Source organism: Mixophyes fleayi, chromosome 5, assembly GCF_038048845.1.
Source record: "Mixophyes fleayi isolate aMixFle1 chromosome 5, aMixFle1.hap1, whole genome shotgun sequence".
NCBI classification, from domain to species: domain Eukaryota; kingdom Metazoa; phylum Chordata; class Amphibia; order Anura; family Limnodynastidae; genus Mixophyes; species Mixophyes fleayi.
Window position 1 is genome coordinate 276,396,397 of NC_134406.1, and position 144,179 is coordinate 276,540,575.

The window sequence follows — 144,179 nt, forward strand, 5'->3', positions numbered from 1 at the left end:
TGTAGAAGTCACCGACCAACCCAGCAATACGTGTCGTCGTCTGTTATTCTGCTCCTTTCTTGTTTCTTTCCTGGACTTATTATGAACTGAGGGAGATCTTGGGAACAGAAAGGTTATAACACGAGAGTCGCGGATTCATTTCTTCCGAAGCCATTTTAAATCTGTGTTTTTAATTATCTCACCTATCCCTAAATGTGTGGCTTTGCAGGTGTGACACTACAAGTCCCAGCATGCTTTGCCAGCAGATAGCCAGCTGATAGTTGGCAGGACATGCTGGGACTTGTAGTTTCATGACTTCTGGAGAGCCGCAGGTTGTCCAGGCCTGATAGAGGGTGGGGGTCACGTCTTGATTATATATTGGGGTATACCTGGCTGAAATGACCTTTACCGATATGGAAGCAGTGAGGGTGTACTTATCACACATGGCTTCTTCATGCTGGCTGTATGTGTATATATGTTTTCTGTGTACCCTCCTATATATTACATATTCGTTGATGTGAAACAATAATAGATTTGGAGACGCTGAGCGTCCTGCTAGCGGGAGAAATGTCGCCCCCTTGTGTTTCAACTGTGTCATGACTAGAAACCCTTCCTATACATTGACTACTTTACAAACCCTAAAATAAGTGATTTCCTTTAATCCTGAGCTGTTCAGACCCCGGAAGTCTCTTATTCCTGGTCTGTTTCCAGGGGTGACTCCTCTTACATGTACCAGCTTCTCCTTTCTGTAATATGAGAAAATACAGCACATCCTGAGTACTCATCTTGTCCATGTTTGTCGTATGACCGAAAGCTAATAATTGACCAGTTATTTAAGTTGGGAATTGGGTAGTAATTGAAATGAGTAATTGAGTAATAACTGACTATTCCACCCTCTGGTTCAGTTTCCTTTAGAGATCGGAGACGAGTCGAGTTACTCGGAGGAGGCAGCATCACCGATGGAATCATCAGACAGATCGTACGATACTTTCAGTGATCCCATCACAGGCCAACCCTACAGCCCCCTGTCGGAGGACAAAGCCTTTCAGATCAGTGACACGCTGGAAAGAAAATGGCTGGACAATCAGGGGACGGCACTGCAGGAGTTGCCGGCAGATAGGCATCGTGAAGTTATCTTGTCCGCCATTCAAAACAATCCGGTGGTGGTGATTGCAGGAGACACGGGATGTGGAAAGACCACTCGTATCCCACGCTTCATCCTGGAGGACGCCATCCTGAGTGGAGACGGCGCCCACTGTAACATATTGATCACCCAGCCCCGAAGGATCAGCGCAGTGTCCGTGGCTCACCGCGTGGGCCAAGAATTGGGGCCGGGGCTGCGTCGGAACGTGGGTTACCAGGTCAGACTGGAGAGCAATCTGCCGCCCCGTGGGGGTGCCGCCCTCTTCTGTACTGTGGGGGTGCTGCTGAAGAAGCTGCAGAGTAACCCCACCCTGGAGGGGGTGAGCCACGTGGTCGTGGATGAAGTCCACGAGAGGGACGTGAACACGGACTTTCTGCTGATTCTATTGAAGCAGGTTCAGGAAATGAACCCGAACGTCAAGGTGGTCCTAATGAGTGCCACGGGGGACAATGAGCGCATTTCTAGGTACTTTGGGAAGTGCCCGGTTGTCAGGGTCCCTGGCTTTATGTACCCAGTGAAGGAACATTATTTGGAAGACGTCCTATCGATGCTGGGGAGACCGTCCTATCAAACCAGTCAGGTAAGGTCCACTTATTGGGTAGCAGTCATCCCGTCCCTTCACCCCCTAAATATGTACATAGAAGGGATAGACGTATGGTCAGTGTGGCCCTATGTAGGGGCCCTGACATGCTGCATGACCGAGGCGGAAGCTGACAGGCATCCATCTGCAGAACAGATACAGCCCCGACCATTCCAAGATGGCTCCTGGTACTGTGCGTCAGGGGCTGCCGTATAGGAATGATTTTTATTTGCAGTGTGATTATATTCAGCCAGATCCTACAATTATTAGTACATGTGGCACATTAATGATCTCCCGCAGTGTATGTTACCCAGTTACTGTTCATGTAGTGTCTGCGCAGATTGAACGATTGTAATTCAGCGATCTGTGTTCTGAGCAGACACACAATTTCGGGTGTACAAATCACACAATGAATGACAACATTGTGTCTAAATTAGTTCCACAGATCACTAGGTGACCCGGGTGCCGGCTGTACCTAATGTCCAGCAAATCCTGGGCTCATTTCAGCTGTTCTGGAGGGAAACGCACCGATGTTGTGTACTTAGAGCCGGGTGTGAGCTTTACTTAAATTAAAGTAGTCCATTGTTTTCCTTCCATTACATTGTTACTTTACTATATATTGGTACCAGCATAAACTGTTTTCTGTTCTGTTACTTATGTCATCATGTAATTCTACAACCCTGCCAGGCTTTTGGCCCCTGTTAATGCAACTTGATCCTGGTTCTTTTCCAGTCATTCTGTCTCCTCTGTGGTTCCACGTCTGTTCCGGTGTCCATTCTGCCCCCTCTACCCCAGTGTTTCTATTACCCTTCTGTGGTTATAGTATCACTTGTACGCTGGTGACCCTAAACATGTCCTTCTCTGTATGCTGCTCTGAGTATATAGTGTTAGTTTATATAACGGACATTTGTCCACTGAAGACTTTGCACCCCCTCGTATGACCATTACCCCCGCTGCTCGGCGCCCCGTTTCCCCCCGCTGCTCGGCGCCCCGTTTCCCCCCGCTGCTCGGCGCCCCGTTTCCCCCCGCTGCTCGGCGCCCCGTTTCCCCCCGCTGCTCGGCGCCCCGTTTCCCCCCGCTGCTCGGCGACCCGTTTCCCCCCGCTGCTGCCTCCTTACGTCAGACTCTCTGTTTTACAGATGCCTGAAGAGTGTGTCCCCGATCTGGATCTGATCAGTAGCGTCATCCTTCATATCGACCGACACGGAGACCCAGGTAAGAGACGTCGGGTTTATTTCTGGGTCCCTGATGGGGATCTAGGTGTAGATACAGGTAACTAGGTTAATGCTAAGTTCCCAATTAACATTGAATAACCGTTTGGAAGCGGCATAATGTACCGTTATCTGTAATGTCTGTTTATACTAATCGTATGTCCCATGCATACATACATACATACATACACACATACACACATACACACATACACACATACATACATACATACATACATGTTTGTTTGTGTGTGTATGGATGTATATATGTATATATCTGTGCGGGTTGTTACATTCTGACCGATCTCTGTGTCTTCTAGGTGGCATCCTCTGCTTCCTCCCTGGTTGGCAGGAGATCCGCGGGGTGCAGCAGATATTACAGGAGAAGTTGGCGTATCGGAATGGACGGTGCCTCATTCTCCCAGGTGGGTGGAAATAATGTTTGCAGGTTACATAATGTGATCCTCTTAGATCTAATTCAACGATTTTCCTGGCTGACAATTATATTATTACAATGTTACTCTCCCTGTCATCTGCGCTCTGTCTCTTTGTGTAGTGAGTGGAGTTCTCACCGGTTTTATTATGAATTTACATTTATAATACAAAATTCATTATTAAGGTTTGCAGAACAGTGATGAGAAATAAATTGCAGCTGATTCTAATTAGTCACTGGCAGAAATAGGACGAGGCCACACTCAGGATAGACTACGACCCTCATCTTGTAGGAGCAGATGGTCTGTGTTATGATTGTAGTTTATAATAATTGCACACTAGTCCACTGATTCTTCTTCCGGGGGGGACTACGGCCCCCAGTCTCCTGTGTGTAGTAATATACAACATATGAGTCATAAGCTGCAGCTGGGAAGGAGCAAGTTTCAAAATGAAGATTTCAGATGGACTATTACCCTGTAACTAAGTAATATAACACAAAGGACACGTTGGCCGGTATCTCTGTCCTCTGTAGATTTAGCCGGTTGTATTTGTAGCTACATTTTTGAGCTTTTTATTACCTGCGTGAGAGCAGAAATCTGCTGGTTTGTCTTTGTTTCCTTATATAATGGTCTTAAATTTATTCCAATATACTAACTGAGAAATACGGAATAAGGAACTTAACATTCCCCCCAAACCTAAACATTGGGTTGGTCACGAACAGGATCGTCACGTAGTTGAAGAGAAAAGTGGGTGCTGTGATTGGAGCAGATCTGACGTCCGCTTGCGCCCTCCCGGGAAAGGCAAATTTATTACTACAGGTGTCCCAGGCCAGCGGCTGGTAGAAGATATTTAAACCACTTATAACTCTGCATTTGGAGAGAATAGGAGATTGCAGGAGGATTTATCTGAGGGACAATATAAATGTTGGACAATAATGTGGGGAAGTTATAGGTACCAGGAATTGGGATTTCAGGACTGTAATACTTTATGGCGATCTAAAGAACTTGTTATAAAGTCACCACTGACCCCGTCGCAGTGACGGAGACTGACGCTCTGCTGACAACAGGTGAAAGGTTTAGGTGTCTGTCACTTGAGCACTTTGAGGAGATTTAATGGCTGACCCGTCTCTCATTCACTTCTGTTTCCCCCCCATAGTTCACTCTAACATTCCCCTGACGAATCAACAAGCCATCTTCGAGCGCCCTTCTCCGGAGATCCGTAAAATCGTTCTGGCCACCAACATTGCGGAGACCTCTGTTACCATCGATGACATTGTGCACGTAGTGGACACCGGAATGCACAAGGAGCAGCGCTACGACCTCAGGACTAAGGTACGGTGCAGACAGCGCCCGCTGCGCATGAAACATCATACACTGCAGATTTGGGGCAGACCGTGCATTGGAATGGGGGCTGAGGGTAACTTATAGGGAGGCGGCTTTGGTGACGTAATGCAGAGACTGGGGGGGGGGTCACATATAAATGGAAAGATTTCCATGTACGGCAGGGGTGGGCAAACCTGTCCTCAAGGGCCATATCCAGTTCATGTTTTTGGGATTTCTGTCTGTAGAAACAGGTGGGATAATTACTGACCCAGCCAAATAGATTAACTCAGCTGTACGTGATTAAAGAAATCCTAAAAACATGAACTGGATATGGCCCTTGGGGACAGGTTTGCCCACCCCTGATGTACGGGATTCTCTGTACTAATTCTCAGGTTTGCTCCGATAGGTTTCGTGCCTGGAAACCACCTGGGTGTCTAAATCCAATGTGACACAGAGACGCGGCCGCGCCGGACGCTGCCAGCCAGGGTTTTCTTACCATCTCTTCACCCGCCAGCAGCACCAAGCGATGCCCACGTTCCAGGTGCCCGAGATTCTACGCACCCCACTGGAGAACCTGGTGGTCCAGGCCAAGATACACACGCCAGAGATGACGGTGAGACGCGCTCTGCAGAGCCTTTCTTGTGGGTCTCATGTTATGGCGCAGACTTACTGACGTCCTCGCTTGGTTTCAGGCTGTGGAGTTCCTCTCGCAGGCCCTGGAGAGTCCTGACCGGCGCTCTATCGTAGACGCAGTGCGGTTCCTCCAAGAGATCCGTATGTATTAGCGCTAGGTCACATGATTCTTGTATGGCCAGATATGATGGATTCCGGCTTGTAACATTCTCGCTTCGTATGGGGAGGGCGCTTGCGGTGACGCGGTATCTAGACGCTGAGGACAGACCTCCATGTTAGATATTACTATACTGATTGTAACAGAATAATCTTTATAGCGTTATATCTTCTTTAATTCCTTCAGATCTCCACGTAACATTTATTTATTTTACTCCTGGAGGATGTCACAATAACACAGATCTCCTGGTGGAATCTGCCATCCTCGCAGTTTGCGGATCTCTCTGTAATAAATATTCCTTGTACACCCAAATAATGACTTAATCTGACGCGTTCTCCAAATCTCGCAGCCACGGTGGCAGCCTGGTGATCGGGGCACTTCTGGTCCTAGCTGTGCCGGGTTGTGTTGTGGATAAATCGTTATCTTTGTATTTATTGGAAACGTTTTTGTTTTATAAATTGATAGCCCGCGACAGATAATGATGATCTGTAAACTATTAAGTTTTCTGCTGCCTTCTGGTTAAAGGAAAAAAAAAAGCATATATTAAAATTGTTTCCAACCTATCGACTTGTGAGCTGGGGATGTCACCTGACACTGTATTGTGTGTAAATATAGCGGTCTGAGCTTACATTCACCAGTTGTGGATCGGGCATGTTCTATGCACCATGTGCGGTTGGTGACCCCCTCCTCTTGTATTCTAGGGGTGCTGAATGAACAGGAAGAGCTGACATTACTGGGGCACCGCGTTGCCAGCATTTCCACTGACCCCAGCCTGGCTAAAGCCATTGTCCTGTCCTCCATATTTCGCTGCCTTCACCCCCTGCTGGTCATTGTGTCCTGTCTGACCAAGGACCCATTTCACGGAGGTCTGCTGAACAGGTCAGAGGTCAACAAGGTGAGTGCACTACAGGGGTTACATACTCTCCGTGCTATAAGTATGTACACCATAAGCTGGAACAGGGCAATCCTGAAAACATGAGCTGTGTGAATGTCTTTAAACTGCTCTGTTCATGTTTCCAGGTGAAGGCGGTATTCAGCGGGGAAGCTTGTAGTGACCATCTGGTGTTTGTCCGGGTTTTCCAAGCCTTGAAAGACATCTACAGCGGGAGAAGCAGCGTCTCCCGAGATGAGTTTGTGGAGAATAATCTGCTCTCGAAATCTGCCCTGCGCTTCATCCAAGGTGAGGAAAGTGGGAGAGAGCGGAGCTGCGCTTCATCCAAGGTGAGGAAAGTGGGAGGGGGCGGAACTGCGCTTCATCCAAGGCGAGGAAAGTGGGAAGGGACGGAGCTGTGCTTCATCCAAGGTGAGGAAAGTGGGAAGGGACGGAGCTGTACTTCATCCAAGGTGAGGAAAGTGGGAAGGGACGGAGCTGTGCTTCATCCAAGGTGAGGAAAGTGGGAGGGAGCGGAGCTGCGCTTCATCCAAGGCGAGGAAAGTGGGAGGGAGCGGAGCTGCGCTTCATCCAAGGCGAGGAAAGTGGGAGGGAGCGGAGCTGCGCTTCATCCAAGGTGAGGAAAGTGGGAAGGGACGGAGCTGTGCTTCATCCAAGGTGAGGAAAGTGGGAAGGGACGGAGCTGTACTTCATCCAAGGTGAGGAAAGTGGGAAGGGACGGAGCTGTGCTTCATCCAAGGTGAGGAAAGTGGGAAGGGACGGAGCTGTGCTTCATCCAAGGTGAGGAAAGTGGGAGGGAGCGGAGCTGTGCTTCATCCAAGGTGAGGAAAGTGGGAAGGGACGGAGCTGTGCTTCATCCAAGGCGAGGAAAGTGGGAGGGAGCGGAGCTGTGCTTCATCCAAGGCGAGGAAAGTGGGAGGGAGCGGAGCTGTGCTTCATCCAAGGCGAGGAAAGTGGGAGGGAGCGGAGCTGTGCTTCATCCAAGGCGAGGAAAGTGGGAGGGAGCGGAGCTGTGCTTCATCCAAGGCGAGGAAAGTGGGAGGGAGCGGAGCTGTGCTTCATCCAAGGTGAGGAAAGTGGGAGGGGGCGGAGCTGTACTTCATCCAAGGCGAGGAAAGTGGGAGGGGGCGGAGCTGTGCTTCATCCAAGGTGAGGAAAGTGGGAGTGGGCGAAGCTGCACTTCATCCAAGGTGAGGAAAGTGGGAGGGGGCGGAGCTGTGCTGCATACAAGGTGAGGAAGGTTCAGCCTGTTCTGTTATCTTCCTGCAGACAGGATGAGCTGCGTTATCACAACAATTCTGCCGATGCTCAGTGTTTGTGTATAAATAGATCTATCTAATCTATGTGTCTTTCACTTTACCCCCCAGGTCTCATCGCACAGTTCTCCACCAATGTACACGATGCGTTCCTGGTTTCTGAAGCCAATGAATGTATGAATGAACGCTCCCCGTGTAATCAGCTCAGTAATCAGGATGAGCTGGTAAAAGGAATCCTGTTGGCCGGACTGTACCCCAAACTCATACAGGTAAAGGGGGGCCTGGATCTGCCCTCGCAGCCAACGCTGTACAAGGACATTACTTAGTTTCCGTCTCCTCGTAGGTCGTACGCGGACAAGTGCTGCGCGGGAAGTTCCGGCCTAACAGCCTCGTGTACAAGACGAAATCTGGGCCCGTTCTCCTCCACAAGAGCACCGTCAACAGGTGACCGGCTTCATTACCTTAATGACATTTACTGGGGATTACTGGCTGGGTCTATTCCGGGCTCAGGTGCTCTTAATTCTGCAAACTGGGGATTATTACATGTTTGTTTGTGGATGTTACAAGAAGCCAGAACCAAGTTTAAATTGATATATTTCAGAGACAGCGGATCATGGTGACAGCCCCCCTCCCCCACCCACCTAAGAGAAATACTGTCTGCGTACTTTAGTCACCTTTACGTAATTACAAACACTGTATAACTAAATGGGTTAAACCTCAGAAGTGAACTCATATTATATCCCGCTGTGACCTGGGAAGAGACTGGGGCCCATCCTAGAGGGCCTCCTATATTTGGTGTACTGGTCCCTCGCCTGTACAGTATATAACCCACCCCCATGTTCTGTGTTACAGGGATGAACACGGCTTCCGCACGCCGTGGCTCACCTACTTCCAGGCTGTGAAGTCCACAGGAGCCATCTTTGTACGGGACAGTTCCATGGTCCACCCACTGGCTGTGCTGCTGATGTCTGACGCCTCTGTCTCTGTGAGAGGTGCGTACTGTGGCCCTTAGCACTGGCGGTAGATCCTGCACAGATCATGCTGTGGAGATTGGTAATAGATGGTTTGTACATTGTGTAGAACAAGGACAATCTATCTCTCTGGGTGTCCCAGAACACCGTGGTAGTTATACGCAGGCAAAGCATGATGGGACTTGTGGTTTGTCCAGGCCTGATGTTCAGTATGGAGCCAGTAGGTTCTGTTACCACAATGCCCAGCTTTCTAACCTCACGGTAATGGGGTACAGACGGGTAACATGGATGTACGGGGGTGTCAAAGTGATGTAGATTCATTTATATGATGGAATCCGTAGTTTATACCTCCTGTGTCTCTTGCAGAGAACGGTCAGCAGATGGTGGTTTCCCTTTCTGACTCTGATCTGCTGAAGCTGGAAAGTGACCCCCGGACGATTATGTTACTCGGTAACCTGCGTCAGGCGCTGTCCCAGATGGTGGAGAGGAACCTGAGGGAGCAGCTCCCTCTTTTGTCTCCCCAGGAGGAGGAACAACATTCTTCTCTGCGCTCGTTGCTGGTGGACCTCCTGAACGGTACGACGCACTGCTTCACAGACCAACCGGAGACCATGGCTGAAGAATAAGACGTCTCCCACATTCAGAGCGTCATCTGCACCGATATTTATTCTGTTCAGACATTTCCTTTGCGTTTTGCTTCTGTTCTGTACAAAGCGCACATAGAGATTCCCTAGTGACTCTGCGTTTTAAGCAGGGGGACAAGTAACACACTGTGGATGGGCAGCTGTTTATCCCGGGTCTCTGTTCCTCGCCCGGGCACTTCTTGCTCATTATTTACACTGTTGTGGGTTTTTTTGCCGCATTTCTGATCTGGAATCCAGATTAAGAATCATTCTGTAATTTGTTTCTGCACTTTCATCTCTCAGACTATAAAGAGTTCTAAGATGTAATCACCGTCTCCTACGTCTTTCTGGTCACTCGTTCTGCGTTCTCTATAAGACTCGGATGTATTTTATATTGTCGTGCATTGAAGATTGGGCAGATGCGTCATCAGAAGAAAGTCTAATAGAGGCCCGGGCCCCCCAAGTGTACGTGACGTGGAGCCCGGTTGTGCAGTAGGCTCATAATCATGCTGGCAGATTTGGGGTTGATATCTGATTGATCCAGATCGGATGTAGGTCAGGATTACTGGTCACTTTGGGGCCACAGATGCAGTTATTTGAGGCCAATTTGGTTAAGGGCAATTTAATCCCCACACTGTTCCCATAACGTCATCTCCAGCTTATATGATAGATGTGTGTTCTACACTGTTGTGCAACTTAATAAACCAGATGGTTAAATGGAGAGAGATTATCATCTCTGCCAACACGGTGCCCAGAACCGCGTACTTCTGGGGTAGCTGGTATAGCCGCTGCAGCACCTCTTTGCTATGGGCTGGCTAGTACCTCCTGACCATTTACTATGGATCAGGACTGCTGGGTAGTGGGCAGAGTGTTGACACAGCACAGCTGGGGAATGCATTAGAGTGTAAGCTCTTATCTGTTGGTCACAGGATACAGCAGGTAATAGGCATCAGGCAGAATCTTCAAGCAGTGATGTTTATGGCTCAAGAGTCTTGACAAGGACTTTAAATCACCAGTTTGAGATACTGGTGCTCATCCAGACGTTTAGATGGAATGATAACTTACATAATCAAACAGGGCTCTTTTTATATGGTTTTGAAAACACAACCTGGCAGTGAGTAACCCAGCCCCCTTCCTAGCTGGCACCACAAGTCTGATATATTACATCAGTTATTTAGCATAAGGATGTAATATATTCTCTAAACTTGAGATAACGTAATTTTAAAATTTGCATCAATCTGTAAATTCACAAATCACTTGCTGTTTACATTGTTCAGAGGTTTCCTATCTCTCCAACAAGACAGGGTAACAGGTAATGACCCCCTGCTTTGTATTTGGGATAAAAAAGTATTGATCACTCACAGATGAAAAAGGACTAATTAGCGAGAGATTACCAGCCTTTAGACGTTACAAATCACATTTTTTCCTACATAACATACAGCCGCAGAAATCAATACATTTCCAATACAGAAATACAACACAATATCAAAAATCTGTACATTTGCAATGATAAGCATTGGGGTACTGCAGCACTAATTGAAATACATTTCTACAATGTTTATATAGAAGTGATCCAGCCACCGATTAACTTTTTTTTCCCCATCAAATTAAGTGTTTCCTACAGAGTTTTTCATGCAAAAATATAGATTTAATATATGAAAATGAGGTACTTGGACATTTGTGTTCTATGTTGGAATCCTCCAATGTTACTGCAGAATGTGGATGTTTCTTGATACAAGGGACCAGTTTCTAACAGACGGGTGTTTGATGCCGACTGAAGTTGGTCAAATTTAATGTTTTGTTTTTCTGTAAGACGTAGTGTGAAACCTCTGGCTCTAGGGGGATTAACACACAATATTCTGGATATATGAAAAGAGTTTAAAATTGTAAATAATAATAAACCATAGTTAGGCTGCTCCTTTCTTAATCACTTGTTCCAATGTAAATCTAAAAGAATCCATGAAAGGAAACAGATATGGGCAGCAGTGGCCTAGTGGTTAGCACTTCTGCCTCACAGCACTGAGGTCATGAGTTTGGTTCCTGACCATGGCCTTATCTGTGAGGAGTTTATATGTTCACCCGGGTTTCCTCTGGGTGCTCAGGTTTCCTCCCACACTCCAAAAACATACTAGTAGAGTAATAGGCTGCTAACAAAATTGACCTTAGTCTCTGTAGGTGTATTAGGGAATTTAGACTATAAGCTCCAATGGGGCAGGGACTGATGTGATGAGTTCTCTGTACAGCGCTGCGGAATTAGTGGCGCTATATAAATACATGATGATGATGAAGCGTCAGAGTAGTAAATATAAATTTGACAATAAGCGATTCCAATATAGAGCCGTATACCAAAACAAATAAAACAAGGAGCTTATCTGAAAATGAAAGGTCCCAGGTATCCTCTTCAGAACCCCAGAGAGAACATAGAATTAAAAGGCCAGATTTTCATTTAAAAACAAAAAGAAGTTGGGTGAGAAGATGATGGGATTAAGGGAATGGAGCCCCTCCCAGTGTATATAATATAGCACTTAACTGGTCCTCTACTTTCTTCTTGTCCTGCTGTGTAATATCCCTTCATCCTCCTCCCTAACAGACCGGGTGATGTAGGAAGCCCATCGGTCACAAGCCGTATCTAGAATGATCCACAACTCCCATTTTAGTTGTTGTATTTGTAGTGATGATTATGCTTAAAGTGTAGCCCTGTATGTCTGACCCACTTGAAGACAGGTTAATCGCCCAGTCACTGGGAGACTATCAGGGTCGTATTAAAAAAAGGCTCAATGATACAAACTGAATACTCTTAAGAGCTTTGTATAATGCAATACTTAGTTAGGGGTTCCCTAGTTCTGTGGGTGGAGCCTGGAGAAGAATCCCCTCCACAAAGTCTAGGTTGAAAGGTCTCCTTGTTATTACTTCTCACTAGCATTTCATTGGTGATGCATTATTGTAACAACTAAAAACAATATGGAAAGTTTAGTATAATATTGGTGGTCATGACTGACCAAAGGGAGGAATGACCGGGAAAAATGTTACACTGCATGGCCACAGGAACATGGACCCTTCCCCGTCAAACTCGTATTTGCCCATTTCAGCCACACCCATGGTAATAGGTGCATATAATCTAGTATACTGCCAGCAATCCCCATAGTCAGACATCAGCAGTAGAACGGTTCATACTGAAAAGCTCAGGGACGGTCACCATGGCATTGCCATAGGAAGCCACCTTTCCAATGTCAGTTGCTCAAACATCTGCCGTTACTGTAAATGCTGTCAATGTGACGTGGAAACATTTAGGAGCAACATCTCAGCTGCATAGCGGTAGGCCACATAAGCTTCAAGAAAGGAACCGCTGAAGCACGCAACATGTTAAAGTTGACCTTATTTGTAACACTCGCAAGAGTTCCAAATGCCTCTGGAAGCAACTCGAACACAAGAGCTGTTAGTTGATAGGTCCATGGATTATTATGGATTGGGTCTCCATGGACAGCTGCACAAATCTGCAATGCCAAACGTCGGCTGGGTTCTTGTGATGAATACGGTCATTTAATACCGGAGGAACGGAATCACATTTCACCATGAATCTGGTTTTGGTGGATGTCAGGAGGATGCTTCCTACCTGAATATGTACAGCCAACAGTAATGTTTGTTGGAGGAATAATGGATTGTTCTGGACCCGTTGGAGGGAACCCGTAAGGTTACAGCATAGAACGACATTTTAGAGCGTTATGTTCTTCAAACATTGTGGCAACATTCTGGTGAAGGCTCTTTCTGGTTCTGCGTTAAATGAAATGGTTTCCAGAACTCGGTGTGGAAGATCTTCACTGGTCTGCACAGAACCCTGACCGCAATCCCATTGAAGACCCTCAGAATACTGTGACCTCACCGACGCTCTTTGGGTGAACGGATGGGATTCCCAGCAGCCTTGTTCTGAAACCTAGTGAAAAATCTTCCCAGAAGATCGGTGGGTGTTATACCAGCAAAATAAGGGGACGGCCCCTGTTTGGAATGAATGTTCAACAAGCACATATAGATGTGATGTTCCAGTGTCTATATCCTCTTGTCCGTGTATTACATGTTTAGAGTAAATATACAACACAAAGGGTTACTATTTAATCTTCATATTTTTGTTCTTCTCCAATTACAAAGTAGGAAAAAAAATAAATCTATTTGTTAAACTGTTCTTCATATTATCGTGTATTAAGAAATGGTCAGTACAATCTGTACAACTACCCCTTAAGGGAGTTTCCTTTGTAGCTGTCACGAGCCGCGGCGGTACTCTCAGCCGCCGCGGCTCGCTTCTGGCGTCCCGGTCGTCACCTTGACAACCGGGGTGTCACTTCCGGATCCTGGCAACGGAGGAAGCCGAGTGCGCATGCGCAGAAGGTAAAACTTCCTGTGGCTTGATGTAACAAGCCTGTGGGCTGATTAATGCCTCTTACATTAATCAGGCAGGGAGCTGTGTGTGATTCAGCGCTAGGCTCTGATTGGAGGCCACTAGTATTTAAGGCAGTGAGGTCTGCAGCCTCACTGCCAGTTATAGCTTCTGTGCTCCAGTCTGCTGACCTGCTAGTTCCTGTTCCCTGATACTGATTTCCCGTGTATGACCCTTGGCTTTGAATTGGACTTCGCTTGTTTCGTGTGACCCTGATCTCTGGCCTGTTTACCGTTTCTGCTATCTGCCTGTGACCCCTGACCTCAGCTTGTTTACCGATACTGCCGTCTGCTGCCGGCCCTTGACCTCTGCATGGACCTCACTCCGCTTGCCTGGGTTCTCCCCAGCCGGTACACACTTCACGACCCTCTGTCAGTCTGCGGCCCAGTCTGTCCCCACCATCAGGGGCTCCAGTGAACACCTGACTGGCAGAGTAGATTCCGGCTGGAGGGGTTCCTAACAGTAGCACGCGGCATATGGTAGAACTGGCCAATGTAATATTATATATCTTACACACTTCTACTCTGCGTCTGTGATAGACCCCGTCAGATTAAATCCATTTCTTGTTTCTTAAACAGAATCTGCTCTATCAGACTGATACAGGCATATTACAACATTATCCTCACAGGTATCTTATTTCTCTTCCTCTATAAAACCTATCACAGTATCCAATGGTTTGATCGCTGGAATCCGTGAACTTCCAGAACAAATGAAAAATGTGTTTCCCTCCCTCTTAAGAACATGTTCCTAAGATACTTTGTTTTATTTAATAAGATCGCACAAAACCCCTTTATATAATACACTATATGTAAGGCAACTGCCCTCTACTGTATTATAGAGACAACTACAGAATATAAATTTACTAATCTATGTATGTAGTAAATTGACTCTTACAAGTGCTCAGGTATTGTTCAAAGAATGTCCTCAACACCTTATAGTTAACGCCATAACATTAACAACCAATTGCATGAAATAAAACCAGACACAATAAGTAACATCTATAAGTTTTTATTTCAGCCTTTTACAATAGAAAGATCCACTATGTTGAAAGATACCATGAAGGCTGTAACAGATGACAGAGGCAGTTACAATAAGACAGAAACCAGCCCCTGAGGCTTCTTCCAGCAGAGTATCAAACATTTCCCCTCAACCCTCCAATACTGACCCCCAGCCCATTACCTGCACTGACCACCAGATACCAGGACATAACTTACTGCTGTCTGAACCTCTATCTCTGAGGTTCCTCCTCCTTGTGACCTACCCCATCCTAACAATGGTTCGGAGCTGCCACTGAGCGCAGGGTAACCATCCCAAAATGCATTGGGGACTCGGCAGAAATCCCAGCTCTGGGCGAGACACGTTTAGCTCAGGATCTATATGGGCGAGGATCGTTTCACTGCAGCTGAAGTTCGCTCAACTTACTACAGATATTTGGTAACAGTCCAATAGCTGCAGAAAATGTATATTGTGCTTTGAACACACTGATCCCTTATGAGATCCTCTAATAACAAACAGTTTTCAACATGACCCTACACCAGTGATGTCTAACCTGTGACACTCCAGGTGTTGTGAAACTACAAGCCCCAGCATGCTTTGCCAGTAGATAGCTAGCCGATAGCTGGTAAAGCATGCTGGGGCTTGTAGTTTCACAACACCTGGAGTGTCACAGGTTACCCATCACTGCCCTACACGCTACATAGAATTAACCGTTCGTTGTCAGGCAATTTGTACCATAGCGGTGACCTGTCTTCCTCCTTCTCCGTTGTTGTCCTAATGGAACTAAACACTTGGTAGTAACCAGACAACCACTAGTGACGTTATCTAGACGACATCCTTTACAATCAGTTCTATCCCGGGGACCAGGTAATAATACAACGCTGCCCGTGGCACAGAGTGCAGGGTGGATGATTTAATACTGCGGCACATTAGGTGAAGGATTTTACGAAGATTTACCATTATGGATATTAAAGGCCGATGTCAGAGAACTGTGTGTACAACAAGGTCTTGTCTCCAAGAGATACCAGTACCAGGGGTAGACAGTAATGTGTCCTAGACAAGGAGGACAAACATCTAAACCCATCTATTCGTTAGTGTAAGCTCCTAAGTGAAAAACGTGGAACAAAATTGCAGAGGCGCCACCATCAGCGATGATTACCAGAGACATAAAACCATTGTACAGACCTAGCACTGTCCGTCCTGAGCGTCACACACTGACACCTCCTATTTCAGGATGTAGAATGGCCGTGATATATACCTGAAAACTTCACAGGGTCTGGAGACATAACTAGGAATTAACACAGAACAGTTGGGATGACAGACACTACAGGGTTAAATACCATAATTCTCTGCATCAACGGAGACCAGAGCTGGAAGCCATCTTCACCCAAATAATATTTAATGTACGGAGACAACCATGTCAAAAAATGAATATATATATTATGGCTTCTGTGGCTGTGACCCAGACAATTACTATAGATGATTGTAACGGGCAACAGTCTGATCCGATCATCACGTTACTACGTAAACTCAGCGCAACACAGAAGCCGGGAAGCTGCGCTAGGAGAAGGGAAATTGTTGTTTTAAAGATAGCTGTCGTCCATATGTTAAATTCTACTAGTCAGGAAGAAATGGCCTCTAGCATGTAGCAAGGTCTCAGAATGTGGTCTCCAGCGTGTGGCAGCCATGCAGAGGCGTTAGTCCAAGCTCTGCTTTCATATATTGTAATGGTTTAATGTTTGTACAAATAATGTTGAATCTGTTCAGCTGCTCAGACATCCAACAAATATAATAAATATTGCACCAAACAGAATAGAATGAATTTCCCCCGACATATTCAGCGTATAACTCCAGCTGTCTGAACCAGGGGCCGCTCAGATCAGAGTAATATCTAAGGGACCACTAAGGATTGAATGTTAATAGTATAACCTCAGAGATAATTGGGCGAGAATGACACTTGTGGCTGGTGTGATCAGAGTAATATTACTTTATTGTGGAGATTCACACAGCAGAGGGGATTCTCTACAGATAGAGCAGTAAACACATCAGCGATGCAGAATGAGGGATATTGTAGCACTTCGCTAGATGCCCCTTATGGACACATATATAGGAGCAGGGTTATGTACAAAGCGTTGATAAATGGCAAGTTTCTCACATCCTGATGACAAACCAACTACACACAATGCAGCATCTGAGCCAACTAGGGACGAGAGGCACCAATGCCTCGCACCTCAGTGACTGACCCAGCAGTCATATGGCTGCCTTGACGTGTGACCAGGACAAAACAGGAAGTAGGGAAACACCAAGCAGATTAAACTAAACACATGCAAGCAGCTATCAATGTAGGTTACACTATGACTGAAGCTGCTGGTTTATCAGAACTTTGCTAATTATTTAAACAAGGAGTGAGGTGGTTATCCGGAAATAGCACAAGTGAGATTATTCCACACATCGAAGTAGTGACGGGTGGAGGACACGGGGAGGGGGAAGGGTGGAGGACACGGGAGAGGGGGTACGGCTGGACGACACAAGAAGGGGGTGCAGGGGTGAAAGTTTAAGCATATGACGGACCATTTCTGCTTAATCCTGAATAGTTGAGCACATAATATTTAAAGACTATCAGACCACTGCAATTTTGCCACATTTTAGGTAATTTTATTAGAAATCATGCAACATTTTAATACAGATATAAAAAAATACAAGTGCAATAAGTGGGTGTAGGTACAGTGTTGGGGTACGACATCGCCCGCTGCCTCCGCTCTCTCCTATTCTGATAGGCCCCAGTATACATTATTTACACGTCAGTCCTTAGTGTCTTTCACAGCACATAAAATGTTAGTTCAAACCACAATTGTACAAAAAAACAAAACATACAAAAAAAAAACACAAACAGGTTTTTATTTTTCCTCATTATACCTTCAAACATTACTACATTTTCTTAAATTGCAAATTATATTGAAATTCTTCCTTTTCTGGCACACGGGGAACACCTCGGTTATAGCGCTTTCCCTGGGCCCTGTCATCGGATTTACCCTACGTCACATAACGGCCCTTAACAGCCACTAACCAGGAGCGAGGGCCGGAGCTGCCCGGTCACCTCTATCCCGCCGCTTTATTTCTTCATATATGAACCAAGCAGGATCAGACTGACCCTCTGTAGGAGGGCAATGATCAGAGTTAATGGAAGGAGAGTAGTCTGAGCTCCCGGCTTCCATCCAGACGTCACATACTAAGACCTTTCCGTTACCAACCTGCCTCTGCCCAATGTAATTCATCCGCCCTTCAATAACAGAACATTAAAAACAGAAAACACGGTCACAAATGCTGGATATGTAGTAGCTAGCACAGCAGAAGCCCAGTCGCTGACTAAGGAAACTGGGATGAGAAGCAATGTAGGAATAAGTAGGAGGATTCCACAGCAACACCAAGGTCTGGAATCCTACAGTACAGACGAGTCTACGCCGTGTGCAAGTGTCATAATATATAATTATACTTAACATTTATCCTTATTAATATTAAATAATAACACAGGAACACAAGATTGCGATGGGGATGGTGTCACAAAGCAGCAGAGATAACCGGCCGACACCGTGGTCTCTGGCTGGGTGATGGAGAAAGATCCGGAGCTCCGTAATCTCCCTCCCTATAAAACCACTCAAAAAACAACCTAGAGATTGTCGTCATCTTCAATTTGTTCATTAAATAATAATAAATCGCTTTCCCCAGCGCTGCACTCTATAGAAATGGTTTATATGACTGTACACGTTGGCTGCCACATTCACGGGGAATCAACGTGTCCTAGAGAACTACCAGAGATAAACGGCTAAAAACACAACAGATAATTCATTACACAGGATGCATCTGCCTTACACCCTATGGGGGCCGATCACACGCCCCTCGCCCCATCACTGAAGCCAGACACCAGGTGAGGAGGTTGTACAAGCCTTGCTGTGGTAGGAGGTGGCAGATGAGCCCTTGCGCAGGACGCCATGGGAGGAGCCCTCTGTCTGATGTGCAATGGAAGGAGCGGGGATGTAAGTGCTGTGTGATGGGCATTAGGGTGTAGACACCTTCTCCGTGGTCCATCTCTCGCTGGCATCCTTGGGAGACGTCAATCTGCAGGGAAACAGTGTGACGATTTCGAAGGTGGGTGGAGAACAAGTGGGAAGGAGAGATGATGGGAGTTGTACAGGAGGGAGATCAGACAATGAGAGAGATGGAAGACGACACCACAAATTCATCATTAGACGCCTGGAAAATAAAAGCATTTGTTCTCAGATAATATAACTAATGACTATACTGCCAATGTCATTCTATGGTAGGTCTGAGCTCCCGGTCCCAGCAGCTGGTGGGATGAAGTAAACGTGGGCAGCTTACGGCACTGTAATAGGACGGGGAGAGAGCACCGTGGGGGGGCAGCGGATTCTAACAAGATTAACCCTAGGGAGGGAGGGGGCAGATTGTAAGCTCTGCCGGCCAGGGAGTCATGTGAATGATTCAATATTCTCCGTATGGTTTAGGCATATATAAAGGATAATAATAATAATAATAAATACAGAAAGCAGCGCAGGCCGGTATAGGGGAATACTGTGCATCCGTAACAATTGTGGCGATACGCGGGGTAGATGTTGTCCTCACAAACATCAATGACAAAACTCTGCCGTATAATTAGTATATACGTTGGTTTGTGTATTTTGAGTTCAGTTACATCCTTTTATGTTTCAATGGATAAATAAATATTGTGTGTTCATTTTTATACCAGTGATTTTTCCACTTCATTTTACCATCGAAATACATGCACAAGATCATTTAATAACAATAAATAACACAGTTACATATCATGTAGACCTTCCATTTGTGCTGTTTACGTCAGGTAAAGTCAGACACCTGCCCCCCCCCCCCCCTTCCCTCCCTGCACGTACCCCTCTGCTCCAGGACGCGCGCGCACACACCCCTGCCCCCCCCGCGCACAGGAGTGATTAGCTCTTACTTGTCTCTGGTATGATCGTATTGAAGCTCTGGATTTCCCTTTGGTTGCTGCCATTTATGGGAAGTGCCTCCTCTAAGCCATTTTCCCGCGTGTCCTGCGCTGTAACGTCTACGGGAGCGGTGAGGTTGTTGTTCTGTGGAGGCGCAACCTGTTCTCCCCCATTTTCCTGTGTGATGGTAAAACGGAAGTGCTATTAGTGCTGTGTAATGGTGGCACAGAGAGTAACTTCATTACTGCCCCCCATACAGGTGCCCGTGACCCCCCCCCCCCCCCCCACTGTGTACTCTAGCGCTCTCTCACCTTCACGCGTTCCGCAGGTCTCTCTGTTTTCACTTCCAGATTCTTAGAGTTTTCATCAGATTTAGAGTCCCCGCCACCTACAAAGTACAGAAGAACAGATGAGGAATCACCAGGTAACGAGTCTGCAATAAGACCCCCACATTGCTTGCTCCTCCGACCACGTCCCAATAGTTACACTGTTATACTGTATTATACTCTGCACCACACCAGGGGGGCAGACTGCCTGCGACACCCCCTCCCCGCCGCACCAGGGGGGCAGACTCCCCCTCCCTCCCCGCCGCACCAGGGGGGCAGACTCCCCCTCCCTCCCCGCCGCACCAGGGGGGCAGACTGCCTGCGACTCCCCCTCCCCGCCCCACCAGGGGGCAGACTCCCCCTCCCTCCCCGCCGCACCAGGGGGGCAGACTGCCTGCGACTCCCCCTCCTTCCCTTCCGCACCAGGGGGCAGACTCCCCCTCCCTCCCCGCCGCACCAGGGGGCAGACTCCCCCTCCCTCCCCGCCGCACCAGGGGGGCAGACTGCCTGCGACTTCCCCCTCCCTCCCCGCCGCACCAGGGGGCAGACTCCCCCTCCCTCCCCACCAGGGGGGCAGACTCCCCCTCCCTCCCCGCCGCACCAGGGGGCAGACTGCCCACAATCTTAGTGAAGTCACATCGCCCCCAGTATTTACCTGGCTTGTTTTTCAGATTTGTTTTTGAGCCGCACTTTGCTGAAACTTTTGATACATCAACTTTCCTGTTCAGGATTTGCACCTAGATGGGGAATAAAATCAGGGTGTAAAACAACTGATCACTACATTCACATCCTCGCCCATCTCTGGGCCGGCCCTGAACTATGGATCCTCCACCAGCATTGGCAGCGCCAGGTTAACAATTTCTATTCACATTTCACTTGTGCTCAGCGAGAGTTAACCAATCTGGTTAGAACAACGGTAGTATCGCAGTTAATCTGCTATAAAATGTACATACAAGGAAATCTCAGGCTGGGACCTGTGCTACCTGGAATAGGACAGAGGTAGGAGGCATCTGTGACCTCATTACTCACATTGGCAGCGCCTGCTTTGTGGTTGCTGGATACGGCTGGTTTTGCAGCATTAGTTACCTGCAAATAATAGGTCATTTAGTTTGTTGTTCTGAAGTATTGGAGGGCAGGCAGGAGAGATAGACCAAGCCATGAGCAGAAGGGTGGAGAGAGATAAAGTGAGAAACAAAAGGACATCATTTGTGGGCTGTCCTGTGGGCTGGATACCTGATAAATGACATTATCCTATTTGTACTACATTCTATAAACTGTGCCTGTTGTATATATAACTGAACAGTGATTATATCTCAGGTTAGAAGTGTATTTACAGTCTGTCCCTGTTACACCAGGCACGGAGCCTCACGGGGTTACACATTAGTGCCAAGAACAAGTCACTCAGGATTAGAATCATTCTACTTCCTCCTAGAACAGGGATATAGGAAATAATCACTGAGAAAACATTCTCCGATTGACCAGTACACGTCCAGGATGTATAATGACTCCCAGAGATACAGAGAACCCAAGGAGCGTTACACATTATGGAGGACGATACAATCCTGATCCTCACTCAGCATCTACATAGATATCATTCATGCAGGATAATAAGATAAACGCGGGTACAGTTCCTCTACAAACCATGAAAATACCATTTGTGGAGGACAGAAAAATCCGTCTGTGCTACAGAACTGCTCAGATGGAGAATGAAGCTTAGAATGGAGTAAAATGAATGAACCTCAGAAGAAATGCGCAGAGTGGGCCGGAGTGTCTGCGTATAAACGTATGGTACAGTCTCAGATTCACTGTATGTACGCAGTGTAAAGGGTTAATGTAGGTCATGTGACCTGCCACGTACGAGCTGAACAGTTCCCAGGATGCACCCACAGAATTACTGCTGGATGAACTTTTTCCGCATGATGTGCGCGGCCTGGGAGAAACGCAGGGTGCAGCGCACATCCCATGATTAAGTGCAGAGTGTTATACGACACAGGAAAGCAAAGCACAAGATGCAGATTAATTTAGGTTTCTAATTCACCAACAAGTCCATAACTTTATAAAGACTGAATGTAACAAAAACCAGCACTAACTGCAGATCACAATGTACTTCTGGAAACACTGTTGTCTAACGTTGTATACATCGGGTCAGGGCTACCCCAAAAGCCTGACCCCCAAGTGAAGACTCCTCAGGATAAATGTGCAATGTGTGTGGGCGGGGCTTCCCCACCTAGGGAGCAATGATCCTCAGTGTGTGGGCGGGGCTTCCCCACCTAGGGAGCAATGATCCTCATTGTGTGGGCGGGGCTTCTCCACCTAGGGAGCAATGATCCTCATTGTGTGGGCGGGGCTTCTCCACCTAGGGAGCAATGATCCTCATTGTGTGGGCGGGGCTTCTCCACCTAGGGAGCAATGATCCTCATTGTGTGGGCGGGGCTTCTCCACCTAGGGAGCAATGATCCTCATTGTGTGGGCGGGGCTTCTCCACCTAGGGAGCAATGATCCTCATTGTGTGGGCGGGGCTTCTCCACCTAGGGAGCAATGATCCTCATTGTGTGGGCGGGGCTTCTCCACCTAGGGAGCAATGATCCTCAGTGTGTGGGCAGGGCTTCTCCACCCAGGGAGCAATGATCCTCAGTGTGCAGATTGTGTGGGTGGAGCTTCTCATTCTGAGAAACAATCGGCGCTTCTCCCAGAGCAGATACTGAAGGGAACACAGACTCCCATCCCTGATGCTTTATACTAATTTAATAAAATGCCATGATTCTGCTTATAAATAGTGTATTCAACCTATAACTGAATGCTGGTTTTTGTATTTCATTATCTTAACATTGTAACAATTTCTGAGGAAAATACTTCTATTGTTGGAATACAATCTATGTAACCAGACCGGAGATACACATATATAAGCTCTGTGCAGAGACCCCCTGGGCACACAGACACGGTTAGGATGGATATTAGAAGCCCTGCACCCATACTTACATTCCCACCACCAGGGACATGCTTAATATTGTCCTTTGAGCCACACTTGGAGCGGACATGGGTGTAGTTGACTTTTTTGGACACTATCTGGACCTAGAGTGTGAGAGGATGGAGAAAACGACACAGAAGTGGAGAGGTACGGTTAGAAACACACAACACAGAACAGTGTTAATGAATGAGGGGAAGGACAGTGACAAGAAGCAGCGTGCACAGAGAGACAGTAACACAGAACCATCCTCCCTCTCCATGTAGGATACAGTAATGTATACACTATACCCGGCATTCAGCAGATACTCCCATGTTTATGGTTACGTTTTATTTGGAATAAATGTTCATGTATGAAGAGCTCCCCCGGTGAGTCCCAACTGCTGTGCAGGACTCCTGGAAAGATTACTATAAACAGCAACCTTATCCTTTTACAGACAATATATTTATATATGAAGCATGATAATGTCCTTCATAGCATAGAGAACAGGTACAAATATCTCCTATCGGCCGTACAGCTGCCCCAAATAAAGGAATTATCCAATGTACCATTATATAAAGTATATCTTGGCACTGAAGACCTGATCTATGGTCACAGAAGCCATCCTTAATGTTGACCCTTCTGTAATATAACAGACAACTCCCATAGTTTTCAGGCATACAAACTGTCGCAGCGATAAATACCACCACAAGTACAAACCTACACAAAATCTATCATTTAAGTGTATGGAATGTTTTGACTTTCACACTTTTGATTTAAATATTCGGCAACAATCCCAAGTTTCTAAAACAATTAAACAAAATTGAGCAGGTCGACCGCAAGAAAGATGGATTAATAGTCAATGGGTGATGTCACTGGAGGCGGGGCCAGGCGAGACATACAGCAACCATTACCACAATGTCACAGTGGGTGATGTCACTGGAGGCGGGGCCAGGCGAGACATACAGCAACCATTACCACAATGTCACAGTGGGTGATGTCACTGGAGGCGGGGCCAGGCGAGACATACAGCAACCATTACCACAATGTCACAGTGTCAGTGAGACCAGACCGGGTCCGTCTCTGCTGCAGAGACCTAAAGAACGGCTGACAGAGCTGCATTATAGAAACCAATTAGTAGATGTGACAGGCCACGTAAACGTGTGTAAGGAACGAGATTGGTGGAGGTGAACTTTAGAAGGGGGTGGGTAGCGTGGAAAGGACATACAGCCCACTGGGTGATTGTACATGTCTATGGAGGGCCGCTAGATCTCCTGACCGTGCAGCGGATTGTCTATATGTACAGGCCATGACCACAGACCAGGATCTGCTGCGATGTAACCAGACCCATCTTTTGTCCGTCAGTAAAAGTCATAACGCGACCGGTGGATCCCAACCAATCACATTACACTTATGCAATAACAAACAGACAAATTATACAGAGTGGTGAAGCTGAAAATGGAATAAACCACAAGCAGCATCGTCACTGCAATATACACAATCTAAAGACCTAAGTGCGTTCTAGGATTCTATCATAGAACAGTGTTGTCTGGATGTATCGTACAGTTCTGCATTGTTCTTCCTCACGGTTTATCTGGGTGTGTGATACTTACCTGTAGGGCCCAGTGACAGAATAAGGTAAGAGATAAGGCAGTGAGGAAGGGAAGGAAGTGAGAGATTAGCAGGTAGAGCGGCAGCGGCCAGTAACACTCACTTTCCCATTGCTCGGCTTTTGTGCAGCCTCTTTGGGGTCTGTGGATTTAGTGCCGGCTGCTTTGGGGGCAGCAGTGGGTACAGGTTTTCGGGCTGTGCTGGCTGGCACAGGTTTTTTCTCTACTTTTGCCTGGTGGGGGAAATGTGAGAGGATTTATAAAAACAGCATTGAGAAGACATCTTACAAGTCCGATATATCCACATAAAACCTCCTTTCCTGGAGAAATGCCGACAGCTCACAATGTGACCACGGCTCAGCTCCGCACAGCGCTGACTGTATGCGCGGTCCCTATGAAGACGTGAATAGTGCAGGTGGTATCGAGGGGAAAGTGACAGACATACAGCCACCCATCTACTTTCTAGAGGACTCACGGACTGCTAGCAATGGGATAATAGCCAGATCCCACTGACTCTCCACATACGATGAACACGGCACCATCAGGACAGAACATATTACAGCAGCCAGGTTATGGGAGGGAATGGCAGGATGTACAATATATCACAGAAAGAGGAAACGTCTCACCTTGCCTCCACCAGGCTGGTGCTTCAGGTTATCCGTCGATCCAATCTTCGAGCGGACGTTCTTCAGGTCAGGGGCCGTTGCTGGGCGAGGTTGTTTGGGAGCAGCGATGGGTTTATTGCTAGGAGCAGGTAGAGGTTTACTGGTGGGAGCAGCGATAGGTTTACTGATGGGTGCCGCAGGTTTACTCGCAGGGGCCACAGCAGATTTACTCGCAGGAGCCGTGCTGGTTTTGCTGCCAGGGATAGGCCTAGCAGTGGGAAGTTTCTTTGTCTCTACAGATGCGCTGGTAAGCGTTTTGGGAGCAGTAGGTTTGGTGGTCTTGGGACGGCTGGGAGCAGGACCAGGACTGGGTGGAATTAATCCGTTGCTCTTTGTTAAATCGGCTGGAACAGATTTGGGGCGGCTCAATTCTGGAATATTAAACATCATATTACAAAAGAACAAAAAGTGTAAAGTCTGTTAGCAACAATTTATTGTCAAGTCTCATATTTACACCTTTCTGTAACTATAAAATGAGACCTCATTCCACCAACACACAGGACCACCATGTCTGAGCACAACATACATAACTGGTCCATCAAGAGGCTGTACATACCCAGCCGCAGATGGGTTACCTACCTGAAGGGGATTTGGTTAGATTTGGTTTCTTAGCGTCTGCAGCCCTCACATCATTCTTAAGAGCTGAGAAAGACACAAAGTGTTAGAGCAGGTTATAGCCTCACCTCCCATCTAGACCAGACTAGTTCTCATGAGCAATAGGAGGGAACTCACATGTTGGTCGTTTCGGGGTGAGGCTGGATTTTGCAGCTACGCCTCCTGTAGTAGTTCCAGCTACTGTGGATGAGTTGAGTTTGGAGGCCACAGGACTGGCCTTCGCTGCAGAGCGAGGGGTGCTTACAGGAATTGGGGTCTTCTTGTCTGGGGTCTTTACAGGACTCTGCCAATCACAAGGTATCCAATATGACTCATTATAAATCACAAAATAATTCAGTTGCAAAAGTAATTACACAACATGGTAATACAATATAAATAAAATCTAATTGTTTAATCTTCAGCTTCCAGAGTTTACGGTCACTTGATCTGGAGATCAGAACTCCTTCAATAAATCACAACAGCAACGTATAGACTGCAACATCCAATCTAACCCAGCAACAGATCTCCCTTTGTGTAATACGCTAATGACAGAATAAAGCCTGGTGTACATTATGTACTTATCCCCCGCTAGGATCGCATACTGGATGATGTAATGGGTACGACAGAAAGGTGGGAAGCGACAGCCACGTTATACATCCACAGCGACAAATGCTATTGATTTAACATTGACGGCCCTGAATGGTGATGGAAATTACCAGCATGAAATAGAATTAATTGGGGCACTTCGCTCTGAAGAGAGAAATTCTATTGTAATCTTAATTAATTATACCAGATGGCCCCATTGAAAACCAACACACCGAGCGCTACATGGGACAGCTCTGATTCTAAATAAACCGTGTGCTAGAAGCTCAGCCAGAGTCACGTAGGAACAAGTACCCAGCGTGATGCCAATGTTTACCCAGTTACCTACTCCATGGGTAAAAGGTGTATTCAATGTAACCACTATTCAGCACAAATTTATACCAAGCCACGTCTGATGCATTTAATGGTTTTCAAGAGACCCCTCTGATTATTCTGAAACGCTTTATCCTTTACTAAATGTAAGGTTCTCCCTTGTGGTGAAACTGGGACGCAGACAATGGGATCAGACCCCGGCAGCCAGAGGTCACCCAGGAGGATGCTCAGGCAACATAACCACTTACCTTTGGCTTTGTGTCTTTAGGTGTTGCAGCTTTCACCACACTCCCAAGGGGGCGCTTTGGGGTAGAGTTGGTGTTCGGGGCAGGAGCAGGGCTGCTGGGCTTTTTTGGCTGGGTGAGAGTTGAGGAGACCAATTTCTTGGGGCTGGTTGCAGACAGAGGTTTGCCTTTAGGGGTCGCTGTGGCAGCCTTGCTTGGAGTCGCAGTTGAACCCTTTATATGGATACAAGAAATGATAGTTATAAAGAATATATAGAATGGTGGAGAATGCAAGCACAGCACACGGTTACTCAATCCCCGGACTAAGCTCTGATCTGCACAGAAACCAGGACACTATTTCCATCTTATATTGTCAATATCCGGATTTACATCTTAGTAAGGGCTCCGACATGTGTTTTGTGTCTTCAGAGGTGTGAACACTTTATTCTCTCCCATTGAAAGCTGAATATTACTGATCGATCTATAATCACTGCCCACTGGGCGAATGCTCAGTGCCAAGCTTGTGGTCTGTAACATGGTAACATACTAGACAGAGATGGAAACCATTGCACACAATATTCTATCTACATGGTGCAGTTATTCTAGAAGCCCCAGGGTCCGATACATAACTACGTCGTCAGATTCGCTCTTCTCTCCGAGACATGGAAGAGGTCTGCACTTACTCTTTATTTGTAGACTGTTAGCTACATACATTAATGTCACGTAACAGTGCATACGACTCCTCACTGACCACTTTTCACCAATAAGGACAGAGATGGACATAGCCACGAGGCTTTATCTGTCTCTGGAGCACTATGAAGAACCCATATACCATCCTATGGCCATATTGTCTCCTGCTTATTGTTCCTCTATGAACATAACATTTTATGCAGAATAGGATTTTTATAGGTTACATATGGAGGACCTAGCATGCACTTGTGTGACACGCTTAAGAGGATCAGTCAATGCAGATTGTTATACTTTCATCAATGTTTAAATGTGTCTGTACATAGCAAACCTCTAACAGCAGTAAGGAATGCTGGGGGGGATGCCGTGCAGTAGCTAGGTGGCGCCGGAGAGCTAATCATGCTAGACACTACTGGGTCTCTGCACCACTCCTCTGCGCTGTACACTCCCAGATTGGGTACGCTAACTTGGGGTAGGGGACTTCCTGATGGAATCTATAGGGGTCACTGTTAGAGCAGGACGCTGAGATCATACCTTGACTTTCTTCTCAGGACTAGCAGGAAGCTCCTTGTTCGGGGGAGCGGTGATGTCACTTCCTATTATAACGTCAGCCGGTTTAGCCCCTGAATGAAGAAAGCAAGAGTCTGGTTATTTCGGCAGCAGCTGTAACATTACACCGTTCAGCCATAATCACAGTGTAAACAAGAATAACGCTCAGATGGAAACAGACACTTGTGATCTAGATGCAGGTTAGTTCCACACTATACAAGTGGTCATTGTTACAGGCCTCTGTAGGTTGTACTGAGTGATGTCCCCTAAATCCCACTATGTGGATAAAGAAAACAGCTCTATCCGGCACAAGTGATTAGTGAACTATAATAAACGTGCAAAAAACAAACCAGTGAACAACTTTCCAAACATGCAGAAAGCAGAGTGAACGGTCTGCCATCAAACCAAGCAAATCCACGTCGCTGCCCCTGCCTTCAATCCACACATCGCGCCCTTCCACGCCGCATGTCCACATACCATGCCCACCAATATCGCGCCGTTCCAGCACCAATCACACTTCGCCCACCACTGAGGATGTGCACCCACCAAGCCACACACCTCACCCATCCATGCCTGGCACTAACTCCACTTTACAAGTTGCCAGTTATAGATTTGCATCATTAGCTGGGTAAAGGGATGTAACGGACGGGGGAGCTACGTGTGAAGGCTCCAAATTCTGCGGAGTTTCAGTAACACTTGCACTCAATGTCCCAGTTATATAATGGATATTCCATATTCTATCAGGGGTTCAGCCCCATGTGCTCCCCCCAGGGGTGTCTGAGATCCTTGGCAGGGTTACTGTGGCGGAGAACAGAACATGAAAGCACTGTGCAGAGATGCAGCCGGATGCTGTCACATAACATTACTTCTCATTCATAGCTCAGGTCAGGAGAATGTCAGAGATCTGCAGGCAGCGCATCCTACAGACTAAGCTCCGCTCACCACTCAATCATAGGATATTTTACTACATCTGGAATTATCTGAAGATATTCGGACCATGAATGATTTTTTCCTCTGTATTCCTCTTATGTCATCAGTGAAGCTGGGTACACACCTCTGTAGCCATCGTGCAGATCACACAATTCATAACCGTTTGGTAAGATATCGCATTGTGTGTATGCGCTCGCTATCATGTTTTATACCAAAGCACATCTCATCGGTTTATTCCGTTTCATAAACTTCCAAAGTATCACTATAAACGATGGGAAGACAAATGTGGCAGTGTGTACACACTCACCACCAGCAGTGTAGTCAGATATCTGTACTGTGTACACACTCACCACCAGCAGTGCAGGCAGATATCTGTACAGTGTACGCACTCACCACCAGCAGTGTAGGCAGATATCTGTACAGTGTACACACTCACCACCAGCAGTGTAGGCAGATATCTGTACAGTGTACACACTCACCACCAGCAGTGTAGGCAGATATCTGTACAGTGTACGCACTCACCACCAGCAGTGTAGGCAGATATCTGTACAGTGTGTACACACTCACCACCAGCAGTGTAGGCAGATATCTGTACAGTGTACACACTCACCACCAGCAGTGTAGTCAGATATCTGTACTGTGTACACACTCACCACCAGCAGTGCAGGCAGATATCTGTACAGTGTACGCACTCACCACCAGCAGTGTAGGCAGATATCTGTACAGTGTACACACTCACCACCAGCAGCGTAGGCAGATATCTGTACAGTGTACGCACTCACCACCAGCAGTGTAGGCAGATATCTGTACAGTGTACACACTCACCACCAGCAGTGTAGGCAGATATCTGTACAGTGTACGCACTCACCACCAGCAGTGCAGGCAGATATCTGTACAGTGTACACACTCACCACCAGCAGTGTAGGCAGATATCTGTACAGTGTACACACTCACCACCGGCAGTGTAGGCAGATATCTGTACAGTGTACACACTCACCACCAGCAGCGTAGGCAGATATCTGTACAGTGTACACACTCACCACCAGCAGCGTAGGCAGATATCTGTACAGTGTACACACCACCACCAGCAGTGAAGGCAGATATCTGTACAGTGTACACACTCACCACCAGCAGTGTAGTCAGATATCTGTACAGTGTACACACTCACCACCAGCAGCGCAGGCAGATATCTGTACAGTGTACACACTCACCACCAGCAGTGTAGTCAGATATCTGTACAGTGTACACACTCACCACCAGCAGTGTAGGCAGATATCTGTACAGTGTACACACCACCACCAGCAGTGTAGGCAGATATCTGTACAGTGTACACACTCACCACCAGCAGTGTAGGCAGATATCTGTACAGTGTACACACTCACCACCAGCAGCGTAGGCAGATATCTGTACAGGGTACACACTCACCACCAGCAGTGAAGGCAGATATCTGTACAGTGTACACACTCACCACCAGCAGCGTAGGCAGATATCTGTACAGTGTACGCACTCACCACCAGCAGCGTAGGCAGATATCTGTACAGTGTACACACTCACCACCAGCAGTGTAGGCAGATATCTGTACAGTGTACACACTCACAGCCAGCAGTGTAGGCAGATATCTGTACAGTGTACACACTCACCACCAGCAGTGTAGGCAGATATCTGTACAGTGTACACACTCACCACCAGCAGCGTAGGCAGATATCTGTACAGTGTACACACTCACCACCGGCAGCGTAGGCAGATATCTGTACAGTGTACGCACTCACCACCAGCAGTGTAGGCAGATATCTGTACAGTGTACGCACTCACCACCAGCAGTGTAGGCAGATATCTGTACAGTGTACACACTCACCACCAGCAGTGTAGGCAGATATCTGTACAGTGTACACACTCACAGCCAGCAGTGTAGGCAGATATCTGTACAGTGTACACACTCACCACCAGCAGTGTAGGCAGATATCTGTACAGTGTACACACTCACCACCAGCAGTGTAGGCAGATATCTGTACAGTGTACACACTCACCACCAGCAGTGTAGGCAGATATCTGTACAGTGTACACACACCACCAGCAGTGTAGGCAGATATCTGTACAGTGTACACACTCACCACCAGCAGTGTAGGCAGATATCTGTACAGTGTACACACTCACCACCAGCAGTGTAGGCAGATATCTGTACAGTGTACACACTCACCACCGGCAGCGTAGGCAGATATCTGTACAGTGTACGCACTCACCACCAGCAGTGAAGGCAGATATCTGTACAGTGTGTACACACTCACCACCAGCAGCGTAGGCAGATATCTGTACAGTGTACACACTCACCACCAGCAGCGTAGGCAGATATCTGTACAGTGTACACACTCACCACCAGCAGTGTAGGCAGATATCTGTACAGTGTACGCACTCACCACCGGCAGCGTAGGCAGATATCTGTACAGTGTACACACTCACCACCAGCAGTGTAGGCAGATATCTGTACAGTGTACAGAGTCACCACCAGCAGTGCAGGCAGATATCTGTACAGGGTACAGAGTCACCACCAGCAGTGCAGGCAGATATCTGTACAGTGTACACACTCACCACCAGCAGTGCAGGCAGATATCTGTACAGTGTACACACTCACCACCAGCAGCGTAGGCAGATATCTGTACAGTGTACACACTCACCACCAGCAGTGTAGGCAGATATCTGTACAGTGTACACACTCACCACCAGCAGTGTAGGCAGATATCTGTACAGTGTACACACTCACCTCCAGCAGTGTAGGCAGATATCTGTACAGTGTACACACTCACCACCAGCAGTGTAGGCAGATATCTGTACAGTGTACACACTCACCACCAGCAGTGTAGGCAGATATCTGTACAGTGTACACACTCACCACCAGCAGCGTAGGCAGATATCTGTACAGTGTACACACTCACCACCAGCAGCGTAGGCAGATATCTGTACAGTGTACACACTCACCACCAGCAGCGTAGGCAGATATCTGTACAGTGTACACACTCACCACCAGCAGTGTAGGCAGATATCTGTACAGTGTACACACTCACCACCAGCAGCGTAGGCAGATATCTGTACAGTGTACACACTCACCACCAGCAGCGTAGGCAGATATCTGTACAGTGTACGCACTCACCACCAGCAGCGTAGGCAGATATCTGTACAGTGTACACACTCACCACCAGCAGCGTAGGCAGATATCTGTACAGTGTACACACTCACCACCGGCAGCGTAGGCAGATATCTGTACAGTGTACACACTCACCACCGGCAGCGCAGGCAGATATCTGTACAGTGTACAGAGTCACCACCGGCAGCGCAGGCAGATATCTGTACAGGGTACAGAGTCACCACCGGCAGTGCAGGCAGATATCTGTACAGTGTACACACTCACCACCAGCAGTGCAGGCAGATATCTGTACAGTGTACACACTCACCACCAGCAGTGTAGGCAGATATCTGTACAGTGTACACACTCACCACCAGCAGTGTAGGCAGATATCTGTACAGTGTACGCACTCACCACCAGCAGTGTAGGCAGATATCTGTACAGTGTACACACTCACCACCAGCAGCGTAGGCAGATATCTGTACAGTGTACACACTCACCACCAGCAGCGTAGGCAGATATCTGTACAGTGTACGCACTCACCACCAGCAGCGTAGGCAGATATCTGTACAGGGTACACACTCACCACCAGCAGCGTAGGCAGATATCTGTACAGTGTACACACTCGCCACCAGCAGCGTAGGCAGATATCTGTACAGGGTACACACTCACCACCAGCAGCGTAGGCAGATATCTGTACAGTGTACACACTCACCACCAGCAGCGTAGGCAGATATCTGTACAGTGTACACACCACCACCAGCAGTGTAGGCAGATATCTGTACAGTGTACACACTCACCACCAGCAGTGTAGGCAGATATCTGTACAGTGTACACACTCACCACCAGCAGTGTAGGCAGATATCTGTACAGTGTACACACTCACCACCAGCAGTGAAGGCAGATATCTGTACAGTGTACACAGTCACCACCAGCAGTGAAGGCAGATATCTGTACAGTGTACACACTCACCACCAGCAGTGTAGGCAGATATCTGTACAGTGTACGCACTCACCACCAGCAGTGTAGGCAGATATCTGTACAGTGTACACACTCACCACCAGCAGTGTAGGCAGATATCTGTACAGTGTACACACTCACCACCAGCAGTGTAGGCAGATATCTGTACAGTGTACGTACTCACCACCAGCAGTGTAGGCAGATATCTGTACAGTGTACACACTCACCACCGGCAGTGTAGGCAGATATCTGTACAGTGTACACACTCACCACCAGCAGTGTAGGCAGATATCTGTACAGTGTACACACTCACCACCAGCAGTGTAGGCAGATATCTGTACAGTGTACACACTCACCACCAGCAGCGTAGGCAGATATCTGTACAGTGTACACACTCACCACCAGCAGTGTAGGCAGATATCTGTACAGTGTACACACTCACCACCAGCAGTGTAGGCAGATATCTGTACAGTGTACACACTCACCACCAGCAGTGTAGGCAGATACCTGTACAGTGTATACACTCACCACCAGCAGTGTAGGCAGATACCTGTACAGTGTGTACACACTCACCACCAGCAGCGTAGGCAGATATCTGTACAGTGTATACACTCACCACCAGCAGTGTAGGCAGATACCTGTACAGTGTGTACACACTCACCACCAGCAGCGTAGGCAGATATCTGTACAGTGTACACACTCACCACCAGCAGTGTAGGCAGATATCTGTACAGTGTACGCACTCACCACCAGCAGTGTAGGCAGATATCTGTACAGTGTACACACTCACCACCAGCAGTGTAGGCAGATATCTGTACAGTGTACACACTCACCACCAGCAGTGTAGGCAGATATCTGTACAGTGTACACACACCACCAGCAGTGTAGGCAGATATCTGTACAGTGTACGCACTCACCACCAGCAGTGAAGGCAGATATCTGTACAGTGTACACACTCACCACCAGCAGTGTAGGCAGATATCTGTACAGTGTACGCACTCACCACCAGCAGTGAAGGCAGATATCTGTACAGTGTGTACACACTCACCACCAGCAGCGTAGGCAGATATCTGTACAGTGTACACACTCACCACCAGCAGCGTAGGCAGATATCTGTACAGTGTACACACTCACCACCAGCAGTGAAGGCAGATATCTGTACAGTGTGTACACACTCACCACCAGCAGCGTAGGCAGATATCTGTACAGTGTACACACTCACCACCAGCAGTGCAGGCAGATATCTGTACAGTGTACACACTCACCACCAGCAGTGTAGGCAGATATCTGTACAGTGTACACACTCACCACCAGCAGTGTAGGCAGATATCTGTACAATGTACACACTCACCACCAGCAGCGTAGGCAGATATCTGTACAGTGTACACACTCACCACCAGCAGTGTAGGCAGATATCTGTACAGTGTACACACTCACCACCAGCAGTGTAGGCAGATATCTGTACAGTGTACACACTCACAGCCAGCAGTGTAGGCAGATATCTGTACAGTGTACAGAGTCACCACCAGCAGTGTAGGCAGATATCTGTACAGTGTACACACTCACCACCAGCAGCGTAGGCAGATATCTGTACAGTGTACACACTCACCACCAGCAGCGTAGGCAGATATCTGTACAGTGTACACACTCACCACCAGCAGTGTAGGCAGATATCTGTACAGTGTACACACTCACCACCAGCAGTGCAGGCAGATATCTGTACAGTGTACACACTCACCACCAGCAGTGTAGGCAGATATCTGTACAGTGTACACACTCACCACCAGCAGTGTAGGCAGATATCTGTACAGTGTACAGAGTCACCACCAGCAGTGTAGGCAGATATCTGTACAGTGTACACACTCACCACCAGCAGTGTAGGCAGATATCTGTACAGTGTACACACACCACCAGCAGTGCAGGCAGATATCTGTACAGTGTACACACTCACCACCAGCAGTGTAGGCAGATATCTGTACAGTGTACACACTCACCACCAGCAGTGTAGGCAGATATCTGTACAGTGTACACACTCACCACCAGCAGTGTAGGCAGATATCTGTACAGGGTACACACTCACCACCAGCAGTGTAGGCAGATATCTGTACAGTGTACACACTCACCACCAGCAGTGTAGGCAGATATCTGTACAGTGTACACACTCACCACCAGCAGTGTAGGCAGATATCTGTAGTGTGTACACACCCACCACCAGCAGTGTAGGCAGATATCTGTACAGTGTACAGAGTCACCCTCTTCTCAGCAGATGGTTATGAGAGATGAAGATCACAGATCTGAAGGTAAATCGTGCCGCTGTGTACACAGGAATCTGCATGATCATCGGGACTTTCAGCTGTTTGTGAAATAGTTACAGAAATGGAATCTGCAGTAAGATTGCAGCGGTGTGCACCCAGCTTAAGAAACAAATGTATGGGCATTTAGACTGTAAGCTCCAATGGGGCAGGAACTGATGTGTGCGAGTTCTCTGTACAGCGCTGCGGAGTTAGTGGGACTATATCAATACATTATTATAGGACTGTGCTCATCTTCTAAAGGAGCAAGTAGGTCTGGCTTATGTACTGAACAATACAGAGTGACTTCCCTGTAACAGTACCCTCAGTACTACAGCTTGCAGCTATGTACTACTGGAAAACAGTCTATAATGAGAGGTGAGGCCTAGAAAAGTAGAAATAGGAAACAGTCCGTTCATTCATAGACCGCACATAGATACATTAGGGACATACACCCCTCTGTGCTAGGGACAGATAATCACAGAAACTAACTGTTGCCACAGCTCCAATGACTGAATTCTGCAACACTTTCAAACTAAGGTTACATAACTTGAATTTTCTAAAGACGTAACATAAGTGAGAGGGGGAGGGGTTACCGAAACCAAGTGACCCCCCTCAGCTTGTCAGATGCTTACGACACAAACCCCATTCTGTCACATGGAAAGTGTAACCCTTCATCCGTGGTGCAGAGCCACCTTCTAACCAACGCATCATCCTGAAAGCTGGTGCACAGGAGAAAGGTGCTGTAATCCGCTGCCTAGAGAACTACAGACACAAACCGGCTCCTGTAGCTCTGCCCCGGCCACAGGTTGCCATGAGATCTGGCGGGTGGACATCAACATTGACCATACAACCTCGCACACGTGACCTTTCTCCCGGTTATCCACATTGTATCATCAAACAACCCAAAACCCTATCGGATTTCACTATTCATTTACAAAGTAAGTAGTGGTCTGAGGCACAAGGCCGTGACGCGATCGGATGGCGTTCCATATACAGATCTGCAGATAGGACTTCTGCTGCGCATCAACAGAGAGCTCAGGGAAGTGGGTCTCCACCATTGTTGGGGGAGGGGCTCCCTTTATGTTGTATGTATTACACCTCTCCTCCATGGGACGGCCCTCAATCCAAGGACGACCCCTCTGCCCAATCATCACAGAAACAAACAGATTCCTGGCTCGGGTGCCAGGCGGAGGTTGGCAGTCTTTTCTTGGTTGGCTCCATAAATATCTCCGTCTCCTCACTGTTGGGGCCTGGCCTGTTTTGTATTCTGGCTAGCTATGAACACATCCAGTGAATGGGTCAGCCTGGAGCTTCCGGAGACTATTCATTCCCAACTAAAACAGCTCAGTCTTATGGTTCAGTCATATACCAATGGGCTCGGCTGGTTCCCTGCAGAATGTAACTTGCCCATGTGATAATAATGCTATTAACCCTGAATATTACACACACACATAACCATACAGGCTTCATCTCGATAAGCACATTCTTTTGACTTGAGGGCTACCAGGAAGTCATCCTGTGAAACCTGTCCAATGATGAACCAGGCAGTTATTTGGGAATCACAGATTACTGCAAACTTTTTAAGCCACAATTTTAGCCCATCCTGATGTGTGCCCAGGGCTATTACCGGGCACCAACTATTATAACGATAATACAGCAATTACATCTACATTGCACCTATTAACGCTCTTCAATTCAACCAATATCTATGTCTGTCATTGATTAATGCAACTTCCATCTCTGGGCACTTTAATTACCAGATTGATTCATTTACTGCATACTGGAGAATTACACAAGTCCTGGTATAATCGCACCTTGCTTTGTACTCAGTGACCCATGTCTGGGATAAAGGAGTAAATAGATCAGATTGTGTTATCTGCACCACAATAGTAATATACTGTTACTGCACCAATACAGTATTCTCTCCCGATATCTGTGTTTATATTACTAGAAGAAATTACATTTTACACAAATTTCCCCGTGTGGCCTCGCCTAGATTCGTTTATTTCTGTTATAAAGCGCACTACACCTACATAAATTGCAACAATAATTAACTACAAACCTGTCATCATATTTAGTATTTTGGGTTTTATAAAAAGTTCTTCATTTAAATTTGATTTCTTAACGCTTTTCTAATCTGTAATCCAGGCTTTATGGAGTATTTCTACCCAGTTTCTCTTTAGTACCAACGAAAAATGCAGCAGAATCCAAGAATACAGATAGTAGAAAAACACAGCAAAGTAATATATTATTTAGTTGTAAACTTAAAAAGGTGAATTGTAAAATGTTGAATCCATAAACAGATGATTGTAATCCATATTTTCATTATTGGACATACAACATAAAAAAACTTCCAAACAATCAACCTCTATTAAATGCATGTACTGAATATTTCACACTTGTCATTGAATGCCCCCCCCCCTTCGTGTCACCTCTCTGAGCCTCTAAACAGTCATATGGGATCAGCAAATCATTTCCTATAAACCACCATCAATAGGCACCTACACAATGACATCTATTGATATTACAGCCACTATTAAAACCCTCCAGACAGCAACATTCACATGATAGAGACTCTTCTGACTCCGGGCGCCCGGCCGTCTGCGCGGAGGAAAGAGACAGGTACGAGTTTGACTGTCGGTACACACGTTCCACCGAAACAGAGGAGCTCGGAGAGGACAATTCTCCCTGCTCCACAGTGCTCACCATAGGCCACAATAGGAAATATTTATAGACTGTACAATAGATGTCAGGAGTTCCAACAGCAATAGAAAAGATGGAACACACATCACAGGTTATAGATGAATGTACGTAAATACCCATCACCTTAATAAAGTGATGGTCGGAGCAGCAGATAACCTAAGCTGTACTCCGTAAATCAGGGATTAAACCGCTCAGCACAACATCTGTCACTCTCACCCACACTGGCTTCCGAGAGCCCAGTCACACGTGTATAGAGAAACTGAGTATTGTGAAAGACGCACGTTATAATGGGTAAACATTACTGTATTATAGCACATCGGGATGCAATGTGAACGCGTGTTCTTCAACAAGTCTCCTTGTTAAACTAGGATGTCAGCACTTGGCAATCCTGACTACAACAATGTGAATATCGCTTTAAAATATATGCATATAAACCTGGAATGCCGGCTACATACATGTGTGTCCTGTATGAGTGAGAGGGCAGAGTCCACTTATGCAATTTAAAGCAGTCAGAACAATCCTATTAACAAGAGACTAACTCCAGCCTGGGAACATGGACACATACCATTCTGGAGAGGTCCATCTTGTGCGGCTGATGGCGATACAGTTACACTGATGACGTTCTCTCTTTTCTCATCCAAGTCAGTCCTGGAAATCTCCTCTATGGTCTTCACCTCTCCTTTCTTACATTCAGGGTCAGGCCAGGAAGAACTGCTTAGAGGAGTCTCCCAATTTAGCTCAACCTTCTTGCAATCGCTTGTTTCCGGGATCTTGTCCAGCTTGGTCAGATGCACCTCTGGGGCCACAAGTTCCTGACTGATTACAGGAGGTCCCTCCCTACATTTGGCATCCTTGGCACTAATATTTTCCTTTGTAAGATAGGCAGAGAAACCAGTTAGCTCCTGCCTGGTGCCGAAATCATACCCTGTCTGTTCTTCTGCCACCGTCATGGATCTTTTCATTGAATTGACTTGTTTTTTTGGCAGAGCGGCTTGGCTGTAGTTCAAGCCAGCAGGTGGTGACAGCAGTGCTGGGTTCTCTTTGGCTCCCGAAGTCTCGGGGTACTTATCAGCAATGTTGACAGCTAGAGGAACAGCCAAATGTGAGCACTCAGACATTGCACGCCTTATTGCTTTTCTCTGATAAGAAGTTCTATCTAGTAATGGACAATCGACCAGACAGTCATCTGTGTCCACAGTAAACCTATCTTCATCTAGGTCACTTGTGTTATTGCCAGGTTCAGGTTTAATGTCCTCTTGTGCGAGTTCCACCAATGTCATTGGTGGCTCCGAGTTGGCACCTGGCATCTGGACACAACACCCATTTTTAATATGGTTACTCGTGACACCCATGTCAGACCAGGAACACCTTTCTTCGTTATAGGAATGATCAGGCAGGATGGGGTTATATTTTGGATTCCAAACGCTTGTCTCATGGTTCAGGACAGACTTCTCCAGGTCGTTCTCGTAACCGGTCAAACCAAACAGCTCTTGTTCTCGCTTGTGGATGGACCCCAAGCTAGTTTTATTTGCCGCTTTTTCATGGTCGGTGATTGCATGGACTTGATGAAATCCATCAAAGAGTCGTTGAGGTCCACCTGAAGCATTGTGAAGCTCTGCAGCTTTGGAGCAGGAGAACGGCTCTGCAAGAAGAGGTTGACTGCTGAGGTCAGGACTGGATAGGATCTGGTTACACTGACGCTGCCCTTCACAGTCAACCTTCTCCTTGGGTCCGAGCTGCAGGCTTTTGTCTAGTTTTGTCTCAAAGAAGCACAGCTTATCCTCGTCTGTGAAGCCAGCGTTTTTACTAAGCCCGTCTGTCATGTTTCCTCCTGTGTTCACGTTTAAACCAATTTCATTCAGCTTTCCCTCTGTCCTCTGCCATTCATACTCTGCTTTGGAGCAGTCTCTCTGGGGCTCGGTGCTCGGCATGCTGTCCGGGTTACGGGCATTGCACAGCTGGCTGTATTCGGTGAGAGCTGGGGGCTGCTGATTTGCGAAAGACATTTTTCCTGCTTAGCTAACCCTGGTTACTGCAGAGAATGAGCCTGACTCGCTCTGTGACATCACATCTGGTCCTGTGTGTTCATGGAAGAAATTCTCTCCACCTACAGATCCTCCCCCTACAGGCTGACAGAACGCTGGGAGAGACGACCCCTTCATCCCAATTGTTCTCTGCAGAATACCTTACGCAGTCAATATTCAATGGTCTGACCTTCTAATTAGGAATATTTAATTACCAAGCCTGACTACTAAACAAATAACCGATTGATTAGCACACAAACTATTGACTTCATGACAAGAAGACACCGATGAACATTAGGAAGAAAGAGATAAAGACTTTGCATGAATCAGTTAAATTGCCTTCCTATAGATTTCACATGAAAAGTTTGTATTAACATCCGTATTATATTCTAGGAACAAAGACCTCCATCTGTGCTGTAATACCGCAGATCTTACCCCTTCAGCCAGACAAGTATTTAGAGCAGATCAGAATATTTACAAATGCCGTACACGAGAGGATCAGTTCTAAAATACAACAGTATTGGGTCTTGTATAAAGAAACCATAAAATCTAAGGATTTATCTGTATCCAACAAGCGTTTAACAGTTAGAAATGCGTCTGTTCTAGCGTCACAGCTCCCAGCAGCATCATAAGGACCCTGTAGGGAGATGACTCCATGTATTCCTTCTTTATAAAATACTTTAGAATTGAACAGAACCTCATTGTATTTTATGGAGCATGAAAGCTGCAGACACCGCTGAAACTGATGCAAAAGGAAGAAATGAAGAGTTTGCTCACAGATCCCTCACTTAGACCATCAGCACCATCCACAATTAATAGGTTTTAAGCAGCAGATGTAAATGGTCATGTATGAAGCCTTTGTTAGAAACCTTTAGACCTGTTTTACATCATGTAATGGTGACATTAAACCGCTTTCCTTTTTATAAACATGAATTTTATCACCATTTCCTCATTTAAACGAACGTAAAACTATTTGAATTATTTTTTTTATAGTAATATTTGGTATGAATTCTACACTGCTCGTGGAAAAGTGCGAATGAAACACGGACAACAGGATAGAACACGTCTAGGACATGTCAACCTTCCAAGTATCACTGCAAGGAGTTATTACAGTTATATAGGACACTGAAGCCCAGCACACCTGTAACAGTATTAGAGTGCGCAGTTATTAGGAGATGCCACAGACATTATGAGGGCGCAGTGACAACGCACAGGGGGCTAATTACTAAACGCCCACCCTCCTATTAGCGGTGGACGGTGAACAATTCCCTGCCTGACCTGTCCCAACTGGCTTTTCAGTAAAACTCTAAATAAATGATTATAAATAAAGCTGCATATGGTGACTTGTAATGAGTAGAATATATAATGGCAGCAGGAAGCACAGCCTGACCACACCAGGTTCCTGCTATAGACAATTAAATCATTCCCACTTCATTATTACAGGAATACAGCCCCCCACTTACACCCCTAAACAGCTCGGATGTCTGACAAATGACGATTCTATAATAGCTGGTAAATAGACCTCTCACAGGTCACCTGCCAGAGGCATCTGTGGAAGTAGGGCAGCCATTAATCAGCGTCACCCTCCATCCTCACACTATTTACAGAGAGCGGTTTACAATCGCAGTTTCAGTATGAATTTATTTCACTGCACATTCCTGGTAGGTGCCCACAGCTCTGTCCAGACCTACGTCCAGTGGGTCCCCTGGAGTGAGACTGTCCGAACAGCTCCGCTCCTTAGGCCATCTCTGCTACAAGATGCTGCTATTTTGGGATATGTAGCATTGGATTAAGCAGCTGTGCACCCAGACACATTGGGATTTATGTCGGAAGAGAAGTCTCAGTGTCATGATCCAGCTCTCAGTACATGTACAGTATAACTGAGCATTTGTAGGTCATATTAACCTGCTCAGTCCTGGGTAGCCTACGCCACAGGGCATGGCGACATACCATACAGCTTATCTCAGCGCTACCCCCCCACATAGCAGCCAGCTTGTTACCCCAACACCATCTTCTGAAGGTTTTGTATCATTTTACATTTTATAAGCACTGATTAAACATAGACTATGTTCTATGTTGGGGACAATAGATTCAGGAATCTGTATAGCACGGATGTGTTTATTTGGGACCTGGAAGAGCGTTTCAGTGAACATTTATATAACTATGTATCAGTGGCCATGGTGGATATAGCTAGGGGCTGTGATGGTGGTGGGGTCCTCCCACAGCGCGTACGACACCAGGAGACAGGCTGTACAGGAACAGAATGAGATTTGGTTGGGGTGTCCGGGCCTATATAGATCGTATACATCAAGTTATATCTGTAACTTTATTAACCTCTTATACCGGTCAGGTGTAAGAATCTAGTATGTAGATGCTGCCTACGGGATCTCTCAGTTACATCACAGCTCGTAGACTAGAGGACTCTGCTCCTCAGTCATCTACAGTTCATTATTACTGCCTGGAACTCTGCAGATAAAGGGACCTCAAGTTTGTTGTGATTTGTTTCATTTTGTTGTTTGTCCATTTCTTTAGATCTGTGTTAATAATTTGAAAAATTCACTAAAAATACCCAATTAAAAAAACCCAAAGACATAGGCCATTGAAGGATTGGCCGATTGCTTCCTGCTGTATACACCCTGTATATACATCCTGTACAGGGAACGTAGGAACCTAATACAGTATCTGGGCTCCTGAAGCATCAATCTCCACCATGCAATACGGTTATCTCCAGGGAGGAGCCAATTACTGATGCATTATATCACACTCACATTCCTTCCTGAAGTGCAGGGGTTAAACATGGCCTAGTCCTGTCCATACCGGGGAGAATGATTCATCGATGGTGCTATTTTTAATCTGCTATTTTTTCCCTCATTTAACACACTTCTTCCATTCCCCGCACTCACACATTATGTGATCTTATTCCGAAACTCTCACTGGTTTCCAAGGCAACACCCATATATCAGGGTAATGAGGGGATCGCTAGCAGGCAGCTAAACTCTAATAACCAGTCATTAGTAAATATATATTGAGAGATGGAAGAGCCGTTACATCAGTGATCCTCATTGTCCTTCATTCAGAACAAATTCCACCAAACAAGAGTCCGTCGCTCACAGATACAGCCACTATTTACACCATTGCTTAGGGCACACAGCAATGTGTGACAGATCGCTAGGACTTGGAGTATTAGCTGGGGCAGCCACAAAGCAGGATTATAAGAATCAGAGTTTACAGTCTGCCGGGAGAAGCCAAAAGTTTGACAAGCTCAGAGTTTGAAAATAAAATGACATAAGAACCCTTGTTGAGAAGGAGCTGAGACAGCGCTTTGTAATCAGTAAATTATATATAAGGTGCTGCTGGCATGATGGAAAGTAAAGGCAGGTAACTCAGAGCTGGCAGCTGCCACTGCAGTAAGTGTTACCCCCAGAAATATACAGACTGATCTCCCAAATGTTTAAAGTACGGACAGCAATCTGATGACACACGTTGATTACACAGCTTGCTGCTGAACAGACTGTCAGAGCCAGCAGCCGTCGTACCAGTCCATCCACTCTCTAGGCGCCTCTGCGGAGCACGGAGGGGACGTTCCTCCCCATATAACTGGTCCTTCCTTCCTCTATACACAATGCAGACAATGTACAGCTCAGATGCTAAACACGGACAATTAGGTAAAGTCTATATAAGTTTATTGTTGGCTGAACAAAACAACTGGTAACATTCCCCAATATTGCTGGCTTCATGCCCTAAGAGGGACCAGTTTCACACGCTGCTTTATTACAGATGGAGAAGTGAAAGGTTCCACGTATGTAATGCAGGGTGCAGGAATCCCCCCGACAAACACATGTTAGAGCATGACAGTGCCAGTACAGGGCATCTTGGTATTCATCCCCAGCGTCTCTGCAAAGCCCAAGCGCCTGTACGCTACATCTCATCGTAATATGCACAAATATAGATGCAAATCTTCCCAAGTTCCTATGCTGAAATAGTATAAAATATTCTGTTCCATTATGTGGTGAAATATAGGACATTCCAGGTATTTAAACATAATCAGGAATCATATTGTGAAATAAATCACCAAACACATTAAATGTCACCAGTCAACTAGTGACATTTAGTATAAACAAGGTTTATTAAATCATACATTAAAACAATTAATTTCTAACCAGGTCTCAAAAACTGTCTAACATTTTAAAATCAAAATATGTGAGAATGTAAGAGAATAAGTGAAATAGAAATAAAAACGTTCAGTTTAGGACGCTGTGTAAATCTGGTTATCCAGAGGTTTATAGATATTGACATAAGGATTATATATCACAAAGCATTGATTGAACGTTGTCACATATTACAGTTATTATTCTTCATTATAACTATTTTCAAAACCGTAAGTCCAGGAGCATTAACAGATCCTGTCCTTTTATATCTTATTCCACATCATCCCAGTCATATTTTGCACAATTGCAGCAATGTTATTATATTGTTGGGAATACATTTTTGTTAAATTGATCCCTTCTTACAGTGCTATTGGTTAGAAATTAATTGTTTAGAAACTGTTTTAAAGTATGATTTAATAAACTTATTTTTATATTTAATGTCACTAGTGGACGGAGTGCCTCAAGGACCAAACTTCTTTTTGGCGATTTATTTGACAGTATGACTCCTGATCTATATGCACAGTTCTCAGACCATACTCTTTATTTGCTTTGATAATAGTTATTTTCCGTTTACATTTAAACATAAACCACAGAAACTCACAAACGTAACTAGGAGGAGAGTGGTCTAAACTGACTGTAGTGTATTCTTATCCTCTGGAAAAGAAATGAACGCTTTCCACATTATCACAAAAGGAGTCTTATGAAATATAACACATGCAACCATATCACATATATGAAACACGTTTCTCAATACACAGGTACCTATGTTCTCACGTTTATGTTTGCACCAACTGGACAAGAAGTTAGATTCAGAAGCCAGGTACACAGATCGAGGACAGTAGACAGTACAAAAGCACCAGAAGTACTTTTGCACCTTCCCAATCCCTGGCAGGCACTGATGCTAGACGCCAGACATGGTTTACAGTCACTAAAGGACAACATTCCATAAAATGAATTTGTCTTTTCAATCTTTCAATCATTATGGACACTACAACTGCAACCTGAAATAAAACTTCTACCTGAAATTGCCTGCTGAAGACTCAAACACACTAACCATAGCAGGCTCAACAAACACAAAATCAGGAAAGTGCAGCACTTGTTTCCATGGTTACAGGTGTTCCTAAGGAAGATCACTTATTTACAACCGTTCAAATGGTACTTTGAGTCTTCAGCAGACCATTTCAGAAAGTAGTACTATTTCAAGTAACAGTAGTTATTCCAGCATGTTGTAGTGCTTAACATAATTATTTTAATTTGGCAAAATGTTTGTACGTAGTAACCTTTAACAATGCAGTGTCAAGAGAACATTATTCTCAATTAGTAGTCAAATCATGCAGAAACGATTAATCCACACTACTGAAATGTTACCGCTCAGCAGAGAGGTTTGGACAGAACGGTGTATAGTACCACACATAGCAGCTGAACACAAACTACACTAATGAAGCAGTTATGGGAAAACCATAATATTCCATCTTGTTTTTGGCCAGAATAGGTTAAAACTTGTATATTATTAGCAGTGTACATCACACAAGCAACAAACAGCCAAACCTCATGCCACTGTCGCAGTGCAGGCATGCTGGTCTAACTCCACAGGATGCACACACACCTTTTTCTGGCCTTTGTTGGCTTAATCGGGAATCCTTTGTCTGCCTGGACTTCTCCGTTTCAGGTCTTGTAGCCCTGGAGGGCGCTGGAACAGTCCCTCTCGCCTTCGTTGGCCTCATGTAACCTTTTAGTACTTCAGGTGCTTTCATTTTCTCCTCTGACTTGTTACTCTTTTGAGGTACTCTCTCTAAAGGAGTAGAATTATCCACCACAGGTGTCATCGGCATTATCCTCAACTTACTTTTAGAAAGGTCTTTGGTGGTCTCTTCATTCAAACATTGAAGTGGAGGAGGAGGTGTAGTTTTATCCCCATCATCATTGTGGGACGTGGTCACCACAGCGACATTCTGCATTAGGGGTCCTTCAGTGAGCAGGTCACTTGTTGTGTCCTCCTGCAATTCGGTTGTACTACACACAACTTGCTCATTTTCTGTAGCTAAAAGTTTCGGCTCAGGGATCGTATCTTTGGTTCCACTAATTAAACTTTCAATGCCAAGAGTAGGACATTCAGCAATCACTAAGGCATCACTGGGGGCCTCCAAGTGTGAGGACAACAGTTTGGAAGCTTCCTCTTGACCACTGAGATTAGGCAAACACGATCCATTCTCAATGTGACTACTAGCTTCAAAATGGGGCTTTACAGACTCTGTACTGTTATTTGTAGATTCAAATGTAGCAGTCTCCATTTCTGTACCAACTGGAAAATCAAACAAATTCTCTTCAGAAATAATTTGGGTGCTGCTTTTATCCGTTTCTAACAAAGTCTCCTCCGTTGACCAGTCTTCCACTGAAGAATGAGCCACCAAATCTACACTGGACTGTAAGATTATTGTAGGTGAAGCTGCTGTGTCCAAACTTGGTTTTACTTCGTCCTGACACACAAGAGTTGTGTCTCCAGTTAACGTTAAGATATCTTTACTCAGCTGTTTTAATAAGTCAGTATCTTGGGACTTGATCTGACACTTCTCTAGTTGGACCTTCTGAGAACCACCTGAGTCAGAGATACAATCTCTCTCAGAATCTTCCTTTTCTTCCAGCAATGAACCAGTTTCTTTCACCTTCATCATCTGATCTGGAATTGAAAGTTGTGGTGATGGTGGAACAGGACCAACTTTATCTACTATACCATCACCAGTTATGAGATCATCTCTGTCACACAACTGACCATCATCTACTAAAACTGTACTTTCCTTTTTCTCTGAGCTGTAAGGGCGCTTTAGAGACCCCCGCTCCGCCTTCTTAGCAAAGCTGGCTTCCTTGGCCTTGTAATTCGGCTCTGCATAACTAGACGTGGGCAGGTTTGGAAGCTCTATACCCCTGTCACCAACCTCACAGGCTGCCAGAGCCGATTTTGCTTTCACTTTGCCCCGCTTACTTTTCATTTGTCTCTCATAAGAAAAGTTTCCATCAATTGGACCCTTTCTAGAGGAGTATTTTGATTGGTCCTTTAGCTCAGACTGAACAGTGATACTATCCAAATTAAAACTGGGTTCTGGGAAGGAGTCTTTTCCTTCCAGAACAGTATCTAGTTTATTCTCCAGAGTTCCCAGCACTAGCCCAGGTTCTGTGCACTCCAAGGCAACGCTGGGAACCGCTTGTTCATCATCCACCTTTGTTGTGTTCTCACATGGGAGAACTGGAACCTCACCCTGACCCCCACATAAGTCAGTGTCAGGTACTACAGCACCATCAGCATTAAAGCTGCTTCCCGTTGTGGTGTCGCTTAAATCAGAAGTCCTAGTTACCAAGGGAATCTCCATGCCCAAGTCCGTCCATGCCTCAGATTCAGATACATTGCTGGATATATTTTTAATTGCTAGGGCTTGGCAAGAGTCAATAGACACGGGTTCTCTGGTACCTGAATTTACATTTTTGGGAACTTTCTTGCCTTTCGGTTTATGTTCAAATACTTTTTGTTTGAGATCCTGCAATTCATCTATTGCCCGTACAACAGGACATTGCTCTTCTCTAAAGGTCTTTGTCTCTAAATTCAACGGCAACTCTCCCGGGTCACTTTTTCCATGAACGTCCGACTGAAGATGGACAAAGTCTGTCTGACAATGCTTTAAATCTGTTGAGTATCCAGCTCGCTTATCTCTTTTTTTAGGCTTGTCCCATTTCACTGCCCTAATTGTAGGGACAGGATCATCATCATCTTCTAAAACCGGGAAAGCAGCAGCTATCTTTTCCTTCACCCATTCTGTGTCTTCTAAAAACGGCGATACCTCTCCTGAAGGACAAACCGCTTTGCCTTTCTCTCTTTTAGAGCCATTGATCTCAGTTTGTTCTGAAGTAAAACTAGAGACAAGCTCAGGATTTAAATATGGGCACTTAGAGACATTAATGTCAGTAACTCCAAATATAGCTGCCAGAGTTTCAGGTTTCTTATTTTCTGGGGGCAATTGCTGTGGCTTGAAAATTATTTTAGCCACTTGCTGGTCTGGTGGGTTTTCAAAATGTCCAAAGGAGAGAGAATCAAAGGTTTGTGGAGCTGGCATCACTTTCTCCTGAAAATCCAAGGTCAGATCATCTTTCTTCTCCTGAGAACCCTCCAGGATTCTCTTGGCTACCGCAAGGTCAGCCGGAGGCAAAGTGACATTTGATGGGGTATGTGTGCCCAAGGGCTGGTCTGGTACAATATCTTGTTTTGCAAGATACTCCACACCTGTGGTTTGCAAGTCTGCACCGGCGTACAAAGGCGCAGTGCCAACTCTGGAGAATTTAGGGACATCTTCCTCACCAAACTCTGATTCTTTTGGTGGAAAAGGTTTTCTCTGTTTAGATTTTTTCTTTTTCTTCTTCATAGATATCTGCACCCCTTCTGGATCACCTGCTTCTTTCGCAGCTTCTCTCCTGTTTTCCATCATATTGTGGGCTTTTCTGTGCAGTTCTTTGGCTCTAGAGGCCAAAGAGTCAGAATATTCAGGTTGTAGTGCAGGGAGGTTTGGATTACACCCGGCTACGCCAGCATCTGGGAACATGTCTGAAACTGGCACTAGCACAGTTTTTACTCCACCCAACCTGCGGTCCCTTGCTTTGTAAGTCTGCTTTAAGGGCGCTGTAGATACAACAGGAACATGTAAGGTTTTCCAAACTAGTCCAAGTGGTACACTCTAAACTAGACATACAAGCCTATGTTACAATTCCAGGAGTTTAAAATATTTATATAACACAAAAAATATGGTCCAAGCAGTGAAGTATAAACACAAAAACATCTTAAAATAGGATTTTTTTTCCATCATGGAACCCACAAGGACCTTTTACTGGATCCTTCACCAGAACGCAACATTCTGGTAGCAACCCTAAAGGAACACAACTCCCTCCACAGGTCTGCTTTCTGGATTTGTTTGGTTTAGGACTGTATCCTGCATTCTCAGCTTAACCAGAATGTGGGGGCGGGGAGAGGGGGCACAAACAATGAGGAACAAATTCAGAGGAAAACAGTTTCACACTAAATTGTATTTCTAATTTGCATAAATAGTAATCAAAATTCTGAGGTTTCAAAGAGATCATCACAGCTGCTGGATGGACATCTCACACCTTCCCAATTAGACGGATACATCAGGGAATACATATCCTTGCATGTGAAAAAACAGGAACTATAGAGGAAGTTAAAAAAATGGAGTTCACAAATTGATTGCTGTGCAGAAAAATCTAGAAATAGGCTAAAACCAGGAAAAAACATTACTTAAGCACAGCCCATGGGAAACACCAATGGAATGGATTGAATATAAATCCAATAACTGAAATATATTGCTGAACATTAATACAATGTATAGAAGCACAAATCACAATTTCGCTAACATTTTATATACTACACGAAAACATTTTCTTACCTTGGTCTTTAGCATGCTGAAGCTCCACTATCTCTTTCTCAATTGGTGTTTCCACCAGCGGGGATGGCTCTTCTGAGAGACTACTTCCTTCTGTAATAGGTGAGGCCAGGGTCTCTCCCGGGACATTCAAGTCAGAGGCCAGAGGCTCTTCCTGGACTAAAGCGGCAGGGGGTGAGGAGATTAGAAGCTCTTCCTGGACTAAAGCGACAGGGGGTGAGGAGATCAGAGGCTCCTCCTGGACTAAAGCGACAGGGGGTGAGGAGGACAGAGGCTCCTCCTGGACTAAAGCGACAGGGGGTGAGGAGGACAGAGGCTCCTCCTGGACTAAAGCGACAGGGGGTGAGGAGGACAGAGGCTCCTCCTGGACTAAAGCGACAGGGGGTGAGGAGATCAGAGGCTCTTCCTGGACTAAAGCGACAGGGGGTGAGGAGATCAGAGGCTCCTCCTGGACTAAAGCGACAGGGGGTGAGGAGGACAGAGGCTCCTCCTGGACTAAAGCGACAGGGGGTGAGGAGGACAGAGGCTCCTCCTGGCCTAAAGCGACAGGGGGTGAGGAGGCCAGAGGCTCCTCCTGGCCTAAAGCGACAGGGGGTGAGGAGATCAAAAGCTCTTCTTGGACTAAAGCTGAAGGGGGTGAGGAGATCAAAAGCTCTTCCTGGACTAAAGCGGCAGGGGGTGAGGAGGCCAGAGGCTCTTCCTGGACTAAAGCGGCAGGGGGTGAAGCCAGAGGCTCTTCCTGGACTAAAGCGGCAGGGGGTGAAGCTAGAGGCTCTTCCTGGACTAAAGCGGCAGGGGGTGAAGCCAGAGGCTCTTCCTGGACTAAAGCGGCAGGGGGTGAAGCCAGAGGCTCTTCCTGGACTAAAGCGGCAGGGGGTGAAGCCAGAGGCTCTTCCTGGACTAAAGCAGCAGACGAGGGCTCTGTAGCAGGGGAACCTCCGAGTTCTGCAGGGGCGTGTGCAGTGAGGGATACAGTGGGCTCTGTGCTTGCAGGTAGCACTTTTTCTATCTGTATTTCTTCTACAAGTAACTCAGTTCCCAGTGACTGACTAACATAGGAAGTTTCTTCTGCAGATACAACAGGCTGGTCCCCACTTTCACGCACACATAGATCTGCAGATGGATCAGAGTTCTCAAAGGAGGTAGACGATACTTCTTGTGGGCTTAGGTCAGGTTTAAACATATCTTCTAAAATATAAACAAAAGGGTATATGGAGATGTTAGTCAGTGTAGAAGTGAAGGAAAAAGGACATGAATTAATATCTGGCACAAAGCTCTGCGTTCCATAGATAGAGACTCCTAGAGCCAATGTGGTCTGAAAAATTAAACAGGGCCTAAAATCACTGAATGGCAGTGACAGATAAGCGACAGATAATCCTGGTCAGAGGTTGGGGAGCTGCAACAGACCAGCAGTTGGACGGCCTGCATTACTAGGTAAACTAATTGTCACTACATGTTTGTGACTTATTACTGGGATCAGCTGCGCTTAATTGGGTTACCAGCAATATTTCAGGAGGTTTACGGATGCCAGAGCTGGACTACTTGATTTGTATATGCTTTATCCCATTTGAGCATGCTTAAAACAAGAATTTATTTTAAAAGCTTTAGCGTTCCTCCTGCAAAGACCCATTATCTGTACCAAGCTCCACCCACTAGTGAGGCATGCAGACACGCCCTCTGCCAGCGCTGGGTTTTCAAAGGCCTATTGCAGCCACTTCCATGAGGAGTGTAGAAACATGTTTTACCAAATAATTACCAGCATGCAAGACACCAAGGCCTGGAGAACAGACATCATCACACATTTACATAACAGAACAACCTGGTAAAGTCTGTTGTCCGATGCTATAAATGGATATAGCAGGAATGAAGAAACTGGGCTGCTCTCTAACCAATAGAAGGACGCGGGCATTGGAGGAGGCATATTGCATATATTATAGGAGACAGTTGTGGGAACAGCCTCCTACAGTCTGAGGACAAGAGTCTCTTTAAACACTCAAAATATAATACGTCTATTTATAACAGGAGTCTCTTACCAGCGTCATATTCTTCCAGATTCTGGCTATCCAGTCCGGGAAATAGGTGACTTTCTGCGGCCGGCTGGAGGCCAGCTTCCTCGGATTTCAATTGGTGTTCTCCAAGTTCTGAAATGCGTATACAAACATCATTAAAAGCTACAATAACCTAGATCCCCACTCGCTGAGGAACTACAAGTACAAGCATGACCTCAGCCAGCCCCACAGCAGCTGGAGAACCATAGCTTGCCTACCTCTGAATAATACTAGGAATAACAGATGACAATTATTGGGCAGGTAAAAAAAAATAAATCACAGAAAAAAAAGTGTGATCAGAACTGTACTTGCAGAATCCCCTCAACTCCGACGGGTCCAGCCAGTGCCGAGAGGATCAAGGAACCAGCTTACTAGCCGTGACTGGAACTAAACACTTTCCCCAAACCCAAGCGCGGACAACTGATAAAGCTGGAGAGGTAGGAGAGGCTTGTGAGTCAGCAGAAAGCAGAGGCTGCCTCGGCCATGCTCCGAGCTCCCTGTACACTGATGAAATGTGAGTGACAGACAGGGACAGCTGCGTGGAGCAGGCTATAATACTACACATGACCAGGCCCTGAGGAACGATCACTATGTGAGAAGTCACTGCTACAGGAGAACCAGTGCTCAGATGGATCATATCTACGCCCAAACATTGGGTAGTTACTAGTTTATTGTCAGGATAGATTGATCTTTATACCTTGTGTCTAAACTCCTATACAGACCACATGCACAACATAAGGGCAGAGCCTACCAACTGCTGCTGTTGTAGGGGGGTAGCGTCAGGCCAAACATGCAGCGTTCACATTCCTGCATTCAGACATAAGACACAGACGTGGGAGTTCCCGTGACCTCACCTGGCGTGTTGTGGGGGCTGAGTGCTAGCTGTTCCTCCGCTGTTGGCTGCCATATATCTAAAGTGGAGTCACTTTGAGACACTTGAAATGGAAGTTTCACCGAGTCGTCGCTGGGAGTCTCGCCAAAAGTCTCTTTATAAAAAGAAAGTTTAAAGAAGGGAAAGAGTTACGCTGCAAATCAATCTATACAAAAATAAAGAAAGCCGGGTGGTAAATTATAGAATATACTTAAAAGATGTCTAGTTTGGTGTGTTCACAAGTAGAGTGAACACGTCATGAGGTCTCCGAGTTGTTATTACAAGAATAGACGCGATCCAGCTGATTCTACACATACACTGACCAGTCTGTCACTCGTCTTCTCATACCTGTTCTCTCAGAAGCCTCTCCACTCTGCAGGTCGGTCTTAGAGTAAGAGTCTGTCAGCCATCCTTCTTCAAAGGTTCCTTGGAATGATTCTGTAAGTGAATAAAGTGTTAAACACATTTGTGAGAAGGTTATTATAGCACAGAATATAAGCAATGGTTAATTCAATCTCACCCAGCTACACAACATAACAGTTCTAAGTGTCACACACAGTGACCCCATAACCTATATCTAACAATCCCCCAGATCCACACTGGACCGACTGTCAGCAGCACACAGATCAGAAGTCATTTCATACATGACACACTCAGGTTACTGGCAAGAGGAATGAATGGAAGAGGTTTCATGTGTGACACTCACTGGCGGGGAATAAGACCGGAGGAGAACCCACCTGCTTGGTTCAGAGGCTCACTTTGTACATTGGGCAAGACGTCTGGAGAGTCAGCGAAGCTCAACAGACAAGTTTCAGGTACAGCCCCTACAGCTGGAGAATGAAGAGAAGTTACATGATTATTTCTAACCTGTAGCATTTAATAAACTCATTTCTTTAGTCTATTAAACTGCACGCTTGCCAGCATGAAAGTAAAGACCTTTAATTACCCCTGAAAGTGTAAATATTCTGCAGTCAGGGCCTGCATTTTATGCTGCAGATACAAAACAGACATTTGGGTGGAAATGAAATGTCCCAGGCCAGACTTACTGGATCCAGGGAGTAGAGGGGGCTGAGTCTATAGGGGGGAGAACAACCCCCTGCCACAGAGTATAATGGTACAGTCCTATTTACATGCTGATGAAGAGACTGGGGATGGATTACCCTCTGCCAACGTGTATAAACCACAATGTAACTGACATCTACCTTCCAGTTGGTGCTGAGGCAAACAGTTCTGGATGCCAGTGAAGAAGCACCGGCTCCCCTCCTACAAGTGGTGGTACTGTGATGGTTTGGCCAAGCAACACCGTAAATATCACAGAATATACAAAAAAAACATCATATAAGCACAAAACAATTCACTGAGAATACAACATTTTCCATGCAAGGTTTAGTGCTACATTAGTAAGGATGGCACACACAGATGGCTGGGCGCAGTACAACAGGCTGTTCTTCCTGAGCACCAGTAGTATTACCAGGAAGGAGGAGAGAAATCTCTATCCGGTAATAAAGACCCGAGAGCTGAAAGCTACACCTGGGGTAGAGATGTGTGGTCTACAGGTAAATGGCGGAGCCTCGGACACATCTGATAGAGGGGGGAGTGCAAATGACGCGCTCTTTGCAGTGTACCCCTCTATCTAGCTGCATTCAGCCCTCCTCGCTGCACCATGATTTATTGTCAGCATCTGGTCGCTCTCTTGGACTGGAATGATAAATGAGCTGTCAGAATTGCTCTGCAGCTGAGCCATGTTTATTTATAGACTGAGGAACACGTACCGGGAAGCTGTTCTGTCTCTCTAAAGTGCTCTGTGAAGGCCGGGCGAACGTGTACATCATGGGGAGTGTGGCGCAGATCTGCCAAGACATCTTCATCACGGTTTGATCCAAATGGATCTGAAATGAAGCAAACTAATGTTATTCTTCCTGTAACTATGAGAGATGGACTAGTACTGCTGGGGAATACGTACACTGCACAACACAATGTGGTTTTATGAACATAACGAACACACTGAAAACACATGTGAACCAGGAAATCATTATCACCGGCTAATCTGCAACAAAGCGGCCGTCCAGGGGGGGCGGGTCAGGCGGCTGCAGCCAGAGTCTTGAGAACTGGTCATTGCAAGAAACTGCCCACTGCAGCCTTTGGTGAGACTATTGTAAACATGACAATGGGATATACCGCTTATATGAAGATGGACAAATCATTCACCATGAACATCCTGCATAATATTCATCCTTATGATCTATACACAGGTTTCTACAATGGTGCCCATCACCATCACTGGGGGAAGTTAATCACATCACTGGCACTTTGATGCCATTAAATATTGCCTTATAATGTTTGGTTCGTTTGGACATTTGCGGGACTGTTTAATTGGCCATATTTTCCCCATTTGATACACTGACGGCCACTGTCGCATCTCACACCATGAAATTATCGCTTTCTGTGATGTGCAAATCGCCAGAATGTAAAATCCTCGGCCTGATGACAAAGCAAAAAGCACGGCTCCCCCTCCCCCAGTCACCAAGAGATTAACAAACATAAAGCTCAACTCAGAGAGGAACAGATTTGGAAGCAGAGAGGCTTTTCCCCTATCAGACCATGAAGCAGAAGTGTCAAACTATGACCTACTTAGAGGCTGAGAGCAGTTATATAAGAGGTATCCAGTCTCATCCATTTACATTCAGGAAGTGTCTTAATGAGAGCTGGAGATATTTCATGCATCGCTTGTTAAATAACCAAGGGGCTGTCTAAACTTGAAGCCGTTTCTTCAAAATCAGCCAAAAATAGCAAGAATCATTTTCCCTGGTGAACAAGTCCTTGCGTTTGTGTCCGATAGACAATACGAAAAGTGCAACTTCATGTTTCTTGTGTCCCCTGGGGTCACAGCCAAACTCTGTACACCAACACCCCCCAATCACACCACCTATCCACCCAAATCAATGCAAGGACAACCGGCTCCGTATGAATCATGGAGTAATCATCATGCCTGGGGCGGAAAGTTTGCCACAAATTCATTTAAAGTCACAAAAGTAATTTGATGCATTACAGGAGCTCAATGAAAGATTGTCTTATGTTTCTCTTCACACTTCACTGCAGATGTCACGGCAAGGAGAGCCTCAATGTGACTAATACAAGACATAATATGCTGACACTATATAAAGGTTCACATAAGAAAGGTTGCATATTAAGCTGAATCACAATATAAATAAAATTGTGCTGCATATATCTAACAATAAGGGGGATATTCAATTAGGTATGGTGTCTGCGGAATGTCCACAGAAACGCACTGCGCCAATGTTACGGTACCGCAGAGCGATTCCTACCGTACTACTGCCAATAGGCGCATTGAGGCGATGTTCAGCGGTACCTCTGCTGCTATACGTCCACCACTCTGCAGTACTTTATAACACAGCCTAACACTAACCAGTGTGTTTTACCATTATGGGTCCTATGAGGAAAATTTACACTGCATCTTCATGGTAGTTTTTTCTTTTAATATTTGCAACAGAACGGATGCTGGTCCATGCAGGGAGAGCGCGAGAAGAAATCAGAGTATGAGGAGGACAATGGGCCCCTGCATGTCCCGTAAGCAACACTTCTAGTGCCACACCACCACCAGGGGGCAGTTTACACATAGTAAACAGTTGGAAATAAAATAAAAACAGATGAACCTTTGTCTGGGGAAAGAATAGATTTAATTTCACATAAACAAAGTCATCTGTTCCCCTATATATAACCAGAGGAGATGGTGGTAAATGCCACAGGGCGCTGTGCGTGGCACATACCAGTCCTGCACACTGAGCAATCTCTCCCAGAATAGCTGCGCTGCTGGCACTCGGCAATGTCACAGTCCGTTACCGGCAGCGAGTTACAGCCTCGTCTAGACACCATACTCCCTGCTTCACGTCCACCTCGGCTCTATATGAAATATATTCTGGATAGAGTCAGACTGCGGAGAATAATCCTCTGTAGTCACTCGTCTGTGTTATACCTAAATGAGGACTAATAACCCAGCTCGGACAGACATCATCCATTATATAGAAGGTGGTGTATAGTGCAGGGGATGAGACACACCCAGGGAGCTCTCTCAAAACTAGACAACAGCAAGAAAAAAGGGGCTTTAATCCAGAACCACCATCCTTTAGTCCATTTTCTAGACTACACTATAAAAATGAGGCTTAGAATCTGGTTACAACACCTTTTGATGGGAGCCATGTTCACACCGTTGTAATTGCTATGATTTTATTAGATACATTAATTATCCTCTAACCTCGCACAGAGCGTCATCTCGTTTAATCCAAAACTCCAAATAAACCATTTATTATACAGACCTACATGAAACATGGGGGGGGGGGGGGATTTATTGAAGGTGGGGTAAGAATAAAGTGTGGTTACCATGGCAACCACAAGGGCACGCACAGGATTGGCCTGTCACGTCTAATCAGGACGAGATGCCAGTTTCACCAGCAGGAAGATCTTCAGATACAATGTAACGCACATAGATAAATGCAGAGAATGAACCCAGAAAAGATTCCTGTTACATTTCTCTATCAGACATCCGGGTGGTTACTGGGCAGATTCAGGCTTCGCTGTGGTCATTGGACATTAAGTAAAGCACAAATCATCATGATCATGGTAAATCTCATTATACCATACCTGTAACTGCTGGAAGGTTTATAGTTCAGGTCAGTGACCAGGATGGAGACAGATTCAGCAGCCTCCCAGTCAGGCTAAAAAGATTATCCCTGGTATTCTGGGCAAATTATATTTACATGAACTGTTCTAGGTTAGGCTGACTGACCAGGGAACCCTCATTCAGAAAGGGACTCTGGTAGTCCACTACTTTGGCCTCGTCCTTGTGAGGCCCGGGGGTCCTATCAGCAGACAACAGACCCGGTCTCTAGGACAGGATGGGAGGAATCCTATGTAGGACACAGGAATGTCTACGGCCACTATCTCCAAGACCCCACAGTAACAGTTATCAGTAGTGTTATACGATCTGTCAGTGGCTGGGATGTGAACACAAGGAATGATCACTATCCCAATACATCAATCACACCCTAAACTACACTACCGCCACTTGAAGTGTACCGGAGCGGGTGATCGTGGCTTCTACAGACACTTCATACCAGTACAATCTAGCACATTGCTATCCAGTAGTCAAGGGGATAGGAGTAAAGCAATATTATATAAGGAAGGTGATCATACATATGATTGTAGAAACGTCACCCATCTATAGATTACCAATAATTGCGCACCAGGAGTAGATACCGGCTACACAATGTAGAAAGAGGTGTCTGACAAGGCCTCTTAGAGCCTGGATCCTAAAGACTTCCCATCCTCAACAAGAATGCCAGGGGAGTGTAGTGACCGCGTGTAGTGACCGCGTGTGTCCCATAGAACATAAGAAAATAGATTATTCAGCCCTTAGAACATTCGGATACATCACCGAACAGGATTGGTTCATTGTACCAACATCCCGTATTCATGATACATATCTAACCTCATGTATCATTGTTATAGAATATAGATCTTATGCTACTATGTAGCCCGTTATCCTACATATGAATTTCTGAGCCCGATAGTGTTGTGTCCCCTAAACGACAGCCCAGGGAACCAGAATTGGGCAGTTCACCACAGAGCAATATCTCTAAATTGAGAAAGGGGGGAAAATTGGCATTGAGAGTTTATATAAACACCATGAACTCCAGAGTGGAGCAGATTATAACCCCTTCACAGCTTGTTCCATAACAACTCAAATATTTTATATTAAGACATCAATGTAATAAATCAGATTGTGCAGTCATACCGTGACACGTATGCTGTATAACAAGACACATTTAGCCTACAGACGTATCCAGACATTTCTGCTGATCTACATTCTGCTAAAAAAAAATCCCTTCACCAGGACAATTTAGTGGCAGCAGAGAATATCAATATAATTCGCTCACATGAAACGCTTGGACTGCTGAGCTAGCAATCTGCAAAGCGACAGACAAGCTGCTTTTCATATCACTGGGAATCCAGAACCCAAGTGTCCGTATCCCCGTTACTAGAATGGGCAACCATTAAAGGTTATGGGCCATCATGCAATGTTCATGCGAGATGTGGTCACTAGTTACACTGCTATATAACCCTCCCCCAACAAGTCACCTCACAGAGAGCTCTATATAAATACCATCCTATACCTTCCCTTGAGTCTCAGGAGTTTGGAGACTCCATTATAAATGATAAAGAATGTTAAACATGGATACCTCGGATACTGTGCCACCACCTGCAGAGGGGCGTCCATGGCCCTAATGTTTGTTTGGTAAAAAGGTGGGAAGCTTTCAGTACATCAGCAGGAAGAAAGATGTCTGAACAGGCAGCGAGAAATATACTTGGAGAGGAATAAATGGCTGGAACACGTTCAGACCAGAGAGGTGCGACACTGCCACCTACTGGACAACTTCATGTATGAAGGTTCATATGAACGTCACTGTAAATAGATAGTTTACAATCCTTTTACAAAAACCTCAGCTGTACAGAACATTACACAGTAGAAGTTATAGAAGACCTCTGCTCCACTCTGGGGTCGGCCAAAGCTGGTTCACCAGGTTAAGCTCCACCTCAGGATTGGTGAAGGGCACCAGACAGCCTCACCCCATCCACTAGAAATAGGTATATACTCTGTAAATAATTCCTGGGACAAGTGTCCAAAGGCTCTCCACAGCCCAGCATGACCCCAGAGCACCCCCTGCAGGCAGGGCAGCACTGACCTCATCCCTGCAGAGAAGGGCTCCATGGGAAAAGGTCTATTCTACGGCGGATCGCTGGCTGACCAGAACACGCCCTGTGCATGGATCGGTCTGCAGAACGTTACGTGTCGGCTGATGCAGGGATCATGCTCTCAATACTCACAGGGCTGCAGATAAAATTGTAAAGCTACGGAATTTGCTGGTTCTATATAAATGTTGATGATGATCCTTAATTTTAGAGAGACTTATTTGAACATTTGCTGCTGAGGAGTCAATTCCCTGCGATGCGCGCAGAGTGCTCCCCCACTGGACGTGAAGGTACTACGCAGCAATGTATCTTCACAACGAGGCGCACGTTCAGCGCAGACAGACATCGCCGTGACCGAATTCTCCCCTTAGTGAAGTAGCGATATCACTATAGTGCTTATACGCTCATTCTGAGGATTTACAGAGAACATCTTTTGTCATTTGTTGTAGAGAAAACATTTTAGAATCTCTCCTTTGCGGTTATGTCCAACAGTATACACACAAAGCTTTGTATCACATCGCTATAAACGTCCTATTTATAGCTCTGAGCAAAGCAGTAAGTAGGTCACAGAACCCCACTCCCAGAATACACACCGGCACCCAACCACCACCACCATTACTAACACTTCATTCAGGGCACTTCCTTGAAAAAGAGAAATATGTTTGAAATAAAAACTGAATGTATTCAAATGTGAGTTTTCTTCCAATTCATCAATCCCAGCGCCCCCCCCCCCCCCCCCCCGCAGAGGACGCCCAGCGCCTCCCTCCCCACCCCCGCAGAGGACGCTCAGGGTCTCCCCCCCCCCACCCCCGCAGAGGACGCCTAGCGCCTCCCCCCCCGCAGAGGACGCTCAGGGTCTCCCCCCCCCCACCCCCGCAGACGACGCCCAGCGCCTCCCCCCACCCCCACAGAGGACGCCCAGCGCCTCCGCCTCCCCCCCGCAGAGGACGCCCAGCGCCTCCCCCCACCCCCGCAGACGCCCAGCGCCTCCCCCCACCCCCACAGCAGACGCCCAGCGCCTCCCCCCACCCCCACAGCAGACGCCCAGCGCCTCCCCCCACCCCCACAGCAGACGCCCAGCGCCTCCCCCCACCCCCACAGCAGACGCCCAGCGCCTCCCCCCACCCCCACAGCAGACGCCCAGCGCCTCCCCCCACCCCCACAGCAGACGCCCAGCGCCTCCCCCCACCCCCACAGCAGACGCCCAGCGCCTCCCCCCACTGCAGACGCCCAGCGCCTCCCCCCACAGCAGACGCCCAGCGCCTCCCCCCACAGCAGACGCCCAGCGCCTCCCCCCACAGCAGACGCCCAGCGCCTCCCCCCACCCCCACAGCAGACGCCCAGCGCCTCCCCCCCACCCCCACAGCAGACGCCCAGCGCCTCCCCCCACCCCCACAGCAGACGCCCAGCGCCTCCCCCCACCCCCACAGCAGACGCCCAGCACCTCCCCCCACCCCCACAGCAGACGCCCAGCGCCTCCCCCCACAGCAGACGCCCAGCGCCTCCCTCCTGACCAAAACCGGTTACCGAGCTATGAGTGACCGCACATTTGCCTCTATTAGTAACACAACATATTTGACATATCTGGTGATGGATGCACAAAAAGTGGTTAATTATTATATTTTAGCTTAACAAAACAAATTCATCTTTTTCCCCCTCAGGTACAGATTAGACTATTATGGCAACTTTTGCTTTTCACTGGGCAGCACTCAGGAAACGTATAAATATTAATCTAGTTATAATATATTCTCTAGTTTTGCCGACTGACTCCGGACCCCGTGTGTTTATCATGCGTCTGGTTGCACTCCTCCTCCAATCCGGATTCACCCTGGATTGGGATTTATATGTGAGCAGATCAGAGAGGGGGAGAGAAAGGGACAATATCACTGACTGACAGGATCTGGTGTCCTCATGACCTGGGATCATTACAGCAGAGCTCCCACATATATCTGGGTACAATTATACAGCACAACAACACAGTGTAAATTAGTAAGTGCTTGTTATAGACACATTAGTTGAAGTAAAACTACAAGAGTTAGAGACAGAGTTTATTATTTGAAGGTTAGTAAATGACATTTATTCTCTAGAAGGGAAAGCCTGGGAAACAAGTGTGTGATAGTAAATGATTAAAGCGGACAGTCACCAGGTCCTTGAGCGTTATTTTGCTGCTTTGTGTATTATATGATCGGCAATAAGAATCCCGTTCACCCAGGAGAGGATCTTATTAACCTCTGGATGCTCTCCTCCCAGCTCTGATGCTGTACACTGAGGGAGCACCGCTACTCTCCACCCCCACACCACCATTTATTGGCTTTCTACATAGTGCACAGGATGCAAAGCAAAAACAATGACTCTATAGGACATGGGGCGGCCGCTTTAACCATCTCTAATCCTTCCTTAGCTGGGGCAGCAGAGGGTCAGAGCAGCACATTCCTCTGTGCACATACTATCCCTGCTCAGACGGTGGATGGAGAATATAAAGCAGGTTATAACGGATGGTGGAAGAGATAATAGCAGTAGCAGGTCCGTCGTGTGCTTACACGGAGATGGGAGGAAGAGGAGAGGGAGCAGCCTTCAGCAGAGAGGACTAATGCAGGCAGCCATGGCTTCTTCTATCCACTACCACCAACAGGGAAAAGCGGATATTGCAGGTTAGAGCACTGAATGAGTAGAGGAAGCAGACTGGTGTCCCAGTGTGTGAGGAGCAAAGCTCTATGTTTCTAGAGGGAGAAACAAGGAACCAGGGAGTATAGAGGGAGGAAGAGAAGAAAGGCACAAAGCACAAGGTTAGTAAGACACGTCACCAGAAGATCACACGACATACAGCCTTACATGTATGTAGCCACACCTAGAACCCATAATATGCCCCACGCGATCTTATCGCTGGGATTTGTGGTGCTACAGAGATGGCGGCTCCTCCTCCCGCTCAGCCCCCTATTCTGCTGTTAGGTGGTAATACAGCTCTATAGACCACAACACTAAACATCTGCAGTCATATTGTTGGCTCCTTACAAGGCTCCATGCAATAATCACAAAGTCAATATAGAATATGCTGACAGGTTCTGTCTAACTGTTGTTCTTGGCTGAAACATTTGTTTGTGAATTGTCTGCAGTGCTCAGCGGTCTACTCTAGTATAGACAGATATGTGGCAGTCCCTTATAGAGAATACATGTACACTATTGTTCAGGCTGCAGAGACAGATCATGTACATTGTGTAAAGAGCCATTTCCCATCAGCACATCACAAGTATAATCCAAATAGCACTAAGAATTGTCCAGGCATGTTCCATGCAGGTAGTTTTAGAATATAATGGATTAATGGACTTAACTGCACATATAGGAGGGGCAGCCTCATTTTATTTCTCAGAACCTATGAATTCTGGGTACTGTAGTCCACATGGCGGTAGGAGATACGCTTTATAACCTAATCTACAGCCAACACGCCGAACGCTGCTCATGTCATAACCACACCGTAATACGCAGCGTTGCTGGTATCTCCAGGTCTCGGCTGTAACCCCTTATTGAAGGTTCATCAATAATCACGAACCAGAAGATACGTAGGATTCTTGTATATACTACAAGCACTTTACAGCTAGAAAACACTGCAATATTGGGTGGAATAGTAGGACGGCTTCCGGGGGAACAGGTTTACAAAGATATACAGGATCCGTGGTCCGATTTTATTTCTATCTACCCAACAGCTTTATGGTATGGCAGCCCCGGTAACAGCCATCCTATAAAGTATCTCAGATCACTGTCGGGGATTTAGGTAAATTCTGCCAGACGGTCTGCGTGCGGGGTCATCCTAACATTCCCCGGTGACTTTGGTGCTCTGGTTACTCTGCGGCTCAGCTTTGGTTTTCAGCCATTTCCATTTTTTTCATTACTTGATTAGAGATATCAGTCACTGAGGGAGTAACAAGTGTCTAATCAATCAGCAAGTCATTAATAAGTTGTGAGTCGGTTATACATGGCAGAGTGCATGTATTATTAATGAGTGAGAAATACCCAGACCAGCAGGGACCTGTGCCGACGTGTCGTCCTCACTAAGCCCTGAATGGATTTGGACAACTTCCCTGTGACTGAGATACGTGCGGTTATTGTACCTGTAACGTCCCTCCGTGTTCTAAAGGTCACTAATCCTGAAAAACAACTTCATCCAATACAATATATAAGTGTTCAGCTATTCCAGTCTTGCTTATCTCACTTATTTATGGTCCTTTCAATGAGCGTGCAAAGTCTAGATGTACAGGAGACTGCACCTACTCCGTATAATCCTGTTATCAGGCCTCTCATAGCGACATTTACACTACGGCACTACAGAGGACCGCACTGGAGAACTATACACCTTATAGAAGAAACTTTCCACCTTAACACTGGATTGTCGGTAAACTGACTTATGAACTACAAAATAATAAGAGGTCATTTCAGTCATTAGTTCATTAAGACGAGGTAGGAACCATTCATTTTGTGAATTTAAGCTCAGACAAGACAACGCGAGATACCGCGCCCTCATTACAGCGAGTGTAATAAGACTGGCACAGAGCAGAGAACGCTGTTTGCTTTGCAAGACCACATCTAGAAAGGTTTCCCATATATCTGGAAAGTTACATATTAAAAGAACACAGTGCCCAGAGGATGCAGACACGGAGCTGGACGTCCGTCTGTGTTGGGGAGTCTTCCTGAGAGATCCCTGCTCTACTTCCTAGGGAGGAGGGGTTTACACTACAAGAAAATGCTACATGTTCTGCACACGTGATTCCATATTAATGTCATGTATGCCAGACACCACTACTACACAGGAATTATGTGAGTGTAAATCCTCATCTCTCATTATGTCTAATATATAAAAGTACAGATGAAGAGGTTCCTCCACATACCTGAGACATGGATCTCTCCCGTGTTGTGTTCCCCGTTCTCCAGCACGGAGGGATGACAAGCTGCAGGACAAAGTCAAACGTTAGTTTCCATCACCAATATGCTGAACAGTTCTATATATACACAATTAATGTTACCTACAATGGAGACAATGCACCAATACAGCCTTCGAAGTCACTCATATTGTAGCTTCTTTTTTTTCTTTTTTTCTTTTTAACACAGTTAAAAACCAAACAGTCTCTTGCTTTACTCACTGAATGCCAAGACTGCAGGCAGCTTCCACATGGCATCATCAGTAAGACCTCAGACAGGTAATAGCTCACACGTAGGACAAACATGATATCATTGTGTAGTTACACAGCGCGATCAGACGATTGGCCGTGTGTGTCGCAGCAATGCGGCCTTATTGGTTGGGACTGACGTATTGCACGCAGCTGGGTATGTGCCGCACACGTACTGCACGGATCCGGTTACTCAGGGAACGGGTCCTGTGACATGTAATCAGCCGCTGAGCCCAAACACGGTACTGTGGTCTTCAGCAGATCAGACTGTTTGTGTTCCAGACATACTGAGCGATATTAGAGCAATTTAGTATAAAATTACTTTAAAAAAAAATTACCTTTATTTCCAGTGTTAAAGGGGTTCTTGCATATTAAAGAACAAAACCCCTTCCCATTTGTTGTATGTAGCAGGATCCCAGCACTCGTATAGACAGAACTCTGTCAGTCACATATGAGGACTAGGATCAGAACCCGAGAGCACCCTGCAGTGTGTAACAGACCCATATCAATGAGCTCCAGCTCTGGGATATCTTGGGGTGATTAGATCTGAGCCTTGTGCAGGAAGCTGGTATTTAGCCGTCTGTCTTTACTGGACATGAAAATGATGCGATCACATGCGTCTTGAGCTTTGGGGGGGGGGGGGGCAGGGGAAGAGACCAGTGGGCAGAGTCAGTGACCAGTGGGCAGAGTCAGTGACATACAGATTTCACGAAAACAATTTATGGAAAATTAACTGCATCAAGTACTGTCTATAACTTTCATGATCTCTGCATCAAAGCTCTCCCCTGAACACCTGGATTACATCTGGAGTAGGATCACACAGAGCAGAGGCTTTACAGGACGTTTAGATTTCAGCATGTCACAAAGTAACAGTGATGGATCCCTGGGGGTGTTAGACAGGAAGCAGGAAGAGGAAATAGAGGTGACCTAGGAAAGATTATTGTCTGCAATAGACTTAAGATACAACTCAATGCTATGTTTATTCATTCATTCCAGGCTACTGCTATGCACAGACATCACCTGTAACAGGATGGACCACCTATGCCACCCTGTCCGTGATGCTGGGACCGGCTGGGCTTACCTTGCAACTGTCCCTTTTCTTTATCCTAAATGCGCCTACTCCTGTCGCAGTAGGAGGAGCCTGTTGGCACCACTAGGTCCCTACACCGGTGCCTACGACTGCTTCCTTCTGGGTAACTTTCACTGCTAATGTACCCCCCCCCCCCCCCCCGCGCTCCTCACTGGGCACCTGGGGGCACCTGGGCTGGAACACCTGACCTCCTACTTTAGATCAAGGGTTGCTGTGGATGGTTCCCCCTGGTCTATCACACTGGCCAGAGCTGCAGGTAGCGGGCAAAGTATAGGTACTGAATGCTGGGTCCGAACCCCCCAGAAGTGCTGGATAACGGATTAGATTGGTCTAATTACCGCAGGTAAATAGGTGTCAAAGCAGGATCTTGAAGCAGTGATGTTTTATTAGCTCAGTTTGTGGTACTAGCGATCTTACCAGAAGTTACAGATGGTATGATTATATATGGTCAAACAGTGCTCTTTTTATACAGAGTTACACAGATACCCTGGCAGGAAGTAATCCAGCCTCCTGTCGCTCCAACCAATCCAGGTGCTCCATGCAGCCTGCACATAACTCAGCCTGGAGGGGTTTAATACCTTTATACATTGTTGCTAGCGGCCCCACAGCGTCTAAGTTTTATATTGAATGTTTATCATCAGGATATAACATTTCTCTAATCTTGTTTTGGACGCAATCTAATTTGCAAAACTTACATTCATCTGTGATCACTTGCATAGGGAGTCTACTAACAAGTATAAATACCTCATGTCTTTCAGGCTCAACAGACATTTTGGTCACTCAAGTAATCTCACGTTAGACCTTTTAATCCGTCTCAAAAGAGTTGCAAAACCCAAACATGACACTGTCCCAGAAGACAATACATTTCCACACATACCAATATAAAAAGAAAAGTACATTTACAATGATATACAGGGGTGCACTGCACTAATTACAATACATATCTACAATAAGTTATTTCTACATAATGCAGCCACACCCCATCCCCTTTATTCATTCCAGGATGAAAGACTGAAACCCTGAGGCAATGAGAGGGCAGATGGACATGTGTGGGGACACTGGCAGATATACAAGTCCAGCTGTATAAATTATTCACATAATGTACTTATGAAAACATGTTTTGAAGCAACATGTCCAGGGCTGATGTACACATAGCCTGATGCAATAGTAAAATCGACAACCTCTTTGCCAGATAGATATAATCTAAGACTGATCACTACCCTCAACCAGCTGCAGCCTTTCATTCTGGACTGCCGCAATAAGGCGGACAGACCCAGCCATGGCCGCCACACGGGTTCATGAGTGAGGGGGGTGTGGGTACTTGCTGATCGCCAGTTGGGGCATAGTGAGAGGATAACCAAACTGCTATGTATATTACAAGCCTTTGGGGCCCACAGGACTCACCATGTCAATCAAAGAGCATCAAGATACTGACGAGTAACAAAGTCTTCCATTCTACTGCTGCTGGGAGATCCGTGACTTCTGTTACCGGACACACAACTTTCTACCCAGCAGCTATTGATATATGAAGTTTATGAAGTAATTTGCTTCCCCGGGATAGGATCAGTCTTCCTATTCACTAGATAGAAGTCTCTGCACATAATGAACATGGGAAGAAGCTACGGAGCCCCAGAAGTCGCCGTAATCACAGTGAAACTTACGTTCAGTCCGGCTCCCGTCCGATGAGTGTTCGTTACTACAATCCTTTGCGTCATCGTCCAGCAGGGGAACATAGTCCGTTTTGTCACACGTCTCCCCAATAACATCATCGTAAGACTCTGCCTGCAGACTGCTGATGAAGTCCCGTTTGATCTGCGGCTCAATCTCAGGTGGAGCGTCGGTCAGGGCATCCACAAGCTCAAGGTCTGCCATCCTCTGGATCTGGAGAAGTGAAAGAAGGATCAGGGCTCAGACTGTACAGAACGATCACTATCGCTCTCTCATGGGACATTCATGGGGAGGTCAAATAGCTTAATTACAAGGTTTATGTACATTTCATGGAACTCACTTTCACATTATTTACAGACTATTACCCCACACTTATTCTTCATAAATACAGACTGCCTTCCCAGAGCTCCCCAGGCCCTTAATGGGGGGAATAATGAACGTCATTTTACAAGTACATGTAGGAAAAGCAGACGTATGTGCACTAGAAACACCACTAGTACGCCCACAAGGCCACGATGGGCGCCATCACCCGTACGCCCACAAGGCCACGATGGGCGCCATCACCCGTACGCCCACGATGGGCGCCATCACCCGTACGCCCACAAGGCCACGATGGGCGCCATCACCCGTACGCCCACAAGGCCACGATGGGCGCCATCACCCGTACACCCACAAGGCCACGATGGGCGCCATCACCCGTACGCCCACAAGGCCACGATGGGCGCCATCACCCGTACGCCCACAAGGCCACGATGGGCGCCATCACCCGTACGCCCACAAGGCCACGATGGGCGCCATCACCCGTATGGCCAAAAGCCAAGTCTAGACTTTACCATCTGCTGACAGAGTGAACAAGACTCTATAGGATCACAACTTCTTTGTCAAACCACAAATTTTTATTGGCAGATTTGCTCTGTGGCAATCCAAGCCGTTTCCCTGGAAAAGTTACAATATGAACAGAATATTCCAGCAATTCATATTTATTGGGACAAGTTCCCACAGTATAAACCCTTGAACAAAAAATTGTGTGTGTCAGTTAGTGGGCAGCCATACCCCAAGCATAGAGAATAACTTCACTGATCTACAACACGTCCTGTACGAACGTCCAGACCAACAAGTAGATGGTTCAATGTAAGCCAAGAAAATATTTGAGATTAGTCACTTGATGGCCATACCAGAAGTTAAACTGCAATTTCCTAGACAGATCCTATGTTAGACTGCAGCTGCCACCAGACATGGGGAACAAGTTCTTGGCTCAATTTCCAGCAGCGAGCATGACCGATAACCAGCTACAATTATTATTCCGCTACCTTACGTGTCATGTGTTCCCCACAGCTCATAGGACTATAACCCCATCTTTGTATGTAACGTATGTACAGTGCTTTATAAGAGAACAGCAATAATTCAACAAGTTTGGGCTGCACTCAGGGACGGGCAGAAAGCTGTAACTAATTATAGTGCTACATTTACAGAAGTGCCGCAAGTCGATCTCTGCTCCGCACAGATTAACAAATATAGAAATAAATTATGTGGGGACTGCATGCTTTAGATCTGTGATTTAAATGGGACTTTACAGCAGACTGTCCTTACTACACACTAATCCAAAGAGATTTTGGCAAGTTCATCAAAATACTGACTTAGTCGGATTTAACATAAAAGCCCTGGAGGGGCTGATCATACACAAGACGCATTACAAACATCAAATCTGCAATAAGGCCAACAGTGAGAGATCGTACAGAACAGCAATGTGATTCCACTGAACAGAGAAGCACAGAAAGTAACGAGCATCAGAGACATCTGACAGCACATCCTGTACTGGACAGTAACAAATAATCGCCATCAACTAGAGCACCAACAGAAAACACCACTTATTCAGCTGTACAGAATAGAGATTATTGCACAATATGAGGGTAATTACTATATACTGGGCCACTGGTAGGCAGTAAGGTCTGTGTAGAAGATGTACTATATACCCTATTATGAAGGGACATATCTTATGATTTGCAAAATAAAAGCCACAAGCTCCAGTGAAGACCCTTTACAAGGTAAAAGATATCATCTTCCAGAGATTTCTTTCCAAGATTCTTTCTCGTGAATCTGAGTGATTTGATTCTCGCTTATTGTTTCAATGAGACTGTCGGCAGCGTTTTATATGCAGAGCACAAAACCCCCTATGGTGCACCGAGGAGTCCTGAAAAGGACGAATGTGTGTAGGTGGTTGTTCTCAACACTGAGGGATGTGGGAAACACCATTAAATGTCTCCTACATGTTTGTTCTCTTGAATAGTTGGCTTTCCTACTCTTCCCAATTCCTCATTGTTAGAATTCCGTGATATATATCTACGCCGTGATATTAACTACACGTTTACGGCACAATATAACGTATACACTTAGTAATCAGATTTGTCACATTCTGCTTGGTAATTTATGAAGGTGTTTTGGTTTCCCTATCACGGTATAACGAGATTGGGGATTTCTGTACTGTAAACTCAGATGCCCTTACCAAAAACACCACAACGAGACCAGAGAAAAGCGGTTACATTTAATGACTTATCTCCAATGTCCCCTTGCTCCCCCGTAGTCACTTCAAAATAACTGGTCTATAATCTCCTTACAGGGGATTACAGGAAGGAACGTTATAAGACGAGCAGTCACTAAAACGTGGATATTCAGCAAGATCTGAGAACAGCTTGCACACAGCCTGAGGCCCAGGAACGATCACTTACAGTTCCTGCACAGTAAACATTTTCTCTGACACATTATAGAACATTTTCTTCCGTTCAATCATTGTGTCAGAGTGTAAACATAATATGGGTTGTCAGATTTTGACAAGATAAAAAAAAAGCCCTCTTAATTACTGAACACAGTTCGAGACCTTAAAAAGCCTCCTCTGACGGCAGCTCCGCATCTGATGAAGAATCGCCCTATGATGTAGCGATTCACCAGCCGCCTCAGCGCCTGAAGTCTAGAGAAACCGCCCATAATTACATTTATGGAGACTCGTGACGCAGATCTCCCTAATAACCGAGAGCAACAACGCTGCAGTCATAGGTCACAGATACATCATGTAGGAAACCTTCATTGAACAACAGACTGCACTTGTAAATAACTCCTTACAAACACGATGCATGCTGCTCATACACTAAGGATTTAAACCATATGTTTTGTTATCTTTCACATTTTTACACTTCATAACGATATGAGAAGCAGCCTTAATGTGCCCAGACTGACACTAGTAATTCAGGTTGTATGAAGTAGCAGTGTTTGTGCTATATTAACCTGTAACAAACCTACCGAGTGCAAGTGACCAGCAGACAATAGTATGAGGACTGAGAGCTTCCCATGGACATACTGATCTCCAGAACAGGTGATTTAGCTCATACACTAACACATTGTGTTACCTATTGTGAATGGACCGCAATGTTGTGCTGAATGTGACGTGTGTCATCATTACATGCAATACACTGAGCATCGCTGGACACATTTGCTGCAGAACTGTGGGCCAGCACTAGGGGGCAGCAGAGATCACGGTCTTACATTTCAGTAGAGGAGGATCCAGATCTCTAAGCAATAAAGTCTTGTAGAAGAGAAGGAAATGGACCATGGGAGGGAGTGTAAAGCTTCTCTGCAGCCATTGTAGGACAGCTTCCTCCCAGCCTCAAAGACAAACTAGAACAATTACTGCAACAAAGAGGGCACCAGTATGGTACAGAAGAGCTCAGCACCTGTACAATAACGTTACATATACTATTCAGCGATCAGGAGAGGCTACATGTGGCCCCTTATACGAGGGTGCCAGGCCTACTCTCGGTGCATTTATAAATCTCACTCAGGTCTTTCTTATGCCAGGGACATGGAGCCGCACTGATCTTTGGATGGTCACCAGGTACATTAATCCCTGGCTGACGCTCCAGAAGTGATGACATCATGATAAACAGAGATGCTATTTGCACAGCTTTGGAACGGAGCAGCGGAGCCTGTTCCATGTTGCAGTATTTGCAGCGCATGATTCTGCTTTAAGAGACAATGACAAGATCTGCAGAAAGACTGAGGGGCCCAGAAAGACCATGTCAGGGTCTCCTACAAGAGTGTATTTATAGACTGGGGAGTATAGAAGTGGCGACCATTGGACAAGTCACTATAAGACGACTCACCACTTTCTTGGCAGCACTAACCTCTGATGAATATGTTTGCGCCTTTATTACATGTGTATTCTAAACATGGAAGCCAGGTACATCGTTTGAAGCAACACTGGCTGACATTGAATTATAAACTCCGGGTGCTGGAGGAAAGTTTTATAGATGGATAAATCATCCACTTTCCTCCGGTTTAAAGACAGCTGAACATGAACCCCAACATTTGCTTCACCTTATAGCTGTATGAAGCCAGCAGTCTATTACATCTTCTTAGTTTAGAAACAGCTGAGGGCAAGCACAGCTCCATGGAGACAGACTTGGTAACCGTACACAGGGGAACCTGTGCTATACGGAGACACGCACATGGAGCATTACACAGAAGAGTATATGTGGGGGGGCAGGGTGACACGGCTCCCCTCCCCGTGCCCAACGCTACGAGGGAGGGGGGGGAGAGAGAGGGGGAGAGAGAGAGAGAGAGAGAGAGAGAGAGAGAGAGAGAGAGAGAGAGAGAGAGAGAGAGAGAGAGAGAGAGAGAGAGAGAGAGAGAGAGAGAGAGAGAGAGAGAGAGAGAGAGAGAGAGAGAGAGAGAGAGAGAGAGAGAGAGAGACAGAGAGAGAGGGCTCCCCTCCCCGTGCCCAACACTACAGGAGAGAGCACACACTGCTCCCCTCCCTGTGCCCAACACTACAGAAGAGAGCACACACTGCTCCCCTCCCTGTGCCCAACACTACAGGAGAGAGCACACGGCTACCTCCCTGAGTCTAACACAAACTGTCTGGAGAGCAGATCCGTACAAAGCTCCCAGGATAGCGCCAGAATTCCCAACCTTCCAGCTTGTTCATCACACAACAAAGCTTTAAGTGACACATTTTGTATGGATTACTAGCAGCATTTATATACAATTTATAAATCTGAATATTTCTATATTCTCTACTTTCAGGGGTTTGTGCCCACATCTGAGCTCCGCATCCCTATGCTTCAGACACCATTTCTCACACAGTGCAGAGTATTATGGGCAGCACAGTGGCCTAGTGGTTAGCACTACTGCCTCACAGCGCTGGGGTCATGAGTTCGATTCCCGACCATGGCCTTATCTGTGTGGAGTTTGTATGTTCTCCCTGTGTTTGCGTGGGTTTCCTCCGGGTGCTCTGGTTTCCTCCCACACTCCAAAAACATACTAGTAGGTTAATTGACTGCAATCAAAATTGACCCTAGTCTCTCCCTCTCTGTCTGTGTGTGTATATTAGGGAATTTAGACTGTAAGCTCCAATGGGGCAGGGACTGATGTGAGTGAGTTCTCTGTACAGTGCTGCGGAATCAGTGGCGCTATATAAATAAATGATGATGATGATGATTATAGCCAAAAGCTGCAACATTTTCTCTAGACATTTCCTCCCTTCACGAAGAGCCCTGGAAGCCCGGCCTGTGTGCAGACATGTGGTTATACTTCCAGCACAGGGTCTGGGTAAGAGACTGTTTACACAAAAAGTCACTAAAGAACTAAATGTAACCTCGTTATAAAAACAAAACTTCCACCCTACACATCAAGTCAAACCCATTTCCTGTCAAATAAGAAACAAATCCCTTCCAAAAAGGAAAGCCCAGCTTCCTAAAAAGGTTTGTCATGCAAATAATGGCCACCTGCCAGAGAGAGAGAGCGAGCTACTCCCAGACACTGAGCATGCAGGTAAGAGCCACGATTACAGTCCTACTGAGAGAGAGTCAGCTGCTCCCAGACACTGAGCGTGCAGGTAAGAGCCACGATTACAGTCCTACTGAGAGAGAGTCAGCTGCTCCCAGACACTGAGCGTGCAGGTAAGAGCCGCGATTACAGTCCTATTGAGAGAGAGTCAGCTGCTCCCAGACACTGAGCGTGCAGGTAAGAGCCACGATTACAGTCCTACTGAGAGAGAGTCAGCTGCTCCCAGACACTGAGCATGCAGGTAAGAGCCACGATTACAGTCCTACTGAGAGAGAGTCAGCTGCTCTCAGACACTGAGCGTGCAGGTAAGAGCCACGATTACAGTCCTACTGAGAGAGAGTCAGCTGCTCCCAGACACTGAGCGTGCAGGTAAGAGCCACGATTACAGTCCTACTGAGAGAGAGTCAGCTGCTCCCAGACACTGAGCGTGCAGGTAAGAGCCGCGATTACAGTCCTAGCCACTTTTTGGCTACATATCAAATGTAATAAAAGAATTAAGCACAGGCTGATTACTACAACCAGAGCACAATTACAATTTCACAGAAGTAATAAAAATTATATATATCTCTATCTCATTATGGTGTATTCAACCCACTGTGGTTATAAACTTTCATTAAAACAATCAACTGTTTTCTTAATTAAAACTGTGCAATGATCAAATGTCATAGTATCCAATTGTCACTTCCAATCTTTACTTATTTTTGCTCACACCTCAGTGATTTCAGAACCATCTTAAGTGGAGGTGTACGCTGGGGAACATCGCAGCGATGCCCAGCAGCACATTGAATCCATAATATTAGTAAGACTTAGTTGCACTATGAAGCACCACTTTCCCCACATATTATATACAGACACTATAAATGTATGGAGTGCCCATGTGACCATACCTTAGCAGCGGGCGTCCACTTGTTCACACTTTTACGGATTTCCTGGAAAAGAAAAATATATCATTTTGAGTTAATCATAGAACTCTTACATTCATAATTACAAGGAGTGACACAAAGTGCCTGTACAGACCCGGGGACACGTGTAATAGGCCCAGGACCCCCCTACAAGAGAAGCTTTATGCTGACACTGTACAAGTGACGTTACAGTCATCATCACTGGCATTAAGTGTCTGTTCTACATTGCTGCCAACCTGAACAGTGGATTATCACAAACATACGGCAGCATGCAGTGAGTAATAGCAGTTCAAGCAGATCTGCTGTTTGTGCTGTGAATTCTATATGTAGAGTGGGAGATTTACAGAAGTCATTTTACTGCAGGAATTTTAGGTGTAAACATCTGTCTGTGATTAAATATTGCAATAGTTTAAAATCCAAGGGTGCTTGGGGTGCTCCACAGTGCAATCATTACAGTGCTGTATCAGGAATCCGTCTGGTTCTGTTCACATATAAACCAAAGATCAATATATGTTATTCAATGTTGCCCTAAAATTCTACTGCCGCTCAGTTACTTTCACCCCTCCTTTCCTATACAGACAGCTGAAGCCCCTCCCACATCTTTAGGATGGTGACCACATGGGATCTTATTGGCAATAAAAGTTACTCTGACATCACTGCCCCACCCCGGTGTATAACTCAACTAAACACTAGATTTCCGCAAAGCAAGTCTGCCAGCCTGTCTATCACACTGTCTGCTGTGTCTGAGAAGCCCCTCCCTCCTAACATGGATGGCTGACACAGAGGAGAGACAGGACGCGAGGCATATAATAGTTAATATTTATGTATGTTTCAGCCTTCTATCCATGAACACATGCTGGGTGTGAATCAATGGGCTCGCAGTAGGCTCCAGGAATCTGACCTTACACTGTGTTCACACTATACAAGCGTCGGTACGAAATATGTTGCTTAGCGGTCAGAGTGCTGGATACAGAACGTTTCCATAGTATTGATGTAGTAACATTTCAAATAACACAAAAGACATCTCTTTGCTCAGCAGCCAAAGACTCTGCAGTCAGACGGCTTTTGTTTGAGAAATAGTTTCAGCATTGCACAATCCCAGTGACTTCATCCTGTACACAGTGCAGGAGACGGCTCATCCCACAGACTCAACGCTACAGAAACTATTACAGAACAAAGTCAGTTTTCCATTGTACAAATCACAGCAGAGACTGATCACGTGACTGTGTGATGTTACCATGACATCTTCTGCCTGTGTATCTGCCCCTACGAGTAACGATATCAAACATAATCATCAGGGGTAGACCTTAAAGCAGCACGTAAGGTGGGCACAGGAGATGGCAAGATGGGTCAACTGCACAGAGACTGAGTCCTTTCTCCTATCAGACTAGACAATGGAGCAAGCGGTGAGGGGCTGCACGAAAGAGACAGGGGCGTCATTTATGGAACAACTGACTGAACACTCAATCTATCCCCCACTTCAGTCACATTATAGATAGAAACATACCCAATGGTTGGACATGTATATGGATCGCTATGGATTCTGGGTAACCAGGAGACACTACCCACAGTTTCACATAGTACTTATCAGGCAACCTGCAAAGAAACAACATGTGCTCTGTATCATGCAGTTCCCAGAGCGGTTAGTAGGCCTCAGCCAGGCTGTCACTGACAAGTGTTAATATGACCCGTAGGATGTACACGGCTGCCTCGCACATCGCAGAAATGTCAGGAATGTCAGAAAACTGCCGGGCAGATCATGGGTGGGTTATGTACATAGTTTACACAAAGCATTTCCATAAACAGGTTGTATAATCTCTGCATTGTCCAAGCTGCAGAATATACTGAGAGTTCTCACACAGTAACCCAGGTATGACAAGAACAGGCCATACAAAGAGGCGAGTTTACGGAAACGACTGCAGCCAGACTAATCATGTGGTCACATAAAGGTACAGACTATCCACGCGTTTCTGTAGTAATCACTGAAGCTCCACTCTCAGGAAAAGCACCTGTGTGCAGACATGCAGGAAAGTCTCCAGAGGCGCAATGTGCAAACTGTCAGCCTAACACTTTAGTACCAGCCCTTTCACTAAAATACTTTTTACCATTTTTTCTCCTAAAATACATGCAAATTTAGTCTCAACTATAGCTTAATTCAATCATGAGGAGGAGACAAGGGGACTGCATCACAGGTGTCACTTGTCGCTTGTTACATTCCAGAATGCCTGGAACCGCACTTCTCTACCCAAGTTCAACATGAATGTGCAAAACTGGCCTCGCTAAAAGTAAAAAAGGAGACAGGACCAGAACTGGTGCAAAATCTGGGGCTATTATGGAATGGAAAGATCTGTGCGCACCTCCAAACAATTTTACTTGAGAAAAAAAAAAAAAAGGATATTTGTTTCTTCACTGCTCCACAAAACTACGTAACATTACCCCTACTCCATGCTTTACAGCGAATACCCCGACCCCTCGAAGCTGTGTAACATTACCCCTACTCCGTGCTTTACAGCGAATACCCCGACCCCTCGAAGCTGTGTAACATTACCCCTTACTCCATGCTTTACAGCGAATACCCCGACCCCTCGAAGCTGTGTAACATTACCCCTACTCCATGCTTTACAGCGAATACCCCGACCCCCCGAAGCTGTGTAACATTACCCCTACTCCATGCTTTACAGCGAATACCCCGACCCCTCGAAGCTGTGTAACATTACCCCTACTCCATGCTTTACAGCGAATACCCCGACCCCTCGAAGCTGTGTAACATAACCCCTTACTCCATGCTTTACAGCGAATACCCCGACCCCCCGAAGCTGTGTAACATTACCCCTACTCCATGCTTTACAGCGAATACCCCGACCCCTCGAAGCTGTGTAACATTACCCCTACTCCATGCTTTACAGCGAATACCCCGACCCCCCGAAGCTGTGTAACATTACCCCTACTCCATGCTTTACAGCGAATACCCCGACCCCTCGAAGCTGTGTAACATTACCCCTACTCCATGCTTTACAGCGAATACCCCGACCCCCCGAAGCTGTGTAACAATACCCCTACTCCATGCTTTACAGCGAATACCCCGACCCCTCGAAGCTGTGTAACATTACCCCTACTCCATGCTTTACAGCGAATACCCCGACCCCTCGAAGCTGTGAAACATTACCCCTACTCCATGCTTTACAGCGAATACCCCGACCCCTCGAAGCTGTGTAACATAACCCCTTACTCCATGCTTTACAGCGAATACCCCAACCCCCCGAAGCTGTGTAACATTACCCCTACTCCATGCTTTACAGCGAATACCCCGACCCCTTGAAGCTGTGTAACATTACCCCTACTCCATGCTTTACAGCGAATACCCCGACCCCTCGAAGCTGTGTAACATTACCCCTACTCCATGCTTTACAGCGAATACCCCAACCCCCCGAAGCTGTGTAACAATACCCCTACTCCATGCTTTACAGCGAATACCCCGACCCCTCGAAGCTGTGTAACATAACCCCTTACTCCATGCTTTACAGCGAATACCCCAACCCCCCGAAGCTGTGTAACATTACCCCTACTCCATGCTTTACAGCGAATACCCCGACCCCCCGAAGCTGTGTAACATTACCCCTACTCCATGCTTTACAGCGAATACCCCGACCCCCCGAAGCTGTGTAACATTACCCCTACTCCATGCTTTACAGCGAATACCCCGACCCCTCGAAGCTGTGTAACATTACCCCTACTCCATGCTTTACAGCGAATACCCCGACCCCTCGTAGCTGTGTAACATTACCCCTACTCCATGCTTTACAGCAAATACCCCGACCCCTCGAAGCTGTGTAACATTACCCCTACTCCATGCTTTACAGCGAATACCCCGACCCCCCGAAGCTGTGTAACATTACCCCTACTCCATGCTTTACAGCGAATACCCCGACCCCTCGTAGCTGTGTAACATTACCCCTTACTCCATGCTTTACAGCGAATACCCCGACCCCTCGAAGCTGTGTAACATAACCCCTTACTCCATGCTTTACAGCGAATACCCCGACCCCTCGAAGCTGTGTAACATTACCCCTACTCCGTGCTTTACAGCGAATACCCCGACCCCTCGAAGCTGTGTAACATTACCCCTACTCCATGCTTTACAGCGAATACCCCGACCCCTCGAAGCTGTGTAACATTACCCCTACTCCGTGCTTTACAGCGAATACCCCGACCCCCCGAAGCTGTGTAACATTACCCCTACTCCGTGCTTTACAGCGAATACCCCGACCCCTCGAAGCTGTGTAACATTACCCCTACTCCATGCTTTACAGCGAATACCCCGACCCCCCGAAGCTGTGTAACATTACCCCTACTCCATGCTTTACAGCGAATACCCCAACCCCCCGAAGCTGTGTAACATTACCCCTACTCCATGCTTTACAGCGAATACCCCGACCCCTCGAAGCTGTGTAACATTACCCCTACTCCATGCTTTACAGCGAATACCCCGACCCCCTGAAGCTGTGTAACATTACCCCTACTCCGTGCTTTACAGCGAATACCCCGACCCCCCGAAGCTGTGTAACATTACCCCTACTCCATGCTTTACAGCGAATACCCCGACCCCCTGAAGCTGTGTAACATTACCCCTACTCCGTGCTTTACAGCGAATACCCCGACCCCCTGAAGCTGTGTAACATTACCCCTACTCCATGCTTTACAGCGAATACCCCGACCCCCTGAAGCTGTGTAACATTACCCCTACTCCATGCTTTACAGCGAATACCCCGACCCCTCGAAGCTGTGTAACATTACCCCTTACTCCATGCTTTACAGCGAATACCCCGACCCCCCGAAGCTGTGTAACATTACCCCTACTCCGTGCTTTACAGCGAATACCCCGACCCCTCGAAGCTGTGTAACATTACCCCTACTCCGTGCTTTACAGCGAATACCCCGACCCCCTGAAGCTGTGTAACATTACCCCTACTCCGTGCTTTACAGCGAATACCCCGACCCCCTGAAGCTGTGTAACATTACCCCTTACTCCGTGCTTTACAGCGAATACCCCGACCCCCCGAAGCTGTGTAACATTACCCCTACTCCATGCTTTACAGCGAATACCCCGACCCCTCGAAGCTGTGTAACATTACCCCTACTCCATGCTTTACAGCGAATACCCCGACCCCTCGAAGCTGTGTAACATTACCCCTTACTCCATGCTTTACAGCGAATACCCCGACCCCCTGAAGCTGTGTAACATTACCCCTACTCCGTGCTTTACAGCGAATACCCCGACCCCCTGAAGCTGTGTAACATTACCCCTACTCCATGCTTTACAGCGAATACCCCGACCCCCTGAAGCTGTGTAAACGCCATCTTCCTCCGCAAACTCATGCAGTTTTGTGGAGACCGAGCCATATTTCCACAAATAGAGGGTAACGGCTGCTATATACTGGGTTTTAACTCAAAAGGAGGGAAAAACCGCACCGGGTGGTTCATATACTTCCTCAATAATATGTCAATCCTGTCTAATGGCATCATCCATAAAGATTGAGGATCGGTGCACCCGATCATTAATACATTGTAAATCAAGACACAAGGGAAAGAAAAGAAATGATCAAATGGGGCACTCAAAATGAACCCTAAGTTAGGATTATAATGTATGTATATTGATTACTGTAAAATACTTCTTTATTGATATTCATTAAAACATTCTCATAGCGAAATATAAAAGGTGATAAATGGATGAAACTGTTATAATACAACTACTGATAAAAAGACGAACCGAAATTTGTCTTGCCGCGTTACTGCTCTCTTCAATCCTGGCAGTTTGAATAGATAGTTTAACCTCTAATAGCAATCAGATCTGATCACATATACTATAAAACTTAAAGCAGCCTAATGAGATCTCGGTGCACGCTGCAGCCCTGATATTGAGAACGTTCACATTGGTTAATTAAATTTGCAGCCTGACACAGCTGTGGCAAATTCAGTATCATAGCACCATCTACATACTAGATAGATACTTTTATATATGGGGAAATAGGGAAGATAGCAGGACAATGGATTAGATTATAATCATGAATATACAACCTGTTCAGTTGATTCTATCTAATTGTGGTCCTGATATAATTAAGAGGACCAATGAACTTTGAGTATGTTGCAGTCCTAAACCCGCATAAATAAGAGGGGACAAGAACCTATGAATATACCTACATTTAGGGCATTGTAAAAAGGTTTAATACAGTGCATATTAATACCTTCAAGCTACAACCATTATAGTATATGTTGTATAATAACTCAACCTCTACATAGATTGGAGGTATTTTTCCAGGAGATTCATTATATGTCCCAATGGTTTAAATTATAATATTTACACCTAATATATGGTTTATATGAGATAACTATTGGGTTTTACCTATTTCAACTACTGGTAACTGGTATATGTCAATCACACCAGTTTTATCAAACTCTTGGTATATATCTGTTCTATTATCTAGGGGGTATTATATTTATTTATACTCTCATTATTAGAGGTTAGATATTTAGCATCACTTTATATCTAATATCCAGGAATACATTAACCACGGAGATGTAATATTGATAACATACATTATAACCTATAATAGTCCAGTGGTATAAGAGCAGCAACGCGGCAAGACAAATTTCGGTTCGTCTTTTTATCAGTTGTTGTATTATACCAGTTTCATCCATTTATCACCTTTTATATTTCGCTATGAGAATGTTTTAATGAATATCAATAAAGAAGTATTTTACAGCAATCAATATACATACATTATAATCCTAACTTAGGGTTCATTTTGAGTGCCCCATTTGATCATTTCTTTTCTTTCCCTTGTGTCTTGATATACTGGGTTTTGTAATGTGTAAATGAGATCTGTATAAGCTGAACCAGAGCCCAGACTTAAACCTTGGCGGAGGAAAGATCAATACGTGCACACTACTTGTGGCTCACAAAGGTAAACAGCACAATTAGAGGTGACTGTGGTATAGTTTCAGAGAGGTCACGAGACGGCAGATTTTGGCTCATCCAGCAGCTTTCCAGTAATCGCTCAGGTGGAAGAGGACTCTGCTGCAACTTGTTAATATTTACTCCAATAGTACAAATACTTAAGTCTGAGCAAGACACGTCTGTCACACTTCATTGCACACAGGGTGTAGAAGCAACTGTATCTCAAACTGTTCCAAACTTCTCTCTGCAGAACATGGATGTGGTCTCATAGGCTGAAGAACTGCTCTGGAAACAGGATGATGTCACAGCGCCTCTGAATGTGAGCACACAACAGATAGGAAATAAAATGGGTTTTTTGTTGATACTACCACATGTGTATTTTACATGTCAGTGGAAGATTTCATTACATGCCATGAGGAACTTACATGGGCAGATGGTAGCAGACCCCTCCTGCAGCGTTTTGTAGACTGGTCGTAAAAGAGGCTAAATTCTGTTTTGGGGCTTCCTTTAAAGTAGCATTCCTGGCTAGGATACCCCACCACTCCCCTCAGAGATCAGGGGGCTGCCTCAGTGCAGCTGAATGCCGGAGGCTGTGCGACGCTGCAGAACGCTACGACCACGCACAGCAACAAGAAACTGCCCACGTGGAGTCTGCAGCCTCTTATTGGTGTCCCTATTTCCCATATCGTCCGAGGGCAGCATGGCAGTATTAGAGAGGGGGGACCCCCAGTGAAACAAGTACAAATATGTGCCTAAAGGTCTGGTGCCCAAGATCAACTGCAGAAGAAGGACTAAATAGCAAAAATAAAAGTATGTTATTAAATTACCCTGACACTGTAGGATTTTTTCATTGGGAGTCACCACAAAGCTGCACTTTTTGCAGGTTTTGCTATAATTACACAACATATAACTTCCTTCACTCCCACACCTATGACAAGTATTCCAATTGTAACATTGGACAAATTAAGACCCATAATCTTACACTACCAGAGATAATTCATTCTGTAAGGTCTTCAAATCCATGCAGCAAATATCACATATTAAATACCTAGGAACAAATATTCAGACATCCCCCAAGTTATCTCCCCTCATCTCAAGCACTGAGAGACTGGCATAGAGTTTGGATAGATAATAATTACTGCACCTCGCTTTGTGGCTCTCAGACCATCCTCACAGAACCCTTGTTCTAGGTATAACCCCCGGCCCCTAAGGATACTGCCAGGGGTCTCATCTCCTAGATTCTGGGTAATCAGCCCCAAGCAGGACCAGAGATGGATGTGGAGGCTGTAAGTGGCCAACCTGCCTGAGACATTGGAGACGTAATTCCGCCATAGGGGGGGCCCTCTCCTATCGCCCAACAATATACAACCAGTCAGATATTATATACAGCCAGTCAGATATTGCCCCCTCCTTGACAAGGAGCCTGGCCTACAGCCAGTGTTTATTCTGTGCCTGCGACCAATAAGCTACAAAACCTGTGTCCTTAATGAGGCCACAGGCTTGATACCTCTCTTCGGGAAACAGACCTAATAGGTCGCGGCTATGGATGGGTGAACACACTATCCCACTGGAGGAAATTCCCTATGCTTTTCTCCAAAGGAAGAAGCGTCTATATACCTAGTTATACTGAGCTAAAACTCAGACTAGATATATATCTTAAAGTAATGGGGCCTGTCCTTTTCAACCCACCCAACCATTTTTAAACGTATTTGAGTTACCCGGTTTTGTGAAAACTCTGCTCTATATGGTCATTTACTATATAACTTTGTATCATCCTTTCCTTATTCCCCCCCTGTTATGTCATTATACAATATTTTGTCGTTTCCTAAAACCACTAAAAAAATAAAAAATAATGATACATTTTGTCCACTCCTGAACTATTAACACCACCCTATATAAAACGATATCTATCTAATATACCAAGACCAAAAGATAATAAATACCATCCACCCAAGGACAGTTATAGGTTCTGTACATGGAAATGTTCCTGATGCTTAGTGCAGTGGTCGCTGTGTACTCAGGTTAGATATAACAGCACAGTATAAGCTGTCAGCGTGTAAATACAAGATGATTAAACTGAATGAAGAGCTCAGTTGTAGATCATGTACCAATGCTGCATTGTGCAGTGTAACATGACACCATGCTGGTATCCTCTGATGTAATGTCACAGCCATCCCCTCCTGACCACCGGAGCAGGGAGCCAATAACCCTCTCATCCCAGCAGCATGAACAGAAGGGCGGCCACGCCTGGGGCTGGAAGCTCTATGTCATCAAACATTTATTCTTCTCAGGCCTCCTTGCCAGAAAGTCACTAAACCGTTATTATCCACCCAATGTGTAACTTCAATCTGAGGTTATACAAACCGTTCATCTAAAGATGGATGACTAGACGGCAGCGACATCAATAGTTTGGAGAATCGGTGGAACGTAGGAAAAACACCAAAACAAGTTGTTTCTAACCAGTATCACAAAACATGGCCGTACACAATATACAATCCTGCGACTTCTGTTACTACCGATGTCTCAGGATCTAGCGCGTTACATGGCAAACACAAGTGAATATAGAGACCGCTAGACAGAGCCCCCACATTCATTTCACAAAACACAACAGGGAATTGGGTCATACACCAAATAACAAAAAGTACCTAAATTCTGTGGATGATGCTCTTGTATAATAAACCAACTTTCCTTATAAAAAAAACCTGCACTGGATTAAACAAATGCTGGCAGAATATCTGGTGCTTTCTAGCTCTGGAACAAAAGCCCTGCGGTGAAGCTGCCGTTTTCTTCCCAACTATCCAAAAACTGCTCTCCCGAGATAATCCGGCCCAAGTGTCACCCTCAGACGAGGAGGGCGGATGTAACACTTACAGTAATGACACAACAATAGACATAGGCCTGGCATACACACCCAGTATGAGCTGAAGCGACAGACTTCATATTACCAGGCGACTCCGTACTAAAACATCAGCATTTATGGGTTGCCAATATCTCAATTAGTTTCCTATTTAGGAAACAATGTTAACCCCCCTTTCATTCAAATTGCTGAACTACTTGGCCTGAGCACAAAAGTTGAGTTTTCATAATGAAAGACAGCACAGAGTATAAGTGGAGCAGAAGGAAAGTGCACGGATCAGAGAAGGACATTAACACCTTCACTACCAGCTCCCCTGCAATGCTCTAAAAACACACTGAACACAACCATCAAAACACCAGTCTCTGTTACATGCAATATTCAAGTAATCCTTTGGGTGGGGGGGTTGGGGGGCTTTTTATTTAGAAACAGAAAAGCGAAAATTTTAAATGCAAAGAACAAAGGATTGCTAGAGCCCCACACACTGTCATGTAAGATACTACTCCAGATATCTCACTATGGCCCCATAGAAATAACTATAATATGCACTACATAGAACTATTTTTCAGACACCGGATGTAAACCTCAGAACAAGGAACGTGAGCGATCCCTATGCAGGAATAATGTGAAGTGAGTGTATATCACAGAGCATCTTCCATCAGACATGAAGACATACAATGACTAGCGGACCGCATAGGGTATTATAAAAGGATAACTGCTGTGAGGTCTCCACTGAAGTGAAAGTGGGAATGTCAGACGCCTGTCCTCATATCCCTTTACAGTGGAGGGGTCCTGGACTCCCCAATAAGCTTATGAAAACTGTAAGAGGAGGATTCCTGCAGCCAATATTGGAGAGTATGGGGACAGGAAAGAACAAAAGTGGGAAAGTTCCCATCAGCCTCGTTATGGACTATTAGTAAGAAATGCAATGTTCCTGAATAGGTTTCATTACAAATAACACGTTAATATTGGTCATCATGAACTTCCAACCTCCCACATTTTAACACCGTGAAAGAATCGGAGACATAATCCTCGATCTAAACACCTGTACAGGGTCTTATTACTTTACCTTTTTCTACCCTGAACTAGTTTGTGGCAGAAATTTGGAGCCCTCCATTTAGAACTGATCAGAGTTGCCCCCTTTCCCCCGATAAGCGGCAGCCACCACCAGGTATGGGTACACTATATTGTACACAGCGATGTGCAAAAGAAACTACACACATCCTGCAGAATAACCTCACCCAAATCTCTATTGCAAAACTAGGATTACTTTTCTCTAGCCAATAGTTTCACTACTTTCTTTAACCCACACAAACAGCGCTGACATCACCCTTTAAAAGTTTATTGTCATTACTTGGTAACTTCATATTCTACAGAAACTATTTCTCGACACTTTGCTCTTTAAACCCAATGAAAACACATGTAACTACATTCTTTGCTGCTGATTGCTGTAGGCCCTGCACACAGCCTGTCACAATTCCCTGTGGCAGTGACAACATACAGCACATATCTATCCCTGTAAAATGATATGCAGCATGTAGGAGCTCATACCCAATATGGGATAGGTGGGTACAGAACCCCCCATGACCAAATACAGATGGCAGGGGAAGTCACATCCCAGAGGACCCAGTATGGAGGGCAGAGGGAGCACACACCCCAGAGGACCCAGTATGGAGGGAACACACTCCCCAAAGGACCTGGGCAGGAGTAGGCAGGGAGCACAGACCCCCAGTAAGGAGGGGAGGGCAGGAGTCAGCAAGTATACAGGTGAGCCAGTGAGGAGGACAAGGAGCAATTATGGAGCACAGACCACCAGCATGAAGGGCAGTTATGGAACACAGACCCCCCCAGTATGGAGGGCAGGGGCCAGTAATGGAGCACAGACACCCAACATGGAGGGTGGGGCCAGTAATGGAGCACAGACCCCCCTCAGTATGGAGGGTGGAGGCTGTTATGGAGCACAGACCCCCCCCCCCCCCAGTATGGAGGGTGGGGCAGTTATGGAGCACAGATCCCCCTAGTATGGAGGGTGGGGGCAGTTATGGAGCACAGACCCCCCCCCCCCCCAGTATGGAGGGTGGGGCAGTTATGGAGCACAGACCCCCCCCCCCCAGTATGGAGGGTGGGGCAGTTATGGAGCACAGACCCCCCAGTATGAAGGGTGGGGGCAGTTATGGAGCACAGACCCCCCAGTATGAAGGGTGGGGGCAGTTATGGAGCACAGACCCCGCAGTTTGGAGGGTGGGGGCAGTTATGGAGCACAGACCCCCCAGTATGAAGGGTGGGGGCAGTTATGGAGCACAGACCACCCTCAGTATGGAGGGTGGGCAGTTATGGAGCACAGACCCCCCAGTATGGAGGGTGGGCAGTTATGGAGCACAGACCCTCCTCAGTATGGAGGGTGGGCAGTTATGGAGCACAGACCCTCCTCAGTATGGAGGGTGGGCAGTTATGGAGCACAGACCCTCCTCAGTATGGAGGGTGGGCAGTTATGGAGCACAGACCCTCCTCAGTATGGAGGGTGGGCAGTTATGGAGCACAGACCCTCCTCAGTATGGAGGGTGGGCAGTTATGGAGCACAGACCCTCCTCAGTATGGAGGGTGGGCAGTTATGGAGCACAGACCCTCCTCAGTATGGAGGGTGGGCAGTTATGGAGCACAGACCCCCCAGTATGGAGGGTGGGCAGTTATGGAGCACAGACCCCCCCAGTATGGAGGGTGGGCAGTTATGGAGCACAGACCCTCCTCAGTATGGAGGGTGGGCAGTTATGGAGCACAGACCCTCCTCAGTATGGAGGGTGGGCAGTTATGGAGCACAGACCCTCCTCAGTATGGAGGGTGGGCAGTTATGGAGCACAGACCCTCCTCAGTATGGAGGGTGGGCAGTTATGGAGCACAGACCCCCCCAGTATGGAGGGTGGACAGTTATGGAGCACAGACCCCCCAGTATGGAGGGTGGGGGCAGTTATGGAGCACATACCCCCCAGTATGGAGGGTGGGCAGTTATGGAGCACAGACCCCCCAGTATGGAGGGTGGGGGCAGTTATGGAGCACAGACCCCCCTCAGTATGGAGGGTGGGGGCAGTTATGGAGCACAGACCCCTCAGTATGGAGGGTGGGGGCAGTTATGGAGCACAGACCCCCCCCCAGTATGGAGGGTGGGCAGTTATGGAGCACAGACCCCCCAGTATGGAGGGTGGGGGCAGTTATGGAGCACAGACCCCCCCCCCCCAGTATGGAGGGTGGGGCAGTTATGGAGCACAGACCCCCCAGTATGGAGGGTGGGGGCAGTTATGGAGCACAGACCCCCCAGTATGGAGGGTGGGGGCAGTTATGGAGCACAGACCCCCCTCAGTATGGAGGGTGGGGCAGTTATGGAGCACAGACCCCCCCTCAGTATGGAAGGTGGGGACAGTTATGGAGCACAGACCCCCCCTCAGTATGGAAGGTGGGGACAGTTATGGAGCACAGACCCTCCTCAGTATGGAGGGTGGGCAGTTATGGAGCACAGACCCCCCCAGTATGGAGGGTGGGCAGTTATGGAGCACAGACCCCCCAGTATGGAGGGTGGACAGTTATGGAGCACAGACCCCCCCAGTATGGAAGGTGGGGGCAGTTATGGAGCACAGACCCCCCAGTATGAAGGGTGGGGGCAGTTATGGAGCACATACCACCCTCAGTATGGAAGGTGGGGACAGTTATGGAGCACAGACCCTCCTCAGTATGGAGGGTGGGCAGTTATGGAGCACAGACCCCCTCAGTATGGAGGGTGGGGGCAGTTATGGAGCACAGACCCCCCAGTATGGAGGGTGGGCAGTTATGGAGCACAGACCCCCCAGTATGGAGGGTGGGGGCAGTTATGGAGCACAGACCCCCCAGTATGGAGGGTGGGGGCAGTTATGGAGCACAGACCCCCCAGTATGGAGGGTGGGGGCAGTTATGGAGCACAGACCAACCAGTATGGAGGGTGGGGGCAGTTATGGAGCACAGACCCCCCAGTATGGAGGGTGGGGGCAGTTATGGAGCACAGACCCCCTAGTATGGAGGGTGGGGGCAGTTATGGAGCACAGACCCCCCAGTATGGAGGGTGGGCAGTTATGGAGCACAGACCCCCCAGTATGGAGGGTGGGGGCAGTTATGGAGCACAGACCCCCCAGTATGGAGGGTGGGGGCAGTTATGGAGCACAGACCCCCCCAGTATGGAGGGTGGGGGGAGTCACAGTACAGACCCCGGGACCAGGGAGGGAGGAGGGGGTGGTGGACTGTCACTACCAGTAACCCCATGCCGCTTACCCGTGGACCCGGCGCCCTCGCTCCTCGGCTGGAGATAGCTCAGGGATAAATCTCGGTTCCTCTCAGACGGTTCTTACGGCCACAGGCGCAGCTACAGCCAGCAGGATCCTACGGAGACCAACCGCTCCCCCACAGCCCCTGACAGACACCGCCTGCGGCCAATCACGTGTCACTAAAACACTAGGCCGGGCGTCCCAACCAATGGAAGAGCACAAAGGGCCTATAGGCGGGACAAGGCGCAGCGCAGCGTCAGCAGATGATCCAATCAGAACGCGAGGAAGTCTCTCGATGCAGCAGCTGGGAAAGGGGCGGAACCTAAAGGCAGGCAGACAACTGACAGGAGGGTGAAGCCAATCAGCACGCAGAATGAAGGCGCCTTACACGAGGAGAAGCGGCAGTTGGCTCGGGGCACCGTCTGGCTGCTATAAGTAGTGACAGGCGGGAGACGGCAGGATAGCGGGGTAGTGACCGATGGAGGAGGACTGTAGTGATAACAGCAATCCCGTATAGGGCTGAGGGGGATTTACATGCCACAGACGATCCACGCTGCTATTTTACGCTGGGTCTTGGCCAGCCAATAAGCGTTAAGGCGCGGCCGTGATTGACAAGTGCTCAGCCAATGGCAATGCCTGTGAAGGGCGTGGCGGCTGGAGTGGGGGATTCACGGTGGATATCGAGGAGAGCATCAGTGACATTCCCAATCATTATACCCTGTATCCCTCACACATTCCCAGTCATTATACCCTGTGTCCCTCACACATTCCCAATCATTATACCCTGTGTCCCTCACACATTCCCAATCATTATACCCTGTGTCCATCACACATTCCCAATCATTATACCCTGTGTCCCTCACACATTCCCAATCATTATACCCTGTGTCCCTCACACATTCCCAATCATTATACCCTGTGTCCCTCACACATTCCCAGTCATTATACCCTGTGTCCCTCACACATTCCCAGTCATTATACCCTGTGTCCCTCACACATTCCCAATCATTATACCCTGTGTCCCTCACACATTCCCAATCATTATACCCTGTGTCCATCACACATTCCCAATCATTATACCCTGTGTCCCTCACACATTCCCAATCATTATACCCTGTGTCCCTCACACATTCCCAATCATGATACCCTGTGTCCCTCACACATTCCCAGTCATTATACCCTGTGTCCCTCACACATTCCCAGTCATTATACCCTGTGTCCCTCACACATTCCCAGTCATTATACCCTGTGTCCCTCACACATTCCCAATCATTATACCCTGTGTCCCTCACACATTCCCAGTCATTATACCCTGTGTCCCTCACACATTCCCAGTCATTATACCCTGTGTCCCTCACACATTCCCAGTCATTATACCCTGTGTCCCTCACACATTCCCAGTCATTAAACCCTGTGTCCCTCACACATTCCCAGTCATTATACCCTGTGTCCCTCACACATTCCCAGTCATTATACCCTGTATCCCTCACACATTCCCAGTCATTATACCGTGTCCCTCACACATTCCCAGTCATTATACCCTGTGTCCCTCACACATTCCCAATCATTATACCCTGTATCCCTCACACATTCCCTGTCATTATACCCTGTATCCCTCACACATTCCCAGTCATTATACCCTGTGTCCCTCACACATTCCCAGTCATTATACCCTGTGTCCCTCACACATTCCCAATCATTATACCCTGTATCCCTCACACATTCCCTGTCATTATACCCTGTAACCCTCACACATTCCCAATCATTATACCCTGTATCCCTCACACATTCCCAATCATTATACCCTGTATCCCTCACACATTCCCAGTCATTATACCCTGTATCCCTCACACATTCCCAGTCATTATACCCTGTGTCCCTCACACATTCCCAATCATTATACCCTGTATCCCTCACACATTCCCAGTCATTATACCCTGTATCCCTCACACATTCCCAATCATTATACCCTGTATCCCTCACACATTCCCAGTCATTATACCCTGTATCCCTCACACATTCCCAATCATTATACCCTGTATCCCTCACACATTCCCAATCATTATACCCTGTATCCCTCACACATTCCCAGTCATTATACCCTGTATCCCTCACACATTCCCAGTCATTATACCCTGTATCCCTCACACATTCCCAATCATTATACCCTGTATCCCTCACACATTCCCAGACATTATACCCTGTGTCCCTCACACATTCCCAGTCATTATACCCTGTATCCCTCACACATTCCCAGTCATTATACCCTGTGTCCCTCACACATTCCCAGTCATTATACCCTGTGTCCCTCACACATTCCCAATCATTATACCCTGTATCCCTCACACATTCCCTGTCATTATACCCTGTAACCCTCACACATTCCCAATCATTATACCCTGTATCCCTCACACATTCCCAATCATTATACCCTGTATCCCTCACACATTCCCAGTCATTATACCCTGTATCCCTCACACATTCCCAGTCATTATACCCTGTGTCCCTCACACATTCCCAATCATTATACCCTGTGTCCCTCACACATTCCCAGTCATTATACCCTGTATCCCTCACACATTCCCAATCATTATACCCTGTATCCCTCACACATTCCCAGTCATTATACCCTGTATCCCTCACACATTCCCAGTCATTATACCCTGTATCCCTCACACATTCCCAGTCATTATACCCTGTATCCCTCACACATTCCCAATCATTATACCCTGTATCCCTCACACATTCCCAGACATTATACCCTGTGTCCCTCACACATTCCCAGACATTATACCCTGTGTCCCTCACACATTCCCAATCATTATACCCTGTGTCCCTCACACATTCCCAGACATTATACCCTGTGTCCCTCACACATTCCCAATCATTATACCCTGTGTCCCTCACACATTCCCAATCATTATACCCTGTCTCCCTCACACATTCCCAGTCATTATACCCTGTATCCCTCACACATTCCCAGTCATTATACCCTGTATCCCTCACACATTCCCAGTCATTATACCCTGTACCCCTTACACATTCCCAGTCATTATACCCTGTATCCCTCACACATTCCCAGTCATTATACCCTGTGTCCCTCACACATTCCCAATCATACCCTGTATCCCTCACACATTCCCAGTCATTATACCCTGTATCCCTCACACATTCCCAATCATTATACCCTGTGTCCCTCACACATTCCCAATCATTATACCCTGTATCCCTCACACATTCCCAATCATTATACCCTGTATCCCTCACACATTCCCAGTCATTATACCCTGTATCCCTCACACATTCCCAGTCATTATACCCTGTGTCCCTCACACATTCCCAATCATTATACCCTGTATCCCTCACACATTCCCAATCATACCCTGTATCCCTCACACATTCCCAATCATTATACCCTGTATCCCTCACACATTCCCAGTCATTATACCCTGTGTCCCTCACACATTCCCAGTCATTATACTCTGTATCCCTCACACATTCCCAGTCATTATACCCTGTATCCCTCACACATTCCCAGTCATTATACCCTGTGTCCCTCACACATTCCCAATCATTATACCCTGTATCCCTCACACATTCCCAGTCATTATACCCTGTATCCCTCACACATTCCCAATCATTATACCCTGTATCCCTCACACATTCCCAGTCATTATACCCTGTATCCCTCACACATTCCCAGTCATTATACCCTGTATCCCTCACACATTCCCAGTCATTATACCCTGTATCCCTCACACATTCCCAATCATTATACCCTGTATCCCTCACACATTCCCAGACATTATACCCTGTGTCCCTCACACATTCCCAGACATTATACCCTGTGTCCCTCACACATTCCCAATCATTATACCCTGTGTCCCTCACACATTCCCAGACATTATACCCTGTGTCCCTCACACATTCCCAATCATTATACCCTGTGTCCCTCACACATTCCCAATCATTATACCCTGTATCCCTCACACATTCCCAGTCATTATACCCTGTATCCCTCACACATTCCCAGTCATTATACCCTGTATCCCTCACACATTCCCAGTCATTATACCCTGTACCCCTTACACATTCCCAGTCATTATACCCTGTATCCCTCACACATTCCCAGTCATTATACCCTGTGTCCCTCACACATTCCCAATCATACCCTGTATCCCTCACACATTCCCAGTCATTATACCCTGTATCCCTCACACATTCCCAATCATTATACCCTGTGTCCCTCACACATTCCCAGTCATTATACCCTGTGTCCCTCACACATTCCCAGTCATTATACCCTGTATCCCTCACACATTCCCAATCATTATACCCTGTATCCCTCACACATTCCCAGACATTATACCCTGTGTCCCTCACACATTCCCAGTCATTATACCCTGTATCCCTCACACATTCCCAGTCATTATACCCTGTGTCCCTCACACATTCCCAGTCATTATACCCTGTGTCCCTCACACATTCCCAATCATTATACCCTGTATCCCTCACACATTCCCTGTCATTATACCCTGTAACCCTCACACATTCCCAATCATTATACCCTGTATCCCTCACACATTCCCAGTCATTATACCCTGTATCCCTCACACATTCCCAGTCATTATACCGTGTCCCTCACACATTCCCAGTCATTATACCCTGTGTCCCTCACACATTCCCAATCATTATACCCTGTATCCCTCACACATTCCCTGTCATTATACCCTGTAACCCTCACACATTCCCAATCATTATACCCTGTATCCCTCACACATTCCCAGTCATTATACCCTGTATCCCTCACACATTCCCAGTCATTATACCCTGTATCCCTCACACATTCCCAGTCATTATACCCTGTGTCCCTCACACATTCCCAATCATTATACCCTGTATCCCTCACACATTCCCAGTCATTATACCCTGTATCCCTCACACATTCCCAATCATTATACCCTGTATCCCTCACACATTCCCAGTCATTATACCCTGTATCCCTCACACATTCCCAGTCATTATACCCTGTATCCCTCACACATTCCCAGTCATTATACCCTGTATCCCTCACACATTCACAATCATTATACCCTGTATCCCTCACACATTCCCAGACATTATACCCTGTGTCCCTCACACATTCCCAGTCATTATACCCTGTATCCCTCACACATTCCCAGTCATTATACCCTGTGTCCCTCACACATTCCCAGTCATTATACCCTGTGTCCCTCACACATTCCCAATCATTATACCCTGTATCCCTCACACATTCCCTGTCATTATACCCTGTAACCCTCACACATTCCCAATCATTATACCCTGTATCCCTCACACATTCCCAATCATTATACCCTGTATCCCTCACACATTCCCAGTCATTATACCCTGTATCCCTCACACATTCCCAGTCATTATACCCTGTGTCCCTCACACATTCCCAATCATTATACCCTGTATCCCTCACACATTCCCAGTCATTATACCCTGTATCCCTCACACATTCCCAATCATTATACCCTGTATCCCTCACACATTCCCAGTCATTATACCCTGTATCCCTCACACATTCCCAGTCATTATACCCTGTATCCCTCACACATTCCCAGTCATTATACCCTGTATCCCTCACACATTCCCAGACATTATACCCTGTGTCCCTCACACATTCCCAGACATTATACCCTGTGTCCCTCACACATTCCCAATCATTATACCCTGTGTCCCTCACACATTCCCAGTCATTATACCCTGTGTCCCTCACACATTCCCAATCATTATACCCTGTGTCCCTCACACATTCCCAATCATTATACCTTGTATCCCTCACACATTCCCAGACATTATACCCTGTGTCCCTCACACATTCCCAGACATTATACCCTGTGTCCCTCACACATTCCCAATCATTATACCCTGTGTCCCTCACACATTCCCAGACATTATACCCTGTGTCCCTCACACATTCCCAATCATTATACCCTGTGTCCCTCACACATTCCCAATCATTATACCCTGTATCCCTCACACATTCCCAGTCATTATACCCTGTATCCCTCACACATTCCCAGTCATTATACCCTGTATCCCTCACACATTCCCAGTCATTATACCCTGTACCCCTTACACATTCCCAGTCATTATACCCTGTATCCCTCACACATTCCCAGTCATTATACCCTGTGTCCCTCACACATTCCCAATCATACCCTGTATCCCTCACACATTCCCAGTCATTATACCCTGTATCCCTCACACATTCCCAATCATTATACCCTGTGTCCCTCACACATTCCCAATCATTATACCCTGTATCCCTCACACATTCCCAATCATTATACCCTGTATCCCTCACACATTCCCAGTCATTATACCCTGTATCCCTCACACATTCCCAGTCATTATACCCTGTGTCCCTCACACATTCCCAATCATTATACCCTGTATCCCTCACACATTCCCAATCATACCCTGTATCCCTCACACATTCCCAATCATTATACCCTGTATCCCTCACACATTCCCAGTCATTATACCCTGTGTCCCTCACACATTCCCAGTCATTATACTCTGTATCCCTCACACATTCCCAGTCATTATACCCTGTATCCCTCACACATTCCCAGTCATTATACCCTGTGTCCCTCACACATTCCCAATCATTATACCCTGTATCCCTCACACATTCCCAGTCATTATACCCTGTATCCCTCACACATTCCCAATCATTATACCCTGTATCCCTCACACATTCCCAGTCATTATACCCTGTATCCCTCACACATTCCCAGTCATTATACCCTGTATCCCTCACACATTCCCAGTCATTATACCCTGTATCCCTCACACATTCCCAATCATTATACCCTGTATCCCTCACACATTCCCAGACATTATACCCTGTGTCCCTCACACATTCCCAGACATTATACCCTGTGTCCCTCACACATTCCCAATCATTATACCCTGTGTCCCTCACACATTCCCAGACATTATACCCTGTGTCCCTCACACATTCCCAATCATTATACCCTGTGTCCCTCACACATTCCCAATCATTATACCCTGTATCCCTCACACATTCCCAGTCATTATACCCTGTATCCCTCACACATTCCCAGTCATTATACCCTGTATCCCTCACACATTCCCAGTCATTATACCCTGTATCCCTCACACATTCCCAATCATTATACCCTGTGTCCCTCACACATTCCCAATCATACCCTGTATCCCTCACACATTCCCAGTCATTATACCGTGTATCCCTCACACATTCCCAATCATTATACCCTGTGTCCCTCACACATTCCCAGTCATTATACCCTGTGTCCCTCACACATTCCCAGTCATTATACCCTGTATCCCTTACACATTCCCAATCATTATACCCTGTATCCCTCACACATTCCCAGACATTATACCCTGTGTCCCTCACACATTCCCAGTCATTATACCCTGTATCCCTCACACATTCCCAGTCATTATACCCTGTGTCCCTCACACATTCCCAGTCATTATACCCTGTGTCCCTCACACATTCCCAATCATTATACCCTGTATCCCTCACACATTCCCTGTCATTATACCCTGTAACCCTCACACATTCCCAATCATTATACCCTGTATCCCTCACACATTCCCAATCATTATACCCTGTATCCCTCACACATTCCCAGTCATTATACCCTGTATCCCTCACACATTCCCAGTCATTATACCCTGTGTTCCTCACACATTCCCAATCATTATACCCTGTATCCCTCACACATTCCCAGTCATTATACCCTGTATCCCTCACACATTCCCAATCATTATACCCTGTGTCCCTCACACATTCCCAGTCATTATACCCTGTGTCCCTCACACATTCCCAGTCATTATACCCTGTGTCCCTCACACATTCCCAGTCATTATACCCTGTGTCCCTCACACATTCCCAATCATTATACCCTGTGTCCCTCACACATTCCCAATCATTATACCCTGTGTCCATCACACATTCCCAATCATTATACCCTGTGTCCCTCACACATTCCCAATCATTATACCCTGTGTCCCTCACACATTCCCAATCATGATACCCTGTGTCCCTCACACATTCCCAGTCATTATACCCTGTGTCCCTCACACATTCCCAGTCATTATACCCTGTGTCCCTCACACATTCCCAGTCATTATACCCTGTGTCCCTCACACATTCCCAATCATTATACCCTGTGTCCCTCACACATTCCCAGTCATTATACCCTGTGTCCCTCACACATTCCCAGTCATTATACCCTGTGTCCCTCACACATTCCCAGTCATTATACCCTGTGTCCCTCACACATTCCCAGTCATTAAACCCTGTGTCCCTCACACATTCCCAGTCATTATACCCTGTGTCCCTCACACATTCCCAGTCATTATACCCTGTATCCCTCACACATTCCCAGTCATTATACCGTGTCCCTCACACATTCCCAGTCATTATACCCTGTGTCCCTCACACATTCCCAATCATTATACCCTGTATCCCTCACACATTCCCTGTCATTATACCCTGTATCCCTCACACATTCCCAGTCATTATACCCTGTGTCCCTCACACATTCCCAGTCATTATACCCTGTGTCCCTCACACATTCCCAATCATTATACCCTGTATCCCTCACACATTCCCTGTCATTATACCCTGTAACCCTCACACATTCCCAATCATTATACCCTGTATCCCTCACACATTCCCAATCATTATACCCTGTATCCCTCACACATTCCCAGTCATTATACCCTGTATCCCTCACACATTCCCAGTCATTATACCCTGTGTCCCTCACACATTCCCAATCATTATACCCTGTATCCCTCACACATTCCCAGTCATTATACCCTGTATCCCTCACACATTCCCAATCATTATACCCTGTATCCCTCACACATTCCCAGTCATTATACCCTGTATCCCTCACACATTCCCAATCATTATACCCTGTATCCCTCACACATTCCCAATCATTATACCCTGTATCCCTCACACATTCCCAGTCATTATACCCTGTATCCCTCACACATTCCCAGTCATTATACCCTGTATCCCTCACACATTCCCAATCATTATACCCTGTATCCCTCACACATTCCCAGACATTATACCCTGTGTCCCTCACACATTCCCAGTCATTATACCCTGTATCCCTCACACATTCCCAGTCATTATACCCTGTGTCCCTCACACATTCCCAGTCATTATACCCTGTGTCCCTCACACATTCCCAATCATTATACCCTGTATCCCTCACACATTCCCTGTCATTATACCCTGTAACCCTCACACATTCCCAATCATTATACCCTGTATCCCTCACACATTCCCAATCATTATACCCTGTATCCCTCACACATTCCCAGTCATTATACCCTGTATCCCTCACACATTCCCAGTCATTATACCCTGTGTCCCTCACACATTCCCAATCATTATACCCTGTGTCCCTCACACATTCCCAGTCATTATACCCTGTATCCCTCACACATTCCCAATCATTATACCCTGTATCCCTCACACATTCCCAGTCATTATACCCTGTATCCCTCACACATTCCCAGTCATTATACCCTGTATCCCTCACACATTCCCAGTCATTATACCCTGTATCCCTCACACATTCCCAATCATTATACCCTGTATCCCTCACACATTCCCAGACATTATACCCTGTGTCCCTCACACATTCCCAGACATTATACCCTGTGTCCCTCACACATTCCCAATCATTATACCCTGTGTCCCTCACACATTCCCAGACATTATACCCTGTGTCCCTCACACATTCCCAATCATTATACCCTGTGTCCCTCACACATTCCCAATCATTATACCCTGTCTCCCTCACACATTCCCAGTCATTATACCCTGTATCCCTCACACATTCCCAGTCATTATACCCTGTATCCCTCACACATTCCCAGTCATTATACCCTGTACCCCTTACACATTCCCAGTCATTATACCCTGTATCCCTCACACATTCCCAGTCATTATACCCTGTGTCCCTCACACATTCCCAATCATACCCTGTATCCCTCACACATTCCCAGTCATTATACCCTGTATCCCTCACACATTCCCAATCATTATACCCTGTGTCCCTCACACATTCCCAATCATTATACCCTGTATCCCTCACACATTCCCAATCATTATACCCTGTATCCCTCACACATTCCCAGTCATTATACCCTGTATCCCTCACACATTCCCAGTCATTATACCCTGTGTCCCTCACACATTCCCAATCATTATACCCTGTATCCCTCACACATTCCCAATCATACCCTGTATCCCTCACACATTCCCAATCATTATACCCTGTATCCCTCACACATTCCCAGTCATTATACCCTGTGTCCCTCACACATTCCCAGTCATTATACTCTGTATCCCTCACACATTCCCAGTCATTATACCCTGTATCCCTCACACATTCCCAGTCATTATACCCTGTGTCCCTCACACATTCCCAATCATTATACCCTGTATCCCTCACACATTCCCAGTCATTATACCCTGTATCCCTCACACATTCCCAATCATTATACCCTGTATCCCTCACACATTCCCAGTCATTATACCCTGTATCCCTCACACATTCCCAGTCATTATACCCTGTATCCCTCACACATTCCCAGTCATTATACCCTGTATCCCTCACACATTCCCAATCATTATACCCTGTATCCCTCACACATTCCCAGACATTATACCCTGTGTCCCTCACACATTCCCAGACATTATACCCTGTGTCCCTCACACATTCCCAATCATTATACCCTGTGTCCCTCACACATTCCCAGACATTATACCCTGTGTCCCTCACACATTCCCAATCATTATACCCTGTGTCCCTCACACATTCCCAATCATTATACCCTGTATCCCTCACACATTCCCAGTCATTATACCCTGTATCCCTCACACATTCCCAGTCATTATACCCTGTATCCCTCACACATTCCCAGTCATTATACCCTGTACCCCTTACACATTCCCAGTCATTATACCCTGTATCCCTCACACATTCCCAGTCATTATACCCTGTGTCCCTCACACATTCCCAATCATACCCTGTATCCCTCACACATTCCCAGTCATTATACCCTGTATCCCTCACACATTCCCAATCATTATACCCTGTGTCCCTCACACATTCCCAGTCATTATACCCTGTGTCCCTCACACATTCCCAGTCATTATACCCTGTATCCCTCACACATTCCCAATCATTATACCCTGTATCCCTCACACATTCCCAGACATTATACCCTGTGTCCCTCACACATTCCCAGTCATTATACCCTGTATCCCTCACACATTCCCAGTCATTATACCCTGTGTCCCTCACACATTCCCAGTCATTATACCCTGTGTCCCTCACACATTCCCAATCATTATACCCTGTATCCCTCACACATTCCCTGTCATTATACCCTGTAACCCTCACACATTCCCAATCATTATACCCTGTATCCCTCACACATTCCCAGTCATTATACCCTGTATCCCTCACACATTCCCAGTCATTATACCGTGTCCCTCACACATTCCCAGTCATTATACCCTGTGTCCCTCACACATTCCCAATCATTATACCCTGTATCCCTCACACATTCCCTGTCATTATACCCTGTAACCCTCACACATTCCCAATCATTATACCCTGTATCCCTCACACATTCCCAGTCATTATACCCTGTATCCCTCACACATTCCCAGTCATTATACCCTGTATCCCTCACACATTCCCAGTCATTATACCCTGTGTCCCTCACACATTCCCAATCATTATACCCTGTATCCCTCACACATTCCCAGTCATTATACCCTGTATCCCTCACACATTCCCAATCATTATACCCTGTATCCCTCACACATTCCCAGTCATTATACCCTGTATCCCTCACACATTCCCAGTCATTATACCCTGTATCCCTCACACATTCCCAGTCATTATACCCTGTATCCCTCACACATTCACAATCATTATACCCTGTATCCCTCACACATTCCCAGACATTATACCCTGTGTCCCTCACACATTCCCAGTCATTATACCCTGTATCCCTCACACATTCCCAGTCATTATACCCTGTGTCCCTCACACATTCCCAGTCATTATACCCTGTGTCCCTCACACATTCCCAATCATTATACCCTGTATCCCTCACACATTCCCTGTCATTATACCCTGTAACCCTCACACATTCCCAATCATTATACCCTGTATCCCTCACACATTCCCAATCATTATACCCTGTATCCCTCACACATTCCCAGTCATTATACCCTGTATCCCTCACACATTCCCAGTCATTATACCCTGTGTCCCTCACACATTCCCAATCATTATACCCTGTATCCCTCACACATTCCCAGTCATTATACCCTGTATCCCTCACACATTCCCAATCATTATACCCTGTATCCCTCACACATTCCCAGTCATTATACCCTGTATCCCTCACACATTCCCAGTCATTATACCCTGTATCCCTCACACATTCCCAGTCATTATACCCTGTATCCCTCACACATTCCCAGACATTATACCCTGTGTCCCTCACACATTCCCAGACATTATACCCTGTGTCCCTCACACATTCCCAATCATTATACCCTGTGTCCCTCACACATTCCCAGTCATTATACCCTGTGTCCCTCACACATTCCCAATCATTATACCCTGTGTCCCTCACACATTCCCAATCATTATACCTTGTATCCCTCACACATTCCCAGACATTATACCCTGTGTCCCTCACACATTCCCAGACATTATACCCTGTGTCCCTCACACATTCCCAATCATTATACCCTGTGTCCCTCACACATTCCCAGACATTATACCCTGTGTCCCTCACACATTCCCAATCATTATACCCTGTGTCCCTCACACATTCCCAATCATTATACCCTGTATCCCTCACACATTCCCAGTCATTATACCCTGTATCCCTCACACATTCCCAGTCATTATACCCTGTATCCCTCACACATTCCCAGTCATTATACCCTGTACCCCTTACACATTCCCAGTCATTATACCCTGTATCCCTCACACATTCCCAGTCATTATACCCTGTGTCCCTCACACATTCCCAATCATACCCTGTATCCCTCACACATTCCCAGTCATTATACCCTGTATCCCTCACACATTCCCAATCATTATACCCTGTGTCCCTCACACATTCCCAATCATTATACCCTGTATCCCTCACACATTCCCAATCATTATACCCTGTATCCCTCACACATTCCCAGTCATTATACCCTGTATCCCTCACACATTCCCAGTCATTATACCCTGTGTCCCTCACACATTCCCAATCATTATACCCTGTATCCCTCACACATTCCCAATCATACCCTGTATCCCTCACACATTCCCAATCATTATACCCTGTATCCCTCACACATTCCCAGTCATTATACCCTGTGTCCCTCACACATTCCCAGTCATTATACTCTGTATCCCTCACACATTCCCAGTCATTATACCCTGTATCCCTCACACATTCCCAGTCATTATACCCTGTGTCCCTCACACATTCCCAATCATTATACCCTGTATCCCTCACACATTCCCAGTCATTATACCCTGTATCCCTCACACATTCCCAATCATTATACCCTGTATCCCTCACACATTCCCAGTCATTATACCCTGTATCCCTCACACATTCCCAGTCATTATACCCTGTATCCCTCACACATTCCCAGTCATTATACCCTGTATCCCTCACACATTCCCAATCATTATACCCTGTATCCCTCACACATTCCCAGACATTATACCCTGTGTCCCTCACACATTCCCAGACATTATACCCTGTGTCCCTCACACATTCCCAATCATTATACCCTGTGTCCCTCACACATTCCCAGACATTATACCCTGTGTCCCTCACACATTCCCAATCATTATACCCTGTGTCCCTCACACATTCCCAATCATTATACCCTGTATCCCTCACACATTCCCAGTCATTATACCCTGTATCCCTCACACATTCCCAGTCATTATACCCTGTATCCCTCACACATTCCCAGTCATTATACCCTGTATCCCTCACACATTCCCAATCATTATACCCTGTGTCCCTCACACATTCCCAATCATACCCTGTATCCCTCACACATTCCCAGTCATTATACCGTGTATCCCTCACACATTCCCAATCATTATACCCTGTGTCCCTCACACATTCCCAGTCATTATACCCTGTGTCCCTCACACATTCCCAGTCATTATACCCTGTATCCCTTACACATTCCCAATCATTATACCCTGTATCCCTCACACATTCCCAGACATTATACCCTGTGTCCCTCACACATTCCCAGTCATTATACCCTGTATCCCTCACACATTCCCAGTCATTATACCCTGTGTCCCTCACACATTCCCAGTCATTATACCCTGTGTCCCTCACACATTCCCAATCATTATACCCTGTATCCCTCACACATTCCCTGTCATTATACCCTGTAACCCTCACACATTCCCAATCATTATACCCTGTATCCCTCACACATTCCCAATCATTATACCCTGTATCCCTCACACATTCCCAGTCATTATACCCTGTATCCCTCACACATTCCCAGTCATTATACCCTGTGTTCCTCACACATTCCCAATCATTATACCCTGTATCCCTCACACATTCCCAGTCATTATACCCTGTATCCCTCACACATTCCCAATCATTATACCCTGTATCCCTCACACATTCCCAGTCATTATACCCTGTATCCCTCACACATTCCCAGTCATTATACCCTGTATCCCTCACACATTCCCAGTCATTATACCCTGTATCCCTCACACATTCCCAATCATTATACCCTGTATCCCTCACACATTCCCAGACATACCCTGTGTCCCTCACACATTCCCAGACATTATACCCTGTGTCCCTCACACATTCCCAATCATTATACCCTGTGTCCCTCACACATTCCCAGACATACCCTGTGTCCCTCACACATTCCCAATCATTATACCCTGTGTCCCTCACACATTCCCAATCATTATACCCTGTATCCCTCACACATTCCCAGTCATTATACCCTGTATCCCTCACACATTCCCAGTCATTATACCCTGTATCCCTCACACATTCCCAGTCATTATACCCTGTACCCCTTACACATTCCCAGTCATTATACCCTGTATCCCTCACACATTCCCAGTCATTATACCCTGTATCCCTCACACATTCCCAGTCATTATACCCTGTGTCCCTCACACATTCCCAATCATTATACCCTGTATCCCTCACACATTCCCAATCATACCCTGTATCCCTCACACATTCCCAATCATTATACCCTGTATCCCTCACACATTCCCAGTCATTATACCCTGTGTCCCTCACACATTCCCAGTCATTATACTCTGTATCCCTCACACATTCCCAGTCATTATACCCTGTGTCCCTCACACATTCCCAATCATTATACCCTGTATCCCTCACACATTCCCAGTCATTATACCCTGTATCCCTCACACATTCCCAGTCATTATACCCTGTGTCCCTCACACATTCCCAGTCATTATACCCTGTGTCCCTCACACATTCCCAGTCATTATACCCTGTGTCCCTCACACATTCCCAGTCATTATACCCTGTGTCCCTCACACATTCCCAGTCATTATACCCTGTGTCCCTCACACATTCCCAGTCATTATACCCTGTGTCCCTCACACATTCCCTGTCATTATACCCTGTGTCCCTCACACATTCCCAGTCATTATACCCTGTGTCCCTCACACATTCCCAGTCATTATACCCTGTGTCCCTCACACATTCCCAGTCATTATACCCTGTATCCCTCACACATTCCCAGTCATTATACCCTGTGTCCCTCACACATTCCCAGTCATTATACCCTGTGTCCCTCACACATTCCCTGTCATTATACCCTGTGTCCCTCACACATTCCCAGTCATTATACCCTGTGTCCCTCACACATTCCCAGTCATTATACCCTGTGTCCCTCACACATTCCCAGTCATTATACCCTGTATCCCTCACACATTCCCAATCAGTAGGGAATTTAGACTGTAAGCTCCAATGGGGCAGGGACTGATGTGAATGAGTTCTCTGTACAGCGCTGCGGAATTAGTGGCGCTATATAAATAAATGATGATGATGATGATGATTATACCCTGTGTCCCTCACACATTCCCAGTCATTATACCCTGTGTCCCTCACACATTCCCTGTCATTATACCCTGTGTCCCTCACACATTCCCAGTCATTATACCCTGTATCCCTCACACATTCCCAGACATTATACCCTGTGTCCCTCACACATTCCCAGTCATTATACCCTGTGTCCCTCACACATTCCCAGTCATTATACCCTGTGTCCCTCACACATTCCCAATCATTATACCCTGTATCCCTCACACATTCCCTGTCATTATACCCTGTAACCCTCACACATTCCCAATCATTATACCCTGTATCCCTCACACATTCCCAATCATTATACCCTGTATCCCTCACACATTCCCAGTCATTATACCCTGTATCCCTCACACATTCCCAGTCATTATACCCTGTGTCCCTCACACATTCCCAGTCATTATACCCTGTATCCCTCACACATTCCCAGTCATTATACCCTGTATCCCTCACACATTCCCAATCATTATACCCTGTGTCCCTCACACATTCCCAGTCATTATACCCTGTGTCCCTCACACATTCCCAGTCATTATACCCTGTGTTCCTCACACATTCCCAATCATTATACCCTGTGTCCCTCACACATTCCCAGTCATTATACCCTGTGTCCCTCACACATTCCCAGTCATTATACCCTGTGTCCCTCACACATTCCCAGTCATTATACCCTGTGTCCCTCACACATTCCCAGTCATTATACCCTGTGTCCCTCACACATTCCCTGTCATTATACCCTGTGTCCCTCACACATTGCCAGTCATTATACCCTGTGTCCCTCACACATTCCCAGTCATTATACCCTGTGTCCCTCACACATTCCCAGTCATTATACCCTGTATCCCTCACACATTCCCAATCATTATACCCTGTGTCCCTCACACATTCCCAGTCATTATACCCTGTGTCCCTCACACATTCCCTGTCATTATACCCTGTGTCCCTCACACATTCCCAGTCATTATACCCTGTGTCCCTCACACATTCCCAGTCATTATACCCTGTGTCCCTCACACATTCCCAGTCATTATACCCTGTATCCCTCACACATTCCCAATCATTATACCCTGTATCCCTCATACATTCCCAGTCATTATACCCTGTATCCCTCATAGTATCCCATGTGACATTCCCAGACATTATACCATGTATCCCTCATATATCCCCAGTGACATTCCCAGCAGGGCCCCTTAACAACATTTTGGGCCCCCGGGCAAAGCAGTGCACTGGGGCCCCTATATATATATATATATATATATATAAAGTGATTATATATATGGGCCCCCGCGCTCGCAGTGCATGTCAGGCGTGACGTCATCACGCCCGCCCCCGACATCCATTGCGGAGCGCGGCATGGAGGAGGAGACCAGGAAGGAAGCCGGATCACCAGCTGACCGCAAGGTAAGTATTTTCTTCTTTTTTTTTCAGGATTTCTTTTTTACGCTGCCTCTGACGGGCCCCCATGGGCTGCAGGGCCCCTGGGCACCTGCCCATTGTGCCCAATGGGAGAGATGGCCCTGATTCCCAGTCATTATACCCTGTATCCCTCATATATCCACAGTGACATTCCCAGTCATTATATCCTGTATCCCTCATAGTATCCCATGTGACATTCCCAGTCATACCCAGTGACATTTCCAATCATTATACCCTGTATTCCTCATAGTAACCCTGTGACATTCCCAGTCATTATATTCTGTATCCCCTGTGACATTCCCAGTCATTATACCCTGTATCCCTCATAGTATCCCCTGTGACATTCCCAATCATTATACACTGTATCCCCAGTGACATTCCCAGTCATTATACCCTGTATTCCTCATAGTAACCCTGTGACATTCTCAGTCATTATACCCTGTATCCCCTGTGACATTCCTAGTCATTATGCTTTGGGCTGGGTCACTGAGCCACCTGCATTTTTTTCCTTTCAAATTATGCTGAGCCGAGACTTACACCCCTGGGCAAAATTTGACAACCCTCCTCTGCCTGTGACATTCCCAGTCATTATACCCAGTATCCCTCATAGTATCCCCTGTGAAATTCCCAGTCGTCATACTCTGATATTCCCAGTAATTATACTATATGATATACCCAGTCATTATACCCTGTATCCCTTGTGATATTCCCAGTCATACCCAGTGACATTTCCAGTCATTATACTCTGTGATATTCCCAGTCATTATACCCTGTATCCTTCATAGTATAGCCTGTGATATTCCCAGTGATTATACCCTGTGATATTCCCAGTGATTATACTCTGCGGTATTCCCAGTCATTATACTCTGCGATATTCCCAGTCATTATACTCTGCGATATTCCCAGTCATTATACCCTGTATCCCTCATAGTATACCGTGTGATATTGCCAGCATTGACCTGTCTCACACATGGTATAGCCTGTAATAAGTATTGGACAAGCACTTAAATATTTCATGGACTGCCGTGTAGTAGTGTATTTTAACGCTGTCCATGGGGATATACTTATTGGTGAGCTACTTTTGTTCCTTCCATTTTTTTTTTACCTGAAAAGTAAATTGCCATGTTAGATTTGCTGTAAAAATGCATTCGGTGGTACGTCCATAATTTTCCTGGATATTTCCACTTGTTATTTCACAAATGATGTGTTCAGCTTCTATCCGTGTGCAGGCAGAGGCTGACTGAGGGCTAATTACCAGAGTTATCACATCGGAGAATACCTCTACTAACCCGAGACACACGTATGTTTGGGGAGAGGCCTCAGTCTCACGGCAAGCCTGTGTATGCATGTGGATACAATCTAATCACTTAATCTATGTAGTAACGTGTACACTATTAAATGTTACATAAATGTCTGTGAATGTATACACACTCCGATCAGCCACAACATTAAGACCACTGACAAGGGAATAACATTGATTATCTTGTTCCAATGGTCAAGTTGTGGGATATGGACACACAATTTATGATGTGAGGTTAGTCACAAGATTAAGGTTGGTTTATGAGGTACTCCTGTCCAATAATCATAAAATCACTTTTATTATGAATTTATTAAAACATATCCGTCCAAATTTATACCAGTCTCTGAAGGTGATATATTAAATAAAGAGTGAAAAAGTATAAAAAAAATCAGTGATTTAAGATATTAATGAAAACAGCCGACCTTCCATTGAAGTCGGTAAGTAGTGTGTGTATTAGGACTTCAGGGATAACTATCCCAGACATTCAGGAGGATCAGAGAATAAACCAATCTTTATTAATTATAACCTCTCTATCTCTTACATCTCCTTGTGTTCTGTATTACATGTTTAGAAATCATTATGTGCCACACACTGTAATTGAATATGTTGTAGTACCTGTGCAGTGGTTATATAAATCAGCTGTGGCCAAGAGGATATTCGTTCTGTCTTAGTGATCTATGACATTGTTATATATGTCTGTACCTCTTACAATAATGGGGCAAAGGGAATATGGGGTCACAACAATATGTACAAGTTGTTATAATAAAGAGAATTTATTCAAAATAATCAGAAATATTTATAGACGTACTCAAGGGAATAAGCAAAACATACGTCGGGTTGTATATTTGTGTATGTATTTATATATATATATTGTGTAGGTATATATGTATATTTCCTGTAGAAAAAAATGGTTTTATGTTGTGTTGAGCTGCTACATTCCTTGTAATAGTCGAGGAATTTCCTTCAGGGTGTAGTAAGAAGACAAGTTTGACAAATTAGCCTTATTTTCAGTCATAAAAATGACATCTTGGCAACTGGAAGAACTTAAGCTGTTGAGATGATCAGTTAAGGTGCTGCTCTTTGTGCTTATAATGGATGCCACGTGCCGGTGACATGGATATGAGAGACAGACTGGCCTTGACACAAGCTTTTAACTGTTTCACTGTTGCAGTTTGCATTTACCAGCTATACTCCTGTATGTCCATGACCTCTGCTTGTTCCTGACTAGTCTCCTGTATGTCCATGACCTCTGCTTGTTCCTGACTAGTCTCCTGTATGTCCATGACCTCTGCTTGTTCCTGACTAGTCTCCTGTATGTCCATGACCTCTGCTTGTTCCTGACTAGTCTCCTGTATGTCTATGACCTCTGCTTGTTCCTGACTAGTCTTCCACCTCCTGTATGTCCATGACCTCTGCTTGTTCCTGACTGTTCTCCTGTATGTCCATGACCTCTGCTTGTTCCTGACTAGTCTTCCACCTCCTGTATGTCCATGACCTCTGCTTGTTCTTGACTGTTCTCCTGTATGTCCATGACCTCTGCTTGTTCCTGACTAGTCTCCTGTATGTCCATGGCCTCTGCTTGTTCCTGACTAGTCTCCCACCTCCTGTATGTACATGACCTCTGCTTGTTCCTGACTAGTCTCCTGTATGTCCATGACCTCTGCTTGTTCCTGACTAGTCTCCCACCTCCTGTATGTACATGACCTCTGCTTGTTCCTGACTAGTCTTCCACCTCCTGTATGTCCATGACCTCTGCTTGTTCTTGACTGTTCTCCTGTATGTCCATGACCTCTGCTTGTTCCTGACTAGTCTCCTGTATGTCCATGACCTCTGCTTGTTCCTGACTAGTCTCCCACCTCCTGTATGTACATGACCTCTGCTTGTTCCTGACTAGTCTTCCACCTCCTGTATGTCCATGACCTCTGCTTGTTCTTGACTGTTCTCCTGTATGTCCATGACCTCTGCTTGTTCCTGACTAGTCTCCCACCTCCTGTATGTACATGACCTCTGCTTGTTCCTGACTAGTCTCCCATCTCCTGTATGTCCATGACCTCTGCTTGTTCTTGACTGTTTTCCTGTATGTACATGACCTCTGCTTGTTCCTGACTGTTCTCCTGTATGTCCATGACCTCTGCTTGTTTCTGACTGTTCTCCTGTATGTCCATGACCTCTGCTTGTTCCTGACTAGTCTCTCACCTCCTGTATGTCTATGACCTCTGCTTGTTCCTGACTGTTCTCCTGTATGTCCATGACCTCTGCTTGTTCCTGACTAGTCTCTCACCTCCTGTATGTCTATGACCTCTGCTTGTTCCTGACTGTTCTCCTGTATGTCCATGACCTCTGCTTGTTTCTGACTGTTCTCCTGTATGTCCATGACCTCTGCTTGTTCCTGACTAGTCTCCCACCTCCTGTATGTCCATGACCTCTGCTTGTTCCTGACTGTTCTCCTGTATGTCCATGACCTCTGCTTGTTCCTGACTGTTCTCCTGTATGTCCATGACCTCTGCTTGTTCCTGACTAGTCTCTCACCTCCTGTATGTCTATGACCTCTGCTTGTTCCTGACTAGTCTCCCACCTCCTGTATGTACATGACCTCTGCTTGTCCCTGACTGTTCTCCTGTATGTCCATGGTCAGGGAACCAGCGTGGACAATACTTGGCCAAACCTTGTTGCTAAAGGGAACATGTTAGGATCTACATTAAGTATAGAGAGCATCCCACCCTCACTTACTGCGACCATAAATTTTGTATGGTCAACATATCGATTGGAAAGTATAACCGCCACCCTCAACGATACTCCAATTCAATTCAAAGCTGTGTGGAACCCCTGGACATCCTTTTATGAAGCAGAACCGCCTCTTTCTACCGTTTGACATTCTCTTAGTTTAACTTACTATCTAATTACTTCTTCCTGATTGGAGGTGACTGACTAAATATACCAATCTCTTTCTCTAGTTACCATGGTCAAACTCACTCATCTTTATTTTTCTCTCTCCCTCATCAGATACCTTCCTTCTCTTCCCCCTTAACTCCCTGTATGTCTCCCCTCAACTACAAACTTTTTCTCTTTGAATTATATACGCCAAATCTACATTTGGATTTTACATCACTTTATTTATCATACGCCTGCAAATGTTTTCATTTTATCCACATGTATTTATGTTCTTCTCCATTTATACAACTCATTGCTGATGTTTTATACGTGTAAACCTGTTTAAATAAACAATAATAAAAAAAAAAGTATAGAGAGCATCTGGTAATTAGAGCATGAACTGAAGTCTTTCCCTGGTTCAAGGATGACTATAACTCACAAGGAGGTTGGGTTGTATTGCTTCCCCTTCATAAGAGTTTTGAACATGATCGTAAGAAATGAGGATTAAAGTACAGAGAACTTATTCACATCAGTCCCTGCCCCATTGGAACTTACAGTCTAAATTTCATAACATACACACAGACAGAGAGAAACAGACTAGGGTAATTCTGATAGCAGCCAATTATCCTACCAGTATGTTTTTGGAGTGTGGGAGGAAACCCACACAAACACAGGGAGAGCATACAAACTCCATACAGATAAGGCCATGGTCGGGAATTGAACTCATGACCCCAGTGCTGTGAGGCAGAAGTGCTAACCACTACGCCACCACGCTGAATTGCTATAAGCAACAGAGCAGCCTTTAGAGGGGTGGACACGTAGCATGCCCCCTGCTCCCCCTTTAATAAAGACAACATACATTTTTAGCAGAAAGTAGAAATTTTCAATTTAGCTTTCTATATGTCAGTGCATCACTGGAGCTGTATCTCTGCTGTTGTCCTGTGCAGTGTAGCAGTTCTTGGGCTGTGGTCCAGTCCCAGTTCTAAAAAGGGAAAATAAATGTATTGGTGAAGTACAAAAAAAAGCAGAAAAGAGATGTTGAATAGAGTTTTACACAAACCACCTCCCTCTGCTCCTTTCTCTCTCCCTCTACATGTCTCACTGTCCACAAATAAAATATTTTTTTCTAAATGGCAAAAAACATCCTTCCAAAATTACCTCTGTATCCCCACATGTCCTCAGACCTGCACATAACGCAGAATGTCCTCATATGCCCTCAGACATACATTTACTCCAAAGCTCCTCACGTCACTCATAACCCCCTTCTACATGCCTTCTCCCCAGTAATTAACTAATAGTTAGTAATTAGCTAATGGCCACTAATTAACCAGTAATTACCACGACACCATAAAGCTCACTTACCTTGTCAGTCAGGTTTCAGGTCTTTCCCGGGGATTAGGGTCACATGGTGCTGATCAGCAATCTTCTGCTCTGCCCTGATCAACACTCCCAATTCCTCCTGTGGTCACATGATGTAGTGCGCTGAGCGGAGGCTTCCTCCGATTAGTTCTTCATTCTACACAGCTCCACCCGTGGATATAGAACTCAGATCAGAGGCATCATTTTGGAAAAGAGCTAGGGGCCCGAAGGTGAGAGGAGGCCCACAGCCGACCCTTGGGCCACTGGTTGTCCACTACTGTAGTAGATAAATGATAGTTGGAATCTGATTGGTTGCTATAGACATGTCTTCCAGTATTTTTATTTAGAAGTTTTAGTAAATCTACCCCTATGACTTATTCAGTGGAGATTTGCAAGTTAAGCAAAGCGCATTGTGAGGACAATAAACACAGAAGTTCACAAGTGCGCAGATACTCGTCTATTGCTGACATTATGCGGTGGCGAGTTCTCTCGGCACAACTGGAATTCCTCAGGAGTTTTGTTGGTATTGAAGGTGAGTGTTCTTAGGTTTGATTTTATTAGGATGTTATTACAGACACGTCTGGCTCTTATGTCCCCGCCTTAGAACCTCTGCTGCAGCCTTTTGAAGAGCTCCAACAGATTTGCGCTACATTGTCCTTTCAGACAATATATTCTTATAAATTTTGGACTTGAGGTTCTCTTTGTGTTGTAGAGAGAATCTCAACAATTTGTGGTTCCAGATTGACTATTATCTCTGGTGGCTCCTCTCTGGGCAGATATCAAGCTGATCAGTTAGCCATGGATGGTGGCTTGAAGATATTCCCATATGACGGTCGGTGCCAACTCATCAGTCAGTTAAATAAAAAAGATTGTCAAAGTGCCTGAGGGCAGTATATTTGGTAGAATTATAATTTAATAGAGGTAGTGCTGTATTTTACTAGAGGTAATGCTTAATTATTTGGGGTGAATCCTGCCTCTGACAACTTCTGGGTCAGATGGGACTCGGTACAGCTGAATAAGATTTATGGGTGGCAGAGCGATGAATGAACTTATGTGTGTTGTGTTTGGTTCTTCAAGAATTTTGAACACTGGAGGCCTATGAGGAAAGCCAGTCATTTAGAATCATCAAAGGCTGAAGATTTCTCAAGCTTTGCATTTAATGCATTTTAAAGTCCTAGGATTAGATAACCCTCTGCAAGTAGTGAGAGCTTTTTAAAAAATGTATCAAAAAAAGGGTTTTTATTAGGGTTGAGTACGTAGACTGAGGTCAATGTGAGAGTATATTAACAGGAGGGCATACCCACCGTAGTTAGAAATCACCCGCAGGGTCTGCAAATAATTTAGTATAAGTAAGGGAGAAATTTTTGTTCATGATTGCGTCTCCCCTGCTTTTGTTTTTGATAGAGGCAAAGAAAGTTTGATCAAATTATTTACCCATCAATGAAGAGTGAGGAGCTTTAAAATCCGTTTCTTGTACAAAGGATATATCTGCTTTTATTTTTTTATGGGCCACTATATAGTGTGTTTCTTTCCATCGTCCGAACCGCTGTACTGATCCGGTGGGGTTGTGGCAGGTAAGGAGCTCCTGTGTGGTCTGACAGGGGGACTCAAGTTGACCAAAGTCCTGGCACAGTGCTGGGTGACTAGACTTATGGAGGTGCAAATATCTGATGAAGAAATATACACGCACTAGTATGGAGGATTTGAAGGTCATTAGCTGGATAACATGAGCTCGAGCCTCCTGAGGATAGGGCAGCTCTTCTGCTGTGATAGACCTGGATGCTCTGACACCATAGAGACAATCTGTAAACCTCCTCAGGGAAGGTGGCAGAGATTCAACCAGTGGGAAGACGCTGCTCACTGTCAGCTATGTAGATCACGGCAGGTGGGAGTCCAAGGTGGCTGAATGTACCCCCAGGATGACACCCCCTTACTTAAAACCGCTTGCGGGTCTTCTGATTTCTGATGTACAGGCTTCCTGAGGAGGTCGGATGGAACGATGTCGGTAGGAGCAGCACCGCGCAGGTGGATGTAATGCTGGTGAAGAATAATCAGACGGAGGTAAAGTATATCCAGGAAGGCCCAGTTCACTGTTGGTTATACAGTACACAACATGCAGACAAGAATCTGAGGCAGCTGGAAGCAGTGTCAGGAGGAGGTGGTCTTCATTAATATAGAATGTGCTGGATCTGGACTGAAGTTCGGGCCGCCTGAGGAGACAGAGCAGAACGCAGCAGTTGATAGCAGCACGACGCGGCTTCCAGGCTGGATCTAGGCCGCTGACTATGAACCTTCTGATTCTGCCAGTGGATCGTCAACTTTCTAAGGATGCTGGGAGTTTAAGGGGTCCATCACCCTCACATTATATGACGATGAGCACCCTGCTAAACACAATGGTTTAGGATTGCCTGGAGCTAGAGCGATAAACCTCAGGTCAGCTGCCAGGTCACACCATCTCACCTTATACTTTTACATGGACATGGTTTGTGCCTCCATGATTTACCTGGGAGTAGAATTTCATATCCACATTCAGTGTGAGCAATGTAATTGTTGAACTACTGTACAATGTAATTTTAAAAACAGTCCCCCATATCCCCTGATGCTCATTATTCATTTAAGCCATAAATGAAGCTGAATCTAGCAGTATTTTAGGAGTAAAGCAGAAAGATGAATGACAGCAGTGCTACTAAAGTACATCAGATTTTCATCCTCTCTGCAAACCTAGGAGCATTTCTGCGATTGGTGCTACCGAAACTCAAGACAAATATGGTGGATGTTTTCTACTGATATGTAGATTAATAAAGTGGGGATGACTGGCATATTGGACATGTTTTAAACCTGTGAAGGAGGCTGCAGTGTTTTTCACTTAAAGTAAGTGTCACTGATACAGGACTTTCTCTTGTTACTTCAATTCATGAAACAAGTAGTTGAACATAAATCAGACACACTCGCTCCTCTTACCACAGACTTCTAACTTCCTCTTCAAATACAGAAATTTGGTTTTGCTTACAAAATAATTCAGAATGTTACAGTCTTACATCTTGGAGTCATGATGGGTATTTTGTGTCCAAAAATGGCCTTGGAATAGAAGCTTTGAAAATGCCAACCAAACAATTGAACTGTGGGTGTGTACAGTATGTGGCATCTGATAGGACAAGAGCTCCATCCAATCCGATCAGCTTCCACACACCGTGTGTGCACGTTTAATCTCATGTTTCCCAACTCCAGTTCTCAAGCTCCCCTGGCAGTTCAGGTTTTAAGGCTATCTATGTTTGAGCAGGTGGTTGAATCAGGCAGTAATTAATCACACTTATTACTGGTGTAGCTGACATTCCCTCTGTGCCTCCTACCTCCGGACATTAGAGGTCCAACCTTTAGAATTCACAATATTTCAAATTGAACCATTTTCTGGTATTACAGCCTGACCAGACACCAACCCCAAACTCATGGTTAACGCAGCACGCAGTGAGCCTGGGTAGAGCCATCACTTTGTGCCTCGTGTCTCAGTGAGGTCATTAATTCCTAGCTAGCCTCTATACTGCATTATTATGCCTATTGGTTGACAAATGTCTGGTGTTAGTGGTTTCACTGGTTCTTAGTGAATTGATAGGGTGCAGTCTCATGTACACTGATTGGCTGTCTCTGCTGTGCACAGGTGCTGGGTACGCTCTAATCATTGCGCTGTATGCATTATGTCTCACGGTCTGACTTCAGGGCGATTGTGAGTTGTTACACTGTAGCATTAATGATCATTTTTGCTGCTGATGACCTCATATACTATTCAGCTGATGTTATAATCCTGGACATAGAGCTATTGATCGATGCTGTAAAGGTGCAGGGGGAGAAGTAAGTATCTGTACTTGTATCTTCCCCGCGCAGGTTACATGCCGCTATCCCTGGGCGTTATCCCTTCATGTATAGGACGAGGACTTAACGCCAACAAAAACACCGCTTACGTCGGAGATGAGGCTTTTCTCTCTTTAATAAACAGACTCCAGCGTACATGATGTCAAAGCAACTCCCCCTATCATGATCTGCGTTACAACACTAAATGGTGCATGCTGAGAGTTGTAGTTCAATTGTTTTCCTGAACTACTGACTAATAGTGAAAAGGGGCAATCCTGGCCAATAGCCCCCCGTGTGATAAAGACATCTGGAGCAGGTAGCTGATGACCAAGTCCTGACATCTCTACCCCCACATCCGTCTGCAGACAGTGATTCCGGGTCACTTGCCTCTGGACGGTGGTGTATTTTAGGAGCAGCCTCGCACTCCTTCCATACAGAGCATTGTAATCCAATTATTCAGAAGGAAACAGCAGGAAGCTGTATCCATGTCTGTTGGACGCTGGCCACATGCAGCTGCTGGGTCTTATCAATGTCTCTCAGTGAGACAGACGGGGGCGGCCCCGAAGCCGTGAGATCACTCTGGATCCTCAGTTCTTAATTCAAGGAAATTAGTTGTACATGTCTCTGTCCAACACAAGCCATAAAACTGATTCATATAGAGGCAGGGCTACCTAGTGGTTGGCAGGTCAGTTCAATGCTACCACTACATCCAGGGCTGAGAATGCTGCGTTATACAGCGCGCGGTGTAACACCAGCTGCGTTATTAAGAGCGCAGTGTCACACGAGCTGCGTTATACAGCGCTCTGTGTCACACCAGCTGCGTTATACAGCGCTCTGTGTCACACCAGCTGCGTTATACAGCGCTCTGTGTCACACCAGCTGCGTTATACAGCGCTCTGTGTCACTCCAGCTGCGTTATACAGCGCTCTGTGTCACACCAGCTGCGTTATACAGCGCTCAGTGTCACACCAGCTGCGTTATACAGCGCTCTGTGTCACACCAGCTGTGTTATACAGCGCTCAGTGTCACACCAGCTGCATTATACAGAGCGCAGTGTCACACCAGCTGCGTTATACAGAGCGCAGTGTCACACCAGCTGTGTTATACAGCGCTCAGTGTCACACCAGCTGCGTTATACAGCGCTCTGTGTCACACCATCTGTGTTATACAGCGCTCAGTGTCACACCAGCTGCGTTATACAGCGCTCAGTGTCACACTAGCTGCGTTATACAGAGCGCAGTGTCACACCAGCTGTGTTATACAGCGCTCAGTGTCACACTAGCTGCGTTATACAGAGCGCAGTGTCACACCAGCAGTTATATAAGGCCTTGTCAAGAGAGGGCAGGATTTACTTTTTCTTTTGTATTTATATTCTAAAATCTTGTTTTAGACAATTTCACCCACGAGACCTCTTAGAGTCAGAGGAAACTAATGTGTGCCCCTGTTGTCTCTATCACACTGAGAACACAACATTCAGTATAACACTGTGTTATAGTGACCAAATCCTCTTTACCCCTTACAGGACTGTTAGGCTGATAATTACTTTGTGAAACTACAGGATCTCCATCTATAAATAATTATTAGTAACATTTATTTATGCAGCAGCTCCACAGAACTGTACAATAGCGATGACATCCACTGGTTTCTATAAATAATATGTGTATAATTAGTGCATTCTGACGTCAGAGAGCTGTTTATATATTACTCTATTTCACAGCCGCTCATAGGGATGTCATTACGCTCCTAGTGTGATACAGCCCCATCACCTTTCAGAGGACACATGGCCTTGCTCCCCCCCTAGAAGCCTCAAACGCTGGGAGTTATGTACAAGGGCAAGTTTAGAATACAGCAAGGAAAACAGGAAAATCCTATACAGAGATATATATATATATATATATATATATATATATATATATATATATATATATATATATATGTATAGACAAAAGTATTTGGCAGCAACATGGGACAAGGCAAACAGTCGCAACAATCCAATATGGAGCGGAAGGCCCCCAGCAACCAATCACATACACTATACGGACAAAAGTATTTGGCATCATCTGTTAATTATTGAATTGAGGTGTTTCAATCAGACCCATTGCCAGAGGTGTATAACATCCAGCACCAGCCATGCAGTCTCCATATGTAAACATTTGTGATACAAAATGGGTCGTTTTGAAGAGCTCAGTGACACCAAGCGCGGTGCTGTGATAGGATGTGTGATACTGTGATAGGATGTGTGGTACTGTGATAGGATGTGTGGTACTGTGATAGGATGCGCGGTACTGTGATAGGATGCGCGGTACTGTGATAGGATGCGCGGTACTGTGATAGGATGCACGGTACTGTGATAGGATGCGTGGTACTGTGATAGGATGCGTGGTACTGTGATAGGATGCGTGGTACTGTGATACGATGCGTGGTACTGTGATAGGATGCGCGGTACTGTGATAGGATGTGTGGTACTGTGATAGGATGTGTGATACTGTGATAGGATGTGTGGTACTGTGATAGGATGCGCGGTACTGTGATAGGATGTGTGGTACTGTGATAGGATGCGTGGTACTGTGATAGGATGCACGGTACTGTGATATGATGCGTGGTACTGTGATAGGATGCGCGGTACTGTGATAGGATGTGTGGTACTGTGATAGGATGTGTGGTACTGTGATAGGATGTGTGGTACTGTGATAGGATGTGTGGTACTGTGATAGGATGCGCGGTACTGTGATAGGATGCGTGGTACTGTGATAGGATGCGTGGTACTGTGATAGGATGTGCGGTACTGTGATAGGATGCGCGGTACTGTGATAGGATGCGTGGTACTGTGATAGGATGTGTGGTACTGTGATAGGATGTGTGGTACTGTGATAGGATGTGTGGTACTGTGATAGGATGCACGGTACTGTGATAGGATGTGTGATACTGTGATAGGATGTGTGGTACTGTGATAGGATGTGTGGTACTGTGATAGGATGCGTGGTACTGTGATAGGATGCGAGGTACTGTGATAGGATGTGTGGTACTGTGATAGGATGCGTGGTACTGTGATAGGATGCACGGTACTGTGATATGATGTGTGGTACTGTGATAGGATGCGCGATACTGTGATAGTATGTGTGGTACTGTGATAGATGCCACCTTTGTAATAAGATGTTTTGTGAAATTTCATCCCTGCTGGATATTCCACGGTCAACTGTAAGTGATGTTATTAGAAAGTGGAAGTGTTTAGGAACAACAATAAGTCAGCCACAAAGCGGAAGACCACGTCAGAAGGAGTGGTGTAAAGCACAGACACTGGACTGTGGAGCAGTGAAAATATGTTCTCTGGAGTAACGAATCACACTTCTCTGTTTGGCAGTCAGATGGGTTTGAAGGTGTCTGACCTCATCAATGCTCTACAGAATGAATGGGCACAAATTCCCACAGAAACAATCCAACATCTTGTGGAAATCATTCCAAGAAGTGTGGAAGCTGTTATCACTGCAAAAGGAGAACCAACTCCTTATTAAAGTATATGTATTAGAATACACTGTCATTACAGTCCCTGTTGGTGTTATATGTATATATATATGTCTCTACCTACCTATATATATATATATATATATATATATATATAACATTTATATATTGTTTGCAGGTCAGAAGGTTGGGTGATGATGAGGTCATTGCCCCCAGACTTGGAGAGCCGCCCACACTCCTGGGCAGAGGTTCGGCTCCCGCTCACCTTATTGCTTTGTGCTGTGATTTGTACTGCAATGTGTTTATTGTCCTGTAATGTGTTTTGTTGTATGCTCTCTGTACGGCGCTGCAGACCCGTTGTGGTGTCCTATAAATAAAGAACAATAATAATAATTCTTTACTTCTAATATTACAGTAAGGGGGGTACATAATACCACATGTAACATCCATTATCTCATATATCTGCAGACATGACACATATGGACATTTATTTGACTAAAGAGTTAATACATTGTAATATTAGCTCATTGCTCGTATGATTCATACAGGAAGTGGCGGCAAACAGCCGTTACTATAACAACGCGGATGAGGTGGTTTTTGTGGTAAAGATTTGAGAGATCTGTGACCTGGTGTAAACATAGTAAAGTGGATGAAAATGCATGATAAGCTAAAAATGTAATTAGTTCATCTAAATATATATATATATATATATATATATATATATATATATATATATATATGTGTGTGTGTATATTTATATATAGAGAGAGAGTGTGAGTGTGCACTACAGAGCACACTGACATGGTGACACTGCGGAGTCCTCAGGGGACCGGAGCACATCCCCCTTTGCCCCTTAATTCAGCACTGACAATTTTTGGGTGACCTATCAACCATTGAACAGCGCCCCCTGTTGACAGCCTCAAGTACTACTACCCAACTCCATTACTACGTTACTACTGTTGAAGCATAATATTTTATTCAGACTTGTCTACAGCACTTCTCCCATCTGATATCTCTGTTATCAGACTATAGCTGAAAACCCCAATTCTCTAACGCCTACTCAACAACCACCTGACTCTCCCCCCACCCACTGCGTAAATACTCTGCTGCGCCAAACTCCACCCTGAGTACCACCTGCTCTCTACACTAGATTGTAAGCTCTCAGAACTACAGCCCTCTTATTTCATGTCCGCACTCACCTATTGTCTCAGTGATTTCGTGTCTGTTGCCCCCACACATTGCAGCTCTCTGTATCACCACAGAGCTTCACAAATCACCAGTGGTACCCGTACTACAGTTCCCTCATATCCTACAGACTGAATATGAGTATAAAGTATTTTTTTACATTTCAAATATTTTTTTAAAGAAATATGGACGTATAAAGTCCAGAGAACTAGAACTGCTGGCAAGTATCGTATCCGACAGGCAGAATTATTATTTTTTTATTTTGCAGTTGTTCATGACTAAAAATAGGGACAATTCCATGGGCAAATCTTTAAAACCTGATGTTGACAATGTAATGGCATACTGCAAACTCTCCCTGAATGTCAGGGAGACTCCCTGAAATAAGGGTGATCTCCCTCCCTGAAGAGTCTGGCATTCTCCCTGATGCTGAGCCAGTACAAGACGTGGTTGGCTTCACCATCTGTGGCCATCACAATCAGAAATTGTGTCCTATGCCTATGGAGGTGGCCATTTTCATGGAGACCAAGATTTAATCAAAGACTGACAGGTAAGACAACATGACTTCAGTAATGGAGACAGAAATGTGAAAGACACTTCAGTCTCTAGAGATTCATTAGCTGCTTCTCTTTAACGCATAGTTGCCTACTCTCCCGGAATGTCCGGGAGACTCCCGCATTTCTGGGAGACCTCCCGGGAGAGCAGGGCAACCTCCCGGTTGTCGCCCCTGCAATAGATAAGGGGCGGGGCTTACTGACGCAAATATTGTGTCACCTTAGCCCCGTCCTCTGCTGTAATTGGCCAAAATTGTAACAACCGTTTAGGGGGCGGGGTCAAAATGATGAGATTTTTCAAGCCCCGCCCCTGCACACCCACCTCCCCAGAGGTCTCCCTGAAGCCAACGAGGAAAAGTTGTCAAGTATGTGTAATGGTTCTGTATTGTTTTATGACAAATATAGGAAAAGACCCAATCTCCAGAAGAAATGCCCTGAAACTCTGCCACCTCCACTCCCTGATCTCATAATCCTACCACATTCTGCCTCATTCAGGAACATTTATGCAAACTGTGACTGTATATTGTGTAACCAAGGTACACATGGACCCAGTAAATCCGCCCATAAGATTTTAAAAAAAAGTTTTATAGTTTTGAGAATACAACAAGCGTGGGGTGAAATGTGGCCCCTTCGTGTTTAGAGACAGGAAGTGGTTCAAGTAGTCACTTCCAGAGCATATGGGGTGGGGGGAGGGGGCACATAGCTTCCCAATCACAGGGCGACTTCTATGGTTTGTGTTTAGAGTTTGGAAATTACTATATTAGCCGCACTAGAGATCAGCAGATCATTGCTCTATTACTATCTTATGAAAGATGCTTATTAATCTTATAATTATATATCAGTGTAGACTACAAACATTAATGTATTTTCCCTGCCATGTATGGGACCTATTTGCCTACATATACCTGTCTACAGTAACTCAGGACCGTGGCACAGCGAGATTCTCTAATTACTGGACACGTCTGCTGCTTGCCCTGTTGTGCTGGGATCCTGGGTAACTTTATCTCACAATTACAGATAATTTCACCTGCACGCCCGGTGTAATTACCAGGGCTGAGCATTCGTCCTGCTGGCCATGACCTCACCGATCTGGTCCAAGCCTGGGGGGAGATGACTCAGACTCCTAAAAACCCTGAGAATTCACAGGTAATTGTTCGGGCAGAGTTCCAGTTGGTGCCGATAAGATGTGTATTGTGATGGTTTGTAAAGATCATCACCATTTATTTATATAGCGCCATTAACTCCGCAGCACTGTACAGAGAACTCATTCACATCAGTCCCTGCCCCTTTAGAGCTTACAGTCTAAATTCCCTAATACACACACACATGCTAAGTTAACATAAAAAGAAAAAGAAAAGAATGATCTCATGGGGCACTCATAATGGATATAAAAACATATGTGTAAATCATCTTTATCTGATCAGGACTTTTCCTGAGTAAATCTTTATTAATGTTCGTAAACTAGGTCTAGTAGCGAAATATTAAAATTTGTAATTAAATAACACACTGAATGAAGATAACAGTTAAAAAGACAAATGCTCTTTGTCTGGCCACGTCGCTGCTCTTTATTTTGTGCCAACTTTTAAGTATCTTGTCCCATGACTCTTATAATAAATATTATCTATACCACATCCCTTGATGGAACTTAGCGTGTCTTAATTTGCCACTTTTTTAATACATCTCCTTAATGGATGCAAAATAAAATAGATAGCTGAAAAAGGCGCCTATATAATATATATTTGATAAACACACACAGCTGATAGGACCTATGAAATTCCTCTTGTGTCCACTATGTGCTTATAATTATATAGCATATATACAGTTTGTCCCCTTAAAATAACCTGAAGAACTAGACTGCTAATTGTCCTTCCTTGCTGTTATTGTGATTGATAAAGTTATTAATTGATCTCATTCTGCGGGACCATCCCGCTGGGGAACTGTACTTGATCTAATAGACTAAGCTGCTGTATCTGGCTAACCTTTCCAGCGCTATAGCGCCCCAGTTAATTCTAACAAGGCTAACAATCAGCTAAAAGTTTCTAATATATAGATTTTCATAAGTTAGGTAACAGGGATAGGTTTGTCTGAGCAGCGAACGCTGCAACCGCCGACGCGCGTTTCGCTATTAGCTTTCACTTAGGCAAAAAAGTTGCCTAAGTGCTACACACATGATAAGGTCAATTGTGATAGCAGCCAAGATGCTGTTGGGACAACGCCAGTTTGCACAGTGTATTGTGAGTGAAAATGCCCAGAGAGTAGGTGCATGTATATTCACCAAGCAGTCTTGTACAAATCTGGTATTTATGTCCGTCCATGGCCGGAGAGGACGAGACGGGGGGAGGGAAGGGGAGATCTAACGTAGGCTGAGTGCAGTAAAGGTGTGCTTACACAAATGTGGACACGCGGACCTGCAGAAACACATATACACCTGTTAGAAGATGAAACATGTTTATAGAATTTTTCCAACAAAACATACAGCAATGTAATGCAATAAAGATAAAAGTTCAATGTTCTTCTACACAGTAAAGAAGATATAAGAACTGTCAATGATTATCTGCTGGTATTTCCCATGTTATGTGTATAATAACAGGGATACAATGTCACCAGCTGATGAGATAGGAGCAGGGAAATTCCAGGTGGATTCTTGATATGATATAGAACATTATTATGTTACATGGGAGTGGAAGCCATAAAGTGCAAACAAGCCAGAAAATATGCTGGAAACTTGTAATTGTGTATAAGAAAGTGTGTCAGGACAGGAAGGGGGTGGGGGGAAAGGGGGATTGCCAAAATCCCAGGTAGCATCTTGTGCGAGGACACCCACCTGGACCATATTTAGTTGTACTGAGTGATGGTCGCTCTTTGTAGATGGACAATGCAAACGGTTGGCAGGTCTGAGTTAACATTTCCACATCTCAAAGGTGATAGATCTTATTCCAAGCCCCAGGAGCAAAGGACCCATGGATACTGGGATACTGCTCCAGTGCCGCCCTCTCTTCATTCCCAGAACCTTACCAAGAAACTGGCCTCACGCATTTTAGTTGCAGCAAAAAGTATTAGCAAAAAAAGGAGAAAATCCCCTACTATATCCACGACAAGGGTCATGGAGTCTTTGGACGGGTATAATGAGTTCCCTGACTTTTTGTGGAGAGCAGGTCCCAGCCCTCCTCCTCCTTGAAACACTTCACCTGCGACCATGCACAATGCAAAGACCTTTCCCCCACAAGCTTCTCCCCTGACTTTAAATCTCAATCGCCTGAACACCCAACGGTATCAGGCACCTTCTTCTTTTCAATATGGTATGTAGAGGGCATTGTCTCCTTACTATTAGTCCTTTATCCCCCCCCCCTAATAGTAAGTGATGTTTTTTTTCATACCAGTTAACATTGTTCTTCTCTTCTATTGTATGTGACTTTGTTAAAAATGGTCTACAGACACTTCCTATTACCTATGTGAAATAATTATAAAAAAAGAAGTGATACACTTGCAGGCATAGAACACTTAGTAAGTACAAAAGAGGGGTTCGGTGTTTGAGATATCTAGGTCCACACAAAACTCAAAGGGGCATATTTAATAAAGCACGATAGTGCTTTTAACGGGTCATTAAGGTCCCACAGTGTCCACCGCAAATTTATTAAGGGGGCATCGCAGCAGATATCATGGATATCTGCTGCTTTGCATTCCTCTTCGTTTTTGGGAGCAGTCACTATTCAACAGAATGGTGACTGCTCCTGGCCGCAATCTAACAAGTCCCGAAAAAACATTTTTTTCGGGAACTTGTCATGTTAATGTACCAGCTGAAGCTGGCGTACATCATCCAAATTGAGGAAATCTAATGCTGTCAGCTCTGCTCCGGAGAGCAGAGCTGGACAGCGCATGTGTGGAGGGATCACATGATCCCTCCCTGTCACTCAGCGCGCTCTCTCTGCAACTATCGTTGCAGAGACAGAGAGGGGATCTGTGTGCGCATGTCCAGTTCTTGGAACTGGACATGCGCAATTGAAGAGTGAAGAGAAGACCCGGAGACAGCGCTTCCGAAGAGGGGGGTAAGTATTAGGGATGTGCACCGGCGACTTTTGAGGTCTCGTGTTTTGTGTTTTGTATCCGGATTTTCGTTATTTTTGAGGTTCGGATTTGTCTCGCAAAACACTTGACGAAAGGTCTCGGTTCGGATTTAAGGTTTTGGATTCGGATTTTTTTTGAAAAAAACATAAAAAGTTTAAAAATCAAGTTTTTGGGCTTATTTTCACTCCTAGGCTATTATTAACCTCAATAACATTCAATAACAAGCATTTCCACTAATTTACAGTGTATTCTGAACACCTCACAATATAGTTATTAGTCCAAAACGTTGCAACAAGGTATCTTTCTGGACTGCGTAGAGGAGTGGGTCACCACAATATATATTAAAAACCCTGAACTTTTATGATTCGCACCAATAAATGTACCTGGACTGCGTAGAGGAGTGGGTCACCACAATATATATTAAAAACCCTGAACTTTTATGATTCGCACCAATAAATGTACCTGGACTGCGTAGAGGAGTGGGTCACCACAATATCTTAAAAACCCCGAACTTTTATGAATCGCACCAATAAATGTACCTGGACTGCGTAGAGGAGTGGGTCACCACAATATATTAAAAACCCTGAACTTTTATGATTCGCACCAATAATTGTACCTGGACTGCGTAGAGGAGTGGGTCACCACAATATCTTAAAAACCCTGAACTTTTATGAATCGCACCAATAAATGTACCTGGACTGCGTAGAGGAGTGGGTCACCACAATATCTTAAAAACCCTGAACTTTTATGAATCGCACCAATAAATGTACCTGGACTGCGTAGAGGAGTGGGTCACCACAATATATTAAAAACCCTGAACTTTTATGAATCGCACCAATAATTGTACCTGGACTGCGTAGAGGAGTGGGTCACCACAATATATATTAAAAACCCTGAACTTTTATGATTCGCACCAATAAATGTACCTGGACTGCGTAGAGGAGTGGGTCACCACAATATCTTAAAAACCCCGAACTTTTATGAATCGCACCAATAAATGTACCTGGACTGCGTAGAGGAGTGGGTCACCACAATATCTTAAAAACCCCGAACTTTTATGAATCGCACCAATAAATGTACCTGGACTGCGTAGAGGAGTGGGTCACCACAATATCTTAAAAACCCTGAACTTTTATGAATCGCACCAATAAATGTACCTGGACTGCGTAGAGGAGTGGGTCACCACAATATCTTAAAAACCCTGAACTTTTATGAATCGCACCAATAAATGTACCTGGACTGCGTAGAGGAGTGGGTCACCACAATATATTAAAAACCCTGAACTTTTATGATTCGCACCAATAATTGTACCTGGACTGCGTAGAGGAGTGGGTCACCACAATATCTTAAAAACCCTGAACTTTTATGAATCGCACCAATAAATGTACCTGGACTGCGTAGAGGAGTGGGTCACCACAATATCTTAAAAACCCTGAACTTTTATGAATCGCACCAATAAATGTACCTGGACTGCGTAGAGGAGTGGGTCACCACAATATATTAAAAACCCTGAACTTTTATGAATCGCACCAATAATTGTACCTGGACTGCGTAGAGGAGTGGGTCACCACAATATATTAAAAACCCTGAACTTTTATGATTCGCACCAATAAATGTACCTGGACTGCGTAGAGGAGTGTCACGGGTACTAGGAGTCTTTACCCAGGGATCACCAGGTGGTAAGCTTACCAGAGCAATATAGATGGTAATCGTGTACTCTGGTAGCAGGGTGATCACGGAACAGGCAATAGTAGATGATGAGATGCTCAGGAAAGTCTATGACTAGCAGCACTGGTAATATGGAGGTGATAATACACGAGTAACTGTATGGACAAGGGCAAGTGGAGGTAGTCAGTGGTCTGCGTTAGCAAGTTGTACCACTGCTATAGTGAGAAGGAATGTCCAACAGAAACGAGGAGGTGATGAGAGTCAGCGGTCTGCGGATAGCAAGTGGTACCGCTGTCTGAGTGAAGGAATGGAATCCAAGTGAAGGTATCCGGGAAGTCAGTGGTCTGCGGTAGCAAGTTGTACCACTGCTATGTGAGAGGAATGGAACAGGTGATACTGGAACAGGAACCAGTGATCTGCCTTCAGCAAGTTGTACCACTGAAAATATATGTGAGGAGGTGTACGGGGAGAGACTGCAACACAGGATGTACACGGGCACATTAAACACGATCCACAGTAATATGCACAATATATATAAATGACTGAACAGGTTTGCAAATGTAGAAAGTCTCTGAAGTAATCCAGCACAAGGTAACACAGTCAATGATGGCAAAAGACTCAGCGGATTGCAAACTCCAGAGGAGAACCAACACAGTCCAGCAAGATATGCAATACACCAGCACAGTCAATGAGAAGTATGCATACCGTGGTTCAGAAGGCAGTCAGACAGGAGTGCAGTGATACCTGGGCGGCAGGAGGCCGACAGGATGAGAAGTCCCTGGATGTAAGAAGCAGGAGTCTAGTAGGTGCAGCGCACAGGTAAGTAGACCAACAGGGACACGAATCCAATGCTGACAGGCGGGTAGCGACCAGGGAAGCCAGGAAGGCGTGGAGAGCGGATCAGCAGTAGATGGACGATAGGACTGGCAGCGGCAGCGGGACTCTGCGAACCCACGGGAGAGATGAGATGACGCTGAGGTGCACAGGAGCAGCGGATAGAAATCAGTTAGCAGTCACGATGATGAACACAGGCGAGTTGCCAGCTGGAGGCTGTAGTGCACGGAGGCAGCGGATAGGAATCAGCTCACGGTCACGATGATGAACACAGGCGAGTTGCCAGCTGGAGGCTGTAGTGCACGGAGGCAGCGGATAGGAATCAGCTCACAGTCACGATGATGAACACAGGCGAGTTGCCAGCTGGAGGCTGTAGTGCACGGAGGCAGCGGATAGGAATCTGCTCACAGTCACGATGATGAACACAGGCGAGTTGCCAGCTGGAGGCTGTAGTGCACGGAGGCAGCGGATAGGAATCTGCTCACAGTCACGATGATGAACACAGGCGAGTTGCCAGCTGGAGGCTGTAGTGCACGGAGGCAGCGGATAGGAATCTGCTCACAGACTTGATGATGAACAGGTGAGTGGATAAGGAGAGAAGGCTGTAGTGCACGGAGGCAGCGGATAGGAATCAGCAAACAGTCACTATGGAATATAATAGCGTTGAAGTGGTATAGGAGACTGTAGTGCACGGAGGCAGCGGATAGGAATCAGCAAACAGTCACTATGGAATATAATAGCGTTGAAGTGGTATAGGAGACTGTAGTGCACGGAGGCAGCGGATAGGAATCAGCTCACAGTCACGATGATACAGTTGATGGTAGAAGTGGTATGGAACCACAGTAGGAGAAGTGGTTAGGAAACCACAGAGGTAGAAGTGGTTTGGAAACCACAGGAATCAGCAGCGCTGAATACATGAGGAAACACCTTCAGAGGCTCATGGGGAATGAGACTCCAAGATCAGGCCATGTGGTGTTGACCACAGGTGCTTAATATAGGGAGTGTTGCCTGATCTGCCAATTGCGTTAAAGGGATATACACTAAAGTATAGGAAAGGGCTGCGCATGCGCAGACCCTCATGATGGCGGACGACCACGGTTCCTAAATGTCCGGGAAGAGGCACTCACGGTCCGGTGAGTGACAGTACCCCCCCTTTTAAAGGTGGGCACAGAACGCCTGGAACCGGGCTTGTCCGGATTTTTGAAATAAAACTTCTTCAAAAGGGCAGGAGCATTAAGATCTTCAGCTTTGATCCAAGAGCGCTCCTCAGGACCAAAGCCCTTCCAATGAACGAGGAAACGGAGTACTCCTCGCGAAATTTTTGCGTCTAATACCTCAGTAATTTCAAAATCCTCCTCCTGATGAACTTGAACTGGCTGCGGAGCTGAGGGAGGTTTTGAAAAACGGTTGATAATAAGAGGCTTGAGTAAGGACACATGGAAGGCATTAGAAATCCGAAGATTCTTAGGAAGAAGAAGTTTCACACATACTGGATTGATTACTTGAATGATCCTATATGGACCAATAAAACGAGGGGCGAATTTCATAGATGGGACCTTCAAATGAATGTTTTTAGTAGATAACCAGACACGATCTCCAATTTTTAGTGGTGGAATAGCCCGCCTCTTCTTATCTGCGAAAGATTTATATTTGATAGATGTTTTCTTCAAACAGGTTCTGACCTGAGACCAGATATTTTTAAAGGTCTGACAGGCCGTCTCCACCGCTGGAACTTGGGTGGGTGGGAGGGCAGGAAATTCCGGAAAAGACGGATGGTGACCGTAGACCACAAAAAATGGAGTTTTGGATGATGACTCATGGTACATGTTGTTATGGGCGAATTCGGCCCAAGGAAGCAACTCTACCCAGTTGTCTTGATTGGCTGAAGAGAACATCCTTATAAAAGTCTCAAGATCTTGATTGACACGCTCAGTCTGTCCGTTAGATTGCGGATGGTAAGAAGATGAGAGTGCTAATCGTATGCCCAAGGTTTTACAAAGGGCTCGCCAGAATCTGGAAACGAATTGTACTCCTCTATCTGACACAATCTCAGACGGACATCCATGGATGCGAAAGATCTCTTTAATGAAATGTTCGGCCAGGATAGACGAGGAAGGCAAACCAGACAGAGGGACGAAATGAGCCATCTTCGAAAATCTGTCCACCACCACCCAAATAGTGTTATGATTCTTACTAGGTGGTAAGTCAGTGACGAAATCCATACTAATATGGGTCCACGGTTTGGACGGAATGGGTAGTGGTCGCAGCAACCCTGCTGGAGTTCTGCGGGAAGGTTTGAATTGGGAACATAATTCACAGGAAGCAATGAACTCTTTGACGTCTCTCCTCATTGAAGGCCACCAGTAACTTCGAGAGAGCATCTCAAAGGTCTTGTGTTCACCGGCGTGTCCAGAAAAACGAGAGGCATGGAACCACGAAAGGATTTTCCTCCTTAGAGTAGGAGGCACGAGAGTCTTCCCAAATGGTAGCATTTTGGTGGATGAAGCAGCCAGTGAGATACATTTGGGGTCTAGAATGGTATGGTTGGAAACCTCTTCTATATCAGAGGACGTCAGAAAAGCTCTAGATAAAGCGTCAGCTTTTTTGTTCTTGGCAGCTGGTTTGAAGGTTATTATTAATTCGAAACGGGAAAAGAAAAGAGACCATCTTGCTTGGCGAGGGTTCAAGCATTGGGCAGACTGGAGATATGACAAGTTCTTATGATCCGTGAAGATCGTCACTGGATGGCGAGCTCCTTCCAATAGGTATCTCCACTCCTCTAATGCAGCTTTGATAGCCAATAACTCCTTGTCCCCGATAGTATAATTCTTCTCTGCGGGCAGAAGACCCCGAGAATAGAAGGCACAAGGATGGAATTTTTGTTGTTCAGAGCGTTGGGAGAGAATAGCTCCCAAGCCCACATTAGAGGCATCTACTTCTAGAAAGAAGGGGAGTGTCACATCAGGCTGTCGAAGGATTGGAGCCGAAGAGAAGGACTCTTTGAGTGTTTGAAAGGCTTGAGAAGCCTCAGGCGACCATTGCTTAGGATTAGCCCCTTTTCGAGTCAGGGCCACAATAGGAGATGCAATGGAAGAAAAGTCTTGAATGAAGCGTCTATAGTAATTGGCAAAACCTAAAAAACGCTGAATAGCACGAAGAGTAGTTGGCTGGGGCCAATGTAGTACAGCATTCACCTTGTCTGGATCCATCTTCAGGCCAACTCCGGAAACTATATACCCCAAGAATGGAATCTGGGGTAATTCGAATGAACATTTTTCTAATTTACAGAACAATGAATTTTTTCGTAGCCTGGAGAGGACTTCTGCCACATGTTGGTGGTGAGAAGGCAGGTCCTGGGAAAAGATCAATATGTCGTCCAGGTAGACGACGACACATACATATAATAAGTCCCGAAAGATCTCATTGATGAAGCCTTGAAAAACAGCGGGGGCATTACACAGCCCGAAAGGCATTACCAGATATTCGTAATGCCCGTCTCTGGTGTTAAACGCTGTCTTCCATTCGTCACCGGAACGGATTCTGATTAAATTGTAGGCACCACGAAGATCCAACTTAGTGAAAATACGGGCTCCCTTGATGCGATCGAATAGCTCAGTGATCAGCGGAATGGGGTACCGATTCTTGATAGTAATGGCGTTGAGTCCACGAAAATCTATGCAAGGGCGTAATGATCCATCCTTCTTTTTGACGAAGAAGAACCCAGCTCCAGCGGGAGAGGTGGAAGGTCGAATAAACCCACGCTGGAGGTTCTCCTGTATATACTCAGATGTAGCTTGAGTCTCAGGTAACGAGAGTGGATAGACCCGGCCCCTGGGGGGAGTCTTGCCAGGTAGAAGGTCGATCGGACAATCCCAAGAACGATGAGGAGGAAGACGTTCAGACTGAGCTTTATCAAACACATCAGTAAATGAAGCATATTGAGGAGGGAGTCCCGGTGAGGTAGATGAGATGGAAGATTGCTGTACTTTGAGAGGAATAACTTGGGAAAGGCAACGATGGTGACATTCAGGCCCCCAAGACGTGACTTGAGGGGTGCGCCAGTCAATCTGGGGAGAGTGACACTGAAGCCATGGAAGGCCTAAGACAATCGGACTTGTCGTAACAGGAAGGATTAAAAACAATATTACTTCATGATGCAGGGCACCAATCTGAAGTGTCACTGGAGACGTACTCTGAGTGATGAGACCGTTGATGAGACGTGATCCATCTATAGCCGTCACAGTAATGGGTGTTTTTAAGGTAATCACTGGTAGAGACCATTGATTTACTAATGATTTGGAAATAAAATTTCCTGCTGCTCCGGAATCAATTAATGCCTGTGACTCAAAGGTTTTGGTAGCAGAGGAAATCGTAACATCAAAAGCGCAGACTTTAGATTTCATGGAAGATGGAGAGGACTCCAGGGACCCTAACTTCACCTCTCCAGAACTAGTTAGGGCCTGGCATTTCCCGATCTCTTAGGGCAGGAGCTGAGAATATGAGTGGAATCAGCACAATAGATACAGAGTCTATTCTTTACTCTTCGTTTTCTCTCCTCGGAAGATAATTTGGAACGTCCTATCTCCATGGGAATCACAGAGGGTGAAACTGGACGAAATTGAGGGTTAGAATGAAGAGGTGCTTTAGCAGAAGTTATTTTCTCAGCCTCTCTTTCACGAAATCTCATATCAACACGATGGCATAGAGAGATCAAATCTTCCAGTGATGAAGGAAGCTCTTGAGTAGTCAGTGCATCTTTAATTTTATCGGAGAGCCCCTGCCAGAAGGCGGCAACTAGGGCTTCAGTGTTCCACTGAAGTTCAGAGGCTAAGATCCTAAATTGAATGACGTACTGGCCTACTGTATGAGATCCTTGTCGTAGGCGGAGGATGCTGGAAGCAGCGGAGGTCACACGACCTGGTTCATCGAACACACTTCGGAATGTAGAAATGAATTTGGCACTATCTTGTAATATCGGATCATTTCTTTCCCACAGGGGGGAGGCCCAAGCCAGGGCTTGTCCTGAAAACAAAGAGATAAGATAGGCCACTCTGGAACGATGGGTAGAAAAATTTTGAGGTTGGATTTTTTTTGAAAAAAACATAAAAAGTTTAAAAATCAAGTTTTTGGGCTTATTTTCACTCCTAGGCTATTATTAACCTCAATAACATTCAATAACAAGCATGTCCACTAATTTACAGTGTATTCTGAACACCTCACAATATAGTTATTAGTCCAAAACGTTGCAACAAGGTATCTTTCTGGACTGCGTAGAGGAGTGGGTCACCACAATATATATTAAAAACCCTGAACTTTTATGATTCGCACCAATAAATGTACCTGGACTGCGTAGAGGAGTGGGTCACCACAATATATATTAAAAACCCTGAACTTTTATGATTCGCACCAATAAATGTACCTGGACTGCGTAGAGGAGTGGGTCACCACAATATCTTAAAAACCCCGAACTTTTATGAATCGCACCAATAAATGTACCTGGACTGCGTAGAGGAGTGGGTCACCACAATATATTAAAAACCCTGAACTTTTATGATTCGCACCAATAATTGTACCTGGACTGCGTAGAGGAGTGGGTCACCACAATATCTTAAAAACCCTGAACTTTTATGAATCGCACCAATAAATGTACCTGGACTGCGTAGAGGAGTGGGTCACCACAATATCTTAAAAACCCTGAACTTTTATGAATCGCACCAATAAATGTACCTGGACTGCGTAGAGGAGTGGGTCACCACAATATATTAAAAACCCTGAACTTTTATGAATCGCACCAATAATTGTACCTGGACTGCGTAGAGGAGTGGGTCACCACAATATATATTAAAAACCCTGAACTTTTATGATTCGCACCAATAAATGTACCTGGACTGCGTAGAGGAGTGGGTCACCACAATATCTTAAAAACCCCGAACTTTTATGAATCGCACCAATAAATGTACCTGGACTGCGTAGAGGAGTGGGTCACCACAATATCTTAAAAACCCCGAACTTTTATGAATCGCACCAATAAATGTACCTGGACTGCGTAGAGGAGTGGGTCACCACAATATCTTAAAAACCCTGAACTTTTATGAATCGCACCAATAAATGTACCTGGACTGCGTAGAGGAGTGGGTCACCACAATATCTTAAAAACCCTGAACTTTTATGAATCGCACCAATAAATGTACCTGGACTGCGTAGAGGAGTGGGTCACCACAATATATTAAAAACCCTGAACTTTTATGATTCGCACCAATAATTGTACCTGGACTGCGTAGAGGAGTGGGTCACCACAATATCTTAAAAACCCTGAACTTTTATGAATCGCACCAATAAATGTACCTGGACTGCGTAGAGGAGTGGGTCACCACAATATCTTAAAAACCCTGAACTTTTATGAATCGCACCAATAAATGTACCTGGACTGCGTAGAGGAGTGGGTCACCACAATATATTAAAAACCCTGAACTTTTATGAATCGCACCAATAATTGTACCTGGACTGCGTAGAGGAGTGGGTCACCACAATATATTAAAAACCCTGAACTTTTATGATTCGCACCAATAAATGTACCTGGACTGCGTAGAGGAGTGTCACGGGTACTAGGAGTCTTTACCCAGGGATCACCAGGTGGTAAGCTTACCAGAGCAATATAGATGGTAATCGTGTACTCTGGTAGCAGGGTGATCACGGAACAGGCAATAGTAGATGATGAGATGCTCAGGAAAGTCTATGACTAGCAGCACTGGTAATATGGAGGTGATAATACACGAGGAACTGTATGGACAAGGGCAAGTGGAGGTAGTCAGTGGTCTGCGTTAGCAAGTTGTACCACTGCTATAGTGAGAAGGAATGTCCAACAGAAACGAGGAGGTGATGAGAGTCAGCGGTCTGCGGATAGCAAGTGGTACCGCTGTCTGAGTGAAGGAATGGAATCCAAGTGAAGGTATCCGGGAAGTCAGTGGTCTGCGGTAGCAAGTTGTACCACTGCTATGTGAGAGGAATGGAACAGGTGATACTGGAACAGGAACCAGTGGTCTGCCTTCAGCAAGTTGTACCACTGAAAATATATGTGAGGAGGTGTACGGGGAGAGACTGCAACACAGGATGTACACGGGCACATTAAACACGATCCACAGTAATATGCACAATATATATAAATGACTGAACAGGTTTGCAAATGTAGAAAGTCTCTGAAGTAATCCAGCACAAGGTAACACAGTCAATGATGGCAAAAGACTCAGCGGATTGCAAACTCCAGAGGAGAACCAACACAGTCCAGCAAGATATGCAATACACCAGCACAGTCAATGAGAAGTATGCATACCGTGGTTCAGAAGGCAGTCAGACAGGAGTGCAGTGATACCTGGGTGGCAGGAGGCCGACAGGATGAGAAGTCCCTGGATGTAAGAAGCAGGAGTCTAGTAGGTGCAGCGCACAGGTAAGTAGACCAACAGGGACACGAATCCAATGCTGACAGGCGGGTAGCGACCAGGGAAGCCAGGAAGGCGTGGAGAGCGGATCAGCAGTAGATGGACGATAGGACTGGCAGCGGCAGCGGGACTCTGCGAACCCACGGGAGAGATGAGATGACGCTGAGGTGCACAGGAGCAGCGGATAGAAATCAGTTAGCAGTCACGATGATGAACACAGGCGAGTTGCCAGCTGGAGGCTGTAGTGCACGGAGGCAGCGGATAGGAATCAGCTCACGGTCACGATGATGAACACAGGCGAGTTGCCAGCTGGAGGCTGTAGTGCACGGAGGCAGCGGATAGGAATCAGCTCACAGTCACGATGATGAACACAGGCGAGTTGCCAGCTGGAGGCTGTAGTGCACGGAGGCAGCGGATAGGAATCTGCTCACAGTCACGATGATGAACACAGGCGAGTTGCCAGCTGGAGGCTGTAGTGCACGGAGGCAGCGGATAGGAATCTGCTCACAGTCACGATGATGAACACAGGCGAGTTGCCAGCTGGAGGCTGTAGTGCACGGAGGCAGCGGATAGGAATCTGCTCACAGACTTGATGATGAACAGGTGAGTGGATAAGGAGAGAAGGCTGTAGTGCACGGAGGCAGCGGATAGGAATCAGCAAACAGTCACTATGGAATATAATAGCGTTGAAGTGGTATAGGAGACTGTAGTGCACGGAGGCAGCGGATAGGAATCAGCAAACAGTCACTATGGAATATAATAGCGTTGAAGTGGTATAGGAGACTGTAGTGCACGGAGGCAGCGGATAGGAATCAGCTCACAGTCACGATGATACAGTTGATGGTAGAAGTGGTATGGAACCACAGTAGGAGAAGTGGTTAGGAAACCACAGAGGTAGAAGTGGTTTGGAAACCACAGGAATCAGCAGCGCTGAATACACGAGGAAACACCTTCAGAGGCTCATGGGGAATGAGACTCCAAGATCAGGCCACGTGGTGTTGACCACAGGTGCTTAATATAGGGAGTGTTGCCTGATCTGCCAATTGAGTTAAAGGGATATACACTAAAGTATAGGAAAGGGCTGCGCATGCGCAGACCCTCATGATGGCGGACGACCACGGTTCCTAAATGTCCGGGAAGAGGCACTCACGGTCCGGTGAGTGACAAGGAGTGGGCACTGGGCACCACAATAAAATATATAAAAAACCTTCAACAGATCTGCATTACACTACACATACGGCTGCTCCTCCATCCTCTCCATCATATACATGTTGGAGTTTTAGCGTGTGACAACCTCTTGTTTTTGATAATGTCAGTGCATTTTGAATATTTTTCAATTTGCCCCACACCACTGAATGTACTTTATCTATGATACGCATCTATCTATCTTGACTGCGTAGTGTGGTGGCCCCGGTACACAATTTGGTACCGAGGCCACAATATAATTAAAAAACCCTCCACGTGTCAGAATTCCACCAAACAAGTATCTGGACTGCATAGTGGGGTGGCCCCGGTACCCAATTTGATACCGAGGCCACAATACCTCCTCCAAACATGGTACAGACAATTCGTCATTGAGATCCCAGACAGACAGGGTCAAAGTGTTATTGTTTGACTTTGTAAACCCAAAAAACTGTCCCTGTTGCACATAGTCGTGCAATGAAGACTGACTTTTTCATTTAAAGGCACGATCTTTCAAGTGTAGTGTTTGTAAGTCTAAGTCATATTATACTTTTGGTAAAATTGGTTTATTTTGTTCCTCTTTATGGTAATTAGTAATAGAATTAAAGTATGAAATAGAATTAAAGTATGAAATAGAATTAAAGTATGAAATAGAATTAAAGTATGAAATAGAATTAAAGTATGAAATAGAGTGGTATAGAGTTGTAGTGTGGTATAGATAGAGTGGTCCACACAATATAATAATAATAAAACCCTCAACTGGTCTGAATTCCACCAAACAAGTATCTGGATTGCGTAGTGTGGTGGCCCCGGTACACAATTTGGTACCGAGGCCACAATATAATTAAAAAATTGGGCATCAACTGTCACCGTTGTTTAATATCTGATACACCTAAATATGGACTGCACAGTGGAGTGGCCCCGGTAGTAAATTTGGTGCCGGGGCCACAATACCTCCATCAACCCTCTAAATCCCACTCCACTGATGGCGGACACCGGGCGCACGTCTAACACCAACATTGCAGTTACAGCCGCAGTTATACGCTTTGCAATAGGGTGACTACTATCGTATTTTGTGGTCATGGCAAACGACTGTTGGACGGTCAATTGTTTTGTGAAAGACTTAGCGGTCTTACGACTTCCCCTCTGGGAAGATGACCGACTAACAGCAGCAACAGCAGCAGTGGCAGTAGTAGGCGTACCGCTGCAGGATTCCTCGGATGAATCCCATATTGAGGAGGACTCAGTCTGGCTGCTGACTTGGGCTGCAGGACTGAATCTGATGGAGATTGTGGAGGAAGTTGACGAGGAGGGTGTTGCTGGTGTGTATCCAACTGGACCACGGGATTTAGGTGTCCCTGTACCGATGAGGGTCCTAGCCCCAGTTCCTGAACTAACCACTGAACTATGAAGGTTATTCAGGTGACGTATAAGGGAGGATGTTCCTAGGTGGGCAAGATCCTTACCCCTGCTTATTTGAGCTTTACATAAGCTACATATGGCCATACATTGGTTGTCTGGATTTGGATAAAAATAACTCCAGACCGAAGAGGTGCATTTTTTGGTCTTCTGACCAGGCATGACGATGGGCTTTTTCATCCCATGGACATCAGCTGTTTCCCCCCCTGGTGCCTCATTTACAATAACCACATCACCATCCTCATCATCAAGTTCCTCCACAGCGCCAGCTACATCACCAATAGCCTCCTCCCGAGCCACCTCTTCCCGTACAGTGATGGGAAGGTCAGGCTTGACAACCACCAACACCCTTGGACTCGCCTTGGGGATTTGTGATAATTTCTCTTTAGAAGGCAGAGTTGTTTGCTGTTTTGTTGCTGACAGCATAACTCTCTTCAATTTTTTGTAGGGGGGGGAGGAGGAGGAGGGCTAAGATCCGTGGGTGAAGCTGAACCACTAGTCATGAACACGGGCCAGGGCCTAAGCCGTTCCTTGCCACTCCGTGTCGTAAATGGCATATTGGCAACTTTACGTTTCTCCTCAGATGATTTAAAGTTTCTCTTTTTGCTACTTTTTCTTAACTTGGGCTTTTTGGATTTTACATGCCCGGTACTACGAGATTGGGCATCGGGCTTGGAAGACGACGTTGATGGCATTTCATCGTCTATGTCATGACTAGTGGCAGCAGCTTCAGCATTAGGAGGAAGTGGGTCTTGATCTTTCCCTACTTTATCCTCCAAATTTTTGGTCTCCATTATATGTAGCACAAGATACTGCAGAATGTGTGAACTTGGTAATATTGCAGTACCAATGGACTTATACTGCTGGATTGGTTTTGCAAATTTGGTTATAATTATTATATATTTTTTTTTTTTTTAATTTTTTATTTTTTTTTACTTTTTTTTTATTTTTAAAAAACTTGGGAATAGTGGGGAAATAACTATGCCCTTAGAAGCACAGAGCACAGGACACAGCACCACTGGACTGAACAGGACACGGCACAGGACCCAGCAGCACTACGGAACTCAGCAGGACAGAGCACAGGACACAGCACCACTGGACTGATACTGCAGAATGTGTAAACTTTGTAATATTGCAGTACCACTGGACTTTTACTGCTGAATGTGTGAACTTGGTAATATTGCAGTACCAATGGGCTTATACTGCAGGATTGGTTGTGCAAATTTTGTGGTAATTAAAAAAAATTAAAGTAGTTTTTGGTATTTTTTAAAAAAACTTTTTTTTATTTTTTTAAACACAGGGGAATATTGGGGAAATAACTATGCCCTTAGAAGCACAGAGCACAGGACACAGCACCACTGGACTGAACAGGACACAGCACAGGACCCAGCAGCACCACTGACCTCAGAAGGACAGAGCACAGCACACAGCACCACTGGACTGATACTGCAGAACACAGCACAGCACAGCACAGCACAGCACAGAACTAAACAGCACAGAACTAAACAGCACAGAACTAAACAGCACAGAACTAAACAGCACAGAACTAAACAGCACAGAACTAAACAGCACAGAGGACCACCTAACACACCCTCCCTCTACCCTGATCAATGCCCGAGTGAAGATGGCGGCGACTAGCGGGGAATTTATAGGATCCGAGTATCGCGAGATCCGACAACGGGATTATGAGTCAGAGCCTCAGTTTCACTTTTGAATTTGGCGCCAATACCCGGATCTGTCTCGGATCCGACTCGGATCCGCAACGTTCGGGTGGGCTCGGATTTCATAAATCCGAGTGCGCTCATCCCTAGTAAGTATGAGTTTTTTTATCACTGAAACAGCAGTTTTTCGGAACTGCTGTTTCTGTGCAGGGCTGTACATAAATGTGAGAAATAGTTCAATCCTTATCATTGCGATAAGGATTGAAAACTACTTTTCACTTTATGTGAATATTGATAAATGTGTCCCCTAGACACATATTAGAGGATTACGTGATAATGGGATGAGTAGAAGGGTCTTAAATGATGACAACTCCAAATCAAGTGTGTAAACATCTCTTCACCTCTTCCATACTTTGTAGGGATGTATAGTCCGGAAATCATAAGTACGGCAGCAGGTGGGCTGACAAATATCTGTCTGACAGTGGTTGGCAAACTGCAGTTTTAACCATGCAGACACCTGCTGGGTGTGGAAGGAAGTAGAGGGGGTAAAAGGGAAGTTGTTGTAGGTATCAGACTGGACAGTCTGTTCTTTTAATCCTTTGTCCAGAAAACATCATCAAGCTCAATACTCTTCCGGGAAGTCACCAGGAGGACGGAGAGTACAGGGATTGTGCAGGAACATGGTGAGCAGCAACCTGCTCTGGTGATACTTGTATTCGTTGAGTGTCTGGTGGTCAAGAAAGCCGCATGAGTGGTCATTAACGGCAGATTACTGATAGTAAGACGGATCCACAAATAAATTGTGATGAAAAAAGTGACAGGATGGCAGAGTAAATCCATCCTGTCACAAAACTGATTTTATCTGTCCTACAATGACTTCTCTCTCACAGTAACTCACTGTCCAGTAAAATCTGTATGTAAGGACATGTAAATCACCATTCTCAGTATGAATCAGTTGCTTCAGAATATTCCTTCACTAATACTGAAACGTCAGCAACTTTATCTGAGCACCGAGATCCTGGGATGGACCCCGGTGGTGGAAGCTGTTTTACCTGATTATTTAATTGTTATTATTTTCACCTGTCTAATAAATGTGAGATTACAGATCACTGACATCACTTAATTGTGTAATATTATTTCTGGAGTAAACACAGAGAGATGCGCACAGGTTGTATGAGGACGTTGTCTTCAGGGTGGGATTATACGCGAGATACTTTGTAGCCCCCGACTCCCACTTCCAGACACAGCGATGAGCTGAGCTGCTCCTTAAGGAGGACTTAGAGAAAGATTCTGCGTATAACGCGAGATGACAGAGCTGATCTAGATAAGTTGTTATTGTCAAACCCAGCAGGAGGGATTAATCCACATCTTACATCTTCTATCTTCTTACCAAAGTTACTAGTTTGCCCTACACATAGAGACAGAGGTTGTACGTGCTGGATCTTGCTGACAATACGGTTGCTCTACACTCTCTCATCGCTCGGAAAGCTGTATGTGTCAGTTCTCTGGTATTGGTAATTCCCCAAGGAATATATATATATACAAGTTAACCCGTGCATGATACTCATGCATTCTAGTCAAATCAAGCTACTTAAGGTGTTAAAAAGGTTCTTGTCATGCATTTGGGGCTAGGCCAGGCCTCCTCAGGGGAAGAGCGTTACTTCCCGACGCAAGCGCCCTTTTTTAACGTGGTTTTGTCCACATGTCACCACCTCATCATTTTTCTCCATCACCTCATCCTTCATCTTTATCGCCACATCTATCCAGATGTCTATCCAGACACAGGGATCTCTCTCAGTGGTCCTGAGTATCACACTCCTCTCGCTCTGTCACCCCCGGCAACCACCAACCACTCCCCACTGTCACCCCCGGCAACCAACAACCACTCCCAACTGTCACTTCTCCTTCAAGAAATATATATATATATTTTTAAAATCTTTATAAACACTTTTAACAATTAACAAATTAAATTAACAAATTAAAAACATCTTAGTATACCAAATTTCAGCCCTTTCTGAATTTTTTTTTCCACACACTAAGAATTTAGTAGGTCAGTGTATAACTCCGCCCAGCAGGTGGCGCTGCAGCTTGGTTTTATTTTTTACACACACACACACACACACACACACACACAGACAGACAGACTAACACACGCCACTAGACATTTATATATTAGATATATATATATATATATACAAACAGGACATGCTGGCACTTTTGTCCCTGGGATATAGAGATTGTCGGCCAAAGGCAGAGCCACTAAATGTAGACAAAAGTGAATTTATAAACCCACACATTCTACTGCCACAAAACCCTTTGGTTCACTTAGCCTATGAATGGTCTTCACTAACTGCAACTTTTACAGAGCCCAGTGGTACATACAATAAAATAAGTTATATCAATCATCTCTCATTGCTTTCATCTCCAGACATGCTCAAAGCAGTTTAAAGCTAGTGGCATAATGGGGAAAAGAAGATCTACTGAATAAAACAACGATATAGCATCACGTTGCAGCGTAAAAGTCTAGAACAGATATTATTCACACTAGAAGATTAAGAAGCAGATTTTGGGTTCAGCTCCAGTTCAGGACAGGGTCCAGAAATCTAGGATCTAGCTTCAAATGGTAAGAGACACTCTATGCTTACAGATGCCTGTTATACAGCATACAGCCATGTGTGATCCCCAATCTAATATACAGAACTTTGCCTGATGCCCAGTCAATTATGCGGGGTCATATCTGTGGCAATGTCTGAAATGCAAAGCCTTAAATGGTTCTAAGCTTCATACAGAGCCTTTCCTGGTACAATAACTCTACAGAAAATGTATAGTCTTATCTGGTGCCCAGTCTATTGTGCAGTCTGCTCATGTGCCCAGTCTAACATGCAGAACCAATATTCTGCTCAGCATCATATGCAGAACCTAGTCTTGTACAACTTAAATCCGTAGAGCAGAGGTTTCCAAACCTTTTCAGTTCGCGGCACCCTTAGAGTCTCTATAATTTTTTCAAGGCACCCCTCCAAAATAATTACTGAGCAGTCCTGTTTTATAACTAGTTGGGTCAAAATAACACAATAAGTATTTAGGTCAGGACAGAAATACTTAGTAAGTTGTTTGCAAAAATAATACAACTAAATCCAAGGGAAAATACATCTTTTATATATTGTTTTGAATTATATTTCTGTCAAAGAATAATTTACAGCTAATATTAAGAGGAATAAGATTAAACAAAATAAAACAACATGTACAAAAATCATCACACTGTGCCCCTTCATTCATACCCTCTGTGCCCCTTCATCTTTACACTGTGCCCCTTCATCATCACACTGTGCCCTTCATTCATACCCTCTGTGCCCCTTCATCTTTACACTGTGCCCCTTCATCATCACACTGTGCCCTTCATTCATACCCTCTGTGCCCCTTCATCCTCACACGTCGGGCGTGATGACGTCATGCCCGACATTCAGTGAGAAGCGAGGAGGATGCTGGGTCCTAGGCGCCGCCGGATTGGTAAGTTTTTTCTTGTTTTTTTCTTCCTGGCCACAGCACCCCTGTGACAGCGCCAAGGCACCCCTGGGAGCCGTGGCGCACACTTTGGGAACCGCCGCCGTAGAGCCTTATCTAGTCCCCAACATGGTATGGGGATCCTTCACTGGTGTCATGTGTAGTGTGCATAGTCTTAGCTTGTGCATACTCTGGCAAGCAGAGCCTTTGCTGGTGCCCAATCTAACATGCACTTTGTTTTATATCTACTTCTCTGCCCACTAATGACTGTTCCTGAGGGGGGTGAGGGTGGGGGCGTTAAAGAAATTAACTGTTTGCACCTGCCGCTAAAGCACTTACCACAGGGAGATAATTGTCAGGTATTAATAAGAGAAGGCCCAGGAGACGTCTGGTGTTTGGAACTGCCCTCATAAAATATGTCTGCACCTACTTTAGTGAGGTTGTGGGTCCAGATGGAAAGGCGTACATCACTGCACAGTCCACCCCACATGCACTTTAGGACCACTCCCTTCATTATTGTGACAAAACGAGTGTGATAACACTAACCATCCTGGTCCTCGTTTCTCACATAATGTGGATTATAGCATGTACATTTATAGCCCTTGCTTTTGTTCCCCAGCTCAACAGAATACAACTGCATCGTCTAATTACATGTGGATAAGGGGACATTGTAGCTCAGTGTAAATATATTGTTTATTGTATATTGATGATGTGGCAGTGAGCTTGTTATTCAATGTCTTTAAATTGAAGCCAGGGGGATTATGGGTAGGGATCAGGTTGCAAGATGCTGGAGTGGGAAAACTAATTAGTGTCTATTGTTCTGACCAGACTACTCCAGACAGGCCATCTAGCAGGGGAGGTTCTGTGAAAGGACAGCTCGTCTTCACCCCCCCCCCTCTCCAACCCCCCCTAGACCAGCACTGACCAGTGATTAAGAAGAATAGACCCAGGGGTTTGCCCAGGGAGGGGAAAAGACTGTGGAAACTAGACCGTAGATATAAGGAGCCACTCCAGGGGAGAGGGGGGTGTTCATTCTGGGATTTCATTCATTGAAGGTACAAGATCTGGTTTTGAGTTGTCGTTCTCTACCAGAGTCTACAATGCAGCTAAGAGACATCCATGGGTCATCAAGTCTGGACAGCCAGGTGACTGTAACTCTTTAAGCTAGTGGGGTAAGGGACAGATGATGTGGTAAACCTGCCTGGCATTTATTTACTGTGTGTACATAATATTCTAGTGTTTTTTGTATTACAATAAATGTACTGTTGTACCTTTCTAACTGCATTTGCTTCAGTGACTATACGACTCCTAGAAGGTACTGGGTAGACTTCCCTGGCATAGGAAGACACCAGTGGTTGGCCAGCCAGAATGAAGTGGGTAGCATTGGGCCAGAAAACCTGGTATCTTCACAATTAAAACATTTCCATTTTCTACCCCTAAAACTCTGCTTAGTTTAGCCTCCTTTATGTAGTAAAATAACCATGACAATGAGGGGGAATGTGTACTAACATTATTACATTTGCTACTTAAATGTATTTATCATATTGGGCAAAATGCTCCAAAAAATGTGATTTCCCAAACCACATCTGGAAGATGAAAAGGTGTCCCACTGCAAGCATAGGCCAACTCCTGGATTCCACAAGCTCCATGTAAGTTCCCGCCCTTGGAGAAGAACTCTCAAACTTCTGAATCTCCTTTCAATATCTAGTCCCATATAACAAAGATCTGTTTTTGCATGTTGGTGATGGACAGCAGGAGTGAAGAGACCATCGCAGAGCGTAGAACATGGCAAGGTGGAACGCCAGATCCCTGGTAAATGTCAAATGTTTATCTTATGGAATTTATCCATTGATGCAACATTTGCGCTATGGGTCTGCAATTTTGCATTTTTCCTAATGATCCTTTATATTGTCACAGTGCCTCCAGCTTCCAGGATAGAACCACTTGGCTGGGTAGCAATCAGAGACACACCACGTCCGACCAAGATAAGCCCTAGAGGACTGGTA

General features: G+C 45.7%; 2 protein-coding genes across 12 annotated transcripts in view; one reads left to right on the plus strand and one right to left on the minus strand.

Moving 5' to 3' along the window:
* DHX30 (DExH-box helicase 30) overlaps positions 1-9,527 on the plus strand; it is a 21,687-nt gene extending 12,160 nt beyond the window's left edge. For all 3 annotated transcript variants that reach the window (XM_075214202.1, XM_075214203.1, XM_075214204.1), the window contains 12 exons: positions 885-1,703; positions 2,843-2,918; positions 3,235-3,339; positions 4,502-4,677; positions 5,075-5,281; positions 5,361-5,442; positions 6,160-6,353; positions 6,479-6,638; positions 7,718-7,875; positions 7,950-8,050; positions 8,459-8,598; positions 8,944-9,527. In XM_075214202.1, coding sequence (XP_075070303.1) covers positions 885-1,703; positions 2,843-2,918; positions 3,235-3,339; positions 4,502-4,677; positions 5,075-5,281; positions 5,361-5,442; positions 6,160-6,353; positions 6,479-6,638; positions 7,718-7,875; positions 7,950-8,050; positions 8,459-8,598; positions 8,944-9,203 — 2,478 coding nt within the window. In that variant the 3' untranslated portion in view covers positions 9,204-9,527. The remainder of the gene's footprint in view (positions 1-884; positions 1,704-2,842; positions 2,919-3,234; positions 3,340-4,501; positions 4,678-5,074; positions 5,282-5,360; positions 5,443-6,159; positions 6,354-6,478; positions 6,639-7,717; positions 7,876-7,949; positions 8,051-8,458; positions 8,599-8,943) is intronic.
* A 5,094-nt stretch (positions 9,528-14,621) lies between these two features.
* Positions 14,622-88,386, minus strand: MAP4 (microtubule associated protein 4). Of its 9 annotated transcripts, none has more exons than XM_075214206.1 (23): positions 88,180-88,385; positions 74,063-74,104; positions 67,331-67,550; positions 64,301-64,360; positions 54,425-54,541; positions 53,390-53,482; positions 53,001-53,090; positions 52,636-52,767; positions 51,767-51,874; positions 49,737-50,921; positions 45,902-48,958; positions 28,104-28,192; positions 26,907-27,116; positions 25,882-26,047; positions 25,729-25,791; positions 25,111-25,520; positions 24,589-24,717; positions 22,910-23,002; positions 20,960-21,016; positions 20,586-20,667; positions 19,916-19,992; positions 19,616-19,781; positions 14,622-18,741 (listed from the first exon to the last, which is right to left on the minus strand). In XM_075214206.1, exons 3-23 carry the CDS (start codon positions 67,539-67,541, stop codon positions 18,737-18,739), a joined length of 6,600 nt encoding a protein of 2,199 aa, XP_075070307.1. In that variant the 5' UTR covers positions 67,542-67,550; positions 74,063-74,104; positions 88,180-88,385; the 3' UTR covers positions 14,622-18,736. The 9 variants fall into 9 exon arrangements, with proteins under 9 accessions (XP_075070307.1, XP_075070306.1, XP_075070311.1 ...); XM_075214205.1 differs by having other exon boundaries at positions 14,622-18,876; XM_075214210.1 differs by lacking the exon at positions 24,589-24,717 and having other exon boundaries at positions 14,622-18,876.
* Between the last annotated feature and the right edge of the window lie 55,793 nt (positions 88,387-144,179).

Coding starts and splice junctions, on each gene's coding strand:
- MAP4 (XM_075214205.1), bottom strand. CDS start 67,541: ATGGCAGACCTTGAGCTTGTGGATGCCCTGACCGACGCTCCACCTGAG. Junction 52,768..53,000: donor AGAGGCTTCTGAGAGAACAG/GTATGAGAAGAC, acceptor CTTTTTATAAAG/AGACTTTTGGCGAGACTCCC. Junction 27,117..28,103: donor GTCCTGAGAAGAAAGTCAAG/GTATGATCTCAG, acceptor ATCCATATAAAG/GGTTCAACTGCGACTCCAAG.